The sequence below is a fragment of the Phoca vitulina genome, unplaced genomic scaffold (assembly GCF_004348235.1).
Source record: "Phoca vitulina isolate PV1807 unplaced genomic scaffold, GSC_HSeal_1.0 scaffold2, whole genome shotgun sequence".
Taxonomy (NCBI): Eukaryota; Metazoa; Chordata; class Mammalia; order Carnivora; family Phocidae; genus Phoca; species Phoca vitulina.
In genome coordinates this window covers 46,924,533-47,048,320 of record NW_022589705.1, presented here as the reverse complement: position 1 = coordinate 47,048,320, position 123,788 = coordinate 46,924,533, and the positions used below count along the sequence as shown (strand labels likewise).

At 37.9% G+C, this 123,788-nt stretch overlaps 2 protein-coding genes and 1 non-coding gene across 3 annotated transcripts; 2 read left to right on the top strand and 1 right to left on the bottom strand.

Annotated features, from left to right (window-relative positions):
- Positions 1-42,994: 42,994 nt before the first annotated feature.
- Positions 42,995-99,616, top strand: IL23R (interleukin 23 receptor). Its single transcript, XM_032416499.1, has 11 exons — positions 42,995-43,044; positions 44,367-44,469; positions 47,461-47,757; positions 52,680-52,803; positions 66,017-66,177; positions 70,660-70,805; positions 77,170-77,326; positions 89,387-89,476; positions 92,374-92,479; positions 95,172-95,262; positions 98,963-99,616. Exons 2-11 carry the CDS (start codon positions 44,400-44,402, stop codon positions 99,614-99,616), a joined length of 1,896 nt encoding a protein of 631 aa, XP_032272390.1. The 5' UTR covers positions 42,995-43,044; positions 44,367-44,399.
- LOC116639842 (60S ribosomal protein L36a-like) lies at positions 60,770-61,087 on the bottom strand. The gene has a single exon (XM_032416510.1). The coding sequence runs from the start codon at positions 61,085-61,087 to the stop codon at positions 60,770-60,772; it is 318 nt and encodes a 105-aa protein (XP_032272401.1).
- On the top strand, positions 62,868-62,967 carry LOC116626941. Its single transcript, XR_004298376.1, has one exon. It is a non-coding gene; the product is annotated as a U6 spliceosomal RNA (small nuclear RNA).
- Positions 99,617-123,788: the final 24,172 nt, after the last annotated feature.

Genomic DNA, 123,788 nt, shown 5'->3' with positions numbered 1-123,788 from the left:
GTGTAAGGTGGTATCTCAGTGTAGTTTTGATTTGAATTTCCCTGATGGCTAATGATGATGAACATTTTTTCATGTGTCTGTTAGCCATTTGTAAGTCTTCTTCAAAGAAGTGTCTTTTCATGTCTTCTGCCCATTTTTTGACTTGATTATTTGTTTTTTTGGGTGTTGAGTTTGAGAAGTTCTTTATAGATCTTGGATACCAGGCCTCTATCTGTACTGTCATTTGCAAATATCTTCTCCCATTCTGTGGGTTGCCTCTTTGTTTTGTTGACTGTTTCTTTTGCTGTGCAGAAGCTTTTTATCTTGATGAAGTCCCAAAAGTTCATTTTTGCTTTTGTTTCACTAGCTTTTGGAGATGTATCTTGAAAGAAGTTGCTGTGGCCGATGTCAAAGGGGTTACTGCCTATGTTCTCCTCTAGGATTTTGATGGATTCCTGTCTCACATTGAGGTCTTTCATCCATTTTGAGCTTATCTTTGTGTATGGTGTTAGAGAATGGTCGAGTTTCATTCTTCTGCATGTGGCTGTCCAATTTTCCCAGCACCATTTATTGAAGAGACTGTCTTTTTTCCATTGCATATTTTTTCCTGCTTTGTCGAAGATTATTTGACCAGAGAGTTGAGGGTCCATATCTGGGCTCTCTATTCTGTTCCATTGGTCTATATGTCTGTTTTTGTGCCAGTACCATGCTGTCTTGGTGATCACTGCTTTGTAATATAGCTTGAAATCGGGCAACGTGATGCCCCCAGCTTTGTTTTTCTTTTTCAACATTTCCTTGGCAATTTGGGGTCTTTTCTGATTCCATACAAATTTTAGGATTGTTTGTTCCAGCACTTTGAAAAATGTTGTTGGAATTTTGATCGGGATGGCACTGAAGGTATAGATTGCTCTGGGTAGCATAGACATTTTAACAATGTTTATTCTTCTGATCCATGAGCATGGAATGTTTTTTCCATCTTTTTGTGTCTTTAATTTCTTTCATGAGTGTTCTGTGGTTCCTAGAGTATAGATCCTTTACCTCTTTGGTTAGGTTTATTCCGAGGTATCTTACGAAACTAGAAGCTGGTTCTTTGAAAGAATTATTAAGATCAATAAACCACTGGCCAGACTTATCCAAAAGAAAAGAGAAAGGGCCCAAATTAATAAAATTATGAATGAAAGGGGAGAGATCACGACTAACAACAAGGAAATAGAAACAATTATTAGAAATTATTATCAACAACTATATGCCAACAAACTGAGCAATCTGGATGAAATGGATGCTTTCCTGGAAACCTATAAGCTGCCAAGACTGAAACAGGAAGAAATTGACAACCTGAATAGGCCAATAACCATAACAAGATTGAAGCAGTGATCAAAAACCTCCCAAAAAACAAGAGTCCAGGGCCTAATGGATTCCCTGGGGAATTCTACCAAACATTCAAAGAAGAAATAATACCTTTTCTACTGAAGCTGTTTCAAAAAAATAGAAACAGAAGGAAAGCTTCCAGACTCATTCTATGAGGCCAGCATTACCTTAATCCCCAAACCAGGCAAAGACCCCTTCAAAAAGGAGAATTTCAGACCCATATCCGTGATGAATATGGATTCCAAAATCCTCAACAAAATCCTAGCTAATAGGATCCAACAATACATTAAAAGGATCATCCACCACCACCAAGTGGGATTTATCCCTGGGATGCAACATTCGCAACATTTGCAAATCAATCAATGTGATAGAACACATTAATAAGAGGAGAGAGAAGAACCATATGGTCCTTTCAATTGATGCAGAAAAAGCATTTGACAAAATACAGCATCCTTTCCTGATTAAAACTCTTCAGAGTATAGGGACAGAGGGAACATTCCTCAAGTTCATAAAATCCATCTATGAAAAACCCACAGCGAATATCATCCTCAATGGGGAAAAGCTGAGAGCCTTTCCCTTAAGATCAGGAACACGTCAAGGATGCCCACTCTCGCCACTATTGCTCAACATAGTACTAGAAGTCCTAGCAACAGCAATCAGAAAACAAAAAGAAATAAAAGGTATTCAAATTGGCAAAGAAGAAGTCAAACTCTCTTTTCACAGATGACATGATACTTTATGTGGAAAACCCGAAAGACTCCACCCCCAAATTACTAGAACTTATACAGCAATTCAGTAATGTGGCAGGATACAAAATCAATGCACAGAAATCAGTTGCTTTCTTATACACTAACAATGCAACTGCAGAAAGAGAAATTAGAGAAACGATTCCATTTACAATAGCACCAAAAACCATACACTGTGATTTAAATGTCCAGTGTCCGTGCTTACATGATAGTCTATGTATATTGCCAACCCAGTTCTTATCATTCTCTATTAAACCATTTGATATTCTTGTTTTATTCTTCCTCTAGACCATGTGTTTCTTGAAAGCAGGAACCATGTCTAATTCAACTTTGCATCCCTATTACCTAACAATATGAATGAATTAACCATCAGCCATAAAGGAAATGGACAACTATAAATGTTATAACAGCTTTTAACTGGCATTTACATTTATGAGTTTGCACAAGTAATTGTCAAAGTCCTGTTGACGTTCTTCTAGATCAAACTATAGCATTTAAAAGCATTACTTTCTCTCCCACCTTCAAACTTAGAAAGGCAGCATAATGTGTTGGTTAAGAACATGGACTCTGGAGTCAGACTGCCTGGAGTCCTTGGCTCTGCTACTTATCAGCTGTATGACTGTGGGCTAATTGCTTAACTTCTCTGTGTTTCCCCTTTGTTGTTCCATCTGTAAAATGGAAATAAGACAAGCACCTACTTTATGGGGTTGTTACAAGGTTCAGTTGAATAAATATAAGTGACATATAATATTTGGTAAATAAAATAAGTAAAAACAAGTAATGATGCACTTACCTGTTAGGGATAACATGTGTGGGATACCTATAAATGCTGCAAAATGCGTTTTCCACCTGCATTCCATTTCATTTTTTTTCTGCAATACATGCCATATGTCTAACTGCTTACTTCTTCCACAGTATATTTCTTTAATTATACCTACACAAACTCCTTGGAACTTGATAAACAATGAGAATTTATTCAGCAATTTAGTATCTTCTATTTTAATCCAGCAATTCAGTATCTTCTGTATCATGTCATCTGATTATATTGTTTCCTTTCCTTCTCTAATTCTTTCATAGTTTTATTTCTCAATTTTCTATTAAAATCTTATTCTGAGTACAGTTAACAGAAACTAAAACTATGTCCTATAAAGCACAAGTATAGGCCTTGAATATATAAAACAACTATTTAGGGAAACAACCCTGATAAGCATTACCATGTCTCCATACTGGATACACATCAAAAACACATAATTAGGTTTTGCTCAAGCAAATAAATCTAGTCATCCCCCTTTCAACCAATACATTAACTGGAGTGGGAGAGATGATCTCAATTCTGAAATATGTATAGATACATCTGAAGTGTCCTTATATGTACTTACACTTCTAGGGAAATGCTCTACTCTGGATTGTAGGGTTCTTATGTGGTCACAGAAGCCTAACTCACAGAATCTTGGGGTTAGAATGGGTCAATAGTCTCTCACATAATTCCATGAACAGTGAAACAACATTGATCCCAATTGGACAAGACTTTTCTGATCCTTGTCTTTATCTCATTGTCATTGTCTTCCCCAGACCTACAGGTTTTACTTTTCCTTCCAATTGTTTACTGTACTCTACTGCCCCTAATTTGCCTGCCCCAACCTTCCTCCTCATCCCTCAGATACTTATTCTTCCTAATTCCATCAGAGCTGTCTTTTTGATGATACCGAATTGTTGACCAACTCCAGCTCCAGGATACAAACCTTAACTAGCTCCCCATTACCTACAGAATAACATGCAAACTCTTCAGATGACATATGAGTTGTTTGAAAAAGAGGCAGTCCAGGATCTGGCTCAGTCCACCTTTTGAGTTAATCTCCCCCCATATCCAGTCTTCTACTGCCATACTCTATGATTCTTATTCCCTGGATGCATCCTGCCTTTTTCCCAGGCATGTTCTTCACTCATGCTTTTCCTTTCCCTGGCAATGTTCTCTCCTTATGTCTTCCAGTCTAAAGCCTACTCTTTATCAAATCCTAGTATGAAGGCTACCTCTTCTGTGAAATTTTCCTTGACATCCTCACATTCCTTGTCTTGGTGACAGTCTCTTCCTCATGTGTGCTCCTAGCATGCTTTGTCCTATACCATAGAATTTGGTACGTTGTGCTATAGAAATTCACTCTTTGACAAATTGCCTCCTCACTGTGTTGAAAGCTCATGATTACCCACCTCTGAATCTCAGCACCAGGTAAAGGATTTTATACCTAACTGGGATCTGAAAATTACAGTTTAATTTGTAGATGTCTCTGATTATATCATTTAGGGAGAGTAAAACCAGTTTATCTGTAATAGATGATGTTAACTCAGGATGATTTACTGGGGGATGAAACACAAAGTTGAGTGAATGATTATAAAATATGGTTCTTGCCAAATCTAAATTCAGTAAAATTATTTTCAAAGAAAACTTGGATTTATGTTCTCAATTACTGGCTCAATAATGACAGTTTTTTGAAAAAGAACACAATGAAACAGAGAACTTGCCAACTAGGACAGAACGAAATTCTCAGTCGCTCTTACAGTAAATCACTCACAGACCTTGCTGTAAAGACTTGGCTGCATAATGAATAATTTCAAGGTTGCAGGGCCAACAGTATAAGTACATCAGAGGCTGAGTCATACTAAAAATAACAATATCAGACTAAAAAGTTTCTTTTAAGAACAATACTTCATTTTTAAAAGTTAGCAACTTTGGGACTGAAAAAAATTCAAAAAACACACAAACAAAAAACCCCAATGCTTCCAACATAATAGGCTCTGCTAAACAGGCTTCTTTAGCAAGTTCTAAATGTCTCCTATTAAAGGAAGAACTCAGGAAAACCCAAAGGGTCTGATTCACAAACTAAAGAGTAGGACTGTGCAATTATGTAGAAAATGGAAGTTTAAATTAAAATTTTCTTCCATTATCTGGTTTTATCAGCTCAGACATTTACTCCTTGAAGGCAAGACCTCTGTCTTATGCTTTTATCTTACACATCCACTAAACACTGTATTGAGCACATTGAACTCACTGTTCAATGATTACGTTTTACTAAATAATGAGATACCAGGCTGAATTTCTCCACCTCACATTTCAAGTACAGACACAAGGAAATCCTTTTTTTTTTTTTTAAGTCTAAAACATTGATAAATGGCCCATAATTATGGGCTGAATTATGCCTCACCAAAATTCCTATGTGGAAGCCCAAATACCTAGTACCTCAGAATGTGGCTAGAGATAGGGCCTTTATTTTACAAAGTAACTAAGTGAAAATGGGGTCATTAGACTGAACCTTAATCCATTTGACTGGTGGTATGTAAGAAGGGATTAGGACACAGACATCATGCACAAAGGAAAGCCCATGTGAGAACACAGCAAGGCAGGCATTCCCAAGCCAAAGAAAGCGGCCTAAGCAGAAACCAACCCTGTAGACACCATGATCTTGACCTTCTAGCCTCCGGAACTGAAAGAAATAAATTTCTGTTGTTTAAGCCCCCCTAGTCTGTGGCATTTTGTTATGGCAGACCCAGTAAACTAATACAGCCCACAAATCATGAGTACTAATTTAAAAGCTCACTATCAGAAGATTTAAGTATTAAATCTGGCCCATGTGCTTAGATCTATACCACACATTTTCTTGTCTTTTTGTTATGAAAGAGGGAGAGAAAATTTACTCTTCATTTTGAAACTTCACTAAAATTTGCCTATCACCAACTTGATGTTGGGTAGGAGGCTTCTCAGGAAAAATATCAAGGGTGTTTAAAAAATTAAGAACAAGGCAGAGGATCATAGAGAAAGAGAGGAAAAAATGAAACAAGATGAAACCAGAGAGGGAGACAAACCATAAGAGACTCTTAATCTCAGGAAACAAACTGAGGGTTGCTGGAGGGGAGGGGGGTGGGAGGGATGGGGTGGCTGGGTGGTGGACATTGGGGAGGGTATGTGCTATGGTGAGCGCCGTGAATTGTGTAAGACTGTTGAATCACAGATCTGTACCCCTGAAACAAATAATACATTATATGTTAATAAAAAATAATAATAAAAAAAGAGCCTCAAAAAAAAAAGACTCATGAATCAATGAATCACAGACCTGTACTCCTGAAAAAAATAATACATTATATGTTAATTGAATTTAAATTAAAAATAAATAGTTACCAAAATAAATAAATAAATAAATAAAATAAAAGTCTGGAAAAAATATGTTGTACAGGATCTGGGGAGTATTATTGTGAGCAATCAATCCGATAACACTTGGGAGAATCTCAAAATTCTACAAGTATTGCAAGAGTGATCAATTCTCACCATCCCATTCCAGGTTGTTTCTGTCTGGCAAGTTTGGAATGAACCAATTAGGTCCCCTCAAGCGGGCTCACACCTTGTGCCCACCCCACCCCCACGTCCAACCCCCTCCCCAGGTTCACCTTCCAGGTGGCTCCTCCACCCCCAACTGGCCCGCACAGGGGTGGAGGGCGTGGCTAGAACATAGGGAGCCCAACTAAAACACTCTATATCTTTGTCCTTTAATGGAAAGTCAAAACTAGGAGCAAAAGAGGAAGATCCTTAATACTAAGTACAGAAGATGCAAAGGTTGTTTTCAAAGAACCTGGAAGAGCCCCAGACCAACTTCCCTCCTCCATCCTACGCTCATGTGAGAAACCATGGTGGGGGGAACCCAGGAGCCCAGCTTTATACATGCCACTTTTCACATCCGCTCAATCTCTCTCTCTCCCCACCTAGATCCGGCTGGAGATAGTTCCACTGACTGGGGGGACAAAAAGGGCCTAAGATTTAATAAAACTATGTGTTTCCTAGTTCATCTCCCATCTCCACACAAATTTTAATTTCTGGCCTTCCAATACCACTGCCTCTACTTCCTTTTTTTCTCTTCTGGCTCTAGTAGTCCTTCTCTCCCCACCCTGCCACCTCCAGCCCTGTTAAACACATCCTGTGTCCATCGAAAGTTTCCAGAACTTTCCCTACCTTGAAAAGGTCAGCTTTCTCTCCCCAGGGAGAGGTTTCACCCATAAACTTAAGTCACTAAAAGCTAAAGTGACTCACCACATATTATAGATATAAAAACAATTATGCTGAAAGAGTAGAAGAACAAAGAGGTTAAGGAAAAGATCAAGTACAAAAGGACTGGGAGTAGTGACTTCGCTTTTCTTTATTTCTTTCTTCTTTTTGTACTTTCCTGGAAACACAGAATTCTGAAAAGAAGCTTAAAACTTCTTCCATGCAGCCTGCAGTTCTGAGTGGAAGTCAACAGCCTGTATTTGAATATTTGTTGAAAGGTTGCTTTCATGACTTAGGACATAAAAAACAATACAACAACAACAAAATTCTTATTCCTAATATCAAGAAGCTGCCTATGTAATTAGTAAGATCACCCTTGTATTTTATTAGTCAGATAGCAGGATTGGGCACCGCTACCACACATACACACACCATTCATACACACCACAGAATCATAATTAAAAAATGACTGACTTGAAAATGTTCTTGATTTGAGAATGGTGGAGCATTTCTACATTAATTAAGCTGTTAGTCAAGAGTTATGTTGGTAAGCATTTCAGGAATTCACCTCATCATACAAAGCAAAATAGAAATAAAAGTTTTTAAAAACAGCATTAACATCCCAACACAAGTCCATGCTAGTGGCAATGGGAGAAATTTTGCAAAAAATGTGCTTTTACTATGTAGTAATCAAAATTTGGCTAGACATTGTTATTCATAGTCTGCATGAAAACATTGGAATCAATTTATTTCACACACTTAAAGTATGAGAAATACAATAATAAAAAGTATACAGTAGTTTAATTCTATCACATTTTAAAACCATGTACATTCAAGTACATGATTTGTAGGAATTGGTAACTAGAATCTAGTTGATTGTGGAGTTTTGCCTAAGATTATTATAATGCTTTCAGCTCATAAATTTGCACAAAGGTGACATTATCTTAAATAAAGGGGAACTGAATTCAGAAATGTTAGCTACTCACCAATTTATAATCAAAATTTATAAAGCATGAATCTTACATAAAATTCTTAGAATATTACCATTATCTCAGTTAATATTTATGGGATGCATACTATGTGCCAGATGCTACACTAGAAATTTTTAATGACATATCTCATTTCATCCTTCATCTTTCATTAATCTATAATCTTTAATTGGTATCTATGGGAAAGGTATTATCTTCAGTTTTAGAAATGATAAGACTCAAAGAAATTACATGATTTCCCCAACATCACACAATTAGTAATTATTAATATAATAAAAAATATTTTCTCTTTACTAAAAAAACATTTGGTAAAATGTACCCTAAAACAATCAACAGGAAATTACTGAATGAGATCATGAAACTATTATAGATAAATATTGAGTAAAAGAGCTTAATGAATGTTTTATTTTAAAAGGATACAATTTCTTGGGGCACTTGGGTGGTTCTAAGCACCTGACTCTTGATTTCAGTTCAGGTCATGATCTCAGAGTCCTGAGCTCCAGCCCCGTGATGGGCTCTGCACTGAGCATGGAGCCTGCTTCAGATTCTCTCTCTCCCTCTCCCTCTGTCCCACCCCCTGTGCACTCTCTCACTAAAAAAAGGAAAAAAAGGCAAAAGTATACAATTTCTTAAAATATAAACTGAATTCTATAAGAAAGCAAGGAAAGTAATATCTACAGTCTTTTTCCTGCAAAGAGTTTAGACCAACCACAAAGTTAGAGGGCACATTCCCAAGACCACTCTCACTTCTGACACCAAGTTCAAACCCTTGGTTCAATAATTAGCTAGGACTTAAAGAACTCACTGAAAGCTATTATACTCAGGATTATGGTTTATTACGGGGAAACTATACAGATTAGAATAAGCCGAGGGAAAAAGTACATAGGGCAGAGTCTAGGAGAAGGACTAAATGCAGAGCTTCTGCTGTCTCTTCTAATGGAGTGAGGACAGGTTACTCTCCTGGTATGGTTGTATAACAATACATAAGGAGTACTGCCAACAAGGGAAGCTCACCTAAGCTTCGTGTCCAGAGTTTTTAATGGGGCTTCATCACATAGGGATGTTTGACTGATTGCCTGCATGGTTAATCTCAGCCATGTTGACCTAAAGCACCCACCTTAAGTCACATTGTTGGTCTTTCTAGAGTGGCCAGCCCCCACCTTAAGACATATGGGTGTGGCCAGCCCTCCATCTTAAATCACACTGTTAGACTATTCAGTATGACCCAAGGCCCTTGAGCAAACAAAGACATTCTATCAGGCACAACATCCCTAGGACCCAAAGATTACCCCCAAGAATAGCCAAGGGCAAAGGCCAGAACTTCTCTTTGGGCAAGAGATTCTTTATTATAAATTCTTTCCTGCACACTTACTTTATTTGGTTTAGCAAGTATCTAAATTTTTATTTACCCATTCTGAAATGGTGAAAAGCCTGTGATTGTCCACTTCCATCTTCTGTCCTCTCACACAAACCATGAGGTCTGGGAGACGTGTCAATATTCTTCAGCCTTCTTATTGTCCCTTTCATACCATTATTATTCCTCTTCCTTCGGAGAGGCCTCCTTTTATGAGGTTCATGTCAACCATCTATCTCTCCACACCTACTTACTAACAAATTTCTAGCCATTTCCCACTTGTACTAATTTAGGAATGTTCTCAGTCTTCCTTTCCATGTTAAATCCATGAAGACAAAAGTTTTGCCTCTAAACTCATTAACTTCCCATATTAAAGCTACCTTTAGGGGCGCCTGGGTGGCTTAGTCGTTAAGCGTCTGCCTTCAGCTCAGGTCATGATCCCAGGGTCCCGGGATCGAGTCCCACATCGGGCTCCCTGCTCCACAGGAGGCCTGCTTCTCCCTCTCCCACTCCCCCTGCTTGTGTTCTCTCTCTCGCTATCTCTCCCTCTGTCAAATAAATAAATAAAATCTTAAAAAAAAAAAAAAGCTACCTTTACTTCTTTATCCTCTAAAACTATGAGTCTAAAATCTTGAGGTCTGATAGATCATCTCTGATCACAACCTCTTATCCCTTTAGTTCATTACCTCTTTTCTTCCAGATAATAGGCTCTTTGGTCCCTTAATCACCCCTTAATTCCATCTCTTTCATTTGCAAACCCAATGGACATCTTTCAGACCCTATATTATTTGATCTTTGTTTTGAAATTGACACTTTAATTCTGGTTCTTTGAAACGTTCCCATCCCTTGGTTTCAAGGATCCCACTCTCTGCTACTTCTCCTGCCTTACTGACAATTTCCTTCTTACCCTCCCTTATGAACTCCTATTTCTCTGCTCACTCCCTGAGATTCTTTCTTGTTTTCTTCTCCCTTCATTCCCTTCCTGGGCTTGACATTGCCTTCAGAATACAGTCAAAATTACACAGCATAGAATATGGAACCTTGTATCATCTGAGTCTTGTCTATGTTGAACTGAGTTCTGATTTCCTTTCCAGCTTTGCCTCAGCCAACCTACTATACACAAAGTGACAACCTTATCAGTTAATGTAAATTCTTCAGATGTTCCAGGTTTTTCCTATCCCTTTGTCTTTGTTCATGCTGCTCCCCCTGCACAGGCACTTTAAAAGAACTAATTCAACACTGTGGCTCCAAAGGAGAAGCACTTCATCTGTGCAATGCCAATGAGACCCCTGGCCACAACTCTCTGACCACAATGATTGGCTCAGCAAGAGGCAAATGACTCAGGGCAGGCCAATTAGGACCCAGAAAATTCAATTCTGGGACATGGAGCCTCCAGGAAAGCAGATTCTCTCTCTTCTTCTAGTCTGTTTTTGGCTTTGGGGGCCACCATAAATAGTCTGAGAATGGAGCTGATCCAGAGGAAACAAACTGACAGATGGATATTGGTGGTATCATCTGAGCCCAGGGTAAAGCTACCACTGATGCTAGAGCTACTGCTAGCCCTTGTCAGCTCACATGATGAAATAAATTCTCTTTGTGCATATGAAGAGGAAAATTACCCAGAGCAGGCCCAGGCCGGCAGGCCCTAGAGGATGGAAAGTTGCTAGCTCAGTCAGTAGAGCAAGAGATAACCAGAAGCCCCACTGGGAGCAAGACATAACCAGCCGTTTCTGCTTCTGTGAACAGGCTTCCCACCACAAGCTCCCTAACCACTGTTCCTGCCTAAAGCAGCCTCCCCTCCCATGGGGGACCCAGTTTAAACCCACCTAACTGCAGTCAGCATGGCCCTTGGCCCTTGGAAACTGACTGCCTGCGCTCCCCTATAAAAGCCCTGTAACCCCGCTGCCTGGGGCTCAGAATTTCCAGTGCGAGCTCGTCTGGGTCCGCTGGCTTAAAATAAACCCGAGTTCTCCTACTTCTCTGAGTGTTACTTGGTTTCTCACCAGTCTGATTATTTTTCTGCAACACATAAACTAGTTTGGATTTATTTATTTATTTATTTTTTACTTTCTATAAGAGGAAGTCTAAAAACTGATACTGTGCTCAACAAATATTTGTCAAATAAAGGGAAATGGTAAAGTTAAGAGATTAATGATCTCATAGGACTAAGCTGAGAATTAAGTAATTTACCAATCTGAAGTACCAAGCACAGCACCTAGCAAAAGGCAGATACTTAAAACTTTTTGTTTCTGTGCCCTTAGCCCTCTCCCTTTCCTCACAAAGTCCACACAACACAATTCAAGATTGCTACCAGCACTTGATTTTATAGTGCTAAGAAAATACATATTCTCAAATATTTCAATTATCAAATTCTAGACCTTTTTCTCCATAAATCCTTTCCTCCTATTAAAAACCACAACTGTAACAGCATCTTAAAATGTTTTTCCTGCTTTCCATGCAAAAACATAATATTTAAAGTAAAAGATTGTTAGATCTGACTTTATATTTAAAATTTCTGCATGTTAAAAAACATCATAACAAAATTTTAAAACATATTGAACTTGGGAAACTGCCCAACATATGTAAACACAGAGTATCTTAAAAATCTTACAAATCATTAAGAAAAGGACCCATAATGAAAACAAAATATGTGTTGGATATAAACTGTCCATTTGCAAAAGAATAACTACAAATGACCATTAATTATATTTTTAATATCAACAAAGTATTCAAAGGCATTATATATGCTTTAAACCAACAAGATATGAATTTCTCCCTTATATTGGTAAGTTGGAGAAAGGAGCAGAGAAATATGTATACATATGTTCCCCTGGCGCAAGAGTAAATTGTTAGGATGGTAACTTACAATTTACAGAAAACCTTTAAAAATATATAATCTATGACCCCACAATTCCACTTCCAAAAATTTATATTTAGAAATTAATCATAGAAATACACAAAGAATTAGAAATAATGATATAAATGTAACAATAGTCTTTATAACAGTGTGAAAAATTAAAACTAGAATAATGGCATCTATTATTTGTTTACTTATTGTCAAATCTCAATTTCACACACATTGACTTATTCTTTATTCTATAGATTTAAAAATTGGATTCAGAGACGTTAAGCATCTTGGTCAAAATCATAAAGCTATTAAGTGGCAGATTCAGAATTGAAGCCCAGTTATATTTGTTTCCAAAACCTAGATCTTTACTACTATTTTTAGATTTTCTTGTCTAAATTCTTGTCTAGCCATATGATGTTATATATAATGCATCTATTAAAAATGATATAAAGGAATATTAATGACATAGGAAAATGTTTATGATATTTGTGTTAGTTGAAAAAAACATATTGTAAGACTTTACATATAGAATTATTTTCTTCTTAATAAAATAAAGTATGGGTCTCTGTTCACAGAAGATCTGTGATAAAACGTCTTAAAAGATGGTTATCTTAGGTTGGTAAAATTGTGTCTTGGAATATTTTTACTGCTTTATACTCTTGTATTTTCTAAATGCACAAAGACTAACACATAGAGAATATATAGGAATATGTACTATTTTTGCAGCCAAAAAGTTATTTAAAAACTTCAATATGGCCAATATGGCCTCTTCTTGTGAGATTTGAAAAGTCAAAAGCCTTTTTAAAATAAAAAAATTAAAATGTCTTTCCATTTAACACCCAAAAAAGTTTTTACAAAAGTACATAAAGCTAAATACAATAATAACTTAATGATTTCAAAAGTTAAGGATAAACCAGGGAAAAATAGAAAAGCTGAAAGTAGACAAAAGAAAGATTGTTGATAATTTTCCAGCAAACCCCTTTAAAATCCTTCTGTTCTCTTCTTTCAGGCTGAGGCACTTTTTCCAGAGGGAGGGGCCAAGACACGCTTCTGTGAATAAGAGCTGGAGCCTCTCCAATTAGCCTGCTCTCCAAGATGGTTTACAAATACAATACCATCTGTTTTAATCCTAAAGCAGGAAAAATCTGAAATGAGCAAGACATTTTAATTTTGACTTCAAGACTCCTAAGTACAGATTGTATCTGAGAGTGGAAATAATAGATTAGTTGTTCCTATGACTCAAAATCAGGTATAAATATTTTTATTGCAATAACTAGCGAGGATTCAACCAACTGAATTAACATAGAATCTCTAATGCTGAATTAAACATAGAATTCCTGCTTAGATTAACTTAGTGTTGGGAACCTTATTATAACTCCAAAATCAGTTTTCAACTTTTGTAGAACAGTAATAGAAAGCGAGTTTAACATGATTTTGAAATATTTCTATATTCTTGGGTCACCTGAGTGGCTCAGTCATCAAGTGTCTGCCTTCGGCTCAGGTCATGATTCCAGGGTCCTGGGATCAAGCCTGGCATTTGGATCCCTGCTTAGCAGGGAGCATGCTTCTCCTTCTCCCTCTGCTACCCCCCCTGCTCATGCTCTTTCTCTCTCTCTCTGTCAAATAAATAAAATCTTAAAAAAAAAGATATTTATACATTTTCTTTGAAATTTTGCAAAGGGATTCAGTTACTTTTTTAAAAAGTTCTCAGAAATCTGTCTTAGTATCTTAAACTACTTAAAAAAATACTTTAAAACTAAATGAGAAAAATATTATTATTATAGTCTTCACAGACAAGGGACAAACCACAATCAAAGGTGGGCAGAGGAGTATAGGTAGGAAAGGTAGAAAGAAGAGAAGAGAGAGAGAGAGAAATCAGAATGAATTGAATGGGAGGGGGAGGGGATTAAAGAGCAAATAAATTATTTATAAATAAGAAAAAATAATCATGAAAGGTTTTATTATACAAATAAGAATATGTTGTAGATATCTCTTTTGTTATTTTCTTTTTGGTACCATGTAGAGAAAGAAGGTAAAACTTTAAGAGAAAGGGGGTAGGGAGAAAGAGCAAAGACACATGTGTGAGGTATGTTGCTAGATGTTTTATCTCCATTATTTCATTAAGGAATAAACCACTTTTAATGGGACTGTGTTAGGGCATAACCTCATTCAATCTTCCCCACAGGCTTAAGAAAGAGGTATTATTATCCCCATTTTATAAATGAAAAAAACTGACACTCAGATAGATTAAGTAATTTGACAAAGTTCCTTAGGTAGTGAGAGGTTAATTTTTCTTTTCCTTTCAAAGCCAGGATCTTTCTACTGCCCCTCAGAGCATAACAAAATCAAAAGCTATACATGTGCTTCATGGGGAGAACCCAAGCAGAGTGAATATCCTGTCTGTGATTCACGACAAATTTGACAGTCTGCTAAGAGATAAACAATCTTTAGATTGTTTGAAAATGAGTAACATAACTTAGGATACAGTGCTGGGAAGAATTTTTGCTTCAAAAGTAAAATTAAAGGTGAATAGATAATGAAAATATAAAGATCATTATAAAGCGTTCCACTGTCTTATTTGGGTTCTTCCAAAAGCAGAACAAGCAAAGACAAAGGTTTTGGTACAAGGAGTTTATTCAGCAAGTTATCTTATAAAGTGTGATGAGGAAGTAAAGCAAGAAAAGAAGAAAATTTAATATGTTAATGAGTGGGTCACGGCTCCTGGCAACTGGAGCTCAGTTCCCGTGGGTAGCTCTGAGAGTTGATGGAATTGATGTAGAACACACAACAGAATTTTCTCTTCCATGGGTAAGGAAGCTAGGGTATTTATCTGCAACACCCATCCCTCATTGATTAATGGTTATTCTGTGTCATTATATCCCTGGCACTTCCATTCTGCCCACAAATGGGCTAAGCTCACTCTTGAAACCAGAGAAAGTCTCCAGGCAGAGAGCACAAATGCTTGAGGTAAGATGCCATTGACATAGAAAGGAATTCTCCATGAAGCTGCAGGTGACCTAAAGAGTGGACTGAGGGAGTATAGGCAGGACATCAACAGAGTTGGCCATAAGGACCAATAAATAATACCATGTGTGTCTGTGCATGTGTGTGTAACTTTGGTAAATAAAACACAGTTTCAGAAGTAGATTCAATAGAATAAAATGAAGAAAAAAGTGATAGTCTCTTACTTGTATACATCCTCCTACCACTTGGTGGCAGTATACCAAAGTTTAGATGGAAGACAAAGGAAAAGAAAGAAAGAAAGAAAGAAAGAAAGAAAGAAAGAAAGAAAGAAAGAAAGCTTAAAAAGAAAGAAAGACTGACTTGAAATGACACCAAATATCCCATGATAATGGCTGCTAAACAACTTCCTCAAAATGTGCCCTTGGAGATTAAGCTACAACTACATTGTAGGGTTTTCAGAAAGGTTTTCTCCAATGCTTCCCTTCTGCCCCTGGCCCTGACCATTTTTACACCTATTACAGTCATGAAATTACTATTACAGTCCAGTGAAACTATTGAATTAATACTTAAACGACTTTCTTTGTATGTCTCTTTACTCTTTGCTGCTATTTGAGGTCTGATTTGTTTCTTTATATTAGCATTCTTTATTATAGAAACAGAAAGATCTTTCTTAGTAAAAGAGGAGCTGTTTTCCTAACAAAATTCTGGCCAAGAATAATTATAAATGCTGATAAAATAACCATTTTTTTATTCACTTCTTGTGTTATACTCACATTTCTTCTTAAGCTAATTACAATGATTCATTTAAAAACCTAAGTAAATGTAATTAAAAGCTTGTATAAAATGCCATCGTTATTTTTGAACTAAATGCAAAATTAAATATTGGTAAATTGTTATTAGCCCTAAAAGGATTGCATACTCTCACACTCCCCTTCTACTTTCTTTTTGGTTTCCTCCTACTGATTAGATTGTTTCTATAGTGGGCTCTTCTTTCTCTCCTCACTTTTTAAATGTTGATATTATCCAGGGTTCTGTGTTCAAACTTCTATTTTCCCTCAACCTAGTCACTTCCCCTAAGCAATCTCACTCATGACTAATGTTCATCATCTTCCACTTACTGACAATTCCTAGACTTATATTCCTAGCCCCATCACTCCCCAAAGCTCCAGTTTTATTTTCTGATTGCCTATTAAACATCTCCACTGGAGGTCCCACACACTGCAAATTCAACATGTCCAGAAGTTATTTTTTTTTAAGATTTTATTTACTTATTTGAGAGAGAGAAAGATAGTGAGAGAGAGCACGAGCAAGGTGTGCGAGAAAAGGGAGAAGCAAGCTCCCCACTGAGCAGGGAGCCCGATGCGGGGCTCAATCCCAGGACCCTGGGATCATGACCTGAGCCGAAGGTAGACGCTTAACTGACTGAGCCACTGAGGTGCCCCCAGAAGGTAATGTATATCCCTTCCCAAACTTGTTCCATCCCACAGCCTTTTCCCTTTTACCTGGTCATTGAGAATGAAATATTGAAATCATTTTAATGTGAATAATCATATTACTAATTGAGTTCCTACCTTGTCCCAGGCACTGAGTCTTTTATGTGCATCACCTTATTTAATGCTCAAAACAAGCCTATGAGGTAAGTACTATTGTTAATATCATTTTACAAACGAGGAAACAGAGACTTGTCCACAGCAACATAGCTAGTAGGTAGAAGAACTGGGATTTAAACTCAGGCAGTATGTTTTCAGAGTCCATACTACTAATCCACACTGGTAATGACAACAGCACCAAATATCCATATGTGTCTAACCCTTTTCCCACCTCCCTCACAGTTAGGTTGGGGCCATCCATCTAGTTCTGGCCAGTGAAATAAGAATGGAAGTGATGCATGTGTCTTCCAGGCCAATGTATTTAAGAAATGGTATTCCTCTCAATGTCTTTTTTCCTCAGCTATGGCAACCTTAGAGGCCATGAATTGCAGATGGCATAGCTACAAGATGGAGGAGACTCCATATGAGTAAGGATAAAACCTCTGCCGTAAGCTCTGGAGGTTTCAGGGTTTGTTGTGAGCATAGTGTATCCTAGCCTATCCTAACTAATACGGGTCATATGCCAATAAATTTCTCCCTCTCCTTTACTTTCCACATTCAATCAATCAGCAAATCTCATTCCTCCCTAATTCTTCTTCCTCTCTGTTCTTTGCACAGTGCCTAAGGCTAAGCCCTCATTGTCTCTCTAGTTGGGACAGCTACCACAGTGTCTCCTAAATAACTGATCTTCTTGCCCCCATCCTCAGCCATCTCCAATCCATACTCCACAGTGCAGCCCAGAGTGCCCCTTCTAAAATAATATTATATTAATGCCCTGTTCTCCCTTGAAATTTTTAAATGGCTTCCCATGCCCCAGTAGATAAGGCCCTAATTCTGCAGTATGGCCTACAGGATCCTTGGCCACTAACCTCAACTTATATGCATCCCATTCAGGTTCCCAAAGGTACCTTATTCTGCTTTTCTAATATGCTTCTCCTCCTGGGAATGCCTCTTCTATGCATCTTTAGAAATTCAACTTAGACGGCACTTGGGTGGCTCAGTTGGTTAGGTGTCCAGTTCTTGATTTCGCCTCAAGTCATGATCTCAAGGTTGTGGGATCAAGCCCTGTGTTGGGCTCCACGCGCAGCACAGAATCTGTTTGTCCCCTTCCCTCCCCCACACTTATGCTCTTTCTATTTAAAACAAATAAATAAAATCTTAAAAAAAAAAAAAAGAAATTCAACTTAATTGTTGCCTTTTAGGAAGAAATCCTCCCTGACACTTTGTTCCATCTCTTTTTTTGTGTGTTCCCATGGCCCTCATTTTTCTAGCCCTTATGCACTGCGTGTAGCTTTTTATTCCCATGTCTGTGTTCATCTCACTAACTGTCCGATTCATGTTAATGCCTTCACTACCATGCACAAGGTCTGGCACATATTAGGTAATTAAACATCTGTTGAATGAAATAATGAATATGTGAATAAGTGAATAATATTTTTAGCTATAATGTATTTCTTACATAGCTTGTAGGAAAAGCAAGATCATTAAAAAAGCCATAAAATTGCATTCTCTGGCTGTGGTATAGTTTGCCGAAATAGCCCCTAATGAACTATACCTCCCAGTACTCACACTTTATGTAAACCATTCCCACATTGAATCTGGACTGGCCTTGTGGTTAGTTTTAGTTAACAGAATGTGGAAGAAGTGATGCTGTGCAGGTTTTAAGATTGGGCTTAAAATATCTGCAGTTTCTAACTTCTCTGCTTCAGAGACTCCTCTTTGGAAACCAGGCAACATGCTCTGAGCAGGCCAAGCCATGGAGAACATACAAGGAGGAAAACTGAGGCACTCTGTTTAACAGTCCCAGCTGATTTCCCAAATGCCAGCCAGCACAAGCTACGAGCTCCATGCATGAGCCATTTTGATATTCCAAATAAGATGACTGCATGCCCCATCAATATCATGTGGGACAGAAGAACGTCTCAGCTTAGCCTAATCAACAGCTTCTCTCCTATTCTGGCTTAATGTGGTCATGTCTTCTATGCCTGTAATGACCAAAGTAATGATTCTGCTGCCTTGCAAGTCCTTGCCATGCCAGGCTGATTACCAGTGCCTGCCAATGTCTTTGCTAATGCTGGTGGTACTTAATGCTGAGAGTGCGGATGTCTACACTGGGGTGTGTTCTCAGGTCACTACAGAAATTTTGTCATGGATACTGCTGACTTCTTGCACTTCAGTGCCCCACAGAGATCATTGTAAAACAGCTCTTCTGATTGACTCACATTTTTATTATACTCCTTTCACTCTAGGACTCAGGCATGAATCTATGGGGTCGTGGCCAAAAACCAATCTGAGAGATAGAAATAGTGCTACATTCATAATCATTTCTCGTCCTTTATCCTGGACATTGTCCTTAAACCATACTTCTGTGCCATGACATTCCCTTCCCTTGGATTGAAATCTTTCCAAACAGGCACCAAGGTCCTTGATGGAAACAAATCCTAGGATAGAAGCTCACCAGACCTTCAGACATATCTAGAGAAGACCAAAACCAAGAGGTTCAACATGCTCAGATTCTAGTGAATTAAGACTGAAGACTGTTTGTTTGTTTGTTTGTTTGTTTGTTTAATCAGTGTGGAGTACCTCTACTCATCTTCATTTACTAACAGCTACCCTTCTGCTTGGGGAAACTGCCCTTCCCTCTTCCCAATTAGCTGTGGTTGGACTGTCAATTATAGTACAGGGATACTAGCCCACAGGGATAGGAACACCACCCTGTTCTGGTCAATCATAGTACTTCATCTCTCTAGGAAAAGGGATTATTCTAAAGGATGAGTAAAGGCCCCATGATAGGGCAATCAGAGTCCTTCTTCGAGATTTTTTTTCAGGAAGACCACTCCTTCATTCTTGAGGCATAAAATAAGGTTGTAATCTGGGCTTCTATGTGAAAGATACTTGGAGAGAGCAAAGTCTAAAAGAATTAAGCAGATGAGAGATGAGTGATATGAAAAAGAATGAGTCCTGGTCATGTCAAGTTAGAAGTCCTCTCCCTGAGATACCTGAAGTGATCTGCTCCCCATAGAAATTTCATTAGTTCTATAACATGCCCCATTCTTTCCCCATTCTCATTTTTTACTTAGGTAGTTTGAGTTGGATTTCTATCAGGTATAGTAAAAAAAATTCTGACTATTGCAAATACAAGTATGCCAAAGTGATAAAAATATCTTTTTTTGTTTTTAAGTGATTTGCCTTTTATTCATAATGGGAAAATGACTTAAAGTAAAAAGAGCTGAAGTTGCACATATTTAGAGTTATCTAATAAGAAATCAATGTGCTGTATATAATGTGGTTACTATGATCTACTGTGGTTCACAGACTGTTCAAGAAAAGGGAATTAGATTTTCAGAGTTTTTTGTAATGGAAAAATTTATGGAAAATATACACTTTGTTGGAATAAAATAACAAAGTTATTGAGCTTTACTATTTTCTCTTGTAATTCCAATTTGAAATTTTGTTTCTTTTTTTTAAAAAAAGGAATGTATCTATAATTTTGCCATCCAGAAAATAAGAGATATAATATACAATATGAAGTATTGAAACTCTTTGAGAGTTCTTTACCACTGAAAAATACTATGCTCTAGATTTAATAGTTTTCTATTGGCTTTAGAGTGAAACGTGAACAAAGATTTAACTCTAACACATTGAATCATTCTTTTTTTAACAACTGATCAGTATTAAGTGAAGAAGGATATCTCAGCCAAATATAAAGGTTCTTATAAACAAGGCTGTATGGAATGTGTAAAGTATAAAGATGTCTAAAGAAGACAAATTACTTAAATTCATCAGCCAAGATTTAGTCTCTCAAATGAGAAAGTAAAAATTTGACAACTTAATTTATACTAGACATCGCCTTTTTAAATGTGTTTACAAGCGTGAACACTTTGACTTCCCAATACCAGGAGGAAAAGGAAGCACCATGCTGGTGACTTTCTCTCTCAGACATAAAGATAGATCAAGGCAAGATCTACTCCTAAAGAAGCAGCAACTGGAAAAAGAGACATTAACTCAGAATCCTCAAGGATGCTTTCTTTAGAACCTAAGAGAGTTTATAGGCAAAATGACATTGTTTCAGGTTAAATATAGCTTTTCTGTTTCTTCTTTGAGATTCTATCTGTAAAATTCTTAGTATAGTACTTGTTATGTTGTAAGACTAACTAGTTCGCTTCTAATTGCTCTCTACTTTAGCATTTTGGGATTGATAAAATCTACTACTTGGTTTTACCATGTTTGTATCTATGTAATAATACTATATGGGATACCTATTGTATCCAGTCTTTCTCTGAGAGCTGTTTCTCACATTTACCCCCTATGGTGGATGAAATGATTCAGCCTCATCCTTCCCAATCCTCTGCATCCCACTCTGACTAGAGCTTCACCGTGGGCAGAAAGTATTTTTCTGCCCCTTGACTTATTGTTTAGCCGTGTGATTTACATTGACCAATGGCATGAGAGTAGGAGTGGCAGCATTAAGATGGTTCTCAGTCTAAACTTCAGAGGCCTCCCACGAGCTCTGGCTAGCTTACTGGCCCCAGGGAGGATGACCAGGGTGTGGAATACAGATATCCTGGTCACCACAGTCTGAAGTAGAGCTGCACCAGCCAATCAGCACATCATGGAAATAAATGACAGTTGTTTTAAACCACTAGTTTGGGATGTTTGTTATACAGCATTAAAGTGATAATAGCTAGCTGATATACCTGTCACCCCACTCCATTCCCAATCATATGGTTCCCAAAGAACTTACCAACTTCTTATAAGATCTGTAATATCTTCTTACAAGATTCTGTCATCAGTTGGTCCAGAGGCTGACTGGGCTACTTAGAAGTCCTCTCAATGTTTTGAACTTGGAGGGAGAATGTCAGGCACTCTTTCTATGGCAGAAAGTCTAAGGTGTAAAACTTGGGAGTTATCATCAGCCTGTAGAGAAAGTAGGTTTGCAGAGAGAAAGAAGAGTCAGGAGGCAAAGAGCGACACCTAGTGGTTTTTTAGAGTCCCTGGTTGGCAGTTTTTATTAGGGCTTTGCTGCATCCTTACCCTTCCTTACGTTCTCTGAACAAATAAATTCTCCTTTGTTTGACTAAGCTATTTGGGTTGGGTTTAATTACAGTCAAAGGAGTATGGGCACATTCACATTTTTTTTTTTATTGTGGTAAAAAACACATAGCATAAAATTTACCATCTTAACCATTTTTAAGAATGGAGTGCAGTAGTGTTAACCAAATGCATGTTATTATACAATAGATCTCTCAAACATTTTTGTCTTGCAAAATTGAAATGCTATATCCATGAAACAACAATTCTTCTTTTCCATCTCCTCTCTACCCCTGGCACTACCATTCTACTTTCAGTTTCTGTGAAACTTTAGATACCTCATAGAAATGGAATCATTCGGGGGTGCCTGGGTGGCTCAGTCGTTAAGCGTCTGCCTTCGGCTCAGGTCATGATCCCGGGGTCCTGGGATCGAGCCCTGCATCGGGCTCCCTGCTCTGCGGGAAGCCTGCTTCTCCCTCTCCCGCTCCCCCTGCTTGTGTTCCCTCTCTTGCTGTGTCTCTCTCTGTCAAATATATAAATAAAATCTTTAAAAAAAAAAAAAGAAAAGAAATGGAATCATTCAGTATCTGTCTTTTTGTGACCAGTTTATTTCATTTAGCATAATGTCCTCAAAGTTCATCCATGTTGTAACATCTGATGGAATTTTCTTCTGTTTAGACTGCAAAATGTCCCATTACATGTATATGCCACAATTTCCTTATTCATTCATCCACTGATGGCCATTTAGATTGCTTCTACCTCTTGGCTATTGTGAATAATGCTGCATTGAACATAAGTGTGCAAATATACACTTATTTTCTTAGTGGATTCAAGCTAATAATTACTTATACAATCTTTTCTTTTGTACTTTGGAAGGAAAAAAATGAAAGAAATATGGATAATAATAACAGTGGTTTGGGGACACGACTACCCACCAGTGAAACATACTCCTGAGCTTTCCCACCTCAGGGCCTTTGCTCATACTATATCTTCTACCTGTCAATATCCCATTCTACCCATATTTTAGGGGCTATCTTAAATGCCATGTCCTCTATGGAGCTTCTAAGATGCACCCAATGGAGAAGCAACTTCTTAAGCTTGAACCTCCATGAGGTGTGCTTGCCTCTCTATGTCTCTTATCATGTTTTACTTAGCTCATTGTCCATTTTTCTGTTGCAATCTTTCTGAAGAAAAAGTGTCTAATTTAAATTATCTGTATTTCCCCAATTACCCTTTCAAGTGATAACATGCACTGAATAAATATTTGTGAAATTGTGTGGTTCCCCATCCAAACCCTTGAGTTAAAACTAGATCTCTTTTATTTTTTTGTTCAAGTAAGCCCATTTATTCTAATTCACCTACTTTAGACAGGAAGTTCATATTTCAATCATTGCCCATCATTTGACTGAAATTAAACGCCTAAGTTAGAATTTGATGAATGACTCAGTCAGCTAGTTTTTTTAAAGGTCAACGTATTTGTTGCCAAAAGGTCAACAGGTTGAACGTCATCATCCCTTAGGTTAAGGTCTATGTTAGCATCAAGATTCTTTAGCTTTGTGATATAGGCAGTTAATTATTTTTCCAATCATAAATAAATGCATTCCCTAATAACCTTCTTTGGATAGTTGGTGGAACATTTGCCCTGGTTTATTTTTCTTGATATCTTTGCAGAGCAATATTCTGGGCACTGTCCTAGGGCTTCTCCCCACTTCGATCTCTAGTTTATATCTACTTTCTTGGTAATCTCACTCATATTTGTGGCTTTAAATTCCATCTGTGTGCAGATGACACTCAAAATTTTATATCCCACCTGTTTCCCTCTCCTCTGAATTTTAGCCTGATGTGACCAGCTGCCTACTGAACATCTCTGTCTGGAGGCATATTAGGCACTCTAAACTTAATATGTCCCAAAACAAATTTCTAATTCCCTTCCCCATTCCATTGCAAAATATTTTCCTCTTCAAGTTTTACCCCATCTCAAGTTTTACCCCAACCTTACTAGTTGCTTAGGCCAGAATCACTGGAGTCAAATCATTGTCATTCCTCTATTTAGACCCTCCAATGGAGGTTGGGTCCAAGATGGTAGAGGAGTAGGAGACCTTAGTTTTGTCTGGTCCCAGGAATTCAGCTAGATAGCTATCAAATCATTCTGAGCACCTGTGAACTCAACCAGAGATCGAAGAAAAGAATTGCTGCAATTCTACAAATAGAAAAGTGACCACTTTCTGTAAGGTAGGAGGTGTGGAGAAGTGAATCCAAGGTGACATCTTAAAAGATAAACCACAGGGGGAGGGAGCTTCCATCAGCGGGCTACCGGAAAGTGATATAGCAGTGGAGCACAAAATCAGAATTTTTAGAAGTCTGCTCTGGTGAGGGACTTCCCTGCCTGAAAGACACTCAGGTGGCATAGTGGGGCAGAAACCTAGGTGGGACAGTGTGGTCTCAGGATCCCCAGGGTATCAGGAAGACCAGGGGTGCCTGAGTGCAGCAGAGTTCCCAAGCATCGGAATGGGGAAACTGGCTGTAATCAGTGAGCCCAGGAGTGGGCTCTCAGCTTGGTGTTGCCATAAACCATGAACCAGGTCGGTTGGGCAACCACTCTCTGAGCAGGGGCCCAGTAGGCAGCAGGACTGTGGCGAGACTCCCCTCCCCCCAGGAGGAGTGGTGTGGGGGCAGGCCACAGGAGTCTGCAGGGTTTGGAGACTCAAAGCAGGGTCACATGCCTGAGATAGAAATGCTTGGTCACAGGCTGAGTGAACCTGGAGTGCAGACTGCAGACGGAGACCAGGGAGATAGGAGTGATTGACTGCTTTTCCCTGAGGGCGCACTGAGGAGTGGGGCCTGGAGCTTTCGGCTCCAGGGCTGGAGATTGGGAGGCTGCCATTTTCATTTTCATTTTCATCCTCTAAAGCAGTGTGGAAAACCTTCAGGGAACAAAAGCCACATTGAGAAATCCAGAACCACTTACTTGGCCCGGCCCCCTGGCAAGGGCGGAGCAGTTCTGCCTGGGGCAAAGACACCTGAGAATTAGCAACAGGCCCCTCCCCCAGAAGGTAAGCAAGAACATCTGGCTAAGACCAAGTTTACCAATCATACAGAACTGCAAAACTCTAGCACTAGGGGAAAATAGTATAAAGAATACATGGTTTTTTGTTCATGATTCTTTACTCTTTCAATTTTAATTTTTTTTCTCTTTCCTTTTCAACCAATTTTTTATTTTAACAACTATTTTTTAAGTCTTTTTAAATTTTCATCTTTACGGTTACATTCTATCCTTTCACTGTATTTAATTTTACTTTTGTGTGTATATATACAAGTTTTTCTTTCTTTACAATTTTGGGATGTAGTTTCTTCTAGCAAGCAGACCAAAACACACCCAAGATATAGGGTATTGCTCTGTTCTTTTCACCTATTTGTTCATATTCTTTCTTTTTTTTTGTCTTTTAATTTTCATTTTTACAGTTACATTCTATCATTTCATTGTATTTAATTTTATTTTTGTATATATACAAGTTTTTCTTTCTTTACAATTTTGGGATGTAGTTTCTTCTAACAAACAGACCAAAATACAGGTAGGATCCAGTGCATTGCTCTGTTCTGTTCACCTGTCTGATTATATTCTTCCTTTTTTTTTTTTTTTTGCCTTTTAATTTTCATTTTTACAGTTACATTCTATCCTGTCAATGTATTTAATTTTATTTTTTTGTATGTGTATATATATATACATACATATATATGTTTTTCTTTCTTCACAATTTTGGGATCTAGTTTTCTAACAAAAAGACCAAAATACACACAGGGTCCAGTGTATTGCTCTGTTCCATTCACCTATCTGATTATATTCTCTTTTTTTCTTCCTTTTTTTACTTTTTACTTTTTTTTGGTTTCAGGTCTCTTCTGATTTGTTTAGTGTATATTTATCTGGGGGCATTGTTACCCTTTTAGTATTTTGTTCTCTCGTTCATCTATTTTTCTCTGGACAGAATGACAAGATGGAAAAACTCACCTCAAAAAAGAAAACAAAAGGCAGTACTGGCTGCCAGGGACCTAATCAGTATGGATATAAGTAAGATGTTGGAACTAGAGTTTAGAATAACTATTATAAAGATACTAACTAGGCTTGAAATAAGCATGGAAGATGCTAGAGTATCCCTTTCTGGAGAAATAAAAGAACTAAAATCTAATCAAGTTGAAATCAAAAAGCTTATTAATGAGACGCAACCAAAAATGGAGGCTCTAGGGATGCCTGGGGGCTCAGTCGGTTAAATGTCTGCCTTTGGCTCAGGTCATGAGCCCAGGGTCCTGGGATCAAGTTCCGCATCAGGCTCCTTGCTCAGTAGGGAGCCTGCTTCTCCCTCTGCCTGCCACTCTCTCTCTCTCTCTCTCTCTCTAACAAATAAATAAATAAAGTCTTTAAAAAAAAATGGAGGCTCTAACTGCTAGGATAAATGAGGCAGAAGAGAGAATTAGTGATATAGAAGACAAAATGATGGAGAATAAGGAAGCTGAGAAAAAGAGAGATAAACAACTACTGGATCATGAGGGGAGAATTCAAGAGATGAGTGATACCATAAAGTGAAATAATATTAGAATAATTGGAATCTGAAAAGAAGAGGAAAGGGAGAGAGAGGGGTAGAAGGTATATTGGAGTAAATTATAGCAGAGAACTTCCCTAAACTGGGGAAGGAAACAGGCATTCGAGTCCAGGAGGAACAGAGAACCCCCCTCAAAATCAATAAAAATATGTCAACACCTCGACATTTAATAGTGAAGCTTGCAAATCTCAGAGACAAAGAGAAAATCCTGAAAGCAGCTTGGGACAAGAGGTCCATAACCTATAAGGGTAGAAACATTAGACTGGCAACAGACCTATCCACAGAGACCTGGAAGGCCAGAAAGGCCTGGCATGATATATTCAGGGTGCTAAATGAGAAAAATATGCAGCCAAGAATATTTTATCCATCAAGGCTGTCATTCAAAATAGAAAGAGAGGTAAAAAGCTTCCAGTACAAACAGAAACTAAAAGAATTTGTGATCACTAAACCAGCCCTGCAAGAAATATTAAACGGGATCCTTTAAGGAAAAAGCCCAAAAGTAACATAGACCAGAAAGGAACAGAGACAATATACAGAAACAGTGACTGTACAGGTAATATAATGGCACTAAATTCTTATCTTTCAATAGTTACTCTGAATGTAAATGGGCTAAATGCTCCAATCAAAAGATACAAAGTATCAGATTAGATAAAAAAGCAAGACCGATCAATATGCTATCTGCAAGAGACTCATTTTAGACCTAAAGACACCTCCAGATTGAAAGTGAACTATGGAAAACTATTTATGCTAATGGATATCAAAAGAAAGCTGGGGTAGCAATCCTTATATCAGACAAATTAGATTTTAAACCAAAGACTGTAATAAAAGATAAGGAAGGACACTATATCATAATTAAAGGGTCTATCCAACAAGACGATCTAACAGTTGTAAATATTTATGCCCCTAACATGGGAGCAGCCAATTATATAAACCAGTTAATAACAAAATTAAAGAGACACATCAATAATAATACAGTAATAGTAGGGGACTTTAACACCCCACTCACTGGAATGGACAGATCATCTAAAGAGAAGATCAACAAGGAAACAGGGCTTTGAATGACACACTGGACCAGATGGACTTCACAGATATATTCAGAACATTTCATCCTAAAGCAACAGAATACACATTCTTCTTACACGCACATGGAACATTCTCCAGAATAGATCACATACTGGGTCACAAATCAGGTCTCAACTGGTACCAAAAGATTGGGATCATTCCCTGCATATTTTCAGACCACAATGCCTTGAAACTGGAAATCAATCACAAGAGAAAATTTGGAAAGAACTCAAATACATGGAGGCTAAAGAGCATCTTACTGAAGGATGAATGGGTGAATGGTTCAACCAGGAAATTAAAGAAGAATTTAAAAAATTCATGGAAACAAATGAAAATGAAAACACAGCTGTTCAAAATCTTTAGGATGCAGCAAAGGCGGTCCTAAGAGGGAAGTATATAGCAATACATCTTTCTTAAGAAACAAGAAAGGTCTCAAATACACAACCTAACCCTACACCTAAAGGAGCTGGAAAAAGAAGAGCAAATAAAACCTAAACCAAGCAGGAGAAGAGAAATAATAAAGATCAGAGCAGAAATCAACGAAATAGAAACCAAAGAACAGTAGAACAGATCAACGAAACTAGGAGCTTGTTCTTTGAAAGAATTAATAAGGTCGATAAACCCCTGGTCAGACTTATCAAAAAGAAAAGAGAAAGGACCCAAATAAATAAAATCATGAATGAAAGAGGGGAGATCACAACTAACACTGAGGAAATGCAAATTATAGGAACATATTATGAGCAACTATATGCTGACAAATTAGGCAATCTGGAAGAAATGGATGCATTCCTAGAGACGTATGAACTACCAAAATGGAAACAGGAAGAAATAGAAAACCTGAACAGACCCATAACCAGCAAGGAAATTGAAGCAGTAATCAAAAATCTCCCAACAGACAAGAGCCCAGGGCTGGATGGCTTTCCAGGGGAATTCTACCAAACATTTAAAGAAGAATTAATACCTATTCTTTTGAAGCTGTTTCAAAAAATAGAAATGGAAGGAAAACTTCCAAACTCATTCTATGAGACCAGCATTGCCTTGATCCCAAAACTGGAAAAAGACCCCACCAAAAAGGAGAATTACAGACCAATCTTCCTGATGAACATGGATGCAAAAATTCTTACCAAAATATTAGCCAATAGGATTCACCACGACCAAATGGGATTTATTCCTGGGCTGCAAGGTCAGTTTAACATCCACAAATCAATCAATGTGATACACTACATTAATTAAAGAAAGTACAGGAACCAAATGATCATCTCAATAGATGGAGAAAAAGCATTTGACAAAGTACAGCCTCCTTTCTTGATTAAAATTCTTCACAGTGTAGGGATAGAGGGAACATACCTCAATATCATAAAAGCCATCTATGAGAAACCCACAGCAAATATCATTCTCAATAGGGAAAAAGTGAGAGCTTTTCCCCTAAGGCCAGGAACACGACAGGGATGTCCACTCTCACCACAGTTGTTCAACATAGTACTAGAAGTCCTACCCTCAGAATCAGACAACAAAAAGAAATTAAAGGTATCCAAATTGACGAAGGAGTCAAACTCTCACTCTTTGCAGATGACAGGATAGTCTATGTGGAAAACCCAAAACACTTCACCCCAAAATTGCTAGAACTCATACAGGAATTCAGCAAAGTGGCAGGATATAAAAATCAATGCACAGAAATCAGTTGCATTTCTATACACTAACAATGAGACAGAAGAAAGAGAAATTAAAGAATCTATCCCATTTACAATTGCACCTAAAATCATAAGATACCTAGGAATAAACCTAAACAAAGAGGCAAAGGATCTGTACTCAGAAAACTATAGAACATTCATGAAAGAAATTGAGGAAGACACAAAGAAACTGAAAAACATTCCATGCTCCTGAATTGGAAGAACAAATATTGTAAAAATGTCTATGCTACCTTGAGCAATCTATACATTCAATGCAATCCCTATCAACATAACATAATAAAAAAAAAATACCCTGCTCTGTGGGGAGCCTGCTTCTCCCTCTCTCTCTGTCTGCTGCTCCCCCTGCTTGTGCTCTCTCTCTCTGTCAAATAAATAAATAAAGCCTTAAAAAAAAAGAGAAAGAAACAAAACAGGATCATAGGGGAAAGGAGGGAAAAATAAAACAAGAGGAAATTGGAGAGGGAGACAAACCATAAGAGACTCTTAACCACGGGAAACAAACTGAGGGTTGCTGGAAGGGAAAGGGGTAGGGGGATCGGATAACTGGGTGATGGACATTAAGAAGGGCACGTGATGTAATGACACTGGGTATTATATGAGACTGATGAATCACTGAACTCTACCTCTAAAACTAGTAATACACTATATGTTAATTAATTGAATTAAAAAAAAAAAACTCCAATGACTTCTCATCTCAATCATCAGAAGAGTTGAAGGCCCTATGGAGCCATACACTATTGCCCATCACCCCTCACTGCAGTTACTTCAACTTCATTTCCTTCTGTTTTCATCTCTCACTGTTCTCCTCCTTGCTTACTTTGCTCCTTCCACACTGACCTCCTTCCTGGTCCTTGAATGCATCCCAGAGCTGCTTTTTCTCCCCACCTCCCCCGTCTCCTACTGTTCTTTCTGTTCTTCTTCAAATTAACTCCATAGCCTCTCTCTCATTTCTACTAGATCTTTGCTCGAGTGATATATTCTAGCCATGTGCTTATTTTAATGTGTATTAGGAAAAATAAAACTAGCATAACAGAAATGTGATTTTTCTGGATGTCACTTTTCCAGATAAGGCTAAAGCAAGTAGAGCAGTGCTAATCTGAACACTACATGAACACAGGAGTGGGATTCAGGCCGCCCATGATTGCTGTGAACCTCCATGACTGAATTTTCTCCTAGAGCTGTTCATGGAATGTGTAACTTGGATGATGATGTTCACTAGTATGTTTTCTTACATACTGAATTTTCAAGCCCATTCCTGAACTCTTTTTAGCACTTAACTGACTTGTCACTTTGAGAAGCTCATGAGTGGTGCACTGAAATGGTTGCCCTGAAAGCATAATCTAGTCGCTGTTTAGATGTACCAGCAAAACAAACAAACAACGCTGAGCACACATTTGCAAACTGAAGATGAGTATTTAAATGATTCTTTTCAAGTGTTAATTGTATCATCCAAAGTCCTCTTAAGTCTTAGATTTTTCCTTTCATGGAGATGAGCAGAGGCAATGAAAATCACTGAAGATCATTAGCTTTCATGTAGTGGGGTCCTCACTCTTTCATTTGAGTTGATAGGACTCTAAATCTTACTGGAGGAAACTTCAATTTTCAAAACTGTTTTCATGGATGGATTTGAACATTAAAATATCTTATTGATATCTCTGATAATTTGAACAGCCTAAAGTCACCCTTACAATGTGAGCCTCTATCGGAATTACATGTGAAAACCAGGGGAAGGAGGGGGTCTGATTCTGCAAAACAGAGTGATGAATGTGTGCTTTGATCATGCTGAGTTATATTTTTTTCTATCTGAAAAATTCTCTAAAAATATCTTGAACATCATGAAAGAATTCATAAATATTTTTCCCATCAATTGACAGTAGTGAATGGATAAGGAAAACTTTTTTCTTCTAATAACTTCTATGTTTTTAGCAAATGATATAAATTTTCCATCAAAGCCAATATAATTATAATAATAATCAATGATAAGTTTCATTGTTCAAATTATTATTATAGCAATAAGCACCTACATTAGGAAAAAGGTCAGATCACAAGTAAATAATCTAACTTTACGTTTGAAGGACCTAGAAAAGAAAACAAACTAAGCGCAAGTTTAGCAGAAGGAAGGAAATAACAAAGATCAAAATAGAAATAAATGAAACAGTCTAGAAAAACAATAGAAAAGATCAAAAGTGAAACTAAGAGCTGATTTTTGAGAGATAAACAAAATAGACAAACCTTTAGCTAGATAAAGAAAAAAGAAACTCAAATATATAAAATCAGAAATGAAGGCGGAAACATTTTAACTGATATTGCAGAAATACAAAGGATCGTGAAAGACTACTATGAACAATTATATGCCAACAAATTAGATAACCTAGAAAAAATAAATTCCTAGAAACATACAACCTACCAGGACTAAACTATGAAGAAATAGAAAATATGAATGACCTAAAAGTAGTAAGGAGATTGAATCAGTAATCTAAAATCTTCTAACAAAGAAAAGACAAGATGGCTTCACTTGTGAATTCTACCAAACATTTGGAGAATTAATGCTAATCTTTCTCAAATTCTTTCCACAAAAGTGGAAAAGACTCATTTTATGAGGGTAGCATTACCATGATAACAAAGCCAGACAAGGATACAAGAAAAGAAAATTACAGGCCAATATCCCTGATGAACAGAGAAGCACAAATCCTCAACAAAATACTAGCAAACTGAATTCAACAGCACACTAAAAAGATCATATACCATAATCAAGTGGGGTTTATCCCTGGAATGCAAGGATGGTTCCAAACACGCAAATTAATAAATGTAACAGAATGAAGAATAACTGAAGAAACAGTAACAGAATGAAGAATAAAAATCATATGATCATCTCAATAGATGTAGAAATAGCATTTGGCAAAATTCAACATTCTTTCATGATAAAAACTCTCAACAAATTAGGTATAAAAGAAATGTATCTCAACATAATAAAAGCCACAGGTAACATCATCCTCAAGAGTGAAAAGCTTTATAAAATAAGATGAAAACAGAGAGGAAGACAAACCATAAGAGACTCTTAACTATAGGAAACAAACTGAGGGTTGCTGGAAGGGAGGTGGGGGGGATGGGGTAATTGGGTGATGGGTATTAAGGAGGGCACTTGATGTAATGAGCACTGGCTGTTATATACAAGTGATGAATCACTAAATTCCTCCCCTGAAACTAATAATGCACTATATGTTAACTAAATTGAATTTAAATAAAAAATTTAAAAAAACAAACAAAAAACAGTGAAAAGCTTTTCCTCTAAGATCAGGAATAAGACAAGGATGCCTGTTATTGTCACTTCTAGTCAACAAGCCAGAGCAATTAGGCAAGAAAAAGAAATCACAGGTATCCAAATTGGAAAACAAGAAGTAAAATGGTCTCTGTTTGCAAATTTCATGGTATTATATGATCCCAGAGTCCTGGGATCGAGCCCCACATCGGGCTCCCTGCTCAGCGGGGAGCCTGCTTCTCCCTTTCCCTCTGCCTGCCACTCTGCCTACTTGTGCTCTCTATTTCTCTGTCAAATAAATACATTAAAAAAATATATCTTAAAAAGAAAACCCTAAAGGCACCACCAAAAAACAATTAGAACAAATTCAGTAGTTTTAGGATACAAAATCAATATACAAAACTGAGTTGCATTTTATATAGTAAACTATCTAAAGGAGAAATTAAGAAAACAATTCCATTTATAATAACATCAAAAACAATAAAATACTTAGGAATAAATTTAACCAAGAAGGCAAAAGATCTGTACACTAAAAACTAGAAGACACTGATGAAAGAGATTGAAGATACAAATAAATGGAAAGATGTCTTGTGTTCTTGGATTAGAAGAATTAATATTGTGAAAATGTCCATACTACCTGAAGCAATCTACAGAATCAGTGCAATCCCTATAAAAATTTCAATGGCATTTTTTCACAGAAATAGAAAAAAGAATCCTAAAATTTGTATGGAACCAAAGAGGACTCCAAATAGGCAAAACAATCTTGAGAAAGAACAAAGCTGAGGGCACCACACTTCCTGATTTCAGACTACAGGATAAAGCTATACTAATCAAAACTATATGATACTGGCTTAAAAACAGACACACAGGGACACCTGTGGCTCAGTCGTTAAGTGTCTGCCTTTGGCTCAGGTCATGATCCCAGGGTCCTGGGATCGAGCCCCGCATCGGGCTCTCCCCTCAGTGGGAGGCTGCTTCTCCCTCTCCCACTCCCCCTGCTTGTGTTCCCTCTCTCGCTGTCTGTCAAATAAATAAAATCTTAAAAAAAAAAAAAAGACATACGGATCAATGGAACAGAATAAAGAGCCCAGAATTAAACTTATGTATATATTAATCTTTGAAAAGGTGCCAAGAACACACAAGGGGAAAAGGATAGTCTCTTTAATAAATGGTGGTGGGAAAACTAGATATCTACATGCAAAAGAATGAAATTGGACCCCTATCTTGCACAGTCACAAAAACTAACTTGAAATGAATTAAAGAGTTAAATGTAAGACTCCAAACCCTAAAACTCCTGGAAGAAAACATGGAGGACAAACTCAACATTGACCTTGGCAATGATCCTTTGGATATGACAACAAAAGCACAGGCAACAAAAGCAAAAGTAAGCAAGTGGGACTACATCAAACTGAAAAGCTTCTTCACAGCAAGGAAACAATTAAAAAAATGGAAAGGCAACCTATGGAATGGGAGAAAATATTTGCAAACCATGTATTTGATAACAGGTTAATATCTAAAATGTATAGAGAACTCCTACAACTCAATAGCAGCAAAACACATAATCTGATCTTAAAAATAGTCAAAGGAACTGAATAAATATTTTTCCAGAAAAGATATACAAATGGCAACAGGTACATGAAAAGGTGTTCAACATCACTAATTGTCAACAAAATGCAACTCAAAACCACAATGAGCTATCACCTCACACCTGTTAGAATGGCTTTTATAAAAAGACAACAGATAACAAATGTTATGGATATGGAGAAAAGGGATCCCTTATATACTGTTAGTGGGAATGTAAAACGGGACAGCCATTATGGAAAACATTATGAAGTATCCTCAAAAAATTAAAAATTGAACTACCATATAATCCAGCAATCCTACTCCTGGGTATAAATCCAAAGGAACTGAAATCACTGTCTTGAAAAGATACCTATAACCATGTTCACTGCAGCATTATATACAATAAGCAAGATATGGAACCTAAGTGTCTGATGAGATGAGTAAAGAAGATATGATACACACGTGCATGCACATACACACACACACACACACACCAGAATATTATTCAGCCATGAGAAAGAAGGAAATTCTGTTCTTTGCATCATAGATGAATCTGGAGAACATTATGCTAAATGAGATAAGCCAGAAAGAGAAAGACTAATACTGTGTGGTATCACTTATATGGGCAATCCAAAAAAAAGTCAAACTCATAGAAAAAGAGAATGGTATTTGCCAGGGACTATGGGGTGGAGGAAATGGGGAGATGTTGGTTAAAGGGTGAAAAGTTTTAGTTATAAGATGAATAAATTTTGAGGATTGAATGTACAGCATGGAGATTATAGTTAATAATAATGTATTACACACTTGAAATTTAGGGACACCTGGGTAGCTCAGTCAGTTAAGCGTCTGCCTTCAGCTCGGGTCATGATCCCAGGGTCCTGGGATTAAGCCCTGTGTCCAGCTCCCTGCTCAGTGGGGAGCCTGGTTCTCCCTCTCGTCCCCGCTCATGCTCTCTTTCGCTATCTCTGTCCCTATCTTTCTCTGTCTCTCTCAAATAAATAAAATCTTAAAAAAAAAAAAAAAGAAATTGCTAAGAGGGTAGATCTGAAGTGTTCTCACCAAAAAAAAAAAGTATGTGTTAATTAACTTGATTTTTGTAATCATTTCATATGTATGCATATGTATATGCATATGTATATACAGCAAATCATCATGTTGTACACTTGAAACATATATAATTTTATTTGTTGATTTTACTTCAATTTAAAAAATAATTATTGTTGCATTTTTCATTGGCCTTCTTTTCTTTGAGTCATAAAGGCATATGATACACACGTGCATGCACATACACACACACACACACACACACCAGAATATTATTCAAAATATAAAGGTCTATATTAAAAGGTGTGAAAGAATTCATTTTTCTTCTATAGGAAGAAAAACTCTTCTCATTCCTGCCCCTTATAATTAAGTTTGCATAAATGAAATGCGTACATCAGTAGACTATCAATAATTGCCTCCAGCTGTCACATATTTTAGAATCAACTAGGAAGGAAACTCCCCTTTATATCCCTTCATTTAAAGTTTTCCTTGTCCTTAATGTATTTAGAATTTTTTCTTTTGTGTGTGTGTGTGTGTGTGAATAAAGTGATAAAAGTTTATTAAGTGAAGACACAGAAAAAGCTCTCAAGAGTGAGGGGTCCTGACATGGTTGCCTGTATTTAGTATTTTTTCAATGTTTTAAAATTATCATATATAATATATTCATCCTAAAAAATGGAAAGTTATAGAAAAGCAAAAGGAAGAAAAAATAACCATAATTCAATAATCCAAAGAAACCACTATTGATATTTTGATATATTTTTTTCCACCATGATTTTTGATTGGCTTGTATAGTTGATCTCTAGTACAGTGGTCTTCCAAATATTTTCCTTAAATACTCTTAGAAGAAGCTTTTAAAAATATGTACCCACTGGCATATTTTTAATTAATATCTAAAATATTAAACATAAGTCTAAAAAAGTTTATTTCCTTTTATATAGACAATAGAAATTATTAAACATTTTAGATGATGAAACAGGTTCAACTAAACTATAATAGGAACAAATATACCATGAACTACCTTATGGAATGAAGTACATTAAATCTGAAAAAAAGCAAGTAAAATTTTAACACATGAATTTTATACAATGTGTCTAGAAAAACTGCGATAGTCTATCAAAAATTTCATTTACATTTAAGAAAATAACTGGGGTCCCTGGGTGGCTTAGTCGGTTAAGCATCAGACTCTTGATTTTGGCTCAGGTCATGATCTCGGGGTCGTGAGACTGAGCCCTGCGCCAGGCTCTGAGCTCAGTGCAGAGTCTGCTTGAGTTTCCCTCTCCCTTTCCCTCTGCCTTTCCCCCGCTCACTCTCTCTCTCTCTAAAGTAAATAAATAACATTTTTAAAAAAAAAAAGAAAAAGAAAAAAAGGAACCATAAGTCCCCATATTGCTTCTGATGCCTGGCACTCAAGACAATTCCAAAACGGATCCAAATATCCCCAAATTGGCTAACGTTCAGAGATCTCAACATGGGCCGAAATACAAGTATTTTGGTAAGCTTCACATTTCTAAAAATATATATAAAATGCAGGCAAAGACTAGAGAAGCCTTAAGTGTTTACAGCACCTGCAGCTATTTATACCCAGACTCATTCTCAGAGGCATCAAATTTAGGAAAGGGCACGTGATGGAAATCGAGACTCAGGAAATTGACTTCCTTAAAAGTGTACATGTGTCCAAGAGCTAGAAATAAGGTTTTGAAATCATCTCCACTTCTAAGCATTCTTAAGTCTCTAACGCACTCATAGGAAATAAGGTAAAGCTGACTTTTAATGCACACCTCACAGGAGATAGCGATGATTCAGCCTGTGCATATGTCAGCCTCCAACATAGCTGAACGTGCCACTGGGCGTTTGATGCTGAGAGGAATCGGGCAGCTGCATGTAGGTACCATCCTCTGGATGAGTCATAAGATTTATGATATTTATTTCTCTGCAAAGAGTCTACATATCTCTTTATGAATGATGGGGTTATTAATTCAGTGGTTGAGAAAATTAACAAAATGACACCTCATTTATCTGGCATAGTTGAAGAATGAGTTCTTCCAGGTAAAACTACCCTCAAGATAATTAAAACGTAACTTCAAGGCCATGTAGTTAGAAACATAAGTTCAGTACTTTTGATAAAAAGCTTTCTGAAATGAATAACATTTTCTGTTACCTTCTTAAATAAAGGCTGCAAACCTAAAATTGTACTTTTCATAATTACTCAGAGTTGTGAGTGTTGAAAAGCAAGGCAGGCCCAGACGCTGAGTTGCACACCACTGGTGAAGCAAAGTGGGCACGGCATGGTGCACGCCCACTGAAGGATGATGGGGGCAGCAGGAGAGGCAGTTGGAAGAGATATGCTGATACCATAAAATCAAGTTCAGAGGCACAAGGATGATCAAACTGGAGGGAACATGCAAGAAGCAGCCTGAGTCCTTGACCCAGGTCAGGTAAATTTTATCCTACAGGAGTTGGCATTCAGGCCTGAAGCTGCAAAAGTGTGGACCTGAGGCTGCTGTATATTCCTCTCTGCTCCCTCAACTGTTTTCATATCTTCCCATTAGCATTTTATTCTTTTGCATTTTAATTTTTAAATACAATCTTCTTTCCCACTGAAGGGTCCTTGAAAGCCATTAACATCCTCTCTGTAGTCACAGCCCCAAGTACCGTGTATGCTGGTACATGGAAGGCACTCAGGAGTATGCAGCCCTTTCATTGGGCCTATAACAACAGAAAGGCAGGACGTCACAATAAATTAGCAAAATAAGTCTTCACTTCAATTACACATACGGTCTATAGTATATAGGAGAGCGCAGAAGAGTTCTTTACCCCAGGATCAAGCCCCTTAATGCAGTATCTACAGAAATGATCTTAACTAGGCTATGAAGGGTGACTCACTGTACATGTCCATCCACAGTTCACAGTGGGCTTTTCTGCTTTTTTCCTCAATTTCTGGGGACCCACCCGTGCAGATGCAGTCACACTTTACCCATTATAGTACTGTAAGCCTTCTCAAACGGGGACACGTATTTTTCACCCAGGTATAGAGACAGCCTAGGCTGTACCACTGCACCCTCTCTACCAAGAACTGGGCAGATATGTACAAAGTATCTTATCCGAGCATACCCATATATCAAGGGACTTCTTCTGGCCCCTATGAGGAGCTGTTGCCATCTTCTCTGCTTCAAAAACCAACTCATCCAACCACCCATCACCATCAGTTTCCCTACCCTTCCATGATATTGATTTCTTTATTTCATACAGAATTACTAGATCACTCTACAAAATCTTAAGCCTCCCAAATTAAGTCTATCTAATGGGATCTGCTAATTTACTGGTGCCTCCAATGGAATGTCTGAGGAGCTTTACACACGATAATATTCAGGGGTGAGAGACTGAATTATCGTGTGTAAACACTCCTACTAAAGCTACCACAAAGAAATGCTGTAATCTAAGTAAAAACAGTGTACCCTCTATGCAAGCACAAACTCAGGACTAGTTTCCTACTCCCCTTCTCTAACCAGATTACCAGCCCTATTAAAAACATGAGGGCTGCTGTATCACTTCCCCATATAGAGGTGGTAGGTTTTCCATCTCTCTTCAGAGTCAAAAGTCACTAGGTTCCCATTTCAGGAGTCAACAGTCCACTCCCTGTTCTGCTCATTCCCACCAACATATGGCATCTGTGTCCTGAGGCAAGGTAGAGCCCTCTAGGCCTGCTCCTCAATGGGAAGACCAGTGTTGCTGGGCAACCAGTTTAACATTCCAGGTCTTGGTCCAGCTATGCTACTTAAACTGGGAGATCCTAACTACTTCAAGGAGTTCCTTCTAGTAGCCAGTTAGTTTATGACAATGTTTGTTGCCTCTGGATAGCGAAACTGGAGATATTTTCAATCCACAATAGGCAGGTCAATTTATAGAAAAGCACAATTACATAAGTACTACAGTTCTAGCTGTTTTCTTCTGTTCTAGCCTTAAGTGCCCTAAAGAGGATTTTTTAAAATTTGGGAAAAAATCTTAAATGTTCCATTATGATGTATTTGCCTTGATGATGTGCTAACTCAAAATATGATTACTAATTTAATATGATGTTTTCAGGATCATGCATTTTATACTCAATCGCCCTTTTCATTCCCCTTAGCCAACAACTATTCCAAACTTTTACCAAATACCAGAGAAAACTCAAAATAGTTTTAGGAAACAAAGTCTATTACTTGTAGGCCTATAAGAGAGTGACAATATATCTTCTAAACTAGAATAATTTTGAAAATAAAATGGAGTGTTCTTTATAATAACCTGGGACACGTTTAAATTAAACTGTCCTGGTATGCCCAGATGGCAATCTTGTCTGTGGAGAAAAAGCCAAGACAGTGGGTCTTTGATTAGCAAATGAAGTCAAACCACTTACATATGAGATTTGATATAGTTGATCCTCATCATTCCCTGATTCCACATTTGTTAATTCTTTGACCAGCTAAAATTTACTTGTAACCCCCAAATCAATACTTGTAGCATTTGTCAGTAATTTGCAGACATGTGTAGAGTGGTGAAAAATTTGAGTCACCCAATGTGCACGTTCCCAGCTAATAATACTTGTTTGAGCTCTCGTACTATAAACAAGTGTCTTTTGGGAGGTCTTCTTAGTGCCACATTTCCCCCCATTTTGCACTTTTTTTTGGTGATTTCACTGTTCAAAATGACCCCCAAGCATAGTCCTGAAGTACCATCTAGTGTTCATAAGTACAATAAGGCCACAATGTACATTACAAAGAAACTTCATGTGTTAGATGAGCTTTGTTCAGGCATGAATTATAGTGTTGTTGGCCCTGAGTTCAATGTTAATCAACAATATAGATTAAGTAAGGTGTCTTTAAACAGAAACACACATAAGACAAGATTATGTATTAATCCGTTGATGAAAATGTAAGCAGGACAAAACAAATGAAACAATAAAATAATGAATTAGACTTGATCAAAATTAAAAAATTTCTGATCTCAAAAGACATTGGTGGGGCGCCTGGATGGCTCAGACGGTTAAGCATCTGCCTTCGGCTCAGGTCATGATCCCAGGGTCCTGGGATAGAGCCCCACATCGGGCTCCTGGCTCAGCGGGGAGCCTGCTTCTCCTTCTCCCTCTGCCTCTCTCCCTGCTCATGCTCTCTCTGTATCTCTGTGTCTCAAATGAATAAATAAAATCTTTAAAAAAAAATACATTGGTAAGAAAATGAAAAGATAAGCCACAGACTAGGACAAAATATTTGTAAAATATATATGATAAAGGACTGGTTTCCAAACCATGTAAAGAACTCTCAAAACTCAATAGTAAGAAAAACAACCAACCAATGAAACGGATTAAAGATGAGAACAGACTGCTCACCAAAGAAGAAGAACCACCACTGGTCCCCACTAAAAAAATAAATGAATCCTCATTTGCATTGAGCTCTCTATCAATCTCATCTTCACTGTTCAAATTCCCGAAAGATTAGCCAATATCCTCTTTATTTTTTATTCTAACTCACTTCAATCCCCTTTCTACCTCCATTTCTTTTCTGAAACTGTTCTAAGGGAAGACTACTGTCAAATCCAATACTTTCTTTTAGTTCTTATCATATTTAATCTCTGACCATTTGATGTTGGCCACACACTCCTTGTATCTCTCCTTGTCCTTTGGTAAGATTTTCTGGTTCTCGTCACCTATTTCCTTCCCTTATCATTCTAGATGTGCTCTCTTAGTTTTCTTATTCTAATCTTAGTTTTAATACCATTGACATGCTGAAATCTTCCAAATTTAGATCTCCAGCTCAAACTTCTCTCCCAAGTTTATCTGTATCTACAATGGCCCACCAGACAGTTCTCTCTGAACATATTGTAAGCTCCTCCAAATCAACATAACCAGAATCAAACTCATCACTTCCCCACAACTCCTCCATTTGCATGCTCAGTTAACGTTGTTATCTACTGGGTCAACAAAAATCACCACCAGAGTCACTCTTCATGCTCCTGAATTCTTACCCCCCCATACACACATGTGTTTTCACTACATAACTCCAGGGGTTTCCATTCCCTTACTCGTCACAATGGCCTGTCCAATCTTCCTCCACATAGCTCTCAGTTCCATTTTTCCTCTCAGTTCTGGCTGCCTCGGCTTTGCTTTGGACCCGCATTAGCTTTTGCTTTTCAATAGCCTCCTAACTGGGCTCTTCATCTTCATTCAACTCTCCACACAATAATTAGAATTATCTTCTAAAAATCCAATCTGATTATGTTATTTCTCTGCTTACCAATCTTGGCTATCTCTGACTGACTTCAAGACAAAGGTTAAACTACTTAGCAGGAATACAAGGCCCAGTAATTAATTACATTCTGCCACTGACCTTAGTTTTCCAGCTTATATCCTACTCCCTTCAACCTAAAGAAACAACTAGCCAGTCCCAAAACATCTCTATTACTTGCACATTCTGTTCCTGTATGTGAAATGTTTCCCACACCCTCTCCTTTACAGCTTGGAAAATTGTTACTAATCATTAAAACCCAGGTGACAGTCCTTTCTTCTGTGTGGTCTTCAAAGACACTCTTATTCTTATATTCCAGTAGTTCTCTACCCTGACTCTTCATTATAATCACTTAGGATTAAACAAATCGATGCCCAGCCTTCACCCACAAAAATTTTAATTTTCATTGTCTAGAATAAATCTGAGCATAGAAATGTTTCAGATGTTTCCCCAGAGTATTCTAATGTGCTGGATACCAAAGATATAAACATTTAAAAGGCAGGATGGAGTTTCTGGTTTTAAGAATTTCATTGATGGAACAGGAGGGGATTATGCTAAGTGAAATAAGTCAAGCAGAGAAAGACAATTATCATATGGTTTCACTCATATGTGAAACATAAGGAATAGCACAGAGGACATTAGGGGAAGGAAGGGAAAATTGAAGGGGGGGAAACCAGAGGGGGAGATGAACCATGAGAGACTGTGGATTCTGGGAAACAATCTGAGGGTTACAGAAGCGAGGGGGGTGAGGGGATGGGGTAACCAGGTGATGGGTATTAAGGAAGGCACATGTTGTAATGAGCACTGGGTGTTATATGCAAATAATGAATCATGGAACACTATATCAAACACTAATGATGTACTGTATGGTGACTAACATAACATAATAAAAAATTTTTTTTAAAGAAGAATTTCATTGAAACAAGTAACTTAACTGTCATTTACAATAAAAAGAAATAGAGTAGAAAGAGATTCACATAGAAGCAATAAAGGATGTGGGAGGAAAGAGTAGGCTGGGAAAAGCCTCTGGTGACACCGACTATAAACACACCAAATATTTGGTAATTTTTTATTTGCTTGTAGAATCCTGTTAAAGCATGGGTGATAGTTAAACAATACAACAAAAGAACTGTTCAGTAATTAATCACCATTATATCTTTAATGCCCAGAACAATACCTGACACATATTAGATACTCAAAACGCTTGGTAAATAAATAAATGGTCAACAGTAGCATTTAAACTGCCTTAAGAAACTGGTTCCTAATAAATATCTATGTTAATTGCAAATTAAAACTAAGCATTATATTTTTGTATATTTTGGTGTTATATTTTGACAGATAGAGCCTACGTATGTGCTCTACTTCTTGGATGAGACAGATCATTTTAAATTAAAATGAGAAAAAAAGTACTGACAAAGCAGTTCACTTTCAGTAATCTGGGTTTTCCCAAGTACTGATATGTGAGCCAGTCATTTCGAATTGGACAGTTTTTGAGTTCCTCTTCAAGAATCTGAAATGTAGGTCAGGGCTTTGCTGACATTTCCATTTGCCTCGTTGCTGAAAATCTGAAGTGATTATTAACAAGCAGGCAGTGGGGAAGGAGGACATGACGCAGGCCACAAGATAGCAACCTGGCTCTGAAGTGGAATTATGTGCTTCCAGCAAGTTGAAAGGTAAAGAGACAATGATCACCCAAATACTTAAAAACAGCTATATTTTCTTTTGGAAATATATGGGCCAGGTTGTTTTTTCTTATAGGTTCTTGTGATATTTCATATAGTGGCTACTGATGAAAGTTGAATCTAAAATACTGTCTGATAGCACATCACTTTAAATAATAATTATTGCATATATTCTATTGGGTGAGTAGTTAACTTCTAACCGGGAACATTTTAGGCTTTTTTTTATTATTATTATTTATAAAAAGAAGGCCTAATATTGCTAACAAATTATGAAAGGGATTCCTATATTCATGGGGGTCATGGGGACCCTAGTTTTTAAAAATGTTATCACATATGGGGTGCCTGGGTGGCTCAGTCTGTTGAGCACCTGACTCTTGATTTCGGCTCAGGTTGTGATCTCAGGGTCCTGGGATTGAGCCCCACGTCGGGCTCCGCGCTCTGCATGGAGTCTGCTTCTCCCTCTCCCTCTGCTCCTCCCCCTGCTCGTGCTCTCTCTCTCTCAAATAAATAAATAAAATCTTTAAGAAAAAAATGTTATCAGATATTTTATGCTATAAGACGAGTCACGATTTTGTTTTGCTGTTTTATATGAAAAGCTCAGGTTTTATTAAACAGATAAAAATAACTAGATAATGTTGGTCATTGAGTAACTGATTACTCAATAATGTCGGTAACCAATTAAATAATGCAACTCTAATTGTAAACTTATGGCAATACTGTTTGGAATTTATATAATGTGTTTCTTTTGAACTGTCTACCGATGAAAAGGCTTTTTTATAAATTTAACTGGTGAGAGCACCTATGACTTTGTCTCACTTCATCTTTCGTCATTTTGAATGCTTTCTGGAAGTTCTGCAATTTTTGGCTTTTCCCAAGTTTAACTCATCAAAGACTGATACTTCTGGAGCTTCTTAGGGACAGAAATCTGGCCAGGAGAATTTATCATCAAGAGTTAGAGCAGAGGTTTCTGATGAGAGAGACAAGATTAAAAGAAAGTGTATTTTATCAAGGGTCAAAATGTCCTACTAAGGTAATTCATAGTGATTTGAAGGGTATAAAAGGCCTTTCTTTCACTTTATTCCTCCACCTGTATTATACCTCTTCACACACCACTGACTTTTCTTTGCCCTGTTTCCTCTTCCCTTCTGTTCTCCCCTTCTTTTTTTCCTTCCCTCCTTTCTTAGTTTCTTCATATTGAAATGGTCTCATTAAAGGCAATAATAACTGTTAGGAAAAAATGGAATGCCTTTTATTATTGTTATTTTATTAAAATATTGTAATTTAAACAATTTTCATATTTTTTTCTTTCCTAGAGGGCAACAAAGAGCTTTTTCTTGCTTTCAGGAATGAATCAGGTCACAATTCAATGGGATGTGGTAATTGCTCTTTATATATTCTTCAATTGGTGTCATGGAGGTATAGTATTTTTGTACCTATTGTTATCTTTTATTCAAAAAAATGTTGAGTGTTTATTATTTTCAAGGCATTATTCTAAGATCGCTGAAGAATCAAAAATTATTAGATTGGGAAAAACTATATGCACATAAAAATTATATGCGTGAATGAAATAAAAGAATCCAACCTCCCTCTTAATGGCAGGATTCCTTTCTCAAGCATCCCTAAGGAACAAACCTCTAACTCATATATGAACATTTCCATGAAGAAGCTAATTATTCTGAGTTGGCATGTTCTATCTTTGAACTGTTATAACTGTTACATGATAATCTGTCAAACATTTGAATTTAATTCAACTCCACAAACCATTTGTTGACAGTTACTATGTATCAGGCACTATGCTAAGCCTTTTATTCCTCACAACTTTGTGCAATGGTATTGTGCTATTATTCTTCCCATCTTATAATTCACACAAACATCTGGCACTATTACAGATACAGGCATAAGCAGCTTTGAGGAATCCAGGAGGGGGATCATCAGAAATTCAGGCAGGATAGCTGTTGGCATTTGAGAGTTTCGACTGAGGGTTTTGTGTCCTGGGCAGGTGGCAGAAATTCATTTATTGGGAGACAAGCAACACCAAGGTAGGTTTCTAGACCTTGAAGAAAGCTTTGCAAATCATGCAAGTTACTCAGAATAATGACAAAAGGAAACTGTCTTCTGCAGGTTGGAACACGATTATATTGGAGATGTAGAGGTAGCCCTATCATCAGAACTAGAATCCCTCCAGCAGGTATCAGACACTCCCAGAGTCAGACTACAGCTATCCAAGAAGATTTAGAAGAAACAGGTCACTAGCTAACTTTTTCCAGCTTCTTGAAATATGCAAATGATAAGTAGGATTTGTGTTTTTACATTCAAGTAACTAATATGGAGTGTAGAGAAATGAGTCAATCCCCTCTGATATGGCATTAGAGACCCTCAAGCTGTCCCTTAGAAATTATTTTATAGGGACGCCTGGGTGGCTCAGCTGGTTAAGCATCTGCCTTCAGCTCAGGTCATAATCCCGGAGTCCTGGGATTGAGCCCTGCATCGGGGCTCCCCGCTCAGGAGGGAGTCTGCTTCTCTCTCTGCCTTCATCCTGCTCGTGTGCTCTCTCTCTCTCTCTCTCAAATAAATTTAAAAAAAATCTTTAAAAAAGAGAAAAGAAATTATTTTATGTATTGTTCAATCTATGAATAGTTTTAATATCATCCAGACTACCTTTTTTTCAAGTTCCCCCTTTTCAATATCTCTGCTGTAATTTAAAAAAAAATTTTTTTAAAAGTTTAACATTCCTCTGATCAATGTACTAACCCTATTAAAAAAAAGAAATTAACATATCTGTATAACTTATTCTTACACAATCTGTGTTGATTCCCACTGACTACTGATTTTTTTTAGGTACTGAGAAATCATTGACTTACTAATTTTTTCCTGAATGTAGTAAAGCTCAGTGGTCCAAAGTTTCTGGGGTTCTTCTTTATTCTATTTTTGAAAACCAGGACACCATTTGTCCAAATCTGAAGTCTTCTGACATTTTTCATATTTTCTATTTTTTTCAAACACTACTCATAATAATTCCATGATAGTATTCACATATTTTTTTAAAGTCCTGGGGATTCAGTTTGTCTAAAATTGAATTGTTGACCTTATTTAAAGCAGTCGGATGCTTTCTTAAAACTTCCTTTTCATGTCTTTGGCTTCAATATCCTCTTAATAATGATGGAATTATTTTATCAGTACTTCAGTATTTAAATACTTATAATTTATACATAATGTTCATTATGTAAATGAAAATATTCAATTACATTTGTATTATACAACAAGTTAATTCTTTAAGTATTGAAGTCTAAAGATAGGACCTTTTAAAATCAAATACTTACCTTTATCACTATTTTGATAAGATTTTAAGATATTTTAATGCAAGTATTTCCAGAAAAAGACAATAATAAATTTTCCTTAATGTGAATTTAATTTAACTGATACTGCATTGCACTGTCATTTGAGCTTATGAAAATGACTTTAAATTATTATTCTGGGTTATAAAAGTAATTACATTCACTATATAATTTTTAAAACACAGAAAAATGAAATTAAAAATGAAAAAATTAGTCTAACACAGAGATTATCATTGTTAATATCTTAGTGTATTTCTTTTCATTCATTCTTCTATTTCTGATATTGAGCCTATATTAAATATGTTGTTCTGCAATTTGCTTTTTAACAAAATATATTCTGAACATTTTCCCATATTATTCAATTAATGATGAATTTTAAGTGGTTATCAAGCAATAGATTTTTGTCATTAGTAAGAGTATGATTTTATTCATTAAACTCATAATTTTCTTTTTTTTAAGATTCTATTTATTTGAGAGAGGGAGAGAGCACAGGCAGGGGGAGCAGCAGAGGGAGAGGGAGAAGCAGGCTCCCCACTGAGCAGGAGCCTCATTGGGGAATCTATCCCAGGACCCTGAGATCATGACCTGAGCTGAAGGCAGACACTTAACCAATTGAACCACCCAGGCACCCCTAAACTCCTAATTTTCTGATAAAGTAGCCATTATCTACAGAACAATGAAAGATTGATTGAGTAGCTTGAGAATGGGGTTTGGATTCTGCAGTGCCAAGTGTTATTTCTAATCTTACCTTTGAAAAATGGCATAGCCTCATAATGCCTCAGTTCTCTACTTTAAAATAGGAGAGCTAATTATATTTGCTCTTTAGACAGAGTAGCTTAAAGGCTCACTCTAGTTTTGTATCATGTTGCTGAGCATCAAGAGAAGCATGGTAAAAAGCACATTATAATAAACTAATCAGTTAAAAGATACAGTTAACCTTAAAACTTTTTTCCAATGAAAATCATTTAGTTAATAGAAAAGAATAAAATTTAAATGCAACAGTATATTCTTTTGAATCTCTTGTTTTAATGTTTTACATGGAATTTTAAAAATTTTATCTATTTGTTTCCAGGAATTACAAATATAAACTGCTCTGGCCACATCTGGGTAGAACCAGCCACAATTTTTAAGATGGGTATGAATATCTCTATATACTGTCAAGCAGCAATCAAGAACTGCCAACCAAGGAAACTTTATTTTTATAAAAATGGCATTAAAGAAAGATTTCAAATCACAAGAATTAATAAAACGACAGCTCGGCTTTGGTATAACAACTTTCTGGAGCCACATGCCTCTATGTACTGCACTGCTGAATGTCCTGGATATTTTCAAGAGACACTGATATGTGGAAAAGACATTTCTTCTGGATGTAAGTGTTGGGGGTGCATTCAAAATTCAAATGAAAGCTCATCTAGCAAACTAGCCTAAAATCTTGTCGGGGTGCCTCGGTGGCTCAATTGGTTGGTTGGGTGTCTGCCTTTGGCTCAGGTCATTATCCCAGGGTCCTGGGATCAAGCCCCTCATCAGGCTCCCTGCTCAGCTGGGCTCCCTGCTCAGCGGGGAGGTTAGGTTCCCTGCTCAGCGGGGGGCCTGCTTCTTCCTCTTCCTCTGCCTGCCGCTCCGCCTGCTTGTGCACACTCTCTCTGTCAAATAAATAAATAAATAAATAAAATCTTAAAAAATAATAAAAAAATAAAATCTTGTCTAAAATTAGAGACAAATTAATATAGTTTACTTCTTTTATGAGTTTAATATAGGAATTGCAAACCCAAATGCTTCCAGGGGCCAGGTTGGTAAAATACGAGTCAAGGAGGCTAATGGGATCTGTGCAGAGAGGAAAGCACATAGATGGTCTACTGGGGACAGCCACTGCCCAACTCCATCATTTATGAGGATCTTGTATTCCTAAATCTTTTGAGTCTTTGAAAGAAGACAGAAATATAAACTTTCAATATCAACTCTACTAATTTTTAAATGTCGCTGATGCATTCAAAAAACAAAATTTTAACACTAGCCTGTCCAAACAGCATACATGATTTTAAGTGTTGTACTTTTCATCAGCTCTACACTTATATTTTTTGTTTATTTGCTTTCCAAACTAACATCATCTGCCTTGAAGCAGATCCCATCAAGAAATTTTGAGGCTAAGATTTAGGGAGAAAAAAATAGTTGCAAATCTAGCTTTGTGTTCCTGCTATACTTCTTACGAGCTGTGTGATCTTGGACCGGTTAATCTGTCTGAGCCTTGATTCCATGTCTGTAAAATGAGGCCAGTTATTCCAGCTGTAGTAAGCACCAAATTTTAATAAACTATTTGAAAGCATATTAATACACTTTAAAGTACACCAGTGTGTTAAATGCACTTAAAATTGCATGCTTTTGATAAAACATGAAGAGATTCTGATATAATTCCCTGCTCCTAGTCCCAATGCCTCAAATGTGAATCATTTTTTGTAACAGTAATTATTGAAAAAAAAAATTAGGGGGCGCCGGGGTGGTTCAGTCGGTTAAGCGGCTGCCTTCGGCTCAGGTCATGATCTCAGGGTCCTGGGATAGAGCCCTTGCACCAGACTCCCTGCTCAGCGGGGAATCTGCTTCTCCCTCTCCTTCTGCCCCTCCCCCTGCTCCAGTATGTACATGCACACAGGCTTTCTCTCTCTTTCTCAAATAAATAAATAAAATCTTAAAAAAAAAAGAAAAAAATCACGTTCATCTTAAAAATAATTGCTAAATTCAATTTGTATTTATAGTATTCTGAAGATGTGTAAGTTATCATAGTAATATGAGCTCACTTGTATAGTTATATACTTAATTCTTGGTTCTAGTATTATGAGAAATAGATCAATAAATTCAGCACTGTTTTAACCCAAAGATTCATTCCCTAGAGCATCTGGACCCAACTTCAGTGAAGAACAATAGAGGGCTTTGGGGTCTTTGTCATGTTCCCTTCATCCATACTTTTGACAATCAAACATGAGTTCTTATTCTTCCTCATCTCCAGACCTTAACTAGGAAGAGCAAGACCACCTGGTGGTCACCACTTGCCCCTAGAGTGAACACCTGAGAAGCAAGAGGCTTCCTTGTTCTAAATAAGGCCATTGTCGTACTTAATTCTGGGAACCTGATCTTGCATGATTTTCAAAAGAAAGAAGAGCTATGGGAGGTGGTAGAGGTGAACTGAGGAAGGACCGCAGTAACTTCTGGGGTCAAAGAATAAAGTTGGCCAACTCATGACTTAAACTGATAATAGCATACTAAACTTGCCCTAAATTATGGGAATTGAAGCCATAGGCAGACATCTTATCTGATGTATGAGGACTCCTTAGCTTGTCCACATCCTCAGGAAACATAAACACTTAATGCTTAAATATTTTACTATTTATCCTTTGGTGGGTGGAGGTGGGGTGTTGAGAGAAGATACAATTTCTTTGGAGGGCAAAGCAATTTTCACAGTTATGGGCAAAGGTTAGCTTTTAATTTGAGCCAGAGGAAGAAAGGAGGCAAAAGAAGTATGGCCTCCTTCCTTAAGTTGCAATTTGAGTGACAAATTACCCCCAACAGCTTCTTCTAGTGTTGCCCCCAAACACAACCACCAGGTCATGTTTAGGGTCAGGGAACAGCCTTTGCTCCCCTTCTGGGACGACATCATAGAAGAATTTAGATTCTCTGCTGCTGGCTGCTTAGAAAGAACATCACTCTTTCCATTTATTTACTTTGTGAGTTGTAACTTCTTACACAGGGCTCTGGTTATGAGTGTGACATTATAAATGCCAGGTAAGAATTTACTCTAACTCTTGGACCCAAGAGCCCCTATGTTCTTGGGCTCTGCATTCTTAGCAAACAAAACTTCCTATTTAAGTAGGTCAAAAAAAGGTTTTTGAGGGTTTTTGTGGTACTCTAGAAATCACATTGCTTTCACTGGGTTACTTTGATCACAGGATATTTGTCCTGTGAGCTTTACTATGTTAACTTATCATCACTGTTTTGAATAAAATGATTATGTGTATTTTTTTTTAGACTGGAAACAAAGCATAAAAGAGAGAGAAAATAAATGAGTCAGTGCTTTCCCTGAAGAGAAATCCAAATATATTTAAAAGCTTCTGTACTTTAATATGTAACCTGTGAAATATAAACTATTATTATCACAATTTCCATTTTTAGTCATCATTTTAAACACTTCCAAGAATCTCATCTGTGATTAAATGCACACATTATGCATTTATGGGAATTTTGTTTTATCAGTTTCACACCAATCATGGGATAAAATATTATAAGATGTCTTTATTCATTTAAAAATACCAGATTAAAGTAAACCATACATGGAACAATCTGTTTCCACTTAATCATTTATTTAAAAGTTTAAATATCTTTGACTTAAATTTTGACCATCTTTGATTTCTACTTATTGTGAGGAAAGCATACTTTTTATCCAATAAAAGTCCCTGAATATTTGTCTTTAACATTGCTATCTAGTATCATTCCTGGCACAATTAGGCTGGCCTGTGCTCTCCTTGGGAAAAGAATTGCAGTGATCTTTGCCAGAAGCACTGTGCCTCTGTTCATTTTAAATTCTCCTCATTATCATTTTATTAATCAAGCCAATCAAATTATGAGAAAAACTTTACTGAGTGGTTGCCATGCACCAAAAATGCCTTAAATGCTAGAAATTCAAAGAAGAGGGATTCTACCTTCAAGAAACTCTCAGTAGAAAATGATCCTTGGCTAGACTCTGAATTAACAAGAAATCTGGCCCGTGATTAGTAAGTGCTCCAATAATAGGGGAGGGATGGGATTGGTAGAAAAAAAAAACAACACATAAGCCTCATCCTTGTATATTTCAGAGTATTCTCTGATACCTGGCTGGATAGTGGGTTTTTCTCCTTGACGTTGGATAAACTGGCAATGAGATTAACAACAACCCGGTCTTACTCTCATAACTAATCATACTCCCATCTTTATATATTTCACATTAACAAATATTGCACTTATTCGCATGTGAGTATATAATCTATTTGATCTTTTGCAAAGTTAATTAACCACGAGTCATTTATAACTCTGAGCATTCACTTTATATAGAATGCTGTGGAATAACATAGCCCAAAAGATTGACCATTGTCTTTTATGATGGCCAAATCAATTGTACTCTGTCTAAAACCAGAAGGGAAAAATAACTTTAGCACAAATCACTGTAATCAGTGAGGGACCACAACTCAATCAATATTCAAAATGACTTAAATTTATGTTTCCAGACCTACCTCCTTTAAGACTCAAATAAAACTTAAGTATTTCTTTTCACTTATTTGGAGTCCAGTTTCTCCCCATTGTAACTCAATGTTACAACTCATCAAAATGTTTTAAAGTACTTTAGTATGTTCTTACTGCTTGAAATTGTTTTTTAATTATAAAATCAAATTGCATACAACATAGAAAGTTTTTAAAAATTTAGACCAGCAGAAAGGAAATACCCATTATCTCTATAATCCCATAATCTCACTACTAACAACCCCGGTTTAATAATTTGAAATATGTCTTTCAAGTTCTAGTTTCTCTCTCTCTCTTCCCTTTCTCCCTCTCTCTCCTCCTTCCCAACCCCTCTCCCTCTGTCTCTCTCTCGAATGAGATCACTATATTACACTATTTTGCAACCTGCATTTTTCACTTTATCATATGGCCAGAACTTCCTTAATTAAACATATTTCTAGTGCTTTCCAGAGGCTAGATACTTAAATTATCATCTACAACTTTTTTGGGGGATGTATTTTAAGAGTGTATTATAGTTTACTTACATATGCTGTAGAAGTCAAGCTCAATGGTGATTGCACAGATATCTTGGAATTCGTTGATTAGAAAGTCATTAATGACCTTAGCAACAGGGTTTTGATGGAATTGTAGGTCTGACTCTTCATTGTCTGGGGTTCAAGAGCAAATGGGAGATGAAGTAAAAGACCAGTATAATATAGGGCCCTTAGTTTAGCTGTTAAGAAAAGGAGATACAGTGGTAGATGAGGATAGAGGATTTGAGGAGTGATTTTTTTTGTGGGGGGGATGGGAGAAACTTGATCATATTAGTATCCCCAGAGGCGTGGAGAATATAGTAAAGTATTACAAAGGAGAGTAGCGATGCCTGATGGCAAAGTAGGTAGTAAGGTGAGGTGAACGGGATGGAATGAGGGAGGTACTGAGTGCTGATTGGGCTGGTTTCCTAAATAAAATGGAAAGTTTATCAACTAACTACTTGATAAAGAACTTTATGTTTCTAGGGTGGCTTCTAAGTGATACATTTTGTTGCAGATCCGCCAGATGTTCCTGACAAGGTAACCTGTGTCATTTATGAATACTCAGGCAACATGACTTGTACCTGGAATTCCGGGAAGCCCACCTACATAGACACAAAGTATGTGGTGTATGTGAAGAGGTAGGTTCCTACAACAGTTTAACATGAGCAATTCTACTCCAGTCCAGCCAGTGTTCTGCCTCCAGCAGGGATCCAAAACAACGAACCATAAACAGTAAATGTACACACTGATTTCCCCCAATTCCCTAATTATCATCAGTGAAGCTACCCAAACCCTTTTAGGGCCACTCATATTTTCACTCTCTGGGACAACGCGGTCTATAAACTTTCTGTCCTTTGATTCATTGGTATGTAACTGGGGGCAGAAACCTAATGGGAATATAGCACAGAATAGTTTTAAAAGGACCTTTGCTTTCATCTCAGCTCTATCCTCTTTCTAGGGTTTAGGCAACTTAGTCAACCTCTCCAAATTGCCTTTCTTTTATCTTGAAAACGGGCATAAGAACAGAACCTAATGCACAGATTTATTCTAATTATTTCAGTGGAATTTGGTTTTTAAAGCATGTAGCACAGCGCCACATCCACCATTAGCACTAAATTCATGGAATCCATTAGTTATTAATAATGATCTCGAAATCTTAAATTTGGTGTCTGTACAGGCTGACCATCTCTTCTGGTTTGTCTGAGACTAAAGGAAGTTCCCAGGACACAGGACTTTCAGTTTTAAAAGTGAAAGTAATAACTGAGTGAAAATGATAATTTTCTACTTGGAGTCCAGAAGGGCTTTGAGGAAATACTCTTTTGTCACATTCTTACCATAACCAGACTTCAGGAGCCAAGATGACCACACAGCCAAAATCTCTTAGTTTTATGCTTACAGAAAAATCGTTGGTCATCAAAGTTGTACTACTTTGTACTAAATTAAATTGGGAAAACATGTATACTTGTTCAGAAACAGCAAAATCGGAAGAGGTTGATATGAAAAAATCCCCTTCCCTCCAATGTACATAGCTGAATTCTTTCTTTGTTACATTTAAACTATTCTCACATATATTAGTCTGTTTTGGAATCCTCTGTTAGTGTTAAAGTTGGAAATAAAACCATCAATTAAAAAAAAAAAAGGTTAAGTTGGTCACCCACCCATGTTTCTCATTTTGTTTAGTTTATTTTTTTTTTTTTAAGAATGCTTTCAATGGTGTATTTGAAGTATACTTTTTTTCTGTTTGTAACTCTCAAAAAATTTCCCAAACTACTTATTTTTTAAAAAGCATGTATGGGTCCCTTACTATTTGCCAAGTATTCAGCCAAAAGCTTTATATGTGTTACTTCATTTAATCCCTTACACAATCTTGTGAGGTATATATGATTATTTTTCTGATTTTTGTAGACGAAGTGACTGAGGCTCGATGGGGTTAGGCGATACGTCCAGGGCCACATAGCTACAGAGAGGGTGAGATGGGATTTGAAATTGGGCTGGCCTGACTGCCTTCTTCCCAATTTAGTTATTTTTTGCTGATGTGGCATGGGAACCAGATCACAGAGCATGTTTGAAAGATGATAACCAGGTCTCATCACAGTAGAAGAGAATAATCTTCCAATCGTGCTCTCTCTCTCCACCTGTGACATACTCAGAATAATTTTGATTGAAATATAAAAGGTAACACTTCTCCATTCAAGAAATTCTGTGTAAAAACGGGGCAGATTTTATGAATACATTGCTAAGCCTGCAGTCACCAGCTATATGCCACGGGCAAGACGCTCACACCTTTCATTCTAAGCAGGGGTTACACAGAGGCAAGGTCGGGTATCAAAGAGATGATGGAAACATGGAGATTAGGCATAGGTTATGTTGTCATGTGCACTACATCTTCAGTCCTCAACTCCACCTTGTGAAATAACTATCATTACTGTCCCCATTTTACAGTGCTCATATTACCTCTCCCAAGTGACTTAGCTAAGATGGTAAGGAAGCCAGGGTTCTAACACAGGTCAGAGACTTAACCTTTACCCTCTGCTTCTAGGGCAAAGTAGTCCTTTTGAGATGAAAAGAGGACAAGAAAACTTAAGAGTCTCCTTATAAAGTCAACTTTAGTTTTGAAAATTAAAGCAGTATGGAAGCAGCTCCCACAATGGAAGCTCACAGAAAAGCTAGATAGTGCCAGATTGACAGAGAAAGCATGGTACCTTGAGGATTTTACTATCTCCTGGAACTTTTACTACCTCATGGGCCCACTGATCCTCACTGGTTGGTTTTTTTCTTTCTTTTTAATATAACAGCTTTATAGAGTATAATTCACATACCATACGATTCGCCTTATTTAAAGTATAGCATTCAATGATTTTAGTATATTCACAGAGTTGTGCAACCAACACCACAATTTTAGAACATTTTCTTATGCCAAAAGTAAATTGTATCCATTAGGAATAACTCCATTTCCCTCAACTTTCCCATCCCGAGGCATCCTCTGAGCATTTGCCTGCTCTGGACACTTCTTATAAAAGGAGTCGTATAATACGTGGTCTCTTGTGACTGTCTCTTTCACTTAGCACGAGGATTTCAAGTTTCATCCTTAGTCTAGCATGTATAAGTACTTCATTCCTTTTTATGGCCAAATAATGTATGAATATATCACATTTACTTTATCCATTCATTAGCTGATGGACATTCGGGTTGTTTCCACTTTTTGGTTATTATGAGTAATGCTTCTGAGATATTCATGTACAAGATTTTCGGTAGACACAGGTTTTCATTTCTCTTGGGCATATACTTAGGAATAGAATTGCTGGGTCATACGTTAATTCTGTTTAACCTTTTGAGGAACTACCATACTGTTTTCTAAAACAACTGCACTATTTTACATTCCTACCAGAAGTATATGAAGATTCCAACTTCTCCACGTTCTTGCCAACACTTATTATTATCTTATTGGTTATTGCCAACCTAGTGGGTATGAGTTAATTCTTTCAGGTCCCACTTATTTGCTGTCTCAAGTTCCTGATAATAAAATTGCATTATAAATTTGGAACAGGCATACCACAATTTGAGAAGATATATTTGTTAAACAAAAACTTGCCAACCACCACCTAATTTCCTATTTAGTATCATAAAAAAAAAAATGTTCTCCAAGTATTTTGCCTATTTATTATAGATTTTTCTTAAAATCCATTAATGCATTCAGTTACATATGTTTAAATTATTTACACGTGGCTTTTTTGAGAAATACATCTAGCTTATAAAGTGAGAAATACCTGTAGTAGTTATGAGTGTTGAGATTGTTCTCAGTACTCAAAAAGTCACCTTGAAAGTATTAAGAATACATTTATAAAAGAGCATGCTTCCAGAACTATCCATTGGAAAGAATGGAGAGGGGGTGGGGGCTGTGTTGAGTTTTACTTTTGATTTCCAGTTCTGAAATTTATCCGTTAGGTGTTTTTTATCATGCAAATATCAGAAAACCTAAGTGCAGTGACTTAAACAGATGGGGCTTTACTTATATCAAGCCATAGTGGTAGGAATTACAGAGCTGGCATGATTACTCACTGATATCCCAAAGGCTTTTTCCACCTTTCTCCTCTATAAGCTTTAGTGTGTTGGCCTTAATCCTCAGACGCTGCACCTCTAGGCTTCTCATCCAAGTCCCAGGCAGGAAAAGTGGTGAAGGAAGAAGAACGTCCCCCCACGGACTTCCACTGGCATCTCATTGGCCAGAACTGGGTTACATGTCTACTCTATCTGGATGGGAACCTAGGAGAACGGCATTGTTGATAGAATCTAGCACTGTCATCTAACAGTATCTGGCATAATTTCTACCTGTGTGATCTTGAAAAGTTATTTAGCTTTGCCAAGCCGTATCTTCCTGTGAAATGAGGATAATACCATACTGGGTGTTCCAAAGCTTATACGACACAAGCTATAAAAAATGACTTGCAAATAGGAAATGTTTAAAAACAACAACAAAAAGGCAGAGTATTATGGTGACACTCAAGGCTGACATCCTAGGCTTGTTTGATTTTGATTTGTTCTTACATCAAAACCTGACTGATTTAGGTGAGGAGATTAACATAAGGCCATTAAAAAATGATCATTTACAGGATATTATAAACAATAATTTTACTACATTATTTTCAAGTAACAGTAACTTTAAGCAGATGACTATCTAGAAAGAGATGTTAAATGTGCTCTAAAAGCAAGACTTTCCTGGAGAAAAATAAACTAAAAAAATACAAATAAGACTAATTTTTTAGCAGTTATGCATATGTCAATAGTAAACTCATTCATTCAGACTAGAAATGTAAACTCAATATGGGCAAGAATTTTTATTTTGTTCACTGCTGTATCACTTGAGCCTAGGATGAGGCCTGGTGCATTGTAACTGCTCAATTAATATTTATTGAGTGATTACTCTGATAAGTAGAAATAGACATTTCCCACATTCTCCCTTCACAGTCTAGTTAAATAATAATAATACAAAGTCTTACCCATTAGAAAAATTTTTTCACCGTATTTTCTAAAATCCAACAGTAAATTATAGTCAAACTCAGACAAACCTAACTCAAATTCTGAATTAAGTCCAGATTAATGGAATTTTATATTTTAAAAAGGACCTAAAAGATGTGAAGGATTAGCATAAAAGCGAATGTTCTTCTGTAGCAAATTCAAAGAATGAGCTCATAGAGGCACAAATTGGAAAAGGGAATAAACATCTGTTCATCTTAAAATTAATTAAAAACACACCAATGAGTTGAAAAAAATAGAGAAAAGAAAGTTAATTTTTCTAACTATCAAAAGGTCTTTCCCCCCAGGAAAAAGTTTATGGTTGAGGTAGTTTAAAAAGGTTATTCTGGATCCTTGGTTCTTAGGGTATTTTCCACTTTGGCAGATAGGTATAGAGATCAGCATTTGCAAGGTTTCACTTCCAACCCATGTGGTTCTGTTTTCCAGTAAAATCACATATACAGGAGAGGTACTTTACCTCAGTCCACCCACTTGTTCCACTAGTGGCAGAAAGGTGGCACTCCCTCTATTGCAGCCTACAGATCATCAGGCCTTCCCTTCCGGTGTTGGGTTGAAGTTGTAAAACAGAGGAATTTATCTGTGTTGCTTCAAGAGCTTTCTTTCCCCCTAGTATCTTTGTGGTGACCCCACCAGCAGAGCTGTGTGGCCATTCACATACCTTCCTCTACCCTCTGTATTTTGCTATATATATATATGTGTATATATATATACTTATACAATAAGTGGTGATAGGAGAAACCAAAGAAGAAGAAACTCTGCTAATAAACATCTACTGACTATTGTCTATTACCCTCAACAGCTTCATGTAAATATGTTCTTTCTTAGAAATTCTTGCAATGTCTGTTGTAGTGTCTTCTACTCAATGAATACTTGCTGAATAAAAATGAATGCATGATGGCCCTTCATTCTATTCCATTCAAGCCAATTTAGCAAATATTTATTTAACATTTTGTGCCTTCTTGTTACTATGTTAAACTCCAGAGATTTTTTTGTGGATAGGCACCATCTCTGTGCATGACAAGTCCTCATAAAGTTATTAGAATAACACCAATGATAGAATTTTCAGGCACTGTGAAAGGCCAGTAGGGCAATTATTTTTAGATGAGATATCATTTTAGACCCCCTAGGGTCAATTGCCTATTCTGTCAATTCATATGACCTGTTTGTTTTTGCCATTTCTTCTTCTCCTCTATATGCATATTCCTAATAATCAGAAAGAGTTCTTTGGCATGATTCCAAATATTTTTAAGGCTGTGATGTTATATTTCAATAATTCTTCTAGGACTTAAGCAGTTCATATTTTTAAATCCATGTCCTCACTGATTCTGCACCTATACTAGGAAAGCTAATTCTGGCTGGGGACAAACATAGACTTACTGACTGACGCGACTTTATATTCATAACCATTAATCTCATTGGGGCCCACATAGCCACCCAGTGTCCTGCTACCTATCACTGGCCAAGTCATTCCTCCACTAAGCCAATAATTATTTCATTACTTGTTCTCTCATTTCTGGTCTCCCGCGGCTTTTCTCCCTCCTCATTCTCTATTGATGACCTGCTTTCTAATTTCACTGAGAAAACAGAAGCAATGAGAAATACGATAAGCCTCCCCCATCTACTGATGCATTGATATCTGTACCCATATACTTGGTCTTCCTTTCTACTACTGTGGATGAACTACAGTTGCCCTGAGGCCAACTCTCTACTTTGTGTGCTAGATCTTACCCCTCCTGTCTCCTGGAGAAAATTGCTCCAACAATGCTCCTCTCTTTTCTGCATGATCACCTCTTCTATCTTTACTGGATCATTCCCACCAACTTTCAAACAACCTGCAGCATCTGCCCTCTTGAAAAATGTAAAATCCCTTGGTCCTTCCTCTCTCCACTATCCTATTTCTCTGCTCCTCTTTATGGCAAAACTCAAGAGTTGTCTGTGCTTTTTGTCTCTACTTCCTCTCTCATCTTTTCTTGAATCTAGTTTAGTCAATTTTTTGCTGTACACTGAGACAGGTCTTATCAGTGTCACTGACGACTTCCCCATTAGCAAATTCGGTGGTTTCTCTCAGTCCTTATCTTCCTATCAGGAGCATTTAATTAAGCTTTTCACTTCCTTCTTTTGGCTTGGAGGACACCACTCCTCCAACTTTCCTGGATGCTTTTTTCTCAGACTCTTTAGCTGATGCCTCTTCATTTCTAACCGTTTTTTTTTTTTTTTTTTAGATTTTATTTATTTATTTGACAGATAGATAGAGAGCACAAGTAGGCAGAGTGGCATGCAGAGGGAGAGGGAGAAGCAGGCTCTCCGCTGAGCAGGGAGCCGGAATCGGGGCTCGATCCCAGGACCCCAGGATCATGACCTGAGCCGAAGGCAGCCACTTAACCGACTGAGCCACCCAGGCGCCCCCCTCTTCATTTCTAGTAAAGTAATAGGTCCCCATAGCTTTATTCCTAGGATCTCCTTTTATCTCTATCTATACTCATTACCTAAAAGACATAATGCAAATTTATAGTGTAAAACTTCCTAATTTATCTACCTTGAGTCTAGACATCTCCCCTGCCCACAGCTACCATATATCTAACATCTTATTCAGCACTCTCTTAGACATCCAAAAGATATGTCAAAGCTAACATGTTCAAAACGAAACACCCTGTTTCTTTTACCCACACTGCATTCCCCTTCTCAGTAAATGGCAACTCCATCTTCGTATTATTTAGGTCAAAATCACTGGAGTCCTCCTAGATTCCTCCCTACCATGCCCTTAACAAAATTAATCAGCAAAACCTATTGTATTTGACCTCTTCTCACTATCCACTTTGCAATCCTGAGCCAAACCATATCATTTCTCATCCAGGTTAGTAAAAACTTCCTAACTGGTGCCCTACCCTCCACTTTTGCCTTCCTACAGTTATTATATGCAAGTAGCCAGAGTAATTCTTTTCACATGCAGCTCAGATCATGTCACTCCTCTGCTCAAAACCTCCCATTTCTCTCACAGATCAAAGCCAGAGTCCTTCAATGGTGTGACCTTATAATAACTTTGAAATCTCTTCCTCCTCCAGACTCTCTGATCTCATCTTTAATCTCTTTCTATCTGCCTCACCTACACCAAAAAACATCACTGATGTCCTTGCTGTTCTTTGAACAGGACAAGCAAGATTCTGCCTCAGTGTCTTTGCATATCTCTAGAAAGCTCTTCCTCCAGAGAGAAGGAAAGTCACCTTCTTAGACAGGCCTTCCTCATCTTCATCTTCCTTAAAAAAAGAAAAAAAATCCCCACTCCTACTTCTAGCACTTCCTAACCCCTTTTTGCTTTATTTTTCTTCTAAACAGTTATCACCACATGGTATATCATATATTTATTTGTTTCCACCAGAATGTGTGCTCCATGAAGGTTGGGACTTGATCTGTTTTGTTTTTGTTTTTGTTTTTTCAAGCATAAACTGCCTCACAAGGGGAATTTTATTGATGGCACTAGTTTATTTCCCTCTTAAAAGACCTACTGCAACCAAATGAAGTAAAAATAACCTTAAGATTTTATTGTCTTCATGATATAACAAAATATGAAGCTTAGAACTGGATCACTTGGCCCTTTCTTTTCTCATATCCTCCCAATTCAAAATGCTTGCATCTCTTAATAGCCAGCATTCTCTTAGATCTGCAGTTGGGCTCAACACATTCAAACCTCAGCACAATCTTCTTTGTAGTTTTAGGCTTTTTCCAGAAAATCGGCTTAGTCTGCCCACCATAGCCACTCTGCTTCCTGCCATAACACTGCTTTCCCTGGGCATAAAGAGAATCTTTGCCTTTCTTGTACTGTGTCACTTTGTGGGGTTGGTCCTTGCCACACTTGCAGAAAGTCCGGCGGGTTTTAGGAACATTCACCATGTTTTGAATGGTGAATGTTCTCGCCATTTACCATGTTTGTGAGAGCGCTATGGGCTCAGAAAGAAAGAGTGGGACTTTTATCTGTTTTGTCCATTGTTGTATTCCCAGTGTCTAAAGTAGCGCTTGGACCATAGTGGATGTTAAATAAATATCTGTTGAATGAGTGGCTAAATAAATGGAAAACACTATTCACCATTATCATCATAAATTGTCAGTGTTTATTGAAAATCTATTAAAAACAACTAGGGTGAGATGCATGGGAAACTTCAGAGACATATAAATCATGCTGACTCCCTTCAAAAAACAATCTGGTATGTATTAGTAAGCACACTGAAACCAGAAATAGAAATAAGAAATTTGAAAACTCTGTAATATATGGTTTTATGTTAAAATAGCCCCAGAGTTATAGTCATTTATTCATTATTACTGATTCTTCATCTAAAACAGTGTTTGTGATCTAGGTGCTAACATGAAGTTAGACTTTAAAAGCAGAATTAAATTACCTAATAACTATGGTTAATGTTGGTTTAAGAATATATTTCCATTTTGACTGTGGTCTCAATATAAAAGATAAAAGAATTAGCCACAAACCAAGGACATGCATGTGGTTTTCTCTAACTGGAAAATACTCAGAGATGCCCTACTTGCTACTTAACCCATATTTGCCATTTTCTTATTTTCACATTTGAAATCTTATTGAGCATGAGTTTAGCATACCTTAAAACAAACTCTCTGTAATTTATTTACATTCCATCTTATTTCAAAAAAATATATAAGGGAACTACGCAAACACCTGAATTTAATGGAAGGATTTTATTTCAGATACAAGTAATATAAAAGAAATTTTGCTTGTTGAAATATAACAACTTTTAAGGTTTCATTTGTATTCTTTAGAATGTGTAAAAGTCTTATCATAAATACCTTTTAATCCCCAGTAATAATTGTGTGTTTAATAAGCCCTTTATTGTTGTTAAGCCATCGGCTCCATGCTTCCTTATCTCACTCACTTATCTTATTTACTCATGATTACATCGATGTTATTCTTTCTGTTGTACGGATGAGTCAACTGAAGTACATAGAGGTTAAGTAACTGGCTCCAAGTCCCACATTTTATTGAGGGGCAGAGCTGGGATTTGAACCTAGGTTTTTTTTCTAAAACCCAAGCCCTCTGCTTTTCATCACTATGATATGTCCTTGTCCTCTCCTGGTGTTCATAGTGATCTCCCTGCTGTTGAGAGGAAAGAGGCAGCACCGGAAAATATGCACTGAGGGTTAAAAACCTAAGCTGAACTAGAGTAGCTGCTGCCACCTTCATTCCAGGTAGACCCCTCACCCCTATCCACGTATCCCTGTCAGCCTTAGAGAGATTCCTTGGTTGCCTGCTGAGATTATCCTGCTCTGGTGGTGGCAATAAGTTTAAAATACAGATATGTAAATTCTGTAGTATTTTGATACATAAATGCATTTATTGCTTGGTAGAGTGAGGCTGGTTCCTCTTTCCCCCCCTGGAGTTCTGTGTCTCAGCAAGCATGCCACTTTGGATTCTAACAGATCATAGTGGCCAGCAAGTTATAATCTGGGCTGGGGTATTGTGGGGCTGGAGAAATTCGGGGCATTGCTAAATAGATGCATAGTAGTAACAGGACCTGAAGTGCAGCTGTAGAGATGAAATGATTGTGATTTTTCAACTCTTCCTTTCCCATAAATCCTATCAAGTCAGTCCCCCAGGACAGAAAAAAGTTGATGGTATTAGATAAAGAAACCAAGCAGTGCTTGCCTCAGCAGCACAAATGCTATATATAATTGGAACAGTGCAGAGAAAATGAACATGACCCCTAATCAAAGATGACATACAAATTCGTGAAGCGTTCTGTTTGTTAAATGTAAGAATTTAGGGTACTTGTCTTTTCACTTTTGTTCAAATTCCAAGGTTATTTCCCTCCAAGTTAGTAGATGTATATTAAGTTAGGTTTCACATGTAATAACAATTAACGTAGGAATCTACAAGTAATATACCAAACAGATAATATAGAGCTAAGGCTTAGACCATGGCCACAGCTATCAAAACAGGAACAAAAGATAAGAAAATAATAGCTAAGGAAATACTTCACCTTCTTTGGTTGGCTCTTAAGTGATGGAGGAAAAGTTGTTAAAAATGGCAAACTGAGGATATCAGAAAGGCAGCATGCTGTTGACAACAACAGAGAAATGGGCAAGAAGAAGAATTTACAAGTTGTAAATATGCTACAGTTCTGGTCTCAGGCAGATCTCCAAATGCAGCTCCCAGTGAGAGTGCAGATACTCAGTAGCTGTATGTGTGGAATGTTTTGTCCATTGTTGTGATTGAAACCAGGAAGATGAGTGAGCTGAGGGAAAAGGCAAGCACTAAGAGCTGACCCTCACTGTGGTGGGGTTAGAGGAGTAGGGAGGGCAACCCAAGTGGAGGGTTGGAGGAGGAAAGATATCACTAAGCAGGTGTGAGAAAAAGATGTAGGCTCTCTCACCCAGAAGACAGAGTCTGGGTAGCCAAGGGAAGGAAGACTTGTAAGTTATGAAGAGGGATGGATGCTACAAAGAGGATTCAGAGGACTTCACCTTGGAAAGGATGCCATTTTAGAAGAGTAGTTTCATGGGAAAAGTGAAGGCAGAAATCACAACAAAAAGCTTAAAGAACAAGTGGAAATGGTAATTTGGATGTAGTTACCAGGGATGTAGAAAATCTGACTGAGAAGCTTAAGAAAAGGAAATAAAAAGAGTTGGTAGTTCAAAGGGTTCAAAAAATGCAAACTTAGTGAAGTCTAGTGAAAACCACTTTCATGTTATGAATGGATCTGACTATAGGTAATGGTGTATAAGAGTCTGAGGTGGCTCAATATTTATCTCTGCAGATTTTCCTCATGAGTTCTAAACCAACTGAGAGAAATCAAAAAGCCAATAGGTGAAAATAGAAATACAAAAATAGTTATGTTTAAATATTTTAAAATATATATTTAAATAACTAAACATTTAAAATATTTTATAATATTTATTACTGAAGAAGCTTGTTAATGGAGGGCATGGTTTTGGTATGTGGCAACAGTGAACTTTCTAATACTGATCTTCCCAGACTAAACAGATTTACTGCCCTTGCCCTCAATCACAGCCAATATTAGACAGCTGCACATCCCCACTTGAGGGCCAACTCCTCTAAATCTTACAGCTTATTGGAGAAGACCAGAAAAGGTCATTTCTGTGGTCTTCTGACTCCCAAGGGAAAACGGGAGAGAGGAAGGGACTGTGAGGTATGCAGTCCAGTTCTTCATAAGTAGAATCATGCCCACCTTCAAGAGGGATGAGGGAGGGAGGGACAAGACAGAACAGGGGAGTTTTGAGGACAGTTTCTCCTCACAGAAACCAGAAACCAGAAAAGGATGGAAGAAACATTTCCCAATACTCCCCTCACCACTACTTCCAGCCCCTACCCCCTAAAAATATTGTGGAGTAGAAATTTTTAAGACTGATTAAGTAATCTCTCCAACTCAGGACCCCCAGATCAAGAGTTGCATGCTCTACTGACTGAGCCAGCCAGGTGCCCCAGAAATTTTTAACAGACATAGCAAAGAGGCTCAAACTTGCTAACCAAAGTCAATGGAAATTAATAAAATTTAAAATTTTAGCCTCAACAATGACATTTGAAATTTCACTAAGCTAAATTGGCTGATTAGAGATCCTCACTCATTCAATGATAAAAACTTAAATGAACATAATTTGAAGTGATGATTTAGTAGCTTTATCTCTCAGTCCAAACTGTGCCTCTCCCCTCTATCTTCTCCATCCTCTTTGGCAGCAAATGACTTCCTTTCCCCTTACCTAATCAGCCCCCAGATCTGGTCAGTTCTGGTTTCAAAGTCCACAGGAAGTCTTTTTGATCTTGTCTGCTCTACTTGAAGTTACTTCTTGCACATTCATGCTCCAAAGGATGAACTTTCTGAACTTCCTTGAAAATGGCATGCCACCTCATTTATTCATTTTAGAACATGCCAGGGGGAAGGGGGGTGGTGGTGGTGTTGATGTTGTTGTTGTTTTCCCCCAGAAGATCGGTCTTTCTCTACCCCATCCAGATCTCTCACCCTATCCTGATCCTTCCTGCCATTCTTACCCCTCACTCTACACCTGGTAGAAATGTCTGACTCAAAGCCCTTGTACTGAGTTCCTATGCATTGCTCCTTCCCAGAGGGTACTCATTTATTTCAAGCTCTGTCTAGAGTTGACTTATCTAGTAGGCATAGTGGGTACAGTGCCCAGGGCCCATGATACTTTCAGGAGTCCATGAAAATGCTTAATTTAATTTCAAATCAGAAGAAAAGGGGCACCTGGGTGGCTCAGTTGGCTAAGTGGCTGCCTTCAGCTTGGGTCGTGATCCCAGGGTCCTGGGATCAAGCCCCACATCGGGCTCTTGCTCAGCGGCGAGCCTGCTTCTCCCTCTGCTTGCCGCTCCTGCTCCCCCTGTTTGTGCTTGCTCTCTCCCCTCCCCTGTGTCAAGTAAATAAATAAAATCTTAAAAAATAAATAAAATCAGAAGAAAAAATAAACCATTAGGTCAAAGAAAATGTTTAAGATGTAATATTAATATATTTGCTTTTATATCAACTGTTGTAAAACATAATCTATATGAACATATATATGTATCTATATAAACATACACACACCCACACACATATATACTATTTTTTTCTTGATGGAAGAATGAGTCCATAAAGGCAAAACGACTTAGGGCCCATGAAAGTCATAGTGTGACTCTGAACAGTCTTGAATTTATTTTTTAAAATTTTCAAAATGAAATCATTTTTGTATTCTGAAAGCAGGCTAAAAAAGTAGCATTAAAAAATTGAGGAATAACTCATTCAAACTAAATGCAACTGGTCATCATAATCTTTTTTTTTTTTTAAGTTTAGAGACAGAAGAAGAGCAACAATATCTTTCTTCAAGTTATATTAACATCTCCACTGATTCACTGCAAGGTGGCAAGAAATATTTGGTTTGGGTCCAAGCTGCAAATGCACTGGGCACGGAGAAGTCAAAACAACTGCAAATTAATCTGGATGATATAGGTAAAGGATGAGAAATAGTATGTCTTTACAACTAAACAATTTATTTGTGCTGACCTAGACAAATGAAGTCTAGATCTGAAAGGAGTTCCCCTGAAGTTCCTGCAGGTCATGATATAGAAAACAAGAATTACCCATAATTGACCAGCCCAAAACAACTCAAAGATAAGTACTGCTACCATTTTGTTGTATATCCTTCCAGTCTTATTTCTACAGGGGTGCCTGTGGTTTTACACATATTTATCAAGAAGTTCTTATGTTCAAGCATTGTTCTAAGGGCTAGGGAGAGTAAGATAAGCAAGGTATCTGCTGCCCTAAATATCTTGCAAATCTACCAGGGAAGATGGAAAGAAACAAGGATTATAATAAACTGTGATGAGTCTTACATTGTGAGAAGTACAGCATAATAAATGATTCTACTGAACATACTATTTTGGAAGTTATGGGCTTTTTTTTTTTTTAAGTTTTACAAAAATCATAAAAAATGGTGAATTATGTGGACATCTCTGTTTTTACCAGCCAGATTTTACAAATGTTAACATTTTTGCTTCAGATATTTTAGACCTTGCCTTCTAAAACTTATAATATAGAATAAATACTTCTATTGATTTAATCTACAGTATAATTTTTAATGAATGTCTTTAATTAGTCCCTTATTGTTGGAGGTTTAGGCTGTTTTCAAATTATCACCATTATAAACTATACTGCCATGAACAACCTTTTGGATAAATTTTTTTCATAGTAGTTTTCTTTTTCCTTTTTTTTTTAAAAGATTTTATTTATTTATTTGAGAGAGAGAGAGGGAGAGTGCCTGAGAGCATGGTGGGGGAGGGGTAGAGGGAGAGGCAGGAGCAGACTCCCCACTGAGCAGGGAGCCCAACGCAGCTCTATCCCAGGACCCTGAAATCATGACCTGAGCCAAAGGCAACTGCTCAACCAACTGAGCCACCCAGGCACCCCTGCTTTCTTTTTCCTTAAGATAAATTCCAAAATGTAATTGCCCCTGAGCCTTTTACAGCTACATCCCAGTCCTAAAGCCAAAGTTCAGCCAAAGAGCACCAAGTGAATCACCCTCTGTTTGGACATCCTAGTACCAATTATTTCTGTTTTTATTATTAAGGATGATTTCAGTTAAGCTCACGTTTATGGAGCATTTTTTCAGTGCTAACTGCTTTTACATAAATTACCTCATTTAACCTCCCACAACAACCCTAGTAGAAGAGATTGTAATTTCTACTTGAGGGAACCAAGGCTAGGTGACATTAAAAATTTTGAGACTGTGGAGCTAGGAAGCTCTAATTCCAAATCCTCATCTTCTATCCTCAAACTTTATTTAAAAGCATGCTATGTGTCTGACAACTTCCCTGCTGATTAGTGATATAGGGGATGTGACACCTTCTTGGGTATCCTTTGGGGACCACTGGGGTCTTTCATTGGAACTAATATCTCAACTTCTCAACTTCTGCCTCAGCCAAACTCAACTATTCCAGCTAACAGGATTGGCCTAAAAGTCTGTCCTTATGCTCTGAATATTGGATTTGAAAACAAACACCGCTCACTATGATGATATATTTCTCCATGTATAGTTCTCTTGACCATGGTGCACATGTTTTTGTAAATTTACCATTAGAGGTAGAATGCCATAAAATGTCCTTTTCTTAAAACAGGTTCCCCTCAGTGGATTAATGATGTTTAAAGGCTACCATGTTCTGTATCATTTTGGCAATATCATTTTTTAGAACTAATGTATTAGTAGTAGTATTACTGCTATTATTACCATTGTGATCTTATGATCTTAACTATCATCAATCAATTTATTAAACACCTACAGTGTTCCAGACAATTAGCATGCAAATCACACTTAATTCTGGAGACAATCATACATGGTACTACTGTGCCCATTTTACAGATAAAGAAAGAGATAAAATAATTTGCTCAAGGTCCCACAGCTAGTAAGGAGGACAGCCAGATTTCCTTGCAAACTTGCTGACTTGCAAATAAGGTTAATCACCACCCCGCCTCCCACAAAGGGAGAATCTCATCTGGCCACCACCTCCAAATCTGACTTCTCACATTGCGAACCGGGGAGCCTCTTGTTTGGAGTTGTTCTTCCACCTGCTTTTTTTTCTTTTCTAAACCTCAAAACAGACTCTTCGAAACTCAGGTGGGAAAACAGGTTGATTATGTAGGATGTTCCACCCAACAAAGCCACCAGATAAATAAACATGCTATATAATAAATGAGCTATACTCATTTGTGACACTTTTAAGAATGAGACATTGTCGGGGCGCCTGGGTGGCTCAGTCATTAAGCGTCTGCCTTCGGCTCAGGTCATGATCCCAGGGTCCTGGGATCGAGCCCCGCATCGGGCTCCCTGCTCCGCGGGAAGCCTGCTTCTCCCTCTCCCACTCCCCCTGCTTGTGTTCCCTCTCTCGCTGTCTCTCTCTCTGTCAAATAAATAAATAAAATCTTAAAAAAAAAAAAAAAAAAAGAATGAGACATTGCACTGCACGTTAGATAAATGAACTGTTCTATGAAGCTGGGGACAGAGGACTCTCCTGAGAACAATTTTCACATAACAGCTACAGGATTGGGTTTTAATTAAGTTAGGGAGGCTGTGCTGAAAGGCAGTCCCGAGCTCATAGCGCAGTAACACTGTGCCTAAGTGACTGTGAGAGGGATGCTTCAGCTTCTCCTGTGGAGAAATAAATGCCCCGCAGTGTCTTCCAGCTGCCATTTTTGAACGTTAATTCTCATGTAGGTAAATATATGCTGTTGGGAAGATACCAAACAACTATAAATCTGGTTCTTCATTTCAATACAAGTGAAAACTAAACACATGGCATCTATGATGGATTTGACAGTTTTTTAAAAACCTAAGATATGATGGGAACATTTGAAACCTAAGCAATGAGAGCAAACATTCAACATTTGAGTCATTTAACAAAGTACATAGTCAAGTATTTATTATATAGCATGTTTATTTGAAAACATATGAGGTCATGCAAACCTAAAAGCTTAGTTCTCTACTGCATTGACCTGCCCTGTGCTAAGACTCTATCCTAAACAGGACTTACTATTCCATCTGCATTTCTCATAGGACTAAACAGACTTTTGCTTCGTCCCCAGAGTATTTCTTTCTGCAGAAGGGTCTCAGGAATGCTTGTGCTACTCTACCAAGAGCAGGCCAGACTCAGAGATGAGAGAGAAGATTGGGTGGGTAATTTAGCCTCAGGGTGCTTAAATGGTCCCAAGTGGTCTCAGAGCCCTGGGAAACACTTCCCTGACTATAGAAATCTGCAAATACTGATCCTTATTACAAGAAGCCTACACTACCAAAAGGAAATCAACTGTGGCATTCAGATAATAGAAGTTAAGTACAGTAAGCTCTTTAATTAGACTGATTTTGCTACTTCCTTCCTATGTTAGCTTTAGCCCAAGGATTTTATTATAGCACTGTGCTACTAAACAGAAAATCTGTAATTTTTATATTTCTCTATAAATCATATACCAGGGCATATAATTTTAGATAATAAATCATTAATAATAAAACAATCATATTCCCAAAGAATACTTTATACATCTAGAGTAAATGAAAAGGAAACTAATCCATAGAGAATATTAAGCTATAATAATGGTCCTTAAAAACACATACGTAGGCTCTTCAGTTCTTTGTTAAATAATATGTCTAACAAAACCATAGGTTTTCATCATTCTGTGGTGCCATAGGAGAAATGGGAAATGCCAATGATTTCATTCTGTTCAGACAGAACAAATGTATAAGAATTAATACAGTTTAGAAATACAGAGATTCCAGTTACACCATTACTCCTAGTACAACAAAACGATAGTAATATAACCCATCAGAATTTTAGTTTCCTTTTGAAAATTATTATCACAGAGCATGGCAATAATTTGTAAAGTCTTACAGTCTTAGGAGACTTGCTTTGTTCAAATCATACTTTCAAGTACAGATTTATTTTAATAGAGAACAAAATAAGTTAGCAATAGATTTAATTATTCACATAAGTTTCCCTATGACACAAGAGAATAAAAATATTATTGTGAAAGGTCTCAATTTAATATCTTATCAAATCAGATTCTCTGAACTAAATTTAGAAGGCAAAACATCATTTTTCCCTAAACAGATGCAGGAAGAAAGATATCTCCTTTATCTCTTTTTCACTCTCTTTTGTTAATAAGGCCAGGCTTTGGAATTTCATTAGTTAGGATTAGAAGGGAATAGGGGGTGGGGGAAAGGTGGACTATAAGAGTGCCACTTAAAAGAAATGGAAAATAGGTTGAATAGAATTTCACTTAAGTTTTCTCCTACATAATAGCTTAGAAAACAAGAAAAAATTCATTAATTGTTAATTAGATCATGAAATTGTTTAGTTTTAACTTGTCTATATATTGATGAAAAGATATTGATCTCTCCCAAGGCAAGTTTTAAACTGCTGACTATTTATTTATTTATTTTTCTAGTGATACCTTCCGCATCCATCATTTCCAGGGCTGAGGATATAAATACTACAGTGCCTAAGACTGTAATTCACTGGCATAGTCAAACAAAAATTGAAAAGGTTTCCTGTGAAATGAGATACAGGACTACAACAAACCAAACTTGGAAGGTAAGCTAACTTCCACTATTCTTTAGCCCATAAGTGAATGAAAGAAAAGCCAACCCACATGATCTATTTTACATGTTTTTATCTGTTTGTCTGATACTCAAACCACTCTAGCTTGTTGGTTTTTTTTTTTTTTTTCAGTAATCTCTACGTCCAATATGGGGCTCGAACTCATGGCCCCGAGAACAAGAGTTGCATGCTCTACCGATAGCCAGCCAGGCACTCCTTAAACCACTCTAGTTTTATTTTTTTTTAATTTTATTTAATTTATTTGAGAGAGAGAGGAAGAAGGCGAGGGGCATAGGGAGAGAGAGACTCTGCAGCCGACTCTGCGCTGAGTGCGAGCCCGACTCGGGGCTAGATCCCACGACTCCGAGATCATGACCTGAGCCAAAACCAAGAGCCAAGACTCAACCGAATGAACCACCCAGGGGCCCTAAACCACTCTAGTTTTAATAATCATTACCGTATGCTTCCAAACGGAGAGATGTTTCCTAAAAATGTCCTCTTACCTTTTTTAAGTTGCTAAATAGACAAGTGTCCAACTAAGAGGGATCTATTTGGCTCCTTGTAATTCCGTGCCTCCTAGAGTGAAATTTACATCAGTGATGATATATAAGATGTAAGCATTCCATGCTGAAATTTAAAGGCATCTCCAGTAATAACTTCAAAAAAAAGGACTTCAGATTTATGAGAGTCTCTTTTTAAATTAAAAATGCAACTCAAAATGTAAGATTTGTTACTAATATAGGCCTCAGTCTTATATGAGGCTAAGGTAAAAAGTGAATGTCTAGACAAACTATCCTTAAATACCAATGGTAAGTTACCAATTGACTTAGGAGAGGCATAGGTACAAGTTCATGAATGAAATCACGTCACGTGACAGCACCTGTGAACGTTATAACAAAAACTAATTTGAACTATGGAAGAACACTAGTCTGAGGAAAAAGCTCCAATTTTGGTGTATTTTAAAAGAAATGCCATTTTATTATTTTTAAGTACAATAAACTGCCATTTAGTCAAACTAATTAAGGAGTGGAGTTTCTAGCTTTGTTTAATTAAGAGTTATGTAACATGTTTGACTTTATCTGTTTTCAGGGAGTTAAAAAAATGGTATATATTTAATACTAATCTTTGGAGTCATGCTAACCATCAGTTTTGCTGCAGAGCAATGTGTTTAGAGTGTCAAGAAGGTGAAGGTAAAACTATACTGATTTCATGACATACTTTAAAGATTGTTCTCTAAAAATAAATCCCTGACATCAACTTGTTTATTTACCGCCCTTCATTTAAATCAGAAATGTGATATGAACTTTACAGTTTAGATTACATTTAGATGTGAGCCCATGTTCCGCATCATTTGGTCAATTACCAAGTGAAGATCCTGTGGGACTCACTGACTAAACAGTTGTGGCATCTGTGTGCCCAGCAAGCCCGTGCTTAAAGCCTGGGACAAGCGGGATAAAAACAAAACACAACTCCACAGTCAATCTTCTTGCAAATGTGGAATTTAGGTAAATTTGAAAACAACCCAACTGAAATCCTCTGAGTCTTAGATATTGAGTCAATAGGATTTTATTCTAATAGGACACCTGGGGCCTTTTGTTTAGTGTCATGATCATAGGATGATATTGATAATACAAAACTCCCTTATGTGGCATAATTAGGAGGAGATTATAGGCTATGAGAATGTTTAGAAAATAGAAAGTAATTACACTATCAGTAACTCAATAGGTTTTCAGAAACCGTTTTCTGGTTCAAACTCTTGTTCTCTGCTCCCCCTGCTGGTGCTACTAGGGCCATTGTGAGACTTGGTAACTCAGAAGCAGGCAAATCAAGGAGTTGAAAGAGTATTTGTTATCTCATCTAATGTTCATAACAATCCTTTGGGACAGGTAAGTATCAGCTCCGTTACACAAATGAGGATGTAGAGCTCGAAAGACCTCAAGCCAGGGCGCCTGGGTGGCTCAGTTGGTTAAGCGACTGCCTTCGGCTCAGGTCATGATCCTGGAGTCCCGGGATTGAGTCCCGCATCGGGCTCCCTGCTCAGCAGGGAGTCTGCTTCTCCCTCTGACCCTCCCCCCTCTCATGTGCTCTCTCTCTCCTCTCATCCTCTCTCTCAAATAAATAAATAAAATCTTTAAAAAAAAAAAAAAAAAAAAAGAAAGACCTCAAGCCAGGTTTTTTCACACTTACACTGTTAGTAACTAAATGCCTCTCACAGACCCTCTGTCACTTTAGGCACCCCAAAAATATTTGGGAAATGAAAGAACAGGCTTCAATCCAAAATCTGTATCCTATCCCTTCTACCATGTTTCCTCTAAATATAACCATTGAACAGAAAAATGTGAATTACCATTTCTATCCAGATGACCCAAGTCAGTAAGAGCCAGAATGAAATTTTGATTTTTAACATTTACTACCTTATCAATTTCATCTGGGTCATGCATAAAGTGTTGTCTTTGCCTCCTTGTAGGGAGACAGGAAGTCAGAGGCAAGGAGAGGAGGAGATATAAAGGACTACAGGTTTGATCTTCTACTTCACCTGTGCCTCCGTCAGATATTACTTGAGGGAGGCTCTTTACTTCAAAGAGAGAGGCAGCCATGCAGGAAAGCCATGTGGCTAAGAACACAGGTTCTAGAATTTAAGGCCTGGTTCTGCCACTTTCTAGTTATGCAACCGTGGACAAGTTCCTTATCTTCTCTGTGCCTCATTATTCCCATACCTAAAGTAGGAATAAGACAATAACTTACCTCATATGGTTGTGGGGACAATCAAATAATCTAAGAAGTTAGCTCAGAGTCTGGAATAGACTTCAAGTTTAGTAAATACTAGCTGTTGTTACCGTTTATCTTAACCTCCAGGAGAGCCATGCAACAAGTTTAGTAGAGCAAAGGAAGCCCTCCCGAAAAATTAAAATTACTGAATTGAGGTTGCTTTTCATCCCCCTTTAACTAAGCTACATAGACTTTGAGGTATTAACGGGAACCAGCCAGTCCTTCAGGTGATCCTGCAAGGGTGACACCACGGGGAAAATATTCATCTATTTGTTGCTTATCTTCATGGACCTTCTCTTCGGCACCTCAAACTTGTGTTAAAAATAAGCTCACAATCTTCACCAGTAATCCTTGCCCACTTCTGTGTATCCCATCTCAGGAGCATTACCACATTGTGTATGTATTTACTGGCTCACTCTTCTATTTTCTCATCCTTTAACTATAAGCCCCTGAAAGGCAGGCTGTTCCATAATTGTTTTTTGTATCTCCATTGATTTTTATAATGTGTAGTTCATGTAGATAATATTTGAAACCTTAGCTATTGATATTATTGTTTGCCTTTAATAAGTGCCCAACAGTAGTGACGGTAAGGCAGAAAAGTCTTTGCTGCACATTCAAGTAAGTGGATTAATGGTGGCTCATTTCTCTAATTAAGCTCGACTAGGGTATTGGCAACCTGTTTGTTTGTTTTTTTTAACATAACCTCAAGATTTTATTGTCTTCATAATAAAACAAAATGTGAAACTTAGAACTAGAACTTGGCCCTTCCTCCCAGTTCAAAATGCTTGCATCCCTTGATAGCCAGCATTCTCTTAGATCTGCAGTTGGGCTCAACACGTTCAAGTCTCAGCACAATCTTCTTTGTACTTTTTAGTGTTTTCCCAAAAAATCAGCTTCATCTGCCCATCATTGCCACTCTATTTCCTGTCATAAAGCCACTTTCCCTGGGCCTAGAGAGAATCATTGCCCTTCTTGTACTGTATCACTTTGTGGGGTAGATGCTTGCTATACTTCTTACCGAAAACTCAGTGGGTTTTAGAAACATTCACCATGTTTGCAAGAGAACTATCAGCACAGAAAGTGGCAAACTTTTTATTCAAGGGCCAGAGAGTAAACATTTTAGGCTTTGCAGGCCATAAGGTCTCTGATCCAACTCCTCAACTTTGCTTTTGTAGTGTGAAAGCAGCCATAGGCAATATACAAATGAATGGGCATGGTAAAATTTTAACTTTGGAAACGGAAATTTGAATTTCATATAATTCCCATGCATCACAAAATATTCTTTTGATTTTCATACAACCATTTAAAAATGTAAAAATGATTCTTAGTTTATGGAGTGCATAAAACCAAGCATTCATTCTTTTCCAGGTAAGGCTAATAGAACAGTACACAGATAGCAAAGGGTCAAACCTCTGACCTTCACATTTCAAAAGTGTAAATGCTGGTGTAAGACGAAGACTTGGAAGAACTGTGGTTAGTCACGACTAAGTTTCTTAATCATCACCCCACTCCCTCCTCCAGCAAACACTAGGTAAAGATTAACTGGGCAGAGAGCAGGGGAAGTTGGAAGGGTGGAGGGAGTTAGGAAAAGGAACCAGAAGAGTTTAGACAGTGGTAGGTCCCTGAGAAGGACCCCTTCACCCTGGGCCTTGCCCCAGGTAGGGGGCTGGAGGAAGTGGGGATTAGAGAACTGCCTGACTCGGTAGGAGATTCTCCTTCCCTCCACCCAATGATGCTCCCAGAAACTTAATGCAACCCTAAGAGAAGAGGGTACCTCAGATTGATGGAGAATAAGTTTCTATGCCTCACCTCCATTCAGAATTGAGGCTTTAAGTAGAAATTAACTGCTATAAAACATAAAGTCATTCTTGCACTCAAGATCATACCCTCTACATAGGCACTCAATTACCTCTCTCAATGTTTCTTTTTAGCCTCCGAAAGTATCTTGAGGTATCATCTTGTGCCTACAAGACCCTAATCACCTGGCTTGCCTCATGGTAGAAACAAGTCTGTTAACAGCTCTATAAAATTCTTCCATTTTAGAATTCTGGCTGTGCTTTAGTGTATTTCTCTTCTTCAAGGGGACTTATCTATAAATGTAATGGCAAGAGACATATTAGAGAATAACAACTCCCTTCCAAGAGAAGCAAATAGAAGCAGAGTGCATTTGAAAGTCAAACTTCAGCTACGAGTAAAATCTTTCCTGGATCCCAAGAGACCCTAGATGCCTGCCTGTCATACTTACATGGCAGAAAATTCCAAGGACCAAGGGTGGAGACATAGCTTATGGAAACTCTGAATGGTACTTTAGATGGAGCATGACATCCCCCAAACAGATATTTTCATGAATTTTACATTTTCAATACATTAAAGGTTTTAAAGATTTATGTTAAGATTGGGTTTTCACAGGTGGCGCCTGGGTGGCTCAGTCATTAAGCGTCTGCCTTCGGCTCAGGTCATGATCCCAGGGTCCTGGGATCGAGCCCCACATCGGGCTCCCTGCTCAGCGGGAAGCCTGCTTCTCCCTCTCCCACTCCCCCTGCTTGTGTTCCCTCTCTCGTTTCTCTGTCAAATAAAGAAATAAAATCTTAAAAAAAAAAAAAAGAATTGTCTTAAAAAAAAAAGATTGGGTTTTCACAGAAGAATCCCTCAGTAGGGTTGATAGTTTGCTCTTTTTTTTTTTTTTTTTTTTAATTTTGACAGTTTCAACTTTCTTTTTCATGAGTGTCTGGTAACTGTTGCCTCCTGGTTGTTGCCTAAGTGCATTTCTAGAAATATTTTATGGTTATTTTCAATCGTGCTTTACTTTTTTTCAGTCAATCCACTTATCACAACATACGGAAGGTATGTAAATACCCTGGTTTCTCTCTCCTATTTGAACCAGCTTGTTAAGGGGTTGTCTTTCATTACACTTTATAGCAAATCATAGTGCCCCAGAAAATGATTTGTAAGTTTAGACCTCAGCTATGTTCATGACTATCTTCCATTGGGTTTTCATAGCTCAACATTCTTAAATGTTTTATTTTCTCTCTCACACAAGCATATATATATATAATAATAGGCTCTATAGAATCAACAAAAGTCTACAATGAGGACCAATTTAAGAGCTTAGTTTATGAATAATTTTTTCCAAAAGTCATCACTAGAAAGTGAAATTATTTCATCATTCATGAAGAATTACTGATGTAAATATCCAACTGCAGAGGGAATGAGAGAGAGAGATTGAGGGGCAGGGTGAAAGAGAGTCTAGATTCCAACGATTGCTCTTAGGTCCCCCACTTCTTCCATCCCATTAAAATCAGCTACTCCAAAACTAAGAATATATTACATTTTGGACTTGACTTGAGATTTAAAAGCTTGAGAGCACTGTCAAACACAAAGCAATGTGTATTTCACTTTTAATGTTAAATAACATGTATTTGATTATTTATGGTCATGTTTTATATAAAGTGCCCTCTTCTTTGTTTTCCCAGGGTCCAAAGGAGTGCCTGGAACATAATAGGTGCTCCATACATTTCTGTCTAAATGCAATAATTGCTTGTTTTCAAAGCACACTGTATTTTTCATCGTTGTTATTCATTCATTTTAGGTTAAAGAATTTGACACCAATTTTACATATGAGCAACAGTCAGAGTTCTCCTTGGAGTCAAATATTAATTATATATTTCAAGTGAGATGCCAAGAAACAGGTAAAAAGTATTGGCAGCCCTGGAGTTCACCCTTTTCTCATAGAACAGCTGAAACAGGTGAGTGTATTTATATATTTAATCTCTTAGGCTTTTCTTTTGACCTCTGTCTTTTCTATATATATATATGTATATATATATGTATATGTATATATATATATACATATACTTTCTTCTTGACGTAACAAAATTGACAAAACTATTGTCAGGCAGGTGGTTACATTTAAATTGTCATTTTGTTTTGATTTTGTTAAGGCTGACTACAATTTATGTAATGGTTCTCAAACATTCTTGGGCATAAAACCCAATTAAAACCACCTGGTATGAATGTTCATTGTCCCTGCTCCCAGAGGGTCTGTGTCCACCAGTCTAAGGGAGTGGGTGGGTGGGGGTGCTCAAGAGTAAGCATTTCTTACAAACATCCGGACTGACTATGAAGCATGTAATTATCTAAGACTTTGTTTTGAAACACATTATTAAGAGTTACGTTAAACTCCTTAGACCACTCTGATGAAATATATTCTCCTAAGAGAGACACAAATCAAATCATATCAATAAATATTGATTACCTACTGTGTGCAAAGTAATCAGAAAGTTAATGGGATTATTTAATTCTCTTCTCAGCAAAATCTAGCTGACCTATTGTTTAGATATTTCCCTGCTCTTAATATGATTAGTTTAATTTTCTATCCAGTTACACATGTCATTCAATAAAATCTTGGCTAAATAGACTTCAATAGTAAGCAAACAAAGTGAATCTATTAAGTGTCGTAATACTCCATAATGGCTCCCATTAACCTCATGATGTTTATTATAGGGAGCTTATATCTTAGATTGAAATTTTTCTTTTCAGAGCTGAAGCACTTAATTATAATCACAGGATTGTTAATACCATCTTTATTATAATAATATAGCATCTTAGAACTGAGGTTGTTTTTTTTTTTTTTAAGCACTTTGGCATACATTATAAACGTTGATGGCTGCCACATCAGCAGAGGGAATGAAATGGCAGACTAAACAATTCTTTTGGCGCCCCCTAATGCCCAAATCTTAGAAATGCATTATCAAGGGAATAATTTGCAACGCCATCAGTTCCTTTTTATTTTTATTTTTTATTAAAGATTTTATTTACTTATTTGAGAGAGAGAGTAAGAGAAAGAGAGTATAAGCAAGGGGGAGCGGCAGAGGGGGAGGGAGAAGGAGGCTCCCTGATGAGCAGGGAGCCTGATGTGGGACTCGATCCCAGGACGCACGGATCATGAGCTGAGCTGAAGGCAGATGCTTAACTGACTGAGCCACCCAGGCGCCCTATCAGTTCCTTTTTAAAAGTTAGTTTTTAAATTAAATATTCTTTTTTAAATTTATATTGCTAAAAGTTCTTAGGACTTTAGGTGCCATTTTATAACAGTGAGAATTTAGTTGATAAGTCAGTTATTTTTAAATGAAATTTAGAATTGTCCATCAAGATGATTCAAATTCATAACTAATATTTACTTACCACTTGCAAAGTACTACTATGTATAAGCCTGTCTGATCTTTACACCAGCCATATTTGGTAGTCAACTTGGCACCATTTTACAAATGAGAAAACTGAGGCATGACTTGCTAAATAGCACATTGCTAGTGACTAATAGTGCCTAAACAAGAACACACGTTTTCTTAGTCATCACCAGCTCTCAGCAATTTCATCAATTTCTTTCTTTAACTGATTACATCAAAGTAAAGGAACAGCTTATTAAAATATTCTACAAGTTAAATATAGGACCACAAATGTTCTCCTTTAAAGGCAAAGGTCCTAAATCTCAGGTGGAAGAAAATAGAAACCACAGCCACCCTACAATGAGTCTAAATGTAAAGTCTTTGTTTCCTAATGGGAAAAAAAAATCACTTAAGAGGCAAAAATGCTAGTTAAAATTAAATATCCCTGAAAACCTGCATCTATCCAATTTAATACGTAGCTAAGAGGAACCATAAACTTCTGGTACAAATTTCTTCTAAGACACATTAAATGAAAAATGGTGACTATGTGTAGGGAAAGTGCTAATATTAAATCTTTTCGAAATTTCTTTTTTTTTTGTTAGTAAAAGCAATGCAAATTTATTGTAATCTACAACCTAGAAATAACTGCTGTTTACATTTTTTTAGCTAATGTTTTTTCCTGTGCACATATTTTTATTATTGAAGTATAATTAACATACAATGATATATTAATTTCAGGTGTATGGCATTGATTCAACAATTCTACACATTAATCACCATAAGTGTAGTCACCATCTGTCATCATACAACATCTTTATCATATTATTTACTATATTCCCTATGCTGTAATTTTCATCTTCATGACTTATTTATTGTATAACTGGAAGTTTGTACCTCTTAATTCCTTTATCTATTTTATCCATCCGCCCCCCCACCTCCCCTCTGGCAACCACCAGTTCTTTGTATTTAAGAGAGAGGTTGTTTGTTCATTTGTTGTGTTTTTTATATTCCACATATAAGTAAAATCATAGGTATGTGTCTTTCTCTTGTCATTTTTTAAATGATTGGTGTTGTGGTGTATATATTGTTTTATATCCTGATTTTCTTACTTAGTCTCCCTTGTTAAGTTAAAAAATCTATTTAATGGCCACACAGTGTATGGATGTACTATAATACATTGAATCCTTTCCCTATTTCAACAATATCTAGGTTATTCCAATTTTTCCATTATCAATAAACTTCTTGGAATAGCTCTTTATATAAACTCTCCTTATGTGTTTAGATTTTATTGAATCAAGACTTAAGCACATTTTAAGATGCTTGATGCAAGTTGCCAAATTGCTTTTTAATAAATCTTTAATATTAATTGCTTTTTAAAAAGATATCTAGGAAAAGACAGTCGTTCATTTAGTCATTCATGAAATATTCAAATAGCCTCTACCATGCACCAGCCACTTGCTATGTACTTGCAGAATCTCCGTGAACAAAGGAGACAAAGATCTCTGACTTTTAGAGAAGACAGTAAAAACGATCATAAAAAAATAAATTACATAGCACTATAAATACCTTATAAATAAAAGCAGTAAGAATCAAACCTCACAACTGAAGTTTGAAGTGCTTCACAATTGAAAAAATTAAAAGATACAATTTCTGTAATACTTTAATTAACCAACCTGTTTGATAATGGGGCTTTTTGACCAGCCAGTTTTCCCACTAATTAAAGGTTCATTTATTTATGAAGAAAGACAGCTCAGACAATAATGATCCTTCTGTAGGAATTTGTTATTTTACTTTCTAAAATCCTTATGTATGTATCACTGAGGCGATTTATCTCAAAGCAATGTGTTTTCAAAGTTATGCTGAGATGGTACTGCAGGGCAAATCATGCAGTAGATATGGCTTGTCCTGCAAACCCCCCAGCATTCTTCTGTATCGCTTTCCTTGGTCTTTAAAAACCTAGTCTCCAAACAAACAAACAAACAAACAAACACATTTATAGTAAGAGTTAAATGGTTTATTAGCCTTATTTTCTTTTTCTTCCTTAGAGTATTTGGACTTTATTTTTTTTTAAGATTTTATTTATTTATTTGACAGAGAGAGAGAGCACAAGCAGGGGGAGCAGCAGACAGAGGGAGAGGGAGAAGCAGGCTCCCTGCTGAGCAAGGAGCTGGATGCGGGGACTCCATGTGGGGCTCCTTGTGGGGCTCCATCCCAGGACCCCAGGATCATGACCTAAGCTGAAGGCAGACACTTAACCAACTGAGCCACCCAGGCACCCCGTGTATTTGGGCTTTGATGGAAAGCAAAGTCTTATACTAAGAAAGAAAGAAATAAACCTCAGAATATAATATCAGGCTTTAGCAAACACACAGGAGAAGTTTCTCTAGATTGGAGATGCATATTTTTTATCCTGGTGATAAATAGTGTATGCAAATAATAGAAAATAAAATAGTATAATATAACTTATATATTATATAATTTATATATAGTATATGTGAATTATAAGATATAAATATGAATTATATATAATACATAATTTGTATTATATTATCTACAAAATATATAAATATAAATAATATAATATAAATAGATAATAGTTAACATCTATTGGATGCTTACCATGTGTTTGGTACTGTGGTAAGCATTTTACATATGAATTGTCCTTTACTTATCACTAAAGCCCTATAAAAGTTTTATTTCAATTGTACAGATGAAGATGAGGCCCAGGGAGGTTAAGCAGTTTTGCCAAACATTATAAAGCTGGTAGCAGTAAAGCCAGGGCAATTCCAGCACCTGCACTATAGCTTTGCTGGTCTTCCTCAGAGACCTAAGAGCGTCCTGTGCCAACCTCCTCCCCTCAGCCACTGAACGAAATCCTCCTCTATACATTAGCTAAAAATAAGACAATGCCAGGAGAAGTTCACTTTTAATGTAATGTTTGTTATGAAAATGCAAATACATGAGAAAAGAGGGAACCACAGGATGCTATCGACTAATTCTATATTGGCCTGAATACAAGATGTGGACGCAGGTTTGTGTTATGGCAATGAAAATGAAACCACAGGACTCCAGGAACCTGGAGAATAGGGAATAGGATGGAGCAGTCTGAGATAAAGACAAAGTATAGGTGGAAAAAGTGGTTCTCTTAAAGACAGGACCTCCATGGGCAATTCATAATGTGTTTTTCCAGCTGGTCCTGGTCCAATAAAATGTCTAGAAAGCAGTGCTTCTTAGAGTGGAGTCTGCGGACGATCTGCACTGGAAATGCTTGGGTACAAGTTTAAAATGCAGATTGCTGAGCCTCTAGCCAAGTGATACTTCTGCAGTGAAGTGTAAGGACCACTGCTCTAGGGGTTAGGCACACCCTTCAAGAGAGAGAAGCATCATGAAAAATGACGTAGGGTGTGGGCAGGAAATGTGGACAGAAACGGGGAGACCTGATTGCCCAAGCTATTGCCTTAGTAACAGTGGTTTTGGGGGTCAGAGCAGGGTGGGTACATGAGAATTTCAGGCCATTATCTCTAGTACTATCTGGTCACCTCTCTGCTTCCTCTTCCTCCTGCCCACTGCTTCCTGAGTTACTGAGCACTCCAGCCCACCTGGGCAGCCCAGGATCCCCAGAAGCACAGGATGCAGGACCGTTGTGCCACTGAACCATCATGTCCCATGCTACCCCCTCTGCCCAGACCCTGCCCTGCCTCTGGATGTGAAGCTTCGGTTGAAGCTCTGAGAACCACTGAGGGCTGCTGAAGTTGGAGCTTCTAGGCTACCAACCTGGAAAGTCACTATAAAACATTCCTGGGGTCTTTAAGCAGTACAGAAAGAGCCCCAAAGGGGAAAAGATAATCTGTGAGTGTAGAAAGCCAACACTGAAAATGTGAAAGTCAGTTCCCTAAATTCAATAATACTGATTAAAAAAAAAAAAAAGGTGAACAGATGACTTTTGAGCAGGAGTGTTGTCCAGCTCTGCTGTATAAAGTCTCTTTGCAATGAAGGAAAGGCACAGGCTCCATAATCCCTTTAATGACAAGTCAGAGGCCTGAGGGAAGGGCAGTCATATTTCATAATGATTAATTAACTTGCTTGAACTGCTACTTGAAGTAGGAAAGTTTCCCAGAGAAATCATATTATTCTTTTTTTGACAATTCTCCAGAGGAAGGCAAGTATGAGCAAGATATTAAACCACACTGTGTTTTGTTCTCACCCAACACCATTGGTTGTTGCATTACTAATGACTCCTTAAAGAGTCTCATTAATTTTTCAGAACTTTTAGGGACTACAAGAGGAAAAAAAACCAAAAGTTATGTCAATGGAACTAAATATAAGTGATATTAAATAGAACGCAGATTAGAGGCTGGTACACAGAATTGTACTTTTTCAAAAATTCTGTTACTTGTAATTAGAGGTTTCGGATTCATTCACATTGAGATGGATTATAAATGTATAGATTCATGATTACTAAACCAGGTTAAACAGACACACAGTGTTCCCTGAAATACTATCAGTTTAATCATCTGGATTTATTTAATCTTCTTCATGTCCTATTCCTAATGAAGAATCAGAGTTCTGTAGAATAAAAAAAATAATGCATAAGAGTTTTACAATCTCTCTGAGGTTCACGATATCCACTAATAAAGAATAAAGATTATGCTTTTCTATGACAAAGTAATAATCTTCTGTATCAGTTTCCTATTGCTGTTTAGCAAGTTATTACAAACATAAGCCACATGCTATGTGGCTTAAAACAATACAAATTTACCATTTTATAATTCTGGAGGTGAGAAATCTAAAATCGGTATCACTGGGCTAAAGTCAAGATATCAGCAAGGCTATGTTCTTTCTGGAGGCTCTAGGAGAGAATCAGTTTCACCGTCTTTTCCAGATTCTAAAGGCTGCCCTCATTTCTTGGCTTGTGGCCCCATCTTCCATCTTCAAAGCCAGAAGCATAGTGTCTTCCAATCTCTTTCTCTCTGAACCTCCTGCCTTCTTCTTGTAAGGACTCTTGTGATTTCGTTTGGACCCACCCCTACAATCTAGGATAATTTCCCAATCTCAAGTCCCTTTTGCTATATAAATTATATAAATATATATATAAATGTATATTTGCTATATAAATTATATAATATATATTTATTTATAAATATTTAATAAAACCACAGAAAATAATTATAAATATAGCTAAATATAAATATAACAAATAAATATTTGCTATATAAATTATATAAATATATATATAAACTCAAAAGTTCCAAGGATTGGGACATGGACATTTTGGGGGAGGTAGGATGATCACTATTTGTCCTACCACATCTCCTCACCTATCTAACCCCAGCACCTATTACTGCAATTTTTACTGTCATTGTGATTTGATACCAGCAAAAAAAATAAATAAATAATAATAAATAAATTGATTCTCTCAACAGAAAAGGAATTATTGGAAAGATAGCTAGAAACCAGTAGAAGGGCGGGCAAAATGGTACTAAGTAGGATACAAGGGAGAGCAGGAGACAGAACCACAGCCAAAACTGCAGCCCATGAAGAATCTGGTGAGGACCCTGCAGCTGGCACACGGCCACTGCCTGCCCTGTGCCCTGCTTGGACTCCCCATGGTGTTACTGTTACCAGACCCTGAACATAGATGCTGCTATAAGAAATTTCCTGGAGCTGAGTGTTCTGTGTCAGTGGAGGGAGGAAAGCATCTGATCGGGTAGGTTTAAGTCATCTGCTTGTAGCTACCTGCTGGCAATGGGGAGAGGGAGTCTTTGTTCCATTGAGGCTTCCACAGTGGGAAGCCTTACCTGCTTCTTACCTATTTTAGGATGCCCACAAAGAAGTATGTCCAGGTGCTGGACATGTGATCACAATACATATATTTCTCTTTCTTACCTTCTTCTCCATATACATACCAAGTACTTAGAGCCTAGGAACATAAGCATGAAGATAATCCCTTGAATACATCTAAGCACACCCTCCTATCCTTAATACACAAGGATGACACTGTAACTCATTAAATGATTCATCGTTTGACTTATTTTTCTAGGTGTGGTAATGAGTTTGTTCTGACATATGATTTTCCCTGCCTTGTGCTTCCGGTGCCTATTCGATACGTCTGCCCATTGTCTTCTGCTTTGCCAACTGACTCAGACTAGTGTCAAATCCTTATCCTTACCCTTAGCCCAATAATGTTGAATTCCAACCCTAGAACTAAACTGGCCTGGGGAAATAGCATGTAAACACTGTGAAACAGCTGAGATTATTAGAAGAAGGAGATTAGAAAGAGAGAACACAAAAAGAGATGTTTGTGTTTTAAGAAAAATAATTTGAAAAACACCCATTGTCTCTATTAATATGACACCTCTTATATCTAGAACCTACTGAAAGAAGGATCTAGAAAGGTTATTGTGTCAGCTCTGGTCAAAGCCTTTAAGATATAGGCCTCAGGTAGCATGGCTTTGACACCAAGATTGGCAAAGGCAAAAGTAAATAAAGAAGACTTATAAATGTCCATACCCTTTGGACCAGTAATTCCGCTAACAGAAATCTAGCCTTAGGAAATAAAGAGAGAGACGCCTGGGTGGCTCAGTCGGTTAAGCATCTGCCTTCCACTCAGGTCATGATCTCAGGGTCCTGAGGTTGAGTCCCACATTGGGCTCCTTGTTCAGTGGGGAGCCTGCTTCTCCCTCTGCCTGCAGCTTGTCCTGCTTGTGCTCTCTCTCTCTCTCTGACAAATAAATAAATAAAATCTTTTTTAAAAAAAAGGAAATAAGGAGAGATATAGGAAAAAGATTTATGTACAATGATATTTATCCAAAAACTAATTATATAATAAGAATTTGGAAACCATCTAAAAGTCCAATAATAGCAATAGCTAATGCTTATTAAGCTTCCAATCTGTGTAAGGCACGGTACTAAGTGCTTGATATGAACTATCCCATAGATCTCAGGGGTGAAGTGCTGTTATTATCCCGTTTTACAAATGAAGACACTGGTCACAGAGGGGTTCAGCAACTTACCCAGAGCCATGCAACTCCAGGTGGTGGAGCCAGGATTTGAAGTGAGTTTTGTCTGAATCCAAAGATGGCATTTGAAACCACCAAGCCAGACAGTTTCTCAACAGGGCAATGACTGAATAAATACAGTACAAACATGATGAAATATTAAATCGTTATTAGCATGACAGTTTTGAACAATTTTTAATAAAATGAGGAAATGTTCATGACATAATATTGAAAGAAAGAAAAAAACAAGACACAACACTTAGTAAAGAGAATGATCTTCACTAGGGTACAGAGATACACAAAAGACTGTTAACAAATATTTTTTTAAAAAAATGATTGCTTCTAGTCTGTGAACAAATATAAAATTGTACTTTCTTCTCCATACTCTTCCATACTCTTCAAGCATCCTACAATTAGTGTGCCTTGCTTGTATAATCAAAGAAAATAGTTGGCTTTCAGAAGGGAAGTAACTGTAGGCTGGAAGATTCTAGGAATCCATGCTGCATGGGTCACCAGAGCCCATTGTGGTGTGGGCTGGAGTCTTAAAAGGCCAAGCAGCTCTAACAAACCGTGGCCAGCCCCCAGAGGAGCAATGGGTAAGTCTCAGCATGGGGGCAGCTGTAGCAGGACTGACTGAGCTGCCCCATCCAGAGCCATCCTGCTGTGGAAGTGAGGTTATTAATTAATGGAGCCAGTGACCGGCACAAACTACGTGTCAGGACTGGATGGGAATTTTCACTCTTTGACCGCTACCTAGGTGACTTCAGTTAAGCCATCTATCCTTTTTACACCTTTGTTTCTTCATCCGTGAAATGAGGACAATAGTATTTTCTGCCTGATTAGGTTGTTGTAAGGATTAAATGAGAGAAAGCATGTAAAGTCTAGTACATTACCTGGAGAATACTTAGTACTCAATGAATGGTCACTTAAAAAGAATAATAAAATACACTTTGCCTCATGGTATAGGCATAGAGTGAAAAGACTCAGGAGACGGATTTGGTATCATCCCTCAGATACAGACGAAATACATTATGACTAAAACCAAGTACTTTTGAGCAGATTTGATTAAAATAGGCTGGCATTTGATAGGGTACAGAATGTAGTTATGTTATATGTTTCTGGTCTTGTTCAAGAATAGGAGACTACATATTTTTGTTTAAAAACTACTCTAACTTCTCTCTAAATTTCGTTTAAATGCACTGTCTTTGGCAAGATTAATTCTAAAGTCTGATACCGGTTTGTATAAGATGTATAAAAATTCTTACCAAATTAGAGATAATTTGAGTTTCTGAGTATACTCAGGTATGTGCTGTGAGGGAAACAAGCAGGGACAGAACTGTCTCATTATGAATATAGCACCATAGATATTAAATTAATAATGAAAATATCATGAGATTTTTCTAGCACATTAGGCAACAACACACTGATGATTAGAGCTGATAGACATAAATGTTTTTTAGTTACAAAGTTTCCGTGTGTGTGTGTACATCATTCTGCGTCTGCGAATGCTTTTCTGTGTCAAAATACTTGGAAATACTATAAAATACTCACGGCAAGTGGATTAAGAGGATAGGATCAGGGATGGTTCTTTTTCTCTCCCTTTTATTTTTCCTCTTAAAATTCTTCTCTCTATTAAGGTTACTGCTTTTATAATGTAAGTATTAGGTATGATTTAAAAGAAATGACCCTAGCCACTTGGTGGCAGTATACCATGAAAAATATACACTATACAGCTTCATTTCAGTCCTATGCTTAAAAATTTTGTCATTGGCTTGATTTCTTCTCTGACAATCTTGTTTGCAAATTGTCTTACTTCAGATATCTGATTCTTTGTGAAATTACCCTCTGATAATTAATCATCTCTTTTAAATGACTTTAATCTAATTTAAATTAATGCACCTGGTTGATTTGAAACTATGATAACAAAAAGACCCTAAAGGATGATTGTGTTTATTCTCCCTATCAGGGCTAATAAAGCCCTAGTTAGATATGAACATTATGTTTATGTGAAACAAGTTAATAACTGAAGTTTCACTGCTAAATAATCACCTGTACTTTATACAACAGAATTAAGTTAACCTGCATTAAAAGCCACAGCACCACATATTACTTTTAAATAAAAATGCTAATTATAAAATAATGAAAGTGAAAACAAAAATAATCTAGCAACATATGCTATAAACCCATGATCTTGCCAAGTAGAAAATTGTGTTACATTTTAATGTAATATGTCTAGTCTTAAAATTTCAAAATAATGTAGATGCAGACTCCTGCTTGGGCTCCCGAAGACTGAACATCAGCCTACAAAATACTAATTTAGATGAATAAACCTGGCTGGTGACCATTGGGGCATAACCTTGCTCCCAGAGTTTGATGGAACCGCATACTTGGAAACAAAAGAGACTTAGTGAAGCATTGAGAAGCCAAAAAGAATTTCTGATTTGTCACAATTCACAGTGCAACATTTTCCTCTCACTGTAGAGAAGACAGAATAAAAACACAGAAAAGAACTTTTGGCTCTTCTGATGTTTTCATCTTCTAAAATTCCCTACCCATTGTTCTTAGAAAACTACTGAGCCCATGCCTGCACCCAGGTCAACCTTTTTCAAAAATTTCCAAAGACCATAGGAATCTTTTTATTGAAACTCCATGATATTTTTCTCAAAGAGAGCTGTCTGGGCCACTTAGCTTGTTATACAAGCCTGTGATACCATGGTGGCAGTTAAAGCTGCCTCAAGTCGTGATTTCTCCCTGGCCCCATGAGTAATTCTTCAAAAAGAAAAATCTGAACACTAAAATCACAATAACTGAATAAATAGGGCTTGAGGCACTCTTGGGAATCCAGAGCTTAGAACCATTTTCAGGAATGTCTCTGTCAGCTGGAAGAATAGTGTCCTTGAAGTCACCTCTGGAAGCTTTTAATTCTCAGGAGGGAGGAGATGAGTAAGAAAGCTCCAGGACTCTTTTGGGTTCAGACTGAAAGCGAGTTAGCTGCCAAGGCTGCTCACCACACCCCAGTCAGAAGCTTTCATTAGCCGTGTCCTGACAGTCTTTATGACTAGACAGGGCTGGCCAGGATCTTAGCCAGTGGGAAAGGAGCAGAGGGAAGTCATTAATAGCATTCCACCCCTGTGTTATAACCTCAAAGTGTCTGCTAATCAAAATTGGGCTTCTTCTATGGAGCCAAGATACTGTTCACCAACAGTATGTCAAAGATTGTGCAAAGACAAAAGTGACACATCTTGGAGGCTCTTTAGGAGACCTAAACTTTATTGCATCATCTGTTGGAAGGAATCAAGTAGAGACCAGTTATTGTGCATTTTTTGGTCAGTGAACTAAATAAAGCTCCTTGGTATTTGTTGCCTAGAAGCCTCATGAAATTAGAGTACACACCTTGAAGTTTTATAAACCCTAGGTAGTTTTTATTGTCCTTTCAGTGTTTCCTTCTTTAGGATTTGCCCAATTAAATAAAAAGGAGAAGAAAAGACACAACACATACTTGAAGGCCTTTGCTTTTATTCAACTTTCAAGCCTATTAAAGTGTACTTTAATCATCTCCAAACAAGTGAAGAAACCCTTATAAGAATGTGGGTAACGTGAATGCAAAATGTAAGAAGCTCACCCTATTTTCGTTTTGTTGAAGTTCCCCAGGTCACACGGAAATCATTCCAACATGATACTCAGAATTCTGGGCATCTAACTGCGTCCATCTTTAAAGGACACCTTACTTCTGGTAAGAAAATACTACTTGGGTTTTTTGGGTAGTCTTTACTAATCATCCATTTGAATCCTCCAACTGAAAAATCATGTGTCAGGCATAAATTTCTTGATAATAAGATATGCTATATGATTTCTATAGGAAAATAATCAATAAAGATCCACTTAAAACTGAATTTAAAGAATGATTTAGGTGGACTTTGCCAGCTTTTGCTATGGGTTGAATACATTTTCATTTCAATGGGTGCTGGGGCTCAAGACCCCTAAACTCCTTCTTAAAAAAAACATTTTTTGAGTGTCTACCATGTGCTAGGAGGTTGTATAAATCATTTATTCAATCTTCAAAACAATCAGATGAGACAAGTGTCATATATCTATTTTATAGATGGGAAAACTGGAGCTCAGAGAGGCTAAGGAACTTGTCCAAGGTCACACTAAGTGACAGACTAAAATTCAAATCCTATTTTTCAAATCCTGAAATCTGTGCTCTTTCTCTTGTATAAACCAGCTCCTGTTTTGTTAGTATGACTCAGTATTTTCCTTTGATTAGCTTACCTAAATGTTTTAGGCATAAAAAGTTATGAGATCAGGTTGTGCAATGGACAAATATAACTCTAAATAGAAATTTCAAATTGAAAAACTTTAGGCATAACTATTTCACCTCTGACCACTGGTAGACCATTTATCTCCCTGCATAGAAATCTGGCACGAATAGTATGAGAATTTTTGCAGGTTACATTTACATTCTTGGGACTTTCATTCACTTAGTCAACAAATATTCATTAAGCAACTACTATGTGCCAGGCACTGTTCTGGGTAGGGAATCAGCAGTAAAAAAAATGAACACAGGCCCTGTCTTCATGGAGCTTCCATTTTGGACAGATGGGGAGAAAAACAATAAACAGAACAACAACAAGAGAAGAGTCAGGTGGCAGTTGAGTATTATAAAGAAACATGAAGCAAGGTGAGGCCACTCTGAATGTGTACATGTAAATCAATGAGCAAAGTGCTTAGGCCCCATACAGACACCTACCAGGTCTGCACCTTGATATTTCTGTGGGAACTGGGGAGGCCAGGAGCTCACAGAAGCCCTATTAGATAGGTGTTATGATCCCTATTTTACAGAAGATATGTTACAGAGCACTTGAGTTTCAGTGAGTTTATAATTATGCCTTGAGGTTACAGGGCTGGTAAGAGGCAGAGCCCAATGTGAACCCACATACCTCCGGTTGTCTCTTGATGACTCTGCTATATCCTTAGACCCCTATGCCTGGCAGCCTGGCCCCAGTTATTGTGGGACTTCTCTATTCTCTCCCAGGCACTAATGCCCAAAGGTATGTGGCACCATTAGTTGTATGAGATCTTCAGCAATAGAGTTTTAGTCCAAGAAAAACACTAATTCCATATCTCCCTTGGGATTTGGTGGGGCGGGGGGGGGGGGGGTGTTTGTTGTTGGTTTTTTTTTAAGACTTATTTATTTGAGAGAGAGAGAGAGCACGTGCACATGCAAGCTGGGGGAGGGGCAGAGGGAGAGAGAGAATCCTCAAGCCGACTCCCCACTGAGCAGGGAGCCCACCGTACAGGGCCCAACACAGGACGGTCCCAGTGCTCAATCCCAGGACCCTGGGATCATGACCTGAGCCAAAGTCGGATGCTTAACTGACTGAGCCACCCAGAATCCCCCACCCCCACCCCCAGGACTTTGGAGTAAGCTAAGCTACACTGGCCTGGCCCCTGCTCACCAGTTGGCTTTAGGAGAGGGACCAGGCAGCCTGGAGACCCCCAGGTGCATGTCAGGTGCAGCTGGGAAATAATGAGGGCAGGGCCAGTGAAGTGTCTGCCACATAGTAAGTATCTGATAAATATTTGCTAAAGGGAATGAGGAAGGAAGGAATGAGAGATGGAAAGGAGGCCAATATCCATCATCACTCAGAACTCCAGTGTGATAGTCATGTCTCAATGATAGTTTATATTTGAAAATAGAAAACAAGGGACACCTGGGTGGCTCAGTCGGTTAAGCGTCTGCCTTCAGCTCAGGTCATGATCCCAGGGTCCTGGGATCGAGTCCCACATCAGGCTCCTTGCTCAGCGGGGAGCCTGCTTCTCCCTCTGCCTTCTACTCCCCCTGCTTGTGCTCTCCCTCTCTATCTCTGACAAATAAATAAAATCTTTAAAAAAAAAATAGAAAACAGGATTTTTTTTACAAACTAGGGAGAAAATGTGATGAGCCTAGTAGGTAACATAGTTGAATATATCATATTAATTACTTAAAGATTTGGGGTGATTAAGCGATGCTTCAAAACGCAAGAAAAGCATTGTTTTTAAGATAAAATGTGAGTGCAAGATATATAGCAACTTGAATTTCTTTCTCATATATTGTTTTAAGTAGAGCAAATGTCCTTTCTCGGCAGAAAAAATTCATGAACAATACATTTTGAAGAATGGTGACAAGTTCTACATAACTTCTGTCTTGCTCGAAAGGTTAAAAAGAAAACCCAATAAACCTCAGTTGTGATTGTGGCCAGCTTTAGACTCTGTTACCAGCAACTGGGAATTCTCACTTGTGTCAGACAAAACAAATGAGGTTCATCACTAAACCCTTTTATATAAAATATGCATGCACAAGCTCAGAAAAAATGTCTAATGCTGACCACATCTGCCAGAGATGCACTTCTAGAAACCCACTGATACCAGATACGTGCGGCCCAATTTTCTCAGAAAAAAATGTATTGTCGTGCATTTTGGAAGGACAGTCACTATACACACAGCCCAAGGTAAAAGTTAATTTTGTTCACCCCTTCCCTTTTTCCTTTGAGATCAATGAATTTTGCTTTGCACAGAGTAGAGAGAACAATGATTCTGACATCGCACGGACACTAATGCTTAGCTAAAGTTATTTTTTCTTTCTTTCAGACAACAGGCAACAAGACATTGGACTTTTATCAGGAATGGTCTTCTTTGCTGTTATGTTGTCAATTCTTTCTTTGATTGGGATATTTAACAAATCACTCCGAACTGGGTAGGTTTCTGTAGAATTTCTATTTTCTGATTTAGACCATATATAGCAAACCTAGTCAATTCAGTTATTTACTAGGAAAACCCATCAACATTTTTTTTTAAGATTTTATTTATTTATTTGAGAGAGAGAATGAGATAGAGAAATCATGGGGTGGGGAGGGTCAGAGGGAGAAGCAGACTCCCTGCTGAGCAGGGAGCCCGATGTGGAACTCGATGCCGGGACTCCAGGATCATGACCTGAGCCAAAGGCAGTCGCTTAACCAACTGAGCCACCCAGGCGCCCCAACCCATCAACATTTTTAGTCAGAGAAAGAAAAAAATAAAATGCACAGTGTTTAATGATTACCAACCCATGCCAAACTCTTGACACATGTCATTCATTTAATCCTCATGATGACCCTGCCGGGAAAACCCAAAGGCTTATTTTACAGATCACTGACTTTAGGCTTCAAGAGGTTAAGTGGTCGGCCCAAGGTCACTAAGCATTAAGTCAAGAGCCCAGACCCGGCTGACATCACAACCCACGTTCTCTCCTTCGCCACACAGCCTGCTCACTGTGCCTGGATTCTTTAAAGTGGTTAGGTCATAACCTGCCTCAAATCCTACCCAAACAAATCCTCTGAATCAGTGTGAGGAGAAGTGTGGCAACATCTGAATTCATCACTTTAATACCAGTTGTGCTGGTGTGTTAGCAACCAGCTCCCATGACCGTTCTCCTTGGCCTTCGATCACTGTTTTCCAATATGGAATTAGTAAAGATCAATGCCTAGTTACGGATAAATGAGGCTTTGAGGAAAGCGAAGCCTTCCATTTTCTAAATTTCACTAGATGTGCTGAGTATTTCTGGTCTGTGAATAGACAGCTGTTTGATGTGGCCGTCTCCCTGCACAGCTAACAACTCACAAATTTTAACCATACGAATGTTCTTTAACTGATGGCACTGAGTTTATCCTTCTTGCCATCACTTGCTTCATGAGATTATTTTTCTTTCTTTTAAATTTATAATCAAAAGGCAGTAGGAAGATTTAGAATGAGCTATTCTAAGTAAGGTGCACTTGTGATTTTTTAAATTTACGTAGGCTTTTCTTCAGAAGTTAGTGATATTTCAAAATTTAAATTACCCATTAATAAATATATCCCTGATATCATTATGAGGTGGGCAAACTAATGTAAAACTTTGTTTCAGGTAGTTTTAAAAACATACTTGATTATAAAGCCCCTCTTAATGTTTGAACTTGTATGACATAAAAATATTAGTATTTATGTTATTGTCCAAAGATACTGTGAAATTTTAAATAGCATTAAGCTTGTTATAATAACCTAAAAATTAATTTCCAGTTGGCAATGACAAATAAGAAAATAGGACAATTCTTTGCTAATTTAATTATTTAAATAAGTATTCCTTTTAAAAAGATAAATGAAACGAGACCATTTCAATACAACTATTATATATATAAACAGACACTGTTATTTACTATAACTATACATTACTTATAAAAGCCTTACTTCAGAAACAAAACTGGAGAACATTTTAAACTGAAACCAAAAATGGGTAAATATATATATGTGTATATATATGTACGTGTGTGTGTGTGTGTGTATATATACACACACATATATATAGATGTTCTCACTGTTATCAGCAGGCTGTATAAAAACTTTTCTGTAATAGCATGAACTTACTAATCTGGTCTAATTTTAAGTATAGAAAGAGAGTGTGAACTAATAAAAAAGCTGAATCATAAAACATTATATAAATATGTGTAAAGAAATTATTTTTACCCTACAGTTCAAGGTCAAATCGAGTGAGCAAAGTTCATTCAGCATTTTGGTTGTTACTCAGTAGAAGTCCTTAGAAAACCTGCTTAAACAGATAAACAAGTCTGACCTGTTGCTAACAGGTCCTTTGTTTACACGTAAAAATGTGCTAGAGATCAGTTTAGTCTAAGTTCCTGTTGCAACCTCTGCTCAAGTCAATTTGTACTATAAATACAGAAAGTGCTTCTGACACAGTGGCAGGGCCAAGGGTAGCTTGGGGAAGAGGTGGCGTGTTCACAGCTTCTCCCTTTTCTTTCCATCACCCCCCCCCAGTGGTCCTTAATAAACACACAGCCCAAGGAAAAACCAGTATTCTCACTGTGCCACACAACTGCAAGACAACTTCTTCAGCCTCCTACTCTATCCACATAAACAATGTTTGGACGTACCCCTATCACCTCAACCCTATATGGAATCAGTACAAATTCAGAATTAGAGGAGCTAGAATTATACCTTTTTATTATATAGCATTCTCTTCTTCAATATTTTTCTGTGGCTATGGTCGACTTGGAAAGCTCTGCAAAATATCCCTTACATTTTCCAAACCTTTCCACACTGATATCTGCTTATAATGGTTAACCATATTTAACATGCGTACAGTTTTACTTCCAGGGTGGTTCTCCCACTTATTGAATCTAGTGTGAGTGTTTTGAAATGTTCTGGCTCATTAGAGAAAAGCAGAGCAATAGAGGGAGGAGGAAATCTGAAAAGATACTGAATCAACTTCCCACTTAACTTTCTAAAGTAGGAGATGGAAATCTGCATCAGGAAGTTTTATGCATTCCATTCCAGTTGATTTCCTGGCCTCCTATGTGATGGCCTGCACCAATCTTTAAGTAAAATGCTTTTTCTAATGTGTCATTTTTATTTCCTAGAATTAAAAGAAGAATCTTATTGCTAATACCAAAGTGGCTTCATGAAGATATTCCTAATATGGAAAACAGTAATGTTGTAAAAATGCTACAGGTAACCAAATACCATCAAATAAAAACTAAGTGGCGGCTAAGAGTAAAAGTGCAATCCAATAATTAGAATAGAATTTCTGTTCAAATATATAAATGTGTGTACATTTTAGCATAATTGTATAAACATATGTCAAGGCAGAATTATACATATTTCAAATTATACTTAAGAGAGATGAGGGCATGAAGTTAGGGGAAGGAAAGAGAGAAGGAAGAAAGAAACAACGCTATTCAAAAGAGAAGAGGAAGCTTGTGGGCCAGGTGTCAGTCACCTGGTGGCCAATAGTTGATAGATGACTTTGGGGACAAAAGGAGAAGGGTAGAAAAGCTCAATAAAATGAGGCTCAAAGACACAAAGAGGCTTCTGTTTTACATGAAATTGGAGAAGCAGGTGAGATCTGCTTCACTCCTGAGGTCCAACGGATTTGAGAAAATAGATGTGAGAGGACTGTGGGAGATGGTGTCACCAGGGCTGGGCCAGGTTTCCATCTCAAAAAGAAGAGAAAGGTGTGCTGGGAAGACCCGGAGACTATAGGGGACTTTGCCAATTATGGAGGAACTGCTGCTGATTATGGAGAAGGGAAAAGATTCTGCTATGTGTGCTCCTTCTACTTTTTGGCAGTCTGGTTCCACCATTAAGGGGCTCAAAACCCAGCTGATGGGACAGACATATCATCCAAGTATTGCAGTGCATCGATGTAAGTGCAGTGACAGAAATGAGACCAAACATGATGGGGGTATACAGGAAGCACATGGAAAGATGAGAAGGAGTTGCTTAGGAGAAACAGAAAACATTCAAAATAGAGAGGACAGCATGAACAAAAGCACAGAGAAGAGCTTGTTAGGTGTTGCTTTATTGAAAAGCTTGATGTGAGGAGTGGTTGGTATATTGCTGGAATGGTGACTGGGATCAGATCATAGAAGGTCCTGTTATGGAACTCAGACTTCATTCTGTTGACAACAACGTTCAAACTTTAAAAAAAATTAATTTTGCCCTAGAAACCCTTCGTTCTTTTCTTTCTTTTTTTACGAGTGGAGGGGGAGGGGCAGAGAGAGAGAGAGTGAGAGAGGGAGAGAATCTTAACCAGGCTCCATGCTCAGCACAGATCCCAACACGGGGCTTGATCTCACAACCCTGAGATCATGACCTGAGCTGAAACTAAGTGTTGGACACTTAACTGACTGAGCCACCCAGACACCCCTAGAAACAGTTTGTTCTAAAGATGTGAGGAAGACAAGTATTTATAAAACAAATAAAAGTAGCTTTGTTTGGCACTCTTATGAGCCCATTAATCAACTCCTTACCCAACCCCAGAGAAGTCCCTAAGGTAGTAGTTCTCAGCCTTGGTTACATATTGGAATCCTGATGCCTGGGCCACATCCCAGGATCTCTGAGAGAGGGAGGGCATGGAGAGACCCAGGCATCAGTATTATCCAAAGCTTCCCAAGTGATTCCACTATGCAGCTGAGGTTGAGAACACTGTTAAGGGGTTGAAAACTACTGCTAAAGACAATGAGGAGTAACTAAGGCCTTTTCCACTGGAATAGACAAGGTCCTAGGAGAGAAGCAGAAGAGGAAGGTCAGAGAATGAGCATCATGTGGTTAAGAGCAAAGCGTCAAGAAGCAAGGACCCATGGTGCTGACCACTTTGTAGAAGGTCTATAACATTCCATGGAACGTGGCAAGGGGGAGGTCACTGGTGAGTTGAGAAGTGATTAGCAAGTGAAGAAGCAGAGGTTGAGAATGAAGACATTCTTCTAAAAGGGAGTAGAGAAAGGAGCTATGCTGACACGTGGTCAGCTCTCATATCCTCGTGCAGTGAATGAACAATAGTAGCTTCGGAGGGACGTGAGTCAGAAGCATGTTTATACTAAATTGGACAGGCTTAAGAGGGACTATTACAGAGAAAGAGGGAATATTGATCAAACAAGACTGTGAAGAGGGGGGAGGGGATGGTCTAAAGGGGTGAGATGGAAAGGTTCGCCTCAGGCAGAAGGGAGGATTCCTGTCTCTGGATACTTGAAGGTGAGAAAGGGTGTGCACATGGCTGATTTTGAAGGAGGTAATGTTGCCTAATAGTGGAGGGGTGATTTAGAACAATTGAACCCACATATGTGACTAAGTACATAGTTAACAAGTAACTGAAGGACAAGCATACGTTCATCAAACTACAGATAATAAATACTGTAATCTTATATTCCTTCCACTTGGTAGTTCTATCTTGTTCCTCCACTAATTATTATCCAAGGGGACTGCGGATTTTCTGTGGCTCAGAGAATTGTCCCTGACCTTGTTGTGGTCAGGTCCTCTTCTTCCTTTATTGCCTTCATTCTGGAATGGTCCCTGTTGCTCTTCTGTGTCCTTCACTGCAGTCTGACTCCCACCCACATCACTCAGTTGCCAGCCTGAAGTAAGGAAAATACCTCCTTCTACGGAACACAGCCACCTTGCATTCTTCGTTTCTTATTGCATGTCTAGTTTCTTTGACTTTCATCAGACCTTTGACTACATGTCTGCCCTTCCCAACCCAAACCTGGCATGTTCCCTAAGGAGGCTGAGCCTGAAGAAAATTTGAATGACACTTCATGCTGCTTTATTCAAGGTCTTTCTTTTTGCCAGAGTTCCTTCCCATTCTGGGCTCCTGGAATTAGAAAGAAACCTTCAGATGAAGTTTTGTTTTCTGCCAAAAGACTAAGGGGTAGTGTTCTACTCAGCTTGCAATGCTATCACAGAATACCATAGACTGGATGGCTTAAACAACAAACATTATTTCTCACAGACCTGGAGGCTGGTAAGTCCAAGATTAAGACACCAGGAGGCTGAGTTCCTGGTAAGAGCTCTCCTGAAGATAGCCACCATCTTGCAGTATCCTCACAGGGCAGAAGGAGAGATCACAATCTTCTTATAAGGGCACTGATTCTATTCATGAGAGCTCCATACTCATGACCTAATTACCCACCAAAGGCCCCACCCCTTAATATCATCACACTAGGGATTAGGGCTTCAACATATGAATTCTGTAGGAACACGAACATTCAGTCGATAGCAAGTGGCTATAATTTTATAACAGCATTGGGTGGGAGTTATTTGCCTTCAGAAGCCAGCCATCAGGTGTGAGGCCTCGAGTCATTTTCTTACCCAGAAGAGTCATCAGGCTTTTACACAAATGAAAACCTTCTTCACTGACCCTCCTGTTCCTGTCTGAATTGTAAGTAGCTGCACACCTTTAGAACCTCAGCACAAAGCATTTATTACTACCTTATTTGAAAATAGAAGCAAAACAGGATTCTCCCACCTTCCTTTCTTTTATTTAAGCAACGAGATATTTTCTTGTAGTAATGCTCCATGATATTAAGAAATATTCCAACACATTAAACTTCCAAATATTAAAAGGCCCTGAAATCATATGCAAGTTAATATGCAAGATACATCTTTCTCTTTAAAATTTTTAAACCAAGACATGTGCGCAAAACAGGGATTATTTTTATTATTCCTTTCTTCAGTCTCTTCGTGGGAGAATTTAATAAAGACTTGGAATAGAGGAGGATAACAAAAGGAGGAAACTGTATGGGAAGAGAAACAATATCAGAAGAGGGAGGGGAAAGGAAAGCTGAGGGAAAGCAGGAGTCCAGTCCTTATTTAATTATCCAGTTAGCTCCTTTAAATGCCTTTTGTAAAATAAAAATAAATTCTTTCTTCCTAGGAAAAAAGTGAATTTATGAATAATAATTCCAGCGAGCAGGTCCTATATGTTGATCCAGTGATTACAGAGATAGAAATCTTTCTCCCAGAAGAAAACAAGCCCACGGACTACAAGACAGAAAAGAATACGGGATCCCTGGAGACAACAGACTGCCTGCAGAAGTCACTACTCACCAACACTACAGTTGTGTATATTCCTGGTCTCAGCACTGGGTATAAACCCCAGATTTCAAATTTTCTCACTGGAGGAAACCATCTCAGCAAAAATGATGACACATCTTCCTCAACTCTCAAACCACCGGCTGATACCTTAGACCTGGGGGAAAATGCCAGGTTTAAAAGATACCCTAATTTTGCTTTTTCTGTCTCAAGTAGGAATTCGCTAAGCAACACATTATTTCTTGAAGAATTAAGCCTCATTTTAAATCAAGGAGAATGCAGTCCTCTGGACATACAAAACTCAGTTGAGGGAGAAACTGCCATGCTTTTGGAAAATGCTTCACCCAATGAAACTATTCCAGAACAGACCCTGTTGCCCGATGAATTTGTTTCCTGTTTGGGGGTCATGAATGAGGAGCTGCCATCTATTAATTCTTATTTTCCACAAAATATTTTGGAAAACCACTTCAATACGATTTCACTCTTGGAAAAATAGAGCTGCATAGTCAAAGTTAATATAGGAAAGCTGCCTTGCAATCTGAAGTTGGGTCTCCTCTTTAGTTTAATTCTGCCCTATTTTTTAAAGTTAGAGAGTTAAGATCCAAAGATGGAACATACTTCATAGTCACAAAGGAAGCACCAATATTAGGTACACCTTCTGTATTTTTTAAAAAGTATCAACAATTATATCCTTTTTATTTCCCCTCATTGCAAGGCACAGAACAGATCTCTCTGTTGTACGAAGTATAAATAATACAAGATATGTGGTGGTGAAATAAACGTTGAAAATTGTTCTTAAAAATTGAGATATTATGGGGTGCCTGGGTGGCTCAGTCGTTAAGTGTCTGCCTTCGACTCAGGTCGTGATCCCAGGGTCCTGGGATCCAGCCCCACATCGGGCTCCCTGCTCTGTGGGAAGCCTGCTTCTCCCTCTACCACTCGCCCTGCTTGTGTTCCCTCTCTCGCTATGTCTCTCTCTGTCAAATAAGTAAATAAAATCTTTAAAAAAAAAATTGAGACATTAGTGTTTGTTTGCAAGGGGAAAAGCAAGTTTAATTTTCATTTTATGGCTTAAAATTCTCTTGGGTAGGTAAAAATATAGTCCCCAACAACAAAATAAGAATAGAATCAGAGAGCATTAATTAGCATGTTTGTTGTATTATTTTTTTCTACTACTTTCTTTTCAGGTATTAGGGATTTGATTTTTCTTTATTTTGATTTTGGACTAAGAGAGTTATAAAACAATGATGTGATGACATGATGAAACTGTTGTCTTCATTCAAGTTAAGCGTGATGGCACTGTCGTCCTGTGGTGTAGTTGGTGTATTAATTACACTATGGCAGAACTGAAGTAGCAGATGCAGTATCAGCAAGGTGTAATTATTCCTTTTGTAATCAACTATATATTAGATATATGTCAGAAAATTATTGTTAAAACAAGTATTTGTCCAAAAGTGGGATGGCAATTCTTGCCACACCTACCATTGCCCCATAGCCCATGTCTCCTGCAGACATCACTAACTGATTACCACAAGCCTTTCTGCTAAGCCTTAAGGTAACCTCAGAATCCTCTCAACATGGTGCTCCTGACAGCTACACTCAATAAGGTCTAGGACTGGAAGTGAACTGTATCTGCCACCCAGGTCAATACTGAGAGATAGGTGATCTTAAAATATGAAATGCATATTTTCAGCGGAAAATGGTACTCAGCAGACTTCTCTATTTTTTTTTTTTTTTTTTTAAGAGAGAGTGCGTGAGCAAGGTGCGGAGGGGCAGAGGGAGAGAGACAATCACAAGCAGGCTCCACACTTAGTGAGGAGTCCAATATGGGGCTCAATCTCAAGACGCTGAGATCATGACCTGAGCCAAAGTCAAGAGTCGGTCACTTAACGGATTGAGTCACCCAGGTCTCCCACAGACTTCTCTATTCTGATTAATTTTTATGGTCCAAGGAAAAAAATGTTCTAATGATCAGAATAATTTGAAAATAGGGTAGATTATGCACTGAGTTTCTCTTTTTCTTCTAAACAGTTGTCAACAATAATAATTTATATTCAGATTAAATAGTTTAATTTTATTATAACAAATTGAGCAGTTAATCAAAAAAAAGGACCAGTTGCCTACTGTGTGTTTAGCACATGAACAAGCTATTTTGTTTTGTAAAAAAACCCTAAAAGCAGTTGTGTTGTCATTAAGTGTCCCCATGAGGAAGATGACCATACTCCCTGGTTTATGCTGGTTTATGGTCTGTTGCCCCAGTGTTAATTATGACCAGTGCACCCTTTCACTCTTAGAAGCATCCCATCTGGAGGATAAATCATATGGTTGCTCTATCTATGAATACTTTAATGTCCAGCATATAAGCAATTTGTTATAATTCACTTTTTTTTGTATTGACAATCTTTCTTTTACTTTATATCATGTACTAAAGCCATTTGCTCCAAAATGGAACATTACTATTCACAATGTAAAAAACGTATCCCTTGCTATGAATTTCTATTCTATTTATCCTAAAATATGTGTATATTTGTTGTACTTTACATATTCTAAAAGGAATATATTTTAAATCACTAATGAAATGCTAATATTAAGCATGACTTGTAAATGATCATATGCCTTTCCTTTATTCTTCTTTGAAGGGAGAATATAATGAAGCAAAAAGGCAGGTCGTACTTGGGATAGAAATAGCAAAAGACTGAGACAAATCTTTGGTGTTTACCAACCTGATGAAGACATCAGTTAACATAGGAAGAATATTTTCATAGTGTATTTCAGTATAATTGTAATCTGCCACACATCAAAAAAGCTTTTGTCAAGCTTAAGGGACTGCAGCATTATTTGATCTACGTATGCTTCCACTGTAGTGAGCGCTTCCTTTAGAACTTCTTCTTATCCCCTGGAGTGAGAAGGAGGTTCCTTTCTCTTCCTATGATGTCTCTTCCATACCCACATCACTGTTTAGCACAGAGAAGATACTTCTAGTTCCATCTCTGTCATTAGCCCTTGTTGGTCCCAATGGATTAAACACGGAGGCTATCCCTATAATGGAGGCAACGTACCTGCCATTGCTCCAACTCAGGAAAAGTTTCAATTGTTTCATCACAATGCAACCTTGTTAGTAAGAAACGGTTTTCTTTCCGTGATTCTTTTATTCAACAACTATCCCCTGAAGTATTGAATGTGCAAGGCACGTTGAGCAATACAGATGTCAACAAAACCAGCCAAGTCCCTGCAGCCTTGCGGCTTATATTCTAGGGGCAAGAAACAGACAATATATGCCCTTCAAGGAGCTTACATTTTAGTCGGGAAGGGGATAAGGATAGGGCTGGAGAGAGGCAGAAAAAATAAAGAAGAAAAATTCCAGATAATAATAAATGTTGTGTAGAGAGGTAAAATGAGGTAAAATAGTGGAGAGTGATTTGATGGCCACTTTTTGCTGGGCAGTCAGGGAAGCTCTCTCCCAGGGAAGGACACTGACGTTGCCGTCTGAATCACAGGTAGGAGCCAGTGTGTGAGAATCAGCTTGCCACTTTAAATTCCTTCTATTGAAAAATTCTCCAGTGGCTAATATCTCTACTTCTTTGTCTCCTGTACAAGTTGGCCCTAATCCCACCCCCTTGCCACCTCTCCATTCTCAGCCAGAATCTTCTGTAGATTTGGGGGACAAATGTATATCTTTTTATCTTTCCATCTGGCTTATTATTAACTTTCTTTCTCTGAGTCTCACAATGTTTGTAAGCTGCCGCTTCCTAAATGGAGATGTCACGCTTATTGGTATGGGTTAAGGAGCAGGAGGAAGAAAGAAAGAGGCAGAAAAAGTCTCTCAACATACCACTGAAAGGGAAGAAGGGGAGAGAAATACAAAAACAGAAAAGCAGATTAATCTTCAGTAATGCTGAAGGAAAATGGAACCCCAGTTCCAGACAATACTAAAGCTGATTAAGGGACATCCAATTTCCTCCTGTTCTAGAATCTTCCTCACACTTTACCTCCCTTTTCTTATATAGAAGCAATAGGGGGAGGCACAAGTGAAGTATAGTTTGGGGTTGTTTTCTTGGTGTATGTGTGTGTGTGTTTTATCATTTTTTAAATTAGGAATGTGTTTTTACCAGAGTTAGATATACAATTGATGATATAAAAAGGCTTATGAGTTTTAGCATGTGGTTCTCATGTAATGTGGGTTACTGTTTGCCCTCCTGGTTCAATCAAAGCATTTTCCCAGCTTTTTTTCTTTTCTTATATTTCCAGTCATTCTCCCTTTGACATAGAGGTAGCAAGTGACCGTGGCATAGAGAAGAGGTTTTCAAAAATAAATTTTAGCAACTGATACCCTTTCTCCAAATGAAATCTGTTGCAGAAGCCCAAAATTTAAAATAGATGAAAGCAATTGCTGAAACAGATGTTGAAGGTCATGCCTGTCTCCAACAACCCTCTTCTGCATCAGCCTATGCCTGCAGGATGAAAATCCCAGGCTGGGGATTCTCTCTTCCAAACCTGCGTGACCTGGGTCCTGGCCCTCCTTGAAAAACCTGTATTTGGGGATTGTACCAAACCCTCCATCTCCAGCCAGAAGACTGCCAGCCCAGGTGAAGGGGACCAGAACACCCTCAAACCTCCTTACTTCCTGAACAGCTGCATAAAAAGGATCTCTCTCTCAAAGACTGCTCATAGAGGCAGTTCTATATGCAATAATTAACTTGTTTCTTTCCAATTACTTTATCATAAATGTTTGGGTTTTGTTCAAGATTTTGCTCTTTTTGTGATCGCTGAGAATAAAATATTGTGTAGTGAACATAATTAGATTTTATAAACCCAAAGATTGTCAAATTGTGTTGCGGTTTATCTTTTTACAAAGTAATTATACCAATTATAGGAGGTGATGTTTTAATGGGAAATGTTATCCACTAGGCAGACACTACTGATTTAAAATAAAAGAAGTGATTAAAAACAATTTATGAATTTCTCTTGGGTAAAAGCATGAAAAACCAATATAAAATAATTGGATTCTGATTCATAGAGTGGATTGTGTAACACATTCTTGGAAGCTACAGTTAAGGTAATGTTACAAGGAACTCCAACAAAGGATTGATAGAATGTTATTATGTCTCTTTCCCACTGCTAAAATTATACCATTAAATCCCAATTAATGTTTCATGTTAAAACTCCTTTAGCCATTTTGCTAATTTCATTTTTCAACTTAATTTAGGATAAACACTCTGCATCTTTTATATCTAGTATTTCCATCAATTTTCTGAAGATGCATTTCCTTTATGCTTATATTCAGGAAAACAACTTATTGTCTAATTCTCATAATTAGCATTTAACAACAAATTAGGAACTTATTCTTAAATGGTCTCTTTTTATTTGGGATGGTAAGAGGATTCTGGCCTAGCTTTATGAAAAGGAAAAAAAAAAAAACAACACTATACTACACAAGTATTACAGAAACATAGTTCTTTCCTGAGATTATTGGTTCAAAAATTCAAGCAAAACAAAATGCAGTTTCTAACCATAAAGGCATACCTAAAATTAGTGACTCTGTCAGAGCACAGGAAGGAAATCATAGTCAAACACTGGAGCCCAAGTGTGAGATACGGAAGTCAATAAACCTGACTGTTTTCTTTCTGTTCATATCCTATTTGAGAATATTATTAGAAGTGAGAAAGAATACAACAGTGACATTTTTAAAGTTAATTTTTAAGCTACACACTAATTCATGAAAAAACACTTTAAAAAATCTAAGTAATACCAATGTAAATGGAGTGAAAAGTGACAGTACCTCTTCACACCCCTGCTTCCTGTGCCTCACCCCCATCATCTAAAGTAGTTACTCTCAACAAGTTAATGTCTTTCTTTCCCATTTTTTTTAACCCAAATGGTTAACATATGGTATTGCTCTGTGACTTGCTATTTTCACCTAGCAATATATGTTGGAAATCTTCACTTGTTGTTATATATAGCTTTATCTTATTCCTCTCAGCAGTTAAATAGTATTTCATAGAATAAATGTGTTTTAATATATTTTCCTATTCTGTTTACGGACATTTAGATTGTTTACAATTTTTCACTATTAAACCCATTCCTGTAATAATTCCTTTTGTATAGATGATCCTTACATACACATAAGAATGGTGGGGGGAGGGATAGATGCCTAAATGGACACAGCAAGTATGGGAATATGAGGTACACGAGAGGAGAAAGAAGCAGGGAATGTTGGTAGGTGGTAGATGTATGGAGTAAAGAGGAGGTGAGGAAAGAGCACGAGAGAACCTGCAAAGATGCACTGTTAGGTAGTGCACGACCAGTCTTGTCCACCTAGTAAATAGCACTGACCCTCAATTCCCACCCTACTCCTGCTTGTGTTCAGGACTTCCTAGTAAACATGCAGAATTTGATATTCACTGGATACTAGATGATGTGATACTTATCCCAAACCTCTTCTTATCTGGATTTAAATGAAGTTCGGCCCTCATTTTACTTTGGTAGTCAATGTAGAAGATTTATTTTGTCTTAGTTGTTGAAATTGAAAATCACTTGTATTTCATTAAATGAGGAGATTAGGATTTTAAGAAGCTGCCAGCTTGCCACGTATTTGCAGGTTCATGTTTCCTTTTTTAGTATTCATTGCACATTCCCTTCAATGTGCTACTTGGAGACTGCATTTGATTGAACACAGGCAGCCTATGCAGAACCCTGTGAGGGATGGGAGGGAGCGTGCTAAAGCCCAGAGCAATGCAGAAAAGCAATTGTAATGCTGGGGGGTGGGGGGGGGGGCGGGGTGGAGACAAACCCAGAAGTGCTTGGAAACACAATACATGATAGATTCAACCTATCTTCAGCACTTCAATGAAATGTTCATTTTTAAAAACCTCTTTCAAAGTCTTGTGTTTTTTTAAATTTCCACTTTGTTTCTTTTGTTTTACTAAGCAATGGAAATCCTCATTTAGCAAAAAATTTGCAAAAAAGCATGTAGAACTACAAATATACCTGCAGTTGGACTAAACCTTCTCCTTTTATTTTCCCTTTATTTTCTCCTTTTATTTTCCCTTGGATTAAGGTCAAACAATCAGGGTTTTTAAATTTCAGATCTACCCCATGCCAACTCTGTGACTTTGGGCAATCACTGGAGTTTCAGGTGTTCTCTCCTTGTCTAATTTTCTGGGACAGGGATACTGACCTTGGTGTACCTTGCTAAAAAAGATGCGATTAGCTGACCCTCTCTGCTTCCTGCAATACTTTCTTCACTTCACTCCAAGGACACCACAAGCCCATGACCTCTTTCTCTGACTACTCATTCTCAGCCTCCTGTCTTGCTTTCCCCTAGTATCTCTGTCACATAAACATTGGAGACCCCACAGCTCAGGCCTTACTTTCTCCTTGGGTGACCTCATCAATTCCTGTGGCTTTAAGCACTATCTATCTACACATCATGACAACAGATTAGTCCGGACTCTATTCTGAATTCCAGACTCTTCAACTGTCTGTCTGACATATCCATTTGCACATCCTCGTGGCCTCACACCCATATGAGATGACCTTCCAAGCCTTCTGTTCTCACAGACATCCCCATCTCAGTAAATAGTATTGCCATTTTTCCAGTGCTCACAAATCTAGGTATTATCCTTGACTTTGTTCTCACTCTTCATGTCTATTCTGTCAGGAAATCCTATCCACCCTACCTTCAAAACATATCCAGAAATTAAATCACTTCTTACCACATCAACTTGATCACCCTAGTTCAATCACTATTATCCCTTGCCTGGGTTATTGCAAAAGCCTTCTAAGGTCCATCTTCAATAGCACAACTGTATGTACCTAGATGATCCTGCTGAAACAACACTTGTCTGTTTAAAACCTGCCAACAGCTTCCTATCCCATAAACAACAGCAGTCTAAGTCACTATAGTGACCTACGAGGCCCTACCTAGTTTACCTCTGTCTGTCCCACTGGCCACCTAGCAAGTACCTCAGGGCCTTTGCTCTTGCTATTCCTTCTTCCTGGAATGCTCTTCCCCAAGATTGTTGCATTGCTCATGAACACACTACCTTTAGGCCCTCCCTGGTCACTTTATCTAAAATTGCAACCCCCCACCCCCCAGCCCATATTTCCTATTTTCCTTTGCTTTTCCTTCATCAAAGCACTCGCCACCACTTAAAATCAAGTACGCTGCACTTTTTAGACATTAATCTGTTCACTGTCACCTACAATATAAGATCCAAGAGGGCAGGAATTTTGTCTTCTTTTTCTCCCCATAAATCTTTAATGCTTAGAACAGTGCCTGCCAAGCAGTGGGATGCTCAACAAATGTTTGTTAAAAGAAAAAATAAATTAAGAATGGTCTAATCTATTAATTCCATCTGCTTCACATGAGAAGGAAATCAATATTACACGAAGGTGTCCAAGAACTTTCAGACCTCAGTGTATTTTCTGAAGCTCTTCCATAACACTATTATTTTATCACCATCATTGTTGCTTCTCTCTAAACTGCCACTGTGTTAATTGATGAGAAAGCAATATGATGTAAACATAAGCATTTTTCCTTTTGACTGTGCAGTTTTCTTTTATTCCTCAGATCATTTCAACATGACAGTTTTTTCAACCACCTTTTTTACTTTTGACTGAAACTGTTATTTCAAAGAGATGTATATGGCAGAGTTAACAACACCTCAGTGAGCAAACAGTATCTTTCATTTCTTCAGGAGGAAAGGTTTTGGGCCACCACACTAATTAGACAGCTCTCTGGCTGATAATCGGGGCCAGATGAATTGCGTGATGTATTAAAGAAAATGAGCAAACAGGGGTTTCACCTTATAGAACATTAATTAAATAGCTTGCTCGTAAAAAACAACAGCTGAATTCCAAAAGACTGGGTATTCTCATAGTTGATAGGGACTTTGGCTTAAGGAAATGTCAGTAAATTCTACCTAAAATAGCCAAGTAGAGATAATGCATAGAATGTACTTATTCGTTTATTTGTTGTTTCAAATGCCATGTAATTGTGTTTCAATCTAGAAAATCTTCATTTTCTAAATGAAGCTGGGGTTGGCTTGGTGTGTGCAGGGGACAATTCTCACTTTCCTGACTCCTAGTCCAGATCTCTTTTACAACCTACAGGAAATTAGCTGTTTAGAAATGGACCAGTGGTTCTCATTTACCTAAATATTAGAATCACCTGGAGAACTTAAAAAACAAAAACAACAACAACAACAAACTACCAAAGCCTGCTCACCATGCCATCCTCATTGATACTTTTTCATCAGGGGTATTTTATGTGCTGCCAGGGTTGAGAACCACCCACTTAATTGTTCCTTCTTATAAAAAGAACTTTTTGCCTTTGTTCATTATTATTTAGCAGCGATTCTTCCATCACCTCTTCTTCTCAGACACAACAGATTGTGGATCAATCAGACACCTCACTATACCCCAGCTACAAACTTGCTTTCACCCATCTTCTCTCCTTTGGTTCCATAAAACAAAAGAGGTACATAGTTCCCTGGTCAGGCTGATGTCTCCACCTAGCACTGGACTCTTCCCCTCATCTTGTGCCTCCTTAGGGACTGGCTATGGGTATCGATTTACATATCATACTCATCTTGTTCCCATTCAGCAGTATCTGTCTCATAGTAAATGTGGTAGAGACTTCGAAGTGTCTATTCAACATCCATTCTCACATTCTTACTAACAGAACTCCTCCAGTAATGAAGCAACAATGCACCCCCCTAAAAGATACATTTTCCAGCCTCCTTTGCCACTAGGTGTGGCCATGTGACTGAGTTCTGTTCAATGAAATATACACAGAAGCTGTTAGAAGGATTTCCAAGAAGGTTTTTTAAAGGGGGAGGGAGACAAATGGATAAATCTTTACCCCCCTTCTCCCTCCCCCTTTCTCCTTCCTGACTGGCAATTGGGCATAATAGCTAGAGCTCCTGCAGCCATCTGGGACCTTAAGGTGATCTGGAGATAGAAGCCATGCACTGGGGATAGTGGAGCGGAAAGATGGAAGAAGGCCATGTCCCAGATGATTTTGAGGAGCTGTCCTGGAGCACTTATCTCTCACTTTTATTTTTATTTTTTTTTTATTTTTTTTTTTAAAGATTTTATTTATTTATTTGACAGAGAGAGACACAGCGAGAGAGGGAACACAAGCAGGGGGAGTGGGAGAGGGAGAAGCAGGCTCCCCACCTAGCAGGGAGCCCGATGCGGGGCTCGATCCCAGGACCCTGGGATCACGACCTGAGCCGAAGGCAGACACTCAACAACTGAGCCACCCAGGCGCCCCTATCTCTCACTTTTAGATGAGACTAATATTTTTATTTGTTTGTTTGTTTGTTTACAGATTTATTTATTTAAGTAATCTCTACACTGACTGTGGGGCTCAAACTCATGACCCCGAGGTCAAAAGTCACATGCTCCTCAGACTGAGCCAGCCAGGCACCCTGAGAATAATGTTTTTATTTTTTTTATTTTTTTTTATTTTTTTATTTTTTTAAGATTTTATTTATTTATTTGACAGAGAAAGACACAGCGAGAGCAGGAACACAAGCAGGGGGAGTGGGAGAGGGAGAAGCAGGCTTCCTGCCGAGCAGGGAGCCCGATGTGGGACTCGATCCCAGGACCCTGGGATCATGACCTGAGCCGAAGGCAGATGCTTAACGACTGAGCCACCCAGGCGCCCGAGAATAATGTTTTTAAATGACTATTATTGTTGGTCTTGCTATCCATATCTGAATTAATCATAACGGATGCAATAGGCCATCAGAAACTATTTTTTCAAAGAATGGATGGAGTATACCCCTATGGTGATCATATATTGTCTCCCCAGTTCCTGTTTTCTGGAAACTACCCCTTTCTTTCTCCACGTGTTCCTTTGGTGTCACCTTGGTCAGCTGGCTGCAGTTGATTGGTATGAGGTATCCTCATTCAATGTGGATGAGTCCTGCCCCAGGACTTGCCTCTGGTCATAACAATTGGGCTAGAGGTGCACACCTGACCTAAGCTGGACCAATCAAAGGCTCTCCTCAGGAATTTTGGAAAAAAACAGACTCTCTCCAGTGACAGAATTTTAGATGCAAAGTTCAGAAGCTGTTGTCAGTCATGTTCTTCTCTGTGTGGCCAGAATAAAAGGAGGATGGTCTGCAGACAGAGCAAAAAGAATAAACCGATGAACAGAAAAGGGCAAAGAGAGATGGAATGGGAACCCTAAATGCACCTGAATCCCTGGTTTTAATTTTAATAAGGTTCAATCACCTCCATGACTTATAGTATATGAGAAACATTTATCATACAGTCTTTTTGCTTAAGCTTCTTAGAGTTGTATTTCTGTTATTTATGATTGAGAGTCCTATTATAATCCCCTAGAATTCAAAAGAAAAGAGCACTGTATTTTGCTCCTAGAATCTATATCACTTTCTTTTAGTGATGATTAGCAATGATGGCGTTTGTTTTATCTTGAATCCTAATTTACCTGGTATTGAATAGGGACTATAACACAAAGATGTATTTGATTGTTACTGGGGTAAATTGTTACTGGGGTTAAATCTCAAGCTATCCTGACTTCTCCCTACATCAATTTTTTTGCAATTACAGACAGAGGAATTGGCAATAAATGCAATTCAGCTGAAAGAAAACACCATAAATTTTAAAAGCCTATGAAGGACCACTAGATTGCATTATCAATTCATTTTGCATCCTATTTGGAAGACTAAAATAGAAACCAAGTTCTAATGTTTTTGTTTTTATAAATGTATATAATTGTTATCTTTCCATCTCAATAATTATGTCTCGATAAAGATATTGCACGTTATCTGAGAAGAGGAAAATCCCTTTAAATTACATGACTAAGGGGCACCTGGGGGGCTCAGTTGGCTCAGGTCATGGTCCCCGGGTCCTGGGATTGAGCCCCATGTCGGGCTCCCTGCTCAGCCGAGAGCCTGCTTCTCCCTCTCCCTCTGCCTGCCTCTCTGCCTACTTGTGCTCTCTCTCTCTACCTCTTTTAAAGATTTTAAAATCTTTAAAAATAAATAAATAAATAAATAAATTACATGACTGAATTTCAGAATGTAAGTAAAGCATGGCTAACCAAAATGTTCAAGTGAAGTGATGCAAATTTCCTTTTCTATGCCGACATAAACAAAAATCTTTTGCACAGAACCAAGTTTTATGTGGTATAACACGTAAAAGAGAAAGCACTTTATCTGTGTTTGCACAGGAACCAGGTAACTTTGTCATAAACTGGGGAAGAAATGACCTGTCACCTCTCACGTCTCCTAGTGTGAATAGACTTAAGGGCTACTAGTTGCCATAACACTAAATCTCAGTGCACAAACTGAAAAAAAGTATCTGCCATAAGTGAGTTCTACAAATTCATATCAGGTGCTTCCCATGCCTTATATAACTTCCCAACAAATTGTGAGGCATTATCATCACCATTTTACAGCTGAGGAGACTGAGTCAGAGAGATCCTGCATCTTGTATCTAGCTTCTGAACATAGGTCACCTCACTCCCACCATGTCCCTCATTTAGCACTGTGTCCTAGTATGAATTCTTCAACATATGGGAGGTGCTGTTTAAATTGTTTCTTTAAATTAACATTTGCCATGCAAGGCTAGAATCTTCTTGGTAATAATAATGTGTACAGCACAAAGAATATAGCAGTTACACCAAGAATATATTAAAGTCAGCAGATATGTGTAATAGAGGAATTACAAAAGGCACACCCGTGAAATATTTTCAGATTCAGCAATAATAATCATTTAAAATCTAGGCTTGACCACCAAATGCATCAGATGATCCTGAATTGAATCCTATATTAAAGGCAAGTAAGAAGGGAGATTTGCTGTCAAGATTATTATTAGAACATTTCAACAAAATCTTAATACAAACTGTAGATTATTTTTAAGATGCTGTATCAATGTTAAATTTCCTGCATTTGATACCTGTAATATGAATACTTAAAAACGTATCTTTATCTATATGAAAACATGCTGGAGTATAGCTAAAGGGACATAATATATGCAAACAACCTCTCTTAGACGGCTTAGGAAAGAAATTATAACAAACAGCCTTCCAGTTATGGAATAAGTCATGGGAATAAAAGGCACAGCACAGGGAATATAGTCAGTGATGTTGTAATAGCGTTGTATGGTGACACATAGTAGCTACACTTGTGGTGAGCAAAGCATAGTGTACAGAGAAGGGGAATTACTATATTGTATACCTGAAACTAATGTAACATTCTGTGTCAACTATACTCGGATAACATTTTTTTAAAAAAGAGAGAAATTGCATCAAGAGAAAGAGGAGGGGACGGGGGGGGAGGGGAACAAAGTGACAAAATGTTAAAAATAATCCGGTAAAAGGTATATAGGAATTCTTTGTATGTATTGTTTTCATGATTTTTCTTTAAGTCCGAAATTATTTCAAAATATAAGATTAATTAAAAAAAAAAAAAGAGCACTAGGTTTCAACCCAGAGTCCTGGGTCCAGGCTCAGGTTTCCCGTTACCCGCCTGAGTGGTACGTGTCATTTCACATAACCTCTCTGGACCATGTAAAACACAGAAGTTCTGTTTTAAATGTGGACTGGCATTCCATTATAGGAACTAGCTCATCCATTCCCCTACACTGAGTAGTTTTGACTTTTTCACGATTACTAACTGCCACAGTGAGCAGCTGTATACATGGTTCCTTGTGCTCATATACAAGCTTGTTCTAGAGTTAATCCACATGTATCAACAGGGATAAACTCAAGAATATAAGAATGAGTGGGGAAAGAAAGCACACTGCAAAAGGATCCATTAATATGATTCCATTTAAAAAAATTTTCAGACATTAAAATACATCATAAAGGTATAAAAACAGACTGGGTTGATAGACACCAACTTTACCATACAGCTTACCTAGAGGGAAGGGCAGAGGGAGGGAATACTAGTGTGGGCTTTAGTTGTATCTATAACGTTTTATTTCTCAGAGACAGACAGACAGAGAGAGGGAGGGAGGAAGGGAGAGGGAAAAATAGAGGGAGAGGGAGGGAGGGAAAGAGGGAGAAAGGGAGAGACAGAGGGAGACGGAGGGAGAGACAGAGAGTGTAATAAAAGGGTTCAGCTAAAGAATCTCTCAGTCCCTTCCAGCTCTAATGATCTATATTCAAGTTAGATTTGTTACCTTAACAAACCTTATAAACTTTAGCCTGCTTATGAGGGTGTGTAGATTTAATTTAACAGAATTCAATAAGCACATAGTGAGAAAATACTTTATGCAAGGCATTGAGCTACCTACCAGGTAGTCAGAGATAAATAAAATTTAGTTTGGAATGCTTTGAAGGAAAAAAAGCTCTTATATTGTATTAAAGAAAAAATGTTGGTTAATCATTTCCTTGAGATAATAGAACTCAAGCTACAATTAAAGATGAAAAAGAATAGGGGTGGGGGGAAGGGCAGGCATTGGAGAAAAGCTTTTAGCCATGTATTCCTGATGTAAAAACAGGAGCTTTTCATTCTCAGCATTGTTGGCTTAGCTAACTGCCCAAGGAAGTTACAGCCCAAAAGAAAACATGTTATTACACACTGAAATTGACTGGTCATTTATTAATAGCTACAATTGAAAGGCATGTTTTGAAACAGTAGGAAAACACAAGAAAAAGTATTTTTGATCCAGGACTGGTATCACTTAAAGTAAAATGAAGGGGAAATTTGGTAATTATCCACTGAATTTCTGCAACTTGATAACCAGAACTGGATAGTTCAAGCAAAAAATGCACCTATTGGTGTACACACATGATTACAGCAAAACATATTTCTCTACCTCTGAGAGTCCCCTTAGGTAGAAATGAACAGGAGTTTATCCATCCTGTCTCTTTTGGTACTAAAGAGTAGAAAATCTGACTCAACTGAACTTAAGATGGAAATTTAATGGATCAAGTAACTCAAAAGTTCAGGGTAGATTTACCTTCAACTACACTTTGACCCAGGTGTTAGGGCAACAGCACCAAGACTCAGTTTCTCCCCATCTCTCAGCTTGTCTTTCTACAATGTTGGTTTTATTTTCAGGCTTCGTGTGGTGGCCACAACAACTCCAGACTCAGGTCACTCTTACTGTTAGCAATCCCAGGGAAAAAGAGATGGTCTCAGCTGAGTAGTTCCTACATAAATTCCAATAGTGTGTTTGGCATAACATGCGTCACATGCATATGTCCAGACGAATCAATCACTGTTGTCAGGAATGCAATGCTCTTGTTGGTCAGGCCAAGTCACATGCCCACCAGAGGAGCTGGGGGGTTAGCTTCACTCTCAGCACATATGGGGGATGAGGTGTTCTCAATGAATACTTCTCATACTTTAATGTGCATTAAATTGCCAGGGTAACTTTTAAAATACAGATTTTAATTCAGCAGGTCTGTACTAGGCCCAGAGAATCTGCATCTACAACAATCCTGGCCATATGAAACTCCCAAAGAGTGTGCTGAACAGCTGTTTAAGGATTGCAAGTGTAGTTAGTTGCAGGCTGGACCAGCTACATAAATTAAGGGGCCTGTACAAAATGAAAATGTGGGGCCCCTTATTCAAAAATTATTAAAAATTTCGAGAGCAGAAAATTAAACTAAGCACAGGTTTTCTCAGTGTGTGGCCTGTGCAACAGTGCAGGTCACACACCCATGAAGCTAGCCTTATTTGCAGACTTCTGTTTTGATGAGTTTGAGGCTAGAGTGGGATGGCTGTGAATAATAGGGGAGGGGTTGAAGCAGACCTTGTGATCTTCTCTGCTCTTCTTCCAAACAGATGTAGCCTCATCTCTGTACAAATGTTGAGCAGTTATTTGAAAACCATCTCCCTGAAGGAACATCAGTTGTTAGCCTGCTTGTGGAACCCACATATCTCAGTTTATCTCTCATTAGAAGAGCCCTGAAATGCTTATCCATGTCCTTAATTGCCACTGAACTTACTCCCATATTAGGCTAGGTATTCTTACTGTGTATCCCCAAAGCATCTTACACCTTCAAGATCACAGCACTTAGTACATATTATTTCTGTTAACTAGTTTAGTTATCTATCTTCCCTCTTGGACTGTAAGTTCAAGGAACGTAAGGATAGTATCTGTCTTGTTTATCTTTGTGGCTCCTTTCTCTAACACAGTACCTGGGATAATGTTTTATAAATATCTATTACCTGGCTCAATAAATGTAGTAACACTTAACATTTGGCACTATCAGACATTTAAATTTTTAGCTATTCTGATGGGTGAGTGGTGGTATCCCACCATGGTTTTAATTTGCTTTTCTCTGGTGACTAATGAGGTAGAACACCTTTTTGTGTATTTCTTGGCCTTATGAATACCTTCTGTATTAGTTGGCTGGGGCTGTTATAAACAAAGTACTACAGACTGGGTGGCTTAAACAACAGAAACTTATTTTCTCATAATTCTAGAGGCTAGAAGTGCAAGGTCAAGGTGTCAATAGAGTTGGTTTCTTCTGAGGCCTCTCTATGATTTGTAGATGTCTGGTTCTCCCTGTTTTTACATGGTCTTCCCTCTGTGTGTGTCTGTGTTCTGATCTCCTCTTCTTATAAGAACACCAGCATAATGGACCAGGGCCCATCCTAATGACCTCATTTGAACTTAATTACTTCTTTAAAGATTCTGTCTCCAAATACAGTCATATTCTATGGTAATAGAGATTAAGAATTCAACATATCAATGGGAGGGCACAATTCAGCCCATAACACCCTTTCGTAGAAGTATCTTTCAAGTCTCTTCCCCATTTTCTTTTGAGTTGTTTGCTGCTAGGAGCTCTTTATATGTCCTGGATTCTGTCCTATTAGCCCTCTTTTCTCTCTAGACTCTAGCTAGATGTATGTTAAAACTCTTTATTGTGTCTCATATGTCCTTTACATCTTTTATCTATCCCCGCTTTGGTCTGGATATTTTATTCTGACCTACATTCCAATTTGCTTATTTTCTCTTTAGCTGCATCTAATCTACTATTAAATCATTCATTTAGTTCTTACTTTGTATTTTTCAGTTCTAGAACTTCCATTTGATTTTTAGTGTTTATAGCTCTCAGGCAAAATTCTCCATCTTGTCATTTCATTTCTTAAACATTCTCCTAGTTATTTTAAAATCATGTCTAAAAATGCCAATATTTAAAAAAATAAAATTAAGGGCGCCTGGGTGGCTCAGTTGGTTAAGCGACTGCCTTCGGCTCAGGTCATGATCCTGGAGTCCCGGGATCGAGTCCCGCATCGGGCTCCCTGCTCGACAGGGAGTCTGCTTCTCCCTCTGACCCTCCTCCCTCTCATGTTCTTTGTCTCTCATTCTCTCTCTCTCAAATAAATAAAAAAAAACAAAAAAAAAAAAAAAAAAAAAAATAAAAAAATAAAATTAAAATTAAAACTCCAATATTTGTGTCTCCTATGGCTCTATTTTCTTTCTGGTTTGGGTCAATTATTATTTCCGTAGGCTTCATTATTCTTTATTGAGTTATAGACATTGTACATTAAGAATTACAAAGGCAGTTTGAAGCTCTGGTTGACCTTTACTTCTGGCAGGAAGTTTGGCCAGAGGGGACTCATCTTAATGTAATCTGGGATTAAGATAGTGCAAAGCTAGGCTGCAGTTTTTGTGAAGCCCATCTCCCATTTACATTTACTCTTAGGATGAAGCCCTTCAGAATCTCAACTGAATGTCTGGAGTGTTTGCCAGGTAAATTTTTCTGAGCTTCATGTTTTTGTCCCTCCATTTTTTGGTCCCACTTCTCATGGAGCTTCTCTGTCACCATTTTTGTCCCAAATCTCTAAAAAAGAAAGAAAGTCAAAATGCTGAACTCACATATCTAGGTTTTCTTTTTCTTCCTAGTCTTGGTCTTGCAAGTTCTCATTGTCTTCCTTGGCCTCTTGCCAGCTAGGTTTGGATGGGAAAAGAAGTAACCAGAATCAACTTTTTGGAAGCTGACTTTCTCAAAGGGTTCCACTGTCAGGACATACTGGTTGGTTGGCTGAGCTGTGCTCAGATTCTCATGGAACCACTGCTATTGCCTCAAGAACAAGGAGCCCCATCACCAATCTTGGCTTTCTCTAACAGACTGGAGTACACACACCTGGAGTCAATTAACCTTAAAAATATTTTGGGAGCAACCTGGGTGGCTCAGTCAGTTAAGTGTCTGACTTCAGGTCATGATCTCAGGGTCCTGGGATAGGCCAGCTTTGGGCTCCCTGCTCAGCAGGGAGCCTGCTTTTCCCTTTCCCTTTGCCCCTACCCCTGGTCGTGCTGGCACTTTCTCGGAAATAAATAAATAAAAACTTTAAAACAAAAAATACATTCTCTAGAGAATTACTGCTTTAAAGACATTCATTTTCCACAACACCTCAGCCAAATCTGTATATATTTTAAATTAGATAATAAACTTCATCTTGAAGTTGGGCTTTGGATGTAGGCATAGCCAGCAGCATGAGCACTCTCTGTGAGCAGCCTGATGTGACAACTAGTCCTAACGGCAGTTTGGAGAGTGACTGTACCATGTTGAATAATGTCCCCCAAATATTCATGTCTCCCCAGAACCTCAGAATGTGACCTTATCGGGGAAAAGGGTCTTTACAGATATAACTAGTTAAAATAGAGTCATACTGGGTTAGGGTGGGCCCTAAATCTAACAACTGGTGTCCTCATAAGGAGGTCATGTGAAGACACAGGCAGAGATCAGATGCTGGCAGAGCTGAGGACTGCTGGGAGCCCCCAAAAGCTGGGAAAGGGCAAAGAAGGATTCTTCCCAACAGGCTTCAGCCTTCAGAGGCCCACCTTGATTTCAGACTTCTAGCCTCCAGAACTGTGAGAGGATAAATTTCTGTTGTTTAAATCACTGAGTTTGTGGCAATTTGTCATAGCAGCCCTGAGGAACTAACACAATGACTAAGAAAATTAATCATAACTTCTCTTATTAGTATTAAGTCTGTGGCATTGTTTTGATTGCGTACTCAGGATTTCATTTATAGAAGCAATAGAGTAATGACATGGAGAGGTTAATGCCATTGAAAAAAAGCTTTATTACTCACAGTTCCCAAGAGAAAGGGGCATATCACACTGGGTAGGACCACATAGGGAAGTTTCAGGATTGGTCAGGAGGCAGAAGGAACAAGGGGATAGCATGATCTAGAGACTTTTTTGTGGTGTGTGTGTGTGAAGAAATGGGCAAGGCAGGGTAGGCAAGTTTGAGCAAGTTTAGAATTGAGATAGTTGGAATAATTTCAGTGGGCTCTGGGCTATAGGGGTAGTCTTTAGTTGTCTGGTACTGGGACATGGGATGGTTTAAGGCAGGGGAAATACTGACTTAATGTGTGGGAATTAGATAAAATTATATGTTTGGAGATATGGGCTTTGGATTAATTGGTGTTATGGACTGAATATTTTTTCCTCCCCCACTCCAAATGTGTATGTTGAAGCCCTAATCCCCAATGTGATGGTGTTTGGAGGTAGGGGCTTTGGAAAGTAATTAGATTAAGTCAGAAAGGTGGGATCTTCATGATGGAATGAGTGCCCTCATAAGAAGAGGAAGAGAGAGAGATTTCTCTCCACACACACGCTCTGAGGAAAGCCATGTGAGCACACAGTGAGAACGCAGCCATAAACAAGCCAGGAAGAGCATTCCCACCCAGGACCGGAATCTGCTGGCACCTTGATCTTAAACTTCCAATCCTCCAGAACTCTGAGGAAGAGATGTCTATTTTTTAAGCCATCCAGCCTGTGGTATTTTGTTATAGCAGCCTGAGCTGACAAAGACAGTTGGTTTGTACATGAAAGGAGTGTTTTTAGGCAAGTTGTTTACTATCTCAGAAATCAGTAAGTTCTGGGAGGGTCAGTCTCTCCCTGGATCCTCAGGCCCCAAAAATCAAAGCATTGTAAAATACAGAAAATGAAAAACATGATTAATACATACTGACAGAAGTTCCCAGAAGCTGAAGCAGTAGAGAGAAGTTGGGAGAGAAGGAGACAGAATCTCAAATTTCTTCTTTCTTTTCAGAACCAAATTTATTGAAAGAATAACTTACATTTCTTGATTATTCCTCATTTACTCCTCACCAACTACAATTTGACTTTTTCCCTTACCTAAAGTCTAAAAAATTCCTCTTACGCAGATAACTGACTTCCTTGATGCCAAATCCAATTGAAACTTTCGTTTATGTCACCTTGTGCATGAATCCTTTCCTTTCCCCCTGCCTTCCACAGGTAGAATTGGTTTTGCTTGCATTGGTGCTCTTTTTTGTACCTTATGGAAATTTTGATCAAGCACCTTAAATACTTCATCACACATGTTTCCTTATGTATATACTCTCTCTTTTAGAATGTAAGCTGTCAAACTTTGAGTTTCTATTCTTAATGTTTACAACTACTTCTATTCTTAATGTTTAGAACCTAACACAGACTAAGTTCCCAATTAATCTTTTACAAATGAATTTAATGACTAAAGGTATTCCTTTGAAATAGAACTTAGCAGTTTGGACTGTTTCTTCCCTTCTTAAGCTCACTCCTTCCTCAGTTTCCATGGCCTCATTCTCTGCCCCTACCTCTTACTGCTTCTTGTCTATATATTTTCACGTCTTTCACTTTAAAAAAATATATTTATTTATTTTAGAGAGAGAGAGAGAGAGAGAGCAGGGGGAGGGGCAGAGGAGAGGGAAAGAATCCTCAAGCAGACTCCGGGCTGAGCACAGAGCCCAATGCTGGGGTGGATCCCAGAACCCTGAGATCATGACCTGAGCTGAAATCGAGAGTCGGACAATTAACCAACTCAGCCACCCAGGTATCCCACATCTCCACATCCTTTAAAGGCTAGTGTTCCTAAGGGTCCCAAGAACTTTATAAAATCTTCCTGGATGATCTCATATACTTTCATGTTTTCAATTACCACCTTCATGATGATGACTTTAATATCTTAAATCTTAGCTAGATCTCTCTTTAAAGTTTCAGGCTTGTATAGCCAGCTGCCTACTAAACATCCCCCATCATACGCCCAAACTGTCTCAAACTCATCATGTCCAAAGCTGAACTCATTATCCTCTTAGCCAGACCTGATGATCCTCAGGTTTCTTAATCTCCCAAGCCATCTTAGACTCATTCTTTTCTGACATTCCATGATCTCCTGGTCAAGTCTTAGAGTATATTCCTAAATGTCTCTTGTCCACTGGCAGAGTACTCATTCTCTCCTTCCTCCAAGTCATTCTCCTCTCTATTTATCTTTAGCTATCTCTATACTTCAGGATAATTACGCTTCCCTAAACATAACATACCCTTCCTTCATCCTCTCCCTGAAAGACCCTTCCCATCTTATCAGCCTGCCAGTCTCTTGTCCATGTAATCATTCAATTGTCTTTGATGAGTGCTTTTCATGTGCAAAACACTGGGATCTGTCTCCCCCATTTCACAAGATGGCCACTTTCATAGAATATATCAGAAGTTATTATGATTACTTATTTATTGGTCTCTTTTTTTTCCCCTCAGTTTTACTGAGGTATAACTGAGAAATAAAATTATAAGATATTTAAAGTATACAACATGATGATTTGATATAAATATGCATTGTAAAAGGATCCCCCCCACCATCAAGTTAATTAATACATATATCATCTTACATATTTATCTTTGTGTGTATGTGTGGAAACATTTAAGTTTACTATCCAAGCAAATTTCAACACGTGTCTCTTATCTCTTTCCTGTGGGTTTATCATCTTCAACCTATACTAGGCATTTAACAAATTGTTACTAATGGAATGGATGGCTGAATCTTTCATGGGTCCTCACAAAGGACAAATGAGTATCTTCCCAATCTGACTCACCTTATATTTCAGCTCATTTCCCAGCGCTCTACCCCATGAATCTTATTTCACAGAAATTACTCAAAACTTCCCAAGCTCAACCTGCACTTTAACTCCTTATTCTAACTGTACTAGTCCATCTCTGTGGATTGTTGCTCCACACTCTATGGGCCTGCAAAATTCCTATTCATCCTTCCAGACCCACCTCAAGTATTACAACCTGTGCAACTCCATTTTTGATCCCTTCAGAATGAGTTAGATACTCTTCTGATTATTCCCATAGCAATGCATACATTCTAAAACTTACTCTTGCACATATGTTGTGGGGTCTTTTTAAACATATATATTTATATCTGTTTTCTTCACCAAAATATGAAAAGACTGAGGACATGAAATGTCTACATATCTTGGTGTTCTCAGCCATTGGCACTGTAAACCAAAAGAATGGTTGCATGGCTAAACAAATGTTCAAATATAGGCTTTGGGAAGACTAAATTGACAAAAGAGTAATTAGGAGTAAAATACAAAGACAATGGGGGCACTTGGGTGGCACAGTCATTTAAGCATCAGACTCTTGGTTTCAGCTCAGGCTGTGATCTCAGGGTTGTGAGATCAAGCCCCACATTGGGCTCTGCGCTGAGCTCAGAGCCTTCTTAAGATTCTCTCTCCTTCTCCCTCTGCCCCTCCCACTCATTCTCTCTCTCAAGTAAATAAATAAATCTTTAAAAAAATACAAAGACAATGAAGACCTGAATTAGGATGCTGCTAGTATTGATAGAAATACTAAGAATATCAAGGTGGCAAGGTTAAAAGGATTTGACAATCAAGCAAAAGTTAAGAAGGAGAAAGAACAAACAAAATTAATTGTAGGTCAATTTTATTCAGTTAGGCACCTCTGAAAATCTGACGAAAGCTAAGGGCATTCATACCTTTAAAAAAATGCACATATGCTCATTCACAAACCTTTTTGCACATTACATCAGGAGATTCCTTTCCTAAAGATCCCCGACTCAAGTTCACACACCACTACTTTAAAGTTGTGAGATTAGATGTTTTGGAGGATGGTGACACAATTAACCAACCTACAAAGAACTTGAAAAATAGCTGGTTTAGAGGAGTGGAGGGAAGTTGGGTTTTGAGAAAACAGAAGACCTTAGAGTGTGCATGGTTTTGACACCCTTGGGGAGACCCTTGGGGAGCATGTGTAATTTCTAAGAATGCTGAAGCATATTGGAGTCCTGAGGCACTGCTATATAACAGCAAGTCACTTAGAAGGTAGCCCAACAGAGCACCTTGCAAATAAAACTTAACTTGTTTATACACCTTCCCTAATGAAGTGAAAAAGATCAGCTTGTGGAATGGGTATATGCAAAAGAAAATCATTACTTTAAAGGCTAATTTAAATTATGAATTCAAACAAGCATTTCTTTATGAGAGAATTAGCAGATGTTCCTTCATCTTGAATATCAAGGTTTACTGTGTTGAGTTTAAAATGCTAATGGGCTGCAGAGGCAGGGATGCTCATTAGATAGTTGAAATAATTATTAGAAAAGAAACTGAAATTGAGATACAGATTTAAGAGTCATTCCTGCTGAGGAATGAATTTCACATACCTAGTTATGAGATTATCAAGTGTGATAGGCAGAATTCTACAATGGCCCCAAGGTTCCTGCTCCCTTGTATTCACACTTTTGTGTAATCCTCTCTCCTTGGCTGGAGCCTGTGACCTATTTCTAACCAATAAAACATGGTAGAGGTGATAGGTTATCATTCCTATAGTTATGTTACCTTATATGGCAAGTGTGAAAATATTTTGCAGATGTAATTAAGGTCCAAAATCAGTTAACTTTGAGTTAACCAAAAGGGAGATTATTTTGGATAGACCTAACCTAATTAGATAAGCCCTTTCAATGAGGGTCTGAAGCCCTTCCTGAGTTCAAAAAAATTCTCTCCTGCTGGCGTTGAAGAAGCATGAGTTCTACAGCTGCATGGAAATGAATTCAACCAACAACTCTGTAAACTTGGAAGACTCAGATTATACCACAGCCCTGGTCAACCCTTTGGCTGCAGCCTGTGAACCCTTGAGCAGAGAACCCAGCTGAGCTGTACCTAGACTACTCATTCACCACAACTGTAAGGCAATAAATATCTATTGTTTTAAACTGTTACATCGGTGGCAATTTGTGATGCAACAGTAGAATACTAACACACCAAGGGAAGAAGAATATGGAGAGAACCAAAGAGGGTAAAAAAAAAATTCTGTCAAATATACCTACATTTGAGTGACTGGGAAAAGAAATAGGTTAAAGTAATGGCTATTAAAATGGGGTGGTTGTCTTAATTTTGGCTGCTATAACAAGAATATCAAAGACTGGGTGGCTTAAACAACATTTATTTCTCACAATTTTAAGGCTAGAAGTTTGATATCAGGGTACCAGCATAGTCAGATGCTAGTAAGAGTCTTTTTCTTGGTTTCATCACAGTGTGAGAGAGCTTGGTCTCTTCAACCCTTTAAAAGGTACCAATCCCATCCTGGAAGCTCCACCACAACAGCCTCATCCAAACCTAATTACTTTTCAAAGGCCCCACCTCCAAATATGATCACATTGGGAATTAAAGCTTCCACATATGAATCTGGGGTGGGGAAACACAAACATTCCATCCACAGCAGGTGGAGACTTCCAGATAAGAATATAGCAGCTGACACAAGAAGCTGTCTCTAACTCCAAACACACAGAAATTCTAAATATATTTTTTAATTGTTTAAAATACAGAACTAGGGGCACCTGGGTGGCTCAGTCGTTAAGCGTCTGCCTTCAGCTCAGGTCATGATCCCAGGGTCCTGGGATCGAGCCCCGCATCGGGCTCCCT

Coding starts and splice junctions, on each gene's coding strand:
- IL23R (XM_032416499.1), top strand. CDS start 44,400: ATGAATCAGGTCACAATTCAATGGGATGTGGTAATTGCTCTTTATATA. Junction 47,758..52,679: donor AAAAGACATTTCTTCTGGAT/GTAAGTGTTGGG, acceptor ATTTTGTTGCAG/ATCCGCCAGATGTTCCTGAC. Junction 66,178..70,659: donor AATTAATCTGGATGATATAG/GTAAAGGATGAG, acceptor TTATTTTTCTAG/TGATACCTTCCGCATCCATC.
- LOC116639842 (XM_032416510.1), bottom strand. CDS start 61,087: ATGGTGAATGTTCCTAAAACCCGCCGGACTTTCTGCAAGTGTGGCAAG.